The sequence below is a fragment of the Pipistrellus kuhlii genome, unplaced genomic scaffold, assembly GCF_014108245.1.
Source record: "Pipistrellus kuhlii isolate mPipKuh1 unplaced genomic scaffold, mPipKuh1.p scaffold_m20_p_2, whole genome shotgun sequence".
In the NCBI taxonomy this organism is placed as follows: Eukaryota; Metazoa; Chordata; class Mammalia; order Chiroptera; family Vespertilionidae; genus Pipistrellus; species Pipistrellus kuhlii.
The window spans coordinates 48,683,607-48,827,316 of record NW_023425515.1 but is presented as its reverse complement, the minus strand read 5'-3'; the positions used below and the strand labels follow the sequence as shown (position 1 = coordinate 48,827,316).

General features: G+C 49.5%; 1 protein-coding gene, 1 long non-coding RNA gene and 1 pseudogene across 2 annotated transcripts; 1 reads left to right on the top strand and 2 right to left on the bottom strand.

Annotated features, from left to right (window-relative positions):
* Nucleotides 1–21,851: 21,851 nt before the first annotated feature.
* On the bottom strand, nt 21,852–25,455 carry LOC118722491 (annotated as a pseudogene).
* A 12,333-nt stretch (nt 25,456–37,788) lies between these two features.
* LOC118724143 lies at nt 37,789–38,117 on the top strand. The gene is made up of 2 exons (XR_004989493.2): nt 37,789–37,934; nt 38,057–38,117. It is a non-coding gene; the product is annotated as an uncharacterized LOC118724143 (long non-coding RNA).
* Nucleotides 38,118–38,259: 142 nt separating this feature from the next.
* HEG1 (heart development protein with EGF like domains 1) lies at nt 38,260–103,092 on the bottom strand. The gene is made up of 17 exons (XM_036447031.2): nt 102,723–103,092; nt 101,098–101,394; nt 91,899–92,252; nt 90,250–90,597; nt 85,553–85,783; nt 83,354–84,703; nt 80,340–80,456; nt 79,290–79,409; nt 73,606–73,709; nt 70,490–70,548; nt 69,295–69,455; nt 64,297–64,431; nt 62,042–62,084; nt 61,442–61,479; nt 50,522–50,609; nt 42,900–43,074; nt 38,260–40,938 (listed from the first exon to the last, which is right to left on the bottom strand). The coding sequence occupies exons 1-17, from the start codon at nt 103,054–103,056 to the stop codon at nt 40,789–40,791; spliced, it is 4,104 nt and encodes a 1,367-aa protein (XP_036302924.1). The 5' UTR covers nt 103,057–103,092; the 3' UTR covers nt 38,260–40,788.
* Nucleotides 103,093–143,710: the final 40,618 nt, after the last annotated feature.

Sequence of the window (143,710 nt, the reverse complement as noted above, 5' to 3'; positions counted from 1 at the left end):
TCTCTCTCCCTCTCCCTTTCTCTCTCTCTAAAATCAATAAAAATATATGGGCGGGGGGAATACACAAAAACACACAAATATGTATGTTTATATTTATATAGATTATCTATGGAGGGAGACACAAGAAATTGGCCATACAAGTGGCCTCTGGGGAAGGAAACTAGAAACCTGGATCCTAAGGATTTAGGATGGGAGGCAGATTTAGTTTTTACTGACAATCCTTTTACCCTGTGTAAGCTTTTCCCATAACTAGTGGCCCCTCCAAACACAAAAGACTGGGAGCCAGGTCTTACATAAGGGTTCCATTTGCTTAAGCACCTTTTTTTTTTTTTTTTTTTTTTTTTTTTTTTTTTAGATCTATCAGAGAGCATTGGGAAAGCTGAAAGATGTAAGTGTAGGGAGACTCAATGTGTTCTGTGACCTCAGGCAAGTGGCTGCCCTCTTGAGGCCTCTGTTCCCCTGTCTGAGAGCAACAGGGCTTTATCCAGTCCCTTCAAGCTTAGGTTTGAGGATTCTTTTAGACCAGAGGTTAACAAACGATGACTCATGAGCCAAATCTGGTCAATCTTCTGTTCTTATATAGTTTTATTGGTGCAGCACTGCCAGCCTCAATCATTTATAGACTGACTATAACTGCTTCTATGTCAAAATGGCAGAGTGGAGCAGTTGCAAGAAAGTCCCTGTTATGACCCACAAAATCTAAAATATTTACTAGTCTGCCTTTATCGATAAAGTCTGCTGACCTGTATGCTGGACCAAGCTTTGGGAAATGAGTCAAGTGGTTTGTTTCAACTCTTAGACAGTCCTCCCCGCACATCTGGCCTTTGGACAATGGACCGGTCATGTCTAGGACTGTCTGAGCCCTGCTGCTGCTTGGCTTTTTATCCCTCAGGCTCAAATCCCACCATCATAACTTGTCCTCTTTTTCAATAACACCTGAGAAGGAATAAGGGTAGAGCTGACTCATTCCTTAGGTAAAGGAGCTAGACCAGGTAGGGGGAGGGAGGCGGGGCTGAAGTGTTGGTGATATTTGGACCTGGCCTTCACAGAGAAGCCGAGACCATTTTTGAAAACCCTTAGGAATGGGGCAGTTAGAGAAATGGCTTTCATAATGTCCAAGTTCATAAAAATATTCCACATCTGCCAAATAGCTTGAGGGAGCAAGGGTAGTAAGAAAAAGAGAACAGAATGAAATGGTGGATAACTTTTTTAGGGCCTCGGCCATCACTACTAGCCATTGTGACTCAGAATTTTGAATTCCAAGGGTTCATATCCAAGGAAACTCTGAGTCTCTATAACCACTTCCCTATCCCAGCAGAACATGCTTGCCTGCCACCCTCCACAATGCTGACTGCTCAGTGAGGTGTCTTTGAGGGAGTTGCGCTTACCTGGTGAAATAACACTGCTGGTAGGTGGTATGGTGGTGGTGGGGGTGGTGGTGTTTCCGGTAGGCGTGGTGGTGGTGGTGGTGGTGTTTCCGGTAGGCGTGGTGGTGGTGGTGGTGGTGGTTGTGGTGAGACGGGGTGGTGGGTGGGGTGGTGGTTGTGGGAGACGGGTAGGTGGTGGTGGTGGTGGTGGTGGTGGTTCCGGGAGCTGCGGTGGTGGTGGTTCCGGGAGCCAAGGTGGTGGTGGTGGTGGTTGTGGGAGACGGGGTGGTGGTGGTGGTGGTTATGGGAGACGGGGTGGTGGTGATGTTGGTTTGGGGAGACGGGGGGGTGGTGATGTTGGTTGTGGGAGACGGGGTGGTGGTGGTGGTGGTGGTTGTGGGAGACGGGGTGGTGGTGGTGGTGGTTGTGGGAGACGGGGTGGTGGTGGTGGTGGTTGTGGGAGACGGGGTGGTGGGTGGGTGGGTGGTTTGTGGGAGACGGGGTGGGGTGGTCTTGGTGGTGGTGGTTGTTGTGGGAGACGGGGGGGGTGGGTGGTGGTGGTGGGGGGTGGTGGGGGTGGTGGTGGTGGTGGTTGTAGGAGACGGGGTGGGGGTGGTGGTGGTTGTGGGAGACGGGGTGGTGGGCGTGGTGGTTGTGGGAGACGGGGTGGTGGTGGTGGTGGTGGTTGTGGGAGATGGGGTGGTGGTGGTGGTGGTGGTGGTTGTGGGAGACGGGGTGGTGGTGGTGGTGGTTGTGGGAGACGGGGTGGTTGTGGTGGTGGTTGTGGGAGACGGGGTGGTGGTGGTGATGTTGGTTGGGGGAGACGGGGTGGTGGTGGTGATGTTGGTTGTGGGAGACGGGGTGGTGGTGGTGATGTTGGTTGGGGGAGACGGGGTGGTGGTGATGTTGGTTGGGGGAGACGGGGTGGTGGTGTGGTGTTTGGGAACAGGTGGTGAGGCGTGGTGGTTGTGGGAGACGGGGTGGTGGTGGTGGTGGTGGTTGTGGGAGGGGGGGTGGTGGTGGTGGTGGTTGTGGGAGACGGGGTGGTGGTGGTGGTGGTGGTTGTGGGAGACGGGGTGGTGGTGGTGGTGGTTGTGGGAGACGGGGTGGTGGTGGTGGTGGTGTTTCCCATAGGCGTGGTGGTGGTGGTGGTGGTGGTGGTTCCGGGAGCTGCGGTGGTGGTGGTTCCGGGAGCCAAGGTGGTGGTGGTGGTGGTTGTGGGAGACGGGGTGGTGGTGGTGGTGGTGGTTATGGGAGACGGGGTGGTGGTGGTGGGTGGTGGTTTTTGGAGATGGGTGGTGGTGGTGTTGGTGGTGTGGGAGATGGGGTGGTGGTGGTGGTGGTTGGTTGGGAGACGGGTGGTTTGGTGGTGGTTGTGTAGAACGGGTGGGGTGGTGGTGGTTGTGGGAGACGGGGTGGTGGTGGTGGTGGTTGTGGGAGGTGGGGGTGGTGGTGGTGGTGGTGGTTGTGGGAGACGGGGTGGTGGTGGTGGTGGTGGTGGTGGGAGACGGGGTGGTGGTGGTGGTGGTGGTGGTTGTAGGAGACGGGGTGGTGGTGGTGGTGGTTGTGGGAGACAGGGTGGTGGGCGTGGTGGTTGTGGGAGACGGGGTGGTGGTGGTGGTGGTGGTGTTGGTGGGACGCCGGGGTGAGTGGTGGTGGTGGTTGGGGGCGCTGGGGTGGGGGTTGGGGTGGTGGTTGTGGGAGACGGGGTGGTGGTGGTGGTGGTGGTTGTGGGAGACGGGGTGGTGGTTGTGGTGGTGGTTGTGGGAGGGAGACGGGGTGGTGGGTGTGGTTGTGGGAGACGGGGTCGGTGGTGGTGGTGGTTTGTGGGGGGACGGGGTGGTGGGGGTGGTTGTGGGAGACGGGGTGGTGGTGTGGTGTTTGGGAACAGGTGGTGGGGCGTGGTGGGTTGGGAGACGGGGTGGTGGTGGTGGTGGTGGTTGTGGGAGACGGGGTGGTGGTGGTGGTGGTGGTTGTGGGAGACGGGGTGGTGGTGGTGGTGGTGGTTGTGGGAGACGGGGTGGTGGTGGTGGTGGTGGTGGTTGTGGGGGGGGTGGTGGTGGTGGTGGTGGTTGTGGGCGAGGGGGTGGTGGTGGTGGTGGTTCTGGGAGGTGGGGTGGTGGTGGTGGGTGTTGGTTGGTGTGGTTGGTGGTTGTGGGAGACGGGGTGGTGGTGGTGGTGGTGGTTGTGGGAGACGGGGGGGTGGTGGTGGTGGTTGTGGGAGACGGGGTGGTGGTGGTGGTGGTGGTTGTGGGAGACGGGGTGGTGGTGGTGGTGGTTGTGGGAGACGGGGTGGTGGTGGTGGTGGTGGTTGTGGGAGACGGGGTGGTGGTGGTGGTGGTGGTGGTGGTGGGGGTGGTGGTGTTTCCGGTAGGCGTGGTGGTGGTGGTGGTGGTGGTGGTTCCGGGAGATGGGGTGGTGGTGGTTGTGGGGGGGGTGGTGGTGGTGGTGGTGGTTGTGGGAGACGGGGTGGTGGTGGTGGTGGTTGTGGGAGACGGGTGGTTGGTGGGATGGTGGTTTGTGGGGAGATGCCGGTGGTGGTGGTGATGTTGGTTGTGGGAGACGGGTGGTGGTGGTGTTGGTGGGGGGGGGGGGGGTGGTGGTGGTGGTGTTGGTTGTGGGAGACGGGGTGGTGGTGGTGATGTTGGTTGGGGGAGACGGGGTAGTGGTGGTTGTGGGAGATGGGGTGGTGGTGGTGGTGGTGGTTGTGGGAGACGGGGTGGTGGTGGTGATGTTGGTTTGGGGAGACGGGGTGGTGGTGGTGATGTTGGTTGTGGGAGACGGGGTGGTGGTGGTGATGTTGGTTGGGGGAGACGGGGTGGTGGTGATGTTGGTTGGGGGAGACGGGGTGGTGGTGGTGATGTTGGTTGTGGGAGACGGGGTGGTGGTGGTGGTGGTGGTTGTGGGAGACGGGGTGGTGGTGGTGGTGGTGGTTGTGGGAGACGGGGTGGTGGTGGTGGTGGTGGTTGTGGGAGACGGGGTGGTGGTGGTGGTGGTTGTGGGAGATGGGGTGGTGGTGGTGGGGGGGGGGGTGGTGGTGGTGGGGGGGGGGGTGGTGGTGGTGGTTGTGGTTGTGGGAGACGGGGTGGTGGTGGTGGTGGTTGTGGGAGACGGGGTGGTGGTGGTGGTGGTGGTTGTGGGAGACGGGGTGGTGGTGGTGATGTTGGTTGTGGGAGACGGTTTGAGTTCAGAGTCCTCAGAAGTTGCAATGGCTGGAAGAACAAAGATGCCAAGTTTCAGAAGGCAGAACATTAATTATACAATGACCATTTCTATCTGTCTATCTATCTATCTATCTATCTATCTATCTATCTATAAAGAGGTCTGGTGGATGAAATTCATATACAGGGCGGTGTCCCTCAGCCCAGCCTGCCCCATCACAGTCTGGGAGGCCTTAGGGATGGGAGGCAACCCAGTAATCAGGGGAAGGTGATGATCCCATCACACCTCTGCTGCTACCACTACCAGCAGCTCAAGCCTTGGCTGGCCCTGGTTACCTGAGCTGCAGGTGGCCCCGGCGGCTGGGGGGCTGAGGAGACTGGGAAACTCTCTGGAGGCAGGTGCCCCGATGGGGCTGAGGGGACTGTGTGTCACCATCTTGTGACTGTGGGCACTGCCATCTTTGAGGGTGTGGCATTAAATTAGCATATTCCCTAGTTATTGGCTATGGTGTCACCATCTTTGAGGACATGACAGTCAATTAGCATATTCCATCCTTATTGGCTATGGATATCACCATATTTGAGGGTGTAGCAGTCAATTAGCATATTCCCTCTTTATTAGATAGGACTAGTAAAGCCTAAGTGACCTTTTGACTGTTTGACAGTAACTGTATGCACACTTATCACCAGGGGGCAGATGTTTAACACACAGGCATGGAAACATGGAACAGACTGATGGATTTCAGAGGGAAGAGGGAAGGGGGAGGTTGGGAAGAGATTAAACTGATTCATACACCAGTCTGGTCCCTCCACCAGGCCTGTGGGGATTAGGCCGAATCTGTGCACCAGGCCTCTAACATCCCCAAGGGGTTCTGGATTGCGAGAGGGCACAGGCCAGGCCAAGGAGCCCACTGGTACACAAATCCATGTACAGGGCCTCTAGTTAGTTAATACAACAGGTGACCCTTGAACAACACAGGTTTGAACTGCCTGAGTCGACTTTTACTCAGATTTTAAAAGTCAAACCTGTGTTGTTCAAGGGTCAGCTGTAATTAGTACCCAATTAATTCTTTTCTGAAAAATAAATGCAACAGTTTCTTTAATAACGTTTCATTCAACTTTTTTTTTTTTTTCAATAACGTTGATGAGATGTAGGAACTTAACTCCTGTTTGCATCAATTAGTTTATGTAAAACTGGTTTCAATATATATCATTTTGCTTTAAGTTGCAGAACTTATTGACAAGGTGAGGACTTACTATTTAGTTGACAACATTGAAAACGAAAATACATGACTCCTTTAAACACACACACACACACACACACACACACACACTCACATTAAATTAAGTTAAAAATTGAACAGAGAAAACTGGGAAAATGTTATTAAAATATGACATAGAGTTCACGAATACCAAGAATTAATATCATTTATGTTGTCGAATTGTCAATCTGTCACCAGGTGGCGCTGCTCCAACCTGGAAATAGACTTCTTTGTCTTTTTTCAGTTTAAGGCAATTGTTCCAATTTTTCATTACATGGCAAAGCTGTTGACAGGTATAAGGAAGAGAAGGGAAAGGGTGTGTTTAAAGAATGATGAAATTAGAAAGTCTCATTAAATGTCTATTAAAACTCCAAAAAACTGCAATCACATGAACTTTTTAAAGAGTAAGAAGAATAGAGATGATCTTTGCCCTAAGGCAGTGGTTCTCAATCTTTCTAATGCTGAGACCCTTTAATAAAGTTCCTCATGTTGTGGTGACCCCAACCATAAAATTATTTTTGTTGCTACTTCATAACTGTAAATTTGCTATTGTTATGAATCCTAATGTAAATATCTGATATGCAGGATGTCTTAGGCAACCCCTGTGAAAGGGTCATTGGAGCCCCAAAGGGGTCACGACCCACAGGCTGAGAACTGCAGCCCTAAGGGCTATGGTGATCATCAAAGTTTTTATATATATATATATATATATATATATTTTTTTTTTTTAACTCTTAGACACCTTTGGACATAGCGGGTAGTAAATGCTTAGTGATCCATTGATAAGTTTTCTAGACCCTTAATTGTCTTTGGAACTCTGACATTGACAATCGGTTTAACACGTGATTAAAAGAAAAAGCAATTTTTAAAGAGAAAGCAATTTCTAAACCCTCGAGTATGGGAAGCTGCTAAAAGTCTCCCTGATTCCCCCTGGGCCTGTGAATCTCTAGAGAGCAGAATCTGGCTCTGCACCCTGACGAGCCCAGCGTAGGCATTCCTAGGTGGTGAGGAGAAAAGCAATTGCTCTTCCAGGGGCCAGAGAATGGTCCACCAGCCAGTCACGTTGACTGCTGCTCCTCCTGTTCCTACTGTTCTCATTCATCAAGGGCTTACCCTATTCCTGACAGGACCTGGGACGGAGATACGAGAGACACATTTGATAGAAGGGTGCACCAATATTCAGAGGCAGTAAGAAATTTACCGGCTAAACCCTTAATTCCCACATGTGAGGGGGCAAAAACTCTTGATGCCAGGAGCAGGGATTAAACCTGCTTCCTGGGACCCAGTGTTTCCCAAAGTGTGGTATGCGTACCCCCAGGGATCCGGGAAGAGTTAGGTGGGGGTACACGTTGCACTGGAGTTTGGTGGGGATATGCACTGCACCGAGCTTAGCTGCGCCTAATTCCGCGTTCGCATGAGTACGAGGGGTACTCAGCGTTACGAAAACTATAGAAGGGGTACACATATGTCAAAAGTTTGGGAAACACTGCTGGGACCCAAATGACATCTGGGGGCCAAAGAAGGGCATTGGGCCCTTGGGACCTACTAAGTCACTCTTCTCCAGCCTCGGGAATAGATCTGGTTACTGAACCCCAAATCTTAGTCCGGAGGCCTCCTTACGACTGCTCTGTGTTTCTTCCTCACAGACTGAAATGCCTTGTGTCTGTGAGCCCCGTTGGAGGGAAAATTTCACCCCCAGAATAATCCATCTGTTGGGCACAGCTAAAGCCTGCTGGTTCAATCGCAAAGACAACAAACACAATTAAAATAATTTTAAAAATGTAAATGTTCCTTACCAAAAAGGAGGATGAGAAGAGGGAGGTGAGTGAAGGCTTTCATTTTAGATCTTCTTGCTAGGTAACACAACGAGGAAATGGTCTTCCCCCAGCTGCCTTCCCATTTAACTCTCTTTCAGGTACAAATTCCAGCCATTGACTGACGTCAGATCTGCCAAAAGCAATTACTTGTTAGAGTTTGGTCATATACCATAGGTCTCAGGTGAATTTCTGAGATGAACCTGGCCTTATGAACTATTTTTTTATTGCATGGTCCAAAAATAGCTCAGGACAGTCCAAGCATCCTTAGGAGTTGGGGTGGATGGGGCGGGGTTGGGGGTGGGGAGAGTGGTGGTTCCTCTCTTTATGTCCCAAAGTCCCCAAGCTACCACCTTTTAGGAGGTCACCATTTCTTAAAATACCCAGTGATACCCGGTGAGTAAATGGGGGCTTTTACTCACCCCATTTAAGTGGAGGAAATCCAAATTCTTCCCCTGGCATTTTGAGAATCCCTGAGGAGTATTTACATGTTTTCCCAGCCTGTTTTTTTTTTTTTTTTTAATATATTTTATTGATTTTGTACAGAGAGGAAGGGAGAGAGATAGAGAGTTAGAAACATCGATGAGAGAGAGAGTCATCGACCAGCTGCCTCTTGCACACCCCCTACTGGATATGCCCGCAACCAAGGTACATGCCCTTGACCGGAATCGAACCCGGGAACCGTCAGTCCCCAAGCCTACGCTCTATCCATTGAGCCAAACCGGTCCCGGCCCCAGCCTGCGTTTATTAGCCACTTCATCTCTTTTGTAAAATCTTTGTTCAAATCATTTGCCCATTTTTTTCTTTCTTTTTCTTTTTTTTAGAGAGGGGGGAGAGAGAGAGAGAGGGAGAGAGAGAGAGAAGCATTAATGTAAGAGTGACACATTGATTGGTAGCTTCCCACAAACCTCCCACCTGGGGCTGGGATCAACCTGGAACCAGGCATATGCCCTTGAATGGGAGTTGTTTGTCACCTTAGTTTTGTATTGTAAGAGTTCTTTATATGTGTGCTGTATAGATGGTCTCCCTTTGCCATTTTTACATGCATTTCAATCATTGTAAGCTTATACACGCACTTTATAAAAGGCTAACCAGGAACCTAGAAAAATCTAGAAAGTGGCCTGAGGTCACAAGATGAGCTGCAGGGTCTCCAAGGCAGGGTCCCCATTCCTGCCTCCTAAACCAGGAACAGCCCACGGCTCCTTCTTGTCTTGGGTCCCGGCAGACAGGGACAGTGCCCACAGCGCGGGACTGCCAGTGACACCATATCACAGCCGGTCAACACGGACCCTGGTTTTCCATACCACTTCTCCGCTGGGCAGACAACGCAGATGACCGGGCCCGGAGGGAGGCCTGCTAAACACGGGCCCTCCTGACTCACCCTGGGCCTCACCCGGGAAGCTCAGCCTCGAAGCAAGTCAGGCAATATCAATAGTGCGAACCAGCTGTCATCCCTTTCTGTGTCCCCTCCTAACAGACCACACCCGATGGCAACACCAGAGCATTGCAGACAGGGGCGCACGGAGCTTCTCGTTCAGGAAAGGCTTCTTTGCTGCTCATGGGTCCTTCCACGTGGAGGGGACTCAGTGAGGCCACGCTCCTGGCTCAGGGCGTTGCTTTATTCACGGCCCTGAGAGAGGCCACGTGAGTTATTTCAGAAGAACACTTTGGGACTACTCACCTCTGACCCTGCCTTTTCCCTTCGGGAGAGAACCTGGGTGCTCACAACTGCTGTGCCTGGGAGGGAACGGGGTCAGCATTTGGAAGCCGGAGCCACGTTCTCCCAGGGGAGAGATATTTTGTCTCCATCTGTCACGTTCTTTGTTTTGTTTCTGACATGATTCAGACCCTGGGCGAGGAAAAGGGGTGACATTCATTAGCACAGCCCCTGCTGCATGCCAGAGCTGAGGCTGTAAGTCCAGAGCACAGACTCCATGTTTCCATAGAAACCAGGTAGCCCACTAGAGGGCAATGGGGAGAAATGAAAGTGGCTGGATCTGTTGGGAGGCAGTGGTGTGGCTGAGCTCTCTTCCCGGGTTTCTCTCTTCTCATACACAAAGGGTGTGAGAGGCTCAGGAGAGGTTCAAATGCCGCCCTGTGGGCTTCTAGTTAGTGGAGATGTGTTCCTTTTAAAAAGCACAGGAATTGCCCTAACTGGTTTGGCTCAGTAGATAGAGCGTCAGCCTGCAGATTCAAGAGTCCCAGGTTCGATTCCAGCCAAGGGCGTGTACATTGGTTGTGGGCACACCCCCAGTAGGAGGTGTGCAGGAGGTGGCTGATTGATGTTTCTCTCTATCCCTCTCCCTTTCTCTCTGAAAAAAAAAAATCAATAAAATATATTTAAAAAAATTAAAAAGCGCTGGAATAGGATTTTGGAGTTTCGGCTTATAAAACTCTCCCATCGCTTATCTAATCACTGCACTGACTTTAGTCAGCTCAAAACAAACAAACAAACAAACAAACAAACGAAATAAAAAAAAAATCTCATCATCTATCTTCTGGAATTCACATGCTCTTGGAGAAGTTATAAGGATGGGGCTTTCCCCCGAAAGTAGTTTGACCTCTCACCTACTTCCTCCTCCACTCACCGGAAGGGAGGGTCCTGGGGAGGGTTGACTAAGGTCAGAAAGCTGTCCTCAGGCAGCTACAAATTATCATTCAGGTTCCCTCCCTGAGGAAGTGAGAGGTTCCCGGGGGTATAACTGCTCTCAGCGATGCTAGTGCTGGGCCTGGGTTTGTTGCTCTTTCGGAGGAAAATTGCCAACCACAGATGGGAGCGGTTTGCCCCTGTTTGGGGTTTGCAATTGTTTCTGGTTTGCGCCTGTCAGTTATTCCCAAAGAGAGAGAGGATGTGACGCGGGAACTGTGTTCCCCAGACCAGCAGTGCCAGCATGACTTGGAAACTCTTGGTAGATGCACATTTCAAATGTGCCCACTGAAGGGGCCGTCAGAGTTTTAACAAGACCCCGGGTGACTGTGATCCGCCAAGGATTTCAAGCGGTCCATGGACACAGCATAGGGGACACGGATTCACTCTGTGGGGGTTGAGGGGTGGGAACCAATTGCCTTTCAAACTTATTGTAGCCGTTCTGATTACACCAGGAGGAAGTCTCATTCACTGCGGGTATATCTTTCCCTGGCGCCCACATATCTTTTCCACATGCGCCCACATTTTCCTTTTTGAGGAAGTGAAAGCAGGCTGGTGCAGGGAGCCTCTGGTAATCAAAGATCCAAACCCAGAACCCAATACCACTTTACTTTTATTGTATTTGTTTTATGGGGACTTCCTACTTATGGCAAAGAAAGCTAGTGTTTTATATGAGGTGATGTTGTAATGTTTATTTTAAAGTAAAATCTTAAAGGAAAAGGATTATGGAAATAGAAGTAAAGACAATAGCGCAGTTCCCCCTCACCCACAGGGCACGTGGTCCAGGATCCCCAGGGGACCTCTGAAACCTCCAGGAGTACCAAACCCTGCCCACCTGCAGCTCTGCCAGACCACAGCGGCAGGTCCTCAGGGGCAGACGCAGGCTCTCTTGCGATTTCCACATTGTTCAGGCCAAACCTGTTCCTGCATCTGTGTAACCATCCGTTCCCTGCACCAAATGGTTCACTGTCACTGCTTTAGGGATCCCGTGCTGACGTCCTCATCACAGTGCCATGCTTTCTGGTGCAACATGCTGGCACCAGTCACACCATGTTTTCTGTCCATGTCTTTCCCTCCTGAGGCGGCCGTAACCCTCACAGGTGGAGGTGAGGCAGCCAAACTAGCCTGAATTCCCCTCCCCCCTTTTCACAACCTCATGGATAGAAGATTCTTTCTCACCGTACATCCTAGCAATCTCACATGCCATTTTTCTCCTCCTCAAGTCGAGAACTTTGACCTTTTCACTGAAAGGAAGCACTTGGTGGGCATAGGCGATGGCCAAGCATCCCTCCTCTGGCCCTTGGGGTCATTATTAAGCAAACGGAGGGTGACTGGAACACAAGCGCTCGGATACCGTGACAATCGCCCGCTCACATGGCCAGCTACTAGGTGAGGAACAGGTGGGCTGCTGGTCCAGAGCAGATAAAAGGGGCTATTCGTGTCCTGGGAGGGAGGGAGGGAAGGAGGGAGGGAGCAGGAGGCGGGAGATGTCCTCACTGCTCAGAACAGGGCGGGCCCCACCCGGGTTCCTCAGGTGGACTGCGACTGGCCTCAGGTGCATAAAACAGAGGAAAAGGAAACCGTGAGCTAGGCAGTAAAACAGAGGAAAAGGAAACCGTGAGCTAGGCGGGGAATCTGAGGGCGGCACAAAATGGGCTGAGGTCTGGAGAACACTGAGCTGGGACACACGGTTGAATGGCTGTTGAGGGAGAGGGCCTTTAAAAGTGTGGAGGCAGGGGAAGCAAACAGGTGAATGAAGTAAAAAAGAAATACTCAATATCAACAACACGAAAAAATGCCACATCATACCCGTAAAAGAGAAAATGGGGTGGGCTGAGCTCTGAGTTATTTCCCGATTGACTTTAATCAGATAAACACCTGTTCCTGGGAAAAAAACCCCACCCCTGCCCCAAGCTGACTCAGTCTGGGGAGGGCGCAGTGGCGTTTAACTCAGTATTCAAGGCTTGGACAACCATCCCCAAAAGCTTTACCAAATGTTCTGTTTGCTTGGTTGCTGCTCCTAGTCACCTATAAAATGTCCCGTTCAAGAAGAAATCTTTGATTTGGCTTTCTCAGATACTGTTTTCTTGATGGCAAATTTAAAAAAAAGAAACACCAAAACTTTGACATGTACTCAAAGCAATTCCCTGAGAGGTTGCTTAGCACTAGGAATCAATTAGGTACCATGATTGTAAGAACTTCTTCTGGCAAAGATGAAAAGAACGATGATGCCTGCTGTTGGCAATGGCGTGTGGGAAACAGGCCGCCTGTACAGCCTTTGAGAAGGATCACGTACCGGTATGTATTACAGAACTTTAAAAATGGATTCAACCCTTGACCCAGGAATTCTGTTATAGCAACTTATTTATCCTAAGGAGATAGCCAGACATCTGCTCAAAGACACGTTTTCCAAGAATGGATCACTATTATTTGCCATAGAAAAAAAGTAAAAACTCTGCAAATGTCCAGCATGTGGGGCTTGGTCAGGACAAATTTGGTGAGTTCATGGGAGGAATATTACATAGTCATCATGACAAAGAAAATTTTCAACAATACCGTATTTTTTTTTTTTTTTTTTGACATGAAAGCAATCCAATTTAATTTTATGATTTCTTGGTTGTTCTATTATTGACTTTAGCCTCAGCATGTTGAATACAGGAAGTCTACAGCCCTTCTGATTTGGGGGATAAACCAACAAGACAGCATGCTATCCAAAGTCAGTTCCATATGCTAGGGGTGATGATGAAAGGTAGGTTTTGTTACTCAACCAACTGAAAAAGGGGCGGGGCGGGGGGGGGGGGGACAATTACAGGTAGTCCAGGGAAGGTCCTTGCTTCACCCCATAATTCTGAAACAGGAAATGCTGAGTGTTGTGGTACAGTCAATAACTTCTGACCTCCCTTGGGGGGGGGGGGGGGGACACAGGAGGAGGAAGTGGTGGCTGATGTTCCTTTCCTCCTGACCCAGATCCAGGCAGTGTAGCTGCGCACCTAGTCAACAGGTGCCATTTATGCAAAGTCGGCTGCAGGAGTCGGTAGGGAGGGCAAGAAAGTCCACGGGAGGGCTGAGCGGGCTTCTCACAGGCAGAGCTTGACTTCAGGGTAGCTTCTCACCCACCCCCCAGATGTGCAGGCCAGCCAGGAGCATTTTCTAGCTCCTCTCTAGTGTCGGACACAGAACTCCTACTCACAGCAAACTTGTTGCACAAGTCCATCTACTGAAGCACAATCTTCACAAAACATTATACAGAATCAATAGGCCCAGAATCATGCTCAGTTAACATTTAAAACAGTATCTAGCATTCATTCTTTCAGAAGGCATCTGTAGATCTCCTACTAGATGCCTACATCAAAGTACATAGGGGAGAGCAAACCCACTCCCTGTCCTCAAGGACACGAAGGTCTTGTAGACATAAAGGCCCATTAAGGGGGCAGCAATATTTTTCATTCTGAATAATAGTTTCCTGCTGGGGTTCTTTTCCCAGCCTTACAAAGGGTTCAGCATTCTAGAGAAATGGGCTGCGCATAGATGATTAAAGAGTCCGGAGAAGAAAGATAATTTTGAAGGCATTGGGGGTCAGAGGATCTTCAGCTGAAAGAGCTAGAAGACTCCTTCCTTGTCTAGGACCCCATGCTTTTATTTAACACAATTTGTCCTAAGGTAAGGTGGAGACAATACACTTCAAAGGGTAGAGTATCAAAGGATATACAGAAGCATTGTCAGTTTGGTGTTCAACTGTTCAGGTGTTTGGCCAACAGGAGGCAATAAAATGCCTGAGCTGTTTGGCAACAGACAATCCTATTCAGGTTTGGGGGAAGTGCCCTTTAGCCATTTCCAACAGGTAAACTACATATGTGGCTCACCCTTGTTGAGCCTCCCAAGACCCATCAACCTTTTTTTTTTTTTTTTTAATCAATCTTTATTGTTCATATTATTACACAGGTTCCTCGTTTCTTCCCCCCTCCACCAGGTTCCCACCCCACCCTCTGCCCCCTCATCCTCATCCATTGGTGCACAGTTTATGTTCAGTCTCTTCCTCCCTCCCTTTCCCCGATAGTAAATCCCTTTTCAGATAGCAAATCTGTTACTTAGCATTTTCTCATATCAATAATACCTCCACATGCCCAATGATACACTTCACACAAAAGACATTTCCTAATAGGACAACCAGCCTCATCCAGGCCCCACCCAAGGCACTCACAGATCAACACCCCAGGACTATACTAACTCAACACATCCAGATATAAGCCTTCATCACTTGATTCAGCAGACCCTCAAGTTCCCGCAAAAGTTTCCAGCCATGTCTGAGAGGCAGCCGTGGGGCAGGGGCAGGTGAGGAGCGAGCTGTTTTGGGCCAGGCTGCTCCGGGCCTGGCCTCTGTTGCTCTGGTTTGTTCCACAACCAGCTGCTCCGTGTCTGGTTACTGCTGCTCCTGACCCAGTTGCTCTGGACTTGGCTGTTGCTGCTACAGGCCTGGCCACACCCGACTCGGCTGCTCTGGGCCCAATTGCTCCGGGCCCGGCCGCTCCGGGCCTGGCTGCTCCCAGCCTGACAGCCGCTTCTCCGGGCCTGGCCACACCAGACCCGGCTGCTTCGGGCCTGGCCGCTCCCAGCCTGGCAGCTGCTGCTTCGGGCCTGGCCGCACCCAGCCTGGCAGCTGCTGCTCCGGGCCTGGCCGCACCAAACCCGGCTGCTCCAGGCCTGGCCGCTCCCAGCCTGGCAGCCGCTGCTCCAAGCCTGGCCGCACCCAGCCTGGCAGCCGCTGCTCCGGGCCTGGCCGCACCGGACCCGGCTGCTCCGGGCCTGGCCGCTCCCAGTCTGGCAGCCGCTGCTCCAAGCCTGGCCACTCCCAGCCTGGCAGCCGCTGCTCCAGGCCTGGCCACACCAGACCCGGCTGTTCCGGGCCTGGCCGCTCCCAGCCTGGCAGTTGCTGCTCCGGGTCTGGTCACTGCCACTCCCGACCTAGTTGATCTGGACTTGGCTGTTGCTGCTACAGACCTGGCCACACCCGACCCGGCTGCTCCAGGCCCGGTTGCTCCGGGCCCGGCCACTCCGGGCCTGGCTGCTCCCAGCCTGTCAGCCGCTGCTCCTGGCCTGGCTGCACCAGACCCGGCTGCTCTGGGCCTGGCCGCTCCCAGCCTGGCAGCCTCTGCTCCGGGCCTGGCCACACCAGACCCGGCTGTTCCCGGCCTGGCCGCTCCCAGCCTGGCAGTTGCTGCTCCGGGTCTGGTCACTGCCACTCCTGACCTAGTTGCTCTGGACCTGACTGTTGTTGCTACAGGCCTGGCCACACCTGACCCAGCTGCTCTGGGCCCGGTTGCTCCGGGCCCGGCTGCTCCGAGCCTGGCCACTCCCAGCCTGGCAGCCACTGCTCCGGGCCTAGCCACACCAGACCCGGCTGCTCCGGGCCTGGCTGCTCCCAGCCTGGCAGTTGCTGCTCCGGGTCTGGTCACTGCCACTCCCGACCTAGTTGCTCTGGACTTGGCTGTTGCTGCTACAGACCTGGCCACACCCAACCCGGCTGCTCTGGGCCCGGTTGCTCCAGGCCCGGCCGCACCGGGCCTGGCTGCTCCCAGCCTGTCAGCTGCTGCTCCTGGCCTGGCTGCACCAGACCCGGCTGCTCTGGGCCTAACAATACCGTATTTTTACTAACCGTGAATAAACTATTAAACAAAATATACATTGAGGTCCTTGGGTTCCAGCAGCCAGTGTTGAGTTTACATTCTTTCCTTCATTCATCAAATACACTAGAGTATTGACAAGCACTAGACACCGGTCCAGACTCTGGGGATATAGCAATGAACTGAAATTAGCATTTCTGCAATAACTCTGTGCAAAAGGCTAGGAAGGACAGGTTTGGGGTGAGAGCAGGTATAATGGGAAGATCTCACCTTGAAACTCTCCTGGCGAAGTACACTCAGTAAGCATAACACCCAGCAGAGGCCAGCACACAGTAGGGACACAATGAATAACCCTTGATTGGTTGACTTTCTCTAGTGGCAAATATACCAATCTCTGCTCCACCCTAGGCAGCAGTTGCCACCCAGGTCAGAACCAGAAATAATCCACCCCGTGGCCCTCCTGACCTCATGTGGGCCCGACTCCCCAGGGAGAGCTCTCTCCCATTGGCCCTAGTTATTCTCCCAGAAGTCTCCTTAGTGTCTCTGCAAGTCACAGCATGGAGGGTGGAAGGTGGGCTGGGCAGTGGTGTCTGCGGAACTGTCTAGCAGCAATCTTGTCCTAGCTCTTGCTGAGTCAAGATGCCTTGTGATAATCTGCCCTGGAGTATTTGTAGTTCCTGGAAAAACATTTTCCAGTGCCTTCTTAGAGGGTGGTGTAAATGCATGGGTTTGTGAACCGAAAAGCTAATTACCAACAGGGCACAATCTCTGGAGTTAAATTTAGTGGCAATACCCGGATGGTCTTTCAGGGGTGGGTGCCCAGCACAGAGGGGGAGGAGGGCAGTTTTGCCCAGTACTCCATCCCACAGAATTAAGAGTGATTTGGTTGACACTTTATCATCCCTAGGATAGATATAAAAAATATAGATAATTGTAAATGTGGGTGAGGATGTGGAGAATTTGGAACCCTTATACATTCCTGGTGGAAATGTACTAAGGTAAAATGGTACAGCTGCTTTGGAAAACAGTCTGGCAGTTCCTCACAAAGCTAGATGTAGACTTACTATTTGACCCAGAAAGTCCACTTCTATTAATAGATACTCCTAAGAGAAACAAAAGATGCCCCCACAAAAACTTGTACATGAACATTCATTATTTATATTGTAATATTTAATATCCATAAACCAACGAATGGGTAAGCAAAATGGGCTATATCCATACAATGAAATATTATTCCGCCATAAAAAGGAATGAAGTACTGATACATGGTACAACATGGATGAATCTTGAAAACATTATGTTAAGTGAAACAAGCCAGTTACAAAAGACTACCAACTGTATGATTCCATTTATATTAAACTAGAGGCCTGGTGCACAAAATTCATGCACTCAGGGTGGGGGTGGTCCCTTAGCCTGGCCTGTGTCCTCTTGTAATCTGGGAGCCCTTGGGGAACGTCTGACTGACAACTTGGGCCTGCTACCATGGGGAGTGGGCCTAAGCCATCAGTTGGACATCTTTAACACTGCTGCTGAAGCAGGAGAGGCTTCCACCATCGCCGTTGCGCTTGCAAGCCATGACCAGGCTTCTAGCTGAGCAGCACTCTTCCCGTGGGAGCGCACTGACTACCAAGGGGAAGCTCCTGCATTGAGTGGGATCTGGCTGAAACCAGCTCTTTGACATCCCCTTGAGGGTCCCAGATTGCAAGAGGGCACAAGCCAGGCCAATGGACCCCACTGGTCCATGATCGGGGCCAGGGAGGGATGTGGGAGGTTGGCCAAACTGGAAGGGATTGTGGGAGGGAGGGCTCCAGGGTATGTCCAGCCCATCTTGCTCAGTCCAGATCAGCCGGACCAGAGCAGCAAGTTAACCTACAGTCAAAGCATCTGCCTCTTAGTGGTCAGTGCATGTCATAGCGAGTGGTTGAGTGGCCTTAGCATATCATTAGCATATTACTCTTTGACTGGTTGAACAAATAATCAGACAACTGGACACTTAGCATATTAGGCTTTTATTATATAGAATGTCCAAAATAGGCAAATCTATAGATGCAGAAAGTGAATTGGTTGTTGCCTACGGCTAATGGGAGGTGAGAGGATTGGGGGTTGATAACTAAGAAGTACGGATTTCTTTCTGGGGTGATGGAAATTTTCTAAAATTGGTTGTGATTAAATTAAATTTAAATGAGTGGATTGTATGTTATGTGAATTACATCCCACTAAAGCTACTACCCCCAAAAATAAAATGAAAGAACATTAAAAAAGTGAGCTGGGCCCAGCCAGTGTGGCTCAGTGGTTGAGTGTTGACCCATGAACCAGGAGGTCATGATTCTGATTCCTGATCAGGGCACATGCTGGGTTGTGGGCTCGATCCCCAGTGGGGGTGTGCAAGAGGCAGCCGATTGATGTTTTCCTCATTATTGATGGTTTTTTTTTTCTCTCTCTCCCCCTCTCTGTAAATCAATAAAAAACATTTTTTTTCAAAGTGAGCTGGATGGATTAGGTAGCTACAACACCAGTGCAATTTCAGAGAGGACCATCTAAAAGGAAATTTGTATCACCAGAGATCTCCCTCTGTCTACACAGAACTTTTGCAATGACCATAACTCTGTAGAGTTGAGAAGAAATGTAGTTATTAACAATAACTTACACCTAAAATATCACCTACTATGTGTCACCATTCCCCATGCTTTAAATTTATTAACTCAAAGGCATGAAGTAGATTTACTATTATTATACCCATATTATACCCATATTGGAGCTTGAAGCACAGGTAGGACAGTGACTTAGAAAAGTCAGCAAACTTTTCCTTTGAAGAGTCTGATAATAAATATATTAGGCTCTATGGGCTAAGAGGTGAAATTAAGGATATTAAGCAGACATTTATAAAACAAGAGAAAAAACGCATTTCCGAAAAATATTAAAATATAATAGTAATTGAGTACAAATTTTGGAAATACTGTTCTACTAATAGAAGAATAGACTTATTCCTGGTTGGGGTAAATATATTGCTTAATTGAGGTTCAGAGTTAAGTTTCCTATTATCAAAATTGATCACAAATATTCCACTGTTAATGCTGATTTATAATAAAATTTTATGTATTTCATCTTTGAAAATGCCTTTCACACAGATATGTATTGCCAAATGGTGATACAAATCCATGAGGATATAATTTTAAGTATATTTATTGCTTGGAAGGCAGTTATAGAATTCTATGGGATTCTTTTATTGGTAGTGCCCTTTAGCATGCTATTATAGTGCAAATTAATCACTTCCAATTGAAAGTTAGGTAGATGCTTCTCAATTGCTTCATAAAATGGACTTTGAAATATAAAATTTGGTTTTGCACTTGCATTAAAGTCCAAAAAGTACTGCTGAAACCATAGTTTAAGTTCAGATTATATATCTGCTGCATATTTATGTGGGAAAGATCTTTTCATTTTAACCTTTTGACCACACAGGAAGTATAGAAAGCAGCTGGTATTACTTATGACTTACACAACATCAATTGATAAAATGACTTCACCACAGTATAAAATTTGCATGTAAACCATTTTTGCTTGATAAGAGTGATTCTTCTCACTAATATTTTAACTCAGCCCTGTACTTATAAATTTGCAATAAAACTTTACTACTGCTAAGCCATCAAACTGCTTTATGGTAGGGTAAATCAGGATATTAGCTTCTATTGAATACATGTGACAAAAACCACAGAACAGTGTTGGTCAAGTTCACTGACAGTGAATAAAGTTCACCATTGGCACTACTGGTTACATAACACATGATAAATTCAAAACTTTTCAGCAAAATACTTACTCATAAGTAACACAAGGAATAGCCATCCATAAGCTTTAAACGCCTAGCATTTTCAGAAGCTTTGTAAATGAATTACACTATAGTTTTCTCTGCTCCACACGTATTTCTACCACCTCCAGTTGTAACACATCTTAGCAGATTCTACTTCAGTTTATACTGAAATAATGTTTTCTCAACACCTTTGAAAATCACTTTTTTAAAAAACAACTTTATTGAGGTTTAATTCACCTATCACACAACACACTCATTTAAAGTGTGTGATTTCGAAGAGCAACGAAGATGGCGGCGTAGGTAAAGACTCCTAAACAGCTGCCGTGCACAACAAGTTAACCTGTTAACCGGGGAGTTCCCTTTTTAATTATGCAACGTACAACGGGCGCGTACTCTTTCACTAGGACATGTCAGTACGTCAAGCCCGGTGGATGTAATTTCATATTATTATTTTTTTTATTTATACTTAATTAAAATAAATGAAATATATATTTTTTCGTTTATTTATATATAAAGCACAAAGGAAAATACAAAATTACAAACAAATAGAAAAGGATACCAACAAAAAAATGGAAACATCGAATTAAAAAATTATAAATTTTACAAACAATTATAAAGATTACAAAAAATATATATTTTTATTTCTATATACAATAAAAATATAAAAAAGTTAACAATTACAGAACAATAAACAAAAGCACACAAAAAATAGAAATATTTAGTTTAAAAATTGAAATATAGATGTAAAAATTCAAAACTCAACTTCGGTGTGATGTATTTTAAAACAATTGTTGATACATAGAGCTACCTTACAATCAGGACACCAGTATGTAGATTCTTTCCTAACACCTTTTTTGTAGCAAACTCAGCATTTCCTGGATTTAGTTTTTCCTATATCGCTTTTCATTTGTTCTGGAAAATGCCTTTTAACTAAGCGTGATGGTTTAGATGTAGAGCTGCTTATTTATGTCTTTGGGTGGGTTTTCACTACATACTCTATCAAAAAGTGTAATTGATCCAAATGACCTTTATCTTTTTTGTATATAATATATGCATTAAAGCAGCACATATCAATTAATCGTAGAAAAAAAATTTTATAAAATTTTTTCACCCTATTACGGGCAGCCGTGTAGGCCACCATAACTCCATCTCCCAAATCTACGCCGCCCACATTCTTGTTATAATCCAGGACAACATTCGGTTTTTCTTGTCTTTTTCCTCTCTTTTCAATCATTGTCTTTTCGTCATTATGAATAGAGCTGAGCATCAATACATCTTTTTTATCCTTCCATTTTAAAACCATAAGTTTGTCTTTGATTCTTACTATATATTCATTTTTCTGTAATTTTTTTTGTTTTTATTTCCCTGGGGATTCCGACTCTGTTTATCCTCATTGTTCCAACAATATCTGTATTGTTTTGACACAAGAGTTCAGCCAAATAAATTGACGTATAGAAATTATCTAAGTAAATCCTATACCCTTTATTCAGTAAGTCATGTGTTAACTCCAAAACAATTCTTGTTGATTGTTTTTCTTGTGGGTAGTTCGAACCATAATTTGTGTCCTTGCCTGTGTATAAAATTATATTTTGTACGTATCCAGATTGGCTTTCACTCAAAATAAACAATTTCATTCCAAATCTAGCTCTTTTTTGTAGATATATATTGTTTCCAAGACAAATTCCCTTTCCATAATAAAAGAGATTCATCTATGCATATTTCTCGTTCACATACATAAAAACTTTAAACTTTTCTGACAAATTGATGATTGGATCAATTTTATATGTTTTTCTATTATATAAAGGTTGGAGATATAAAAAAAATAAGTAAATAATATATAATATGAAAATATTATAGGTAGGTAAGTGTAAGTACGTACCCATCACTGCTCACCCAGAACACGTCCACCACTCTCACTAGCGAAATTATACTGATTCCCTCCGTGTCTTAAATTCATGTCGAGACATGTATGGATGATTAATACCTTTGTTGTTCGGAAATATATGTCCTGCCTGTTTCAGGGCGCAACATATATTTCAAGGACGTCCTACCCGTACCCGATATTGTTTACGTTTGACGTATTTATACGTTCTGCTCGGTTAACAGGTTAAGAAAAAACTACAAAACAAATGTCTATCTCCCAAACAAAAGCTGGCTGAGAGGAAGCCCTGCATCTAGACTGAAAAAGAGGAGAATCCAGGGCACAAGCGCTGAAAAACTGAGGTAGGGGAGCGAGGACACAATAAGGGCTTGCGGTGGATCCAGGCTGGTGAAGGGCGGTGCTTTCTTCAACCCAAAGAGAGACAAGTGCCCGATCTCTCTGAAATCCAGTTTCTGAGGAGAGGCTAGACTGTCTGTCATTAGGTCAGAAAGTGAGGCTGGCTTGCTTGCAGAGCTGAGATTGTTTGCTGCGCTGTGGTGCCAGACGCGGGAGACGAGGGGATGCCATCCAAGAGGCAGCGGAGGGCAGCCATTGCTGTTGGCCACACCCCAGACTAGTAACACCCTGAGACTCCGCCCCTCACAACACATCCAAGTTCCAAGCAGCGGACTTTGCATATGAACTGCCCTCTCTGTTGCAATTTAGCAAAATTGCAACCTGGGGCAAACAGATCCAAGGAGGACAGGACTGTGGTTCACGCTGTAGCTTCTGTGACAGTACTGGCCTCAGACAGTAGCTGATCTGCACCTCATTGAGACCCAGAAACTAGAGTTCTAGTGCTCAGTTTCAATCCCTCACACCCATAAGTGACACATTCAGGAGACGGTTTCAGTGAGCACCAAAGCCCCACTGAAACAAGGCATATCTCCAGCGCAGCAGTTCTTCCTTTATAGACACAGCAGGTCCTCACAGACAATTGGCATGGAGATGAATTCCTCCCAGTGTACCAACAGCAATCAAGGCTTAATTATACCAAGACTTTGCACTAAGCCCACAATGGGATATAGCAAAAGCGACCAAGTCAGGTGATTGGGGAAGCTGAGCTACTGACCCCTATAGGTCACCTACCACTCGAAGCCACTCCATCAACACAGGGAGGCAGCCAAAATGAGGAGACATAGAAGCATGACACGAATGGGAGAGATGGAGGAGAGTAAACTACTGAACAACATACAGTTCAGAATCACATTTATAAGATTACTCAAGAATCTTCTAAAAACCTTTGAGAAACTTAATGAGACCTCCATGAAGCTTTGTGAGACCTTCAAGGACCTTAATGAGAATACCAAAAAATGGAAAAAGACCAGCCAGAAATTAAGCATACAAAGTCTGAAATAAAGAATAAACAGAAACTCAACTATAGATCAACATGCCCCCAGAATCAAACCAAAGATCTGGAATATAAGAAAGCAAAAATCACCCAACCAGAGAGGCAAAAAGAAAGAAGAATCCAAAAGTGTGAGGATAGTGTAAGGAGCCTCCGGGACAACTTAAAGTGTACCAACATCTGGATTTTTGGGGTGCCAGAAGAAGAGAGCGAGCAGAATATTGAAAGCTTAATGGAAGAAATAATGACAGAAAACTTGCCCTACCTGGTAAAAGAAATAGACTTACTAGTTCAGGAAGCATACAGAACCCCAAACAAGAGAAATCCAAAGAGGAACACACCAAGACACATCATAATTAAAATCCCAAAAGCAATAGACAAAGAGAAAATCTTACAAGCAGCAAGAGAAAAACAACTACCCTGTTTCCCCGAAAATAAGACAAGAGAAAAAAATTAATTTTTGCTCCCAAAGATGTGGTAGGTCTTATTTTCAGGGGATGTCTTATTTTCCCATGAAGAAGAATACGATACACATTTATTGTTAAATGAAAATAAAGGAAATTTATTACCTGTATATGGTACGTTAGTATGGTAGTTGTCAACACAAATCAGACAAACTGTGAATCCTACAGTATCAAGAATACACTCATTTATTCAATGACAATCATGTCATCATCTTCTGGAACATCATCATAACAATCCAATTCCTGAATTTCCTGGTGAATTTCTTGTGACTCCATTTCTTTCAGAATCAGTGGACCAAATCTCTCATGTTTTAGCCTGGGGGGGGGGGGGGGAAAGGGCTTATTTTTGGGGGGATCCCTTATATTTCACTCAGAAGGAAACCTGTAAGTAGGTCTTATTTTTGGAGGATGTCTTATTTTCGGGGAAACAAGGTAGTTATCTACAAGAGAGTACCCATACGACTGTCAGCTGATTTCTCAACAGAAACTATGCAGGCCAGAAGGGAGTGGCAAGAAATATTCAAAATGATGAACAACAAGAACCTACAACCAAGATTACTCTAATCAGCAAAGCTATCATTCAGAATTGAAGGTCAGATAAAAAGCTTCACAGACAAGAAAAAGTTAAAGGAGTTCATCAACACCAAACTAGGATTACATGAAATGTTGAAGGGTATTCTTTAAGAAGAGGAAGAAGAAGAAAAAGGCAAAGGTAAAAAATTATGAACAACAAAAAGGCATCAAATACATACCTACCAACAAGCGAATCTAAAAATCAAGAGAATTTAAAAAATAATCTGAAGAACAAAATGGATTGGTGAATATAATAGAATCAGGCATTTAGAAAGGGATTGGACCAACAATTCACAAGGGAAAACAGTCTGAGGGGTTCGGGAAGAGATTGGACAAAAATATTACACCTATGGATGAAGACAGTGGCGGGGTAAGGGCGTGGGGTGGGGTTGGGAATCAGGTAGAGGGGAGCAAGGGGGGGGGGGAGAAACACCTGTAATAATCTGAACAATAAAGATTTATTTAAAAATAATAATAAAAAATAAAAATAAAGTGTGTGATTTCATTTAAAAACATTTTTATAATTGTTTCACAGAGGCTATTCATAGAGGCCAATTCTTCAGTCGCTTCAAATTTGTCACTGACTAGTTGAATGAACAGCTGAATAGTATTGGTAACATCTGTCAACTCATCAAGAACCAAGGAAAACCACTCAAAGTTATTTGCCCTGTTTATTAATTAATCATTAGATACTATCCTCAATATTCTCAACTCTCTGATAGTATAAGGAGGATAGTGTAAGGAGGTGCCAGAAGAAATTGCAACTGTTCTTGCTACAGCAGTCTTTTTCTTTCCTGTTGAAGAACATCTTTATTTATACAAACTATTCCTACATAGAAACTATAAAGCACTAAGAAACTTAAACCTCTAAAGTCATAGCAAACAGGTGGCAGTTCAATATCCAAGGAAGACTGGAATGGATCGGACTCCCATGGTAGAGAAGGCGCCTTCAGGGGTGAAGGGGGCCCAGGTGTAACAGCTTTTCAAGTTTTCTCTCCTCATCAACAATCATGAGAGGCACTCCACTCAAGGGGAGCTGTGCGATCGAGTTCTTCAGGCAGGTTGAAGCTCTCAAAATCAAGAGGAGTGAAGGGAAATAATTTTTCTATTTCTGGATAGGTGTCCTCTGAGGCAGGAACAGAGCCTTTTGCTGTAAGGGTCTTCCTGGTCATCATTTTAGCAGAGAAGGTTGTCTGTTTCTCTTTGACAGGTGCATCACTCTTTACTGACTTTTCTGTAGCTCTCTGGACAGTTCCCAAAGCCTTTCAGGGAGCCTTAGGCAAGGCTGGAGGAGCATCAACATGTGTTAAAACCTGAGATCTCCCATCTAACGCTTTGAAGGCCAAGGCCAGGAGGGACCCCAGCTTCAGCTGCTCTTAGGAGTTGCTTGCGACTAGTTCTTCATTTTCCTTATCCACAAAGATCAGTAGCCATTCTGAATTAAGTTGGGATCCACAGCCCACATTTCCCATGATTCAGCCTCGCTGCCACAGTCTTAAACGAGTTTCTTTCCTCTGGACACATTGTGTGAGCTGCTTTGCTCAAACACAACTTAATTAACTCATTCCTAATGGCTTTCTTTGCTCGCCTAACAAACGAGCCACTTGGAAGCTTGCTCTGATTGCAGCCTAATTTTTGTTATTTAATTTTAGGAATAAATTCTGCTGTGATGAGACATTCCATTTAAAATTTTATTTTTTTTTCTTCTAATGGCTGCTTTCCTTTGAGTTGGAAATATTGTGATATGTCTTTAGTCTGGAAATATTAACAGAATCTATTATTTCAGCCCACCTATAGTGTCATGGTCTAATGAGTAATGCTTTGCCATCTAATTGGATAACAAAATAATCCATATTTCAAAATAATCCATACTGTGACTTAAAAATGACACGGGAAGTCCACTTTGCTTTGCTTTTCCTGTTTTGACATGTTTAAAAAAGTAAACAAAATGTCACAGCATGACTATTACATGGCATTTGATACACTGTTAAGTTATAACTGCATCTCCGTGACACATAATGTGTGGAGCAGCCCTCATGTATAATATCCAATTGCTCTACTCTGCTATTATAGCACAACTAGAGTCTTGTTGCATGAACTCATGCATGGGTGGGGTTCCTGTCTCTCCCAGTCCCAATTGGGGCCCATTAGGGCCGGCTGGCTGGGAAGAGGGACTGCAGGAGGTTGGCCATCCATGGGAGGTTGGCTGGCCATGGAAGATTGGCTGTGGGAATGCACTGACCACCAGTGGGCAGCTTCTATGTTGAGCATCTGCTTCCTGGTGGTCAGTGCACATCATAGCAACCAGTAGACTGTTAGTTCAGTTGACTGGTCATAACAGTCGCTTGGGCTTTTATATATACTGAGTAGCCAGATTATTATGATCTCTGAATGCATAATAATCTGGCCACTCAGTCTCTCTCTCTCTCTCTCTCTCTCTCTCTCTCTCTCTCTCTATATATATATATATATATATATATATATATATATATATATATATATATATGTATATGCATCTCTCTCTCTCTCCTGGTCGAGGGGACAATTTGCATATTAGCCTTTTATTATATAGGATATACACTGAGTGGCCAGATTATTATGCATTCAAAGATCATAATAATCTGGCCACTCAGTGTATATACCACGTTTCCCCGAAAACAAGACATCCTCCGAAAATAAGACCTACTTACAGGTTTCCTTCTGAAATATAAGGCATCCCCCTGAAAATAAGGCCCCCCCTAGGCTAAACTTGAGAGATTTGGTCCACTGATTCTGAAAGAAATGGAGTCACAAGAAATTCACCAGGAAATTCAGGAATTGGATTGTTATGATGATGTTCCAGAAGATGATGACATGATTGTCATTGAATAAATGAGTATATTCTTGATACTGTAGGATTCACAGTTTGTCTGGTTTGTGTTGACAACTACCATACTAGTGTACCGTATACAGGTAATAAATTTCCTTTATTTTCATTTAACAATAAATGTGTATCGTATTCTTCTTCATGGAAAAATAAGACATCCCCTGAAAATAAGACCTACCGCATCTTTGGGAGCAAAAATTAAATTTTTTCTCCTGTCTTATTTTCGGGGAAACAGGGTAGATATGCAGGCAAATGCATGTAGCTGCATTCCAATAAGACTTCATTTGAGGACACTGAAATCTGAGTTCCACATAATTTTCACATCAAGCAAAATATGATTCTTATTTTGATATTTTTCAGTGATTTAAAAATGTGAAAATGACTCTCAGCTTGTGGGTTCTACAAAAACAGACAGCTGACTGACTTTGGTCCATGGGATGGTATGTGCCAACACCAGCTCTAGTGTGCAGTCAGCCCAGTGGGGACGGGTCCTCATTAAGGTCAAAGCTCATCCCTGTCCATAGCATCCTGAAGACTGACAGTCTTAAAAGTTTCTTTCCTTCAATCCAACACAATTTAATGAACTCATCTCTAAATGGCTTTCCTTGTTTGGCAAACAATGAGCCACTTGGAAACTTGCTCTGATTGCAGCCTCATTTTCGTTATTTAATTTTAGGAAGAAATTCTGCTGTTGGGTGTTCACTTTTAACCTCCTAGATTGAAGGACCACAAGATTTGACTCCCATGAAGATGTCACAAACCACATCTTCCAGAGCTCTTTCCCAGGGCTGTGTTGAATATCACTACCCATTCATTGTCTCCTTTAACTCCATTCGGAGCAGTCAGTTCTATGGGTAAATTTTTGTAGACTAAATCTGGGTCTTAGAGGTATTCAGTAACGAGGGGCTGTGTGGCAGCTCTGGGACTGAATTCCAGGTTTCAAAGGCCATGCTCTACTCACCATCGCACACTGCTTCTACAATATATCATAGACACTCGTCTATGCCTGCCCCACATCCTGCCCATGTCCTCCAACAGGCCTGCTTCCAGAATCACCATGACTTCTGTCTCCATTGTGGAGCCCGTCAGTAAACACAGCTGGGTGTGCTGGCCTTGCCCTCTCCCATACATAACTGGAAATAGTAATAAACTGGATGCCTAGACTTTGGACTTTTATCCCAACCCTTCCATGAACCAGAATTCAACTTTGGGAAAATTCCTTTTCTCTGATAGTCAGTTTCCTTATCTGTATAATGAGTGGAGGTTGCATAATGCCATCATTTCCTGAGCTTCTTTCTAGTTTTAACTTTCTATGAGTCAATTGACTCCTTACCATGTTTTATTACCCACATATCACCATGTTCTTTTATTAGTAAGAGTTATATTGATAGGCTCAGAGAGGCATGGACTCTGAACCTTGCGTTAAGGTACATGACAAGAATCCATTAATAGACTTAACATCTAAATGGTTCATACACAAGAACATTTAAGAATAATTAACTGCCCCAGCTCAGTGGTTGAGCATCAACCTATGAACCAGGAGTCTCAGTTGGATTCCTGGTCAGGGCATATTCCCGGGTTGTGGACTCCATCTCCAGTAGGGGATATGCAGAAGGCAATTGATTGATGATTCGCTCTCATTTATGTGTCATCCACCTTTCTCTCCCTTTCACTTCTTCTCTCTGAAATCAATAAAAACATTTAAAAAAAAAAAAAAGAAGAAGAAGAAGAAGAAAAGAAAAAGAAAAGAAAAAATAATTAACTGAATAAATAGACCAACTTGATCTTCAGCCAATGCACAAACTAAAGCAGTTTGAGAATGGGGCATTATGGAGTGAGGAACAGCCAATTCTACAAATATTTATTAGGCATCTACCATGTGAGTGCTAGCCAAAGGGAGTGGAGGTGAATACAAAACAAATAGATTTTAAAAAACATGTAAAACTGAGGTCCCTGCCCCTGAAAGTTCACAGTCTAGTGGGTGATAACCAAGGAGCTAATAGAAACTTCAGAATTATAGAAATGTAGGAATCAATAGGGGCGGGGGTTGACTTACCTGCCTTTGTAGAGAGGAAGATTGAGAGAGCTTGCTTTATTGTAATGCCCATCCATCAGTGGATAGAGAGCCTCAGGGGACAAAAGATCAGGCCTCAAATTTCCATCATTCCTGAAGGTTAACTGACTTAGCTCTTTGGATACAAGCATAGTTCTTGCTGAGAGGCAAGGGAGTGGGAAGGGTGTGCCCCTCTCGTTTTTTTTTGTTTGTTTGTTTTTTGTTTTGCATTATTTATTTAGCATAAATTCTAGGGAGTAAAATTACTAATTCAAGGGTTAAAGATTTTTAAAGCTTCTAGAAATTGTTGCCTAAGTACCTTCTCAAAGATTTATATTAATTTACACCCCTACAGTTGTCCTCTCATCCATCAGCATGAAGTATGTGCATTTATAAAGTAGGTAGGTAAAAAACGTATACCTTAGTGTTTAAATTATCATTAATTTGACCACTAATGAGATTAAACATTCCCCATATATTTGTTAGGTTATTTGTAATTCCTATTACTCATTTTTATCTATTATTTTAAGGGGAGAGTTATTCATAATGTTCTAGTTAATGTGCATGAGTTGCTTAGGTAAATGTTTGGATTAAAGATATTAACCTTTGTTGGCTCTTCATTTTCACCTAACCTTCCCCTCTTCTAAGTCCAGACCCACAGGCTTGAGGTAAAGTCCTCCAGACCCACAGGCTCATGGTCAAGTCCTCCAGGCCCAGAGGCTCGTGGTCAAGTCCATTAGAACCCTCCCATTTTGGTGTCACCTTCCAAACAAAACCTCAATTTTGGGTCAATCCATTGACCCCTTCTCTGCTGTAATACCCACTGCTGAGCCCTGCTAGAGTAAAATGATTTAATGTGAGGACTGCTGCTACCACACCCCAAAAAAGAAGAAGAAAAGAAAAGAAAAAGAAAAGAAAAAATAATTAACTGAATAAATAGACCAACTTGATCTTCAGCCAATGCACAAACTAAAGCAGTTTGAGAATGGGGCATTATGGAGTGAGGAACAGCCAATTCTACAAATATTTATTAGGCATCTACCATGTGAGTGCTAGCCAAAGGGAGTGGAGGTGAATACAAAACAAATAGATTTTAAAAAACATGTAAAACTGTTTTACACTGTTTTCGGCCTGTGTCCAATATACTTCGTGTCCTGACCATCTTCTTCCTATATTCCTAACCAGCCATTTCAGATGTTCTCTCCTCCCCTTCTTACAAGCTTACCACCTGCTTTCTTCACCTTTCAGGAGACCTTTCCCCCACACCCCAATGATATATAATCCTATATAATAAAAGAGTAATATGCAAATTGACCATACCTCTGCCCACTAACCAATCAGGAGCAAAGCTGCAAATTAATCCAACCAAGATGGCTGCAGCCATGGAATGAGCAAGAGGCTTGGTTCTTTCTGGCAATGGAGGAAGCCAAACTTTCTGCACACCTTGGCCCACTTTGGACTCCACTCAAGGCTACAAAGTTTCAATTATAGAAGATAAATAAATCCCAGATACCAGGACCTCCTCTTGGGTCGCCGGGGTGCGTGGCCAGCCTGCCAACCACCACAGGCCCCTTATCCAGGCCACCCCATGCTCTAAGAAAACCCCTACCCTCATCCAGAACACCCTTCAGGGCAAACCAGCTGCCCCACCCACCCCCACCACCTGTGCACCAAGCCTCTATCCTATCTAATAAAAGAGTAATATGCAGATTGACCACCAATCCAACACACAAGATGGCTGCCCCCATATGGTCAAAAATCCTGCCCCTATGTAGACACAAGATGGCCACCACAAGATTGCTAGCAGAGGAAGGCAGTTGGGAGGGACCAGGCCTGCAAGGGAGGGCAGTTGTGGGCGATCAGGCCAACAGGGGAGGGCAGTTAGGGGTGACCAGGCCTGTAGGGGAGGGCAGTTAGGGGCAAAAAGGTTGGCAGGAGAGCAGTTTGCCATCAATCAGGCTGGCAGGAAAGTGGTTAGGGAGTGATCAGGCTGGCAGGCAGAAGTGGTTAGGGGCAATCAGGAAGGCAGGAAGGTGAGCAGTTGGGAGCCAGCAGTCTTGGATTGTGAGAGGGATGTCCGACTGCCCGTTTAGGCCCAATCGTACCAGGATCGAGCCTAAACGGGCAGTTGGACACCCCTGGAAGGGTCCCAGATTGGAGAGGGTGCAGGCTGGGCTGAGGGACAACCCCTTCTGTGCATGAATTTCATGCACTGGGCCTCTAGTCTATATATATAAAAGGCTAAGCGGCTGTTCTACTGTCTGACCGGCCAGTAGGTATGATGTGCACTGACCACCAAGGGTAGACACTCAATTCAGAAGCTGCTGAGCTGCAGTGACTTGTCAGCGGTGATTCTCAGCTAATGCACCCCAGAACTAGAGAGCAGGGTTCCTGATTTCGGGGTGCATCACCTGAGAACCGACTTCTCATAATCTGGGACTCCTTGGGGGATGTCATAGAGCCGGCTGCAGAGGGACCTCCGAAGGGTGGCCCCGGAGCATGTCTGGCCCATCTCGCTCAATCCCATCCCGCTGGCCACCTTCTAATTAATTTCCTTTCAATGTGCAGGAATCCATGCTCCAGGGCACCAGTTGCATATAACATCATATTAGTTTTAGGTATATAACATAATAGTTTGATGGGTGTTTATATAGTGAAACTAGTGGCCTGGTGCACAAAAATTCATGCATGGGAGGTGTGTGTGTCTATCAGCCCAGCCTGCACCTTCTCCAGTCTGTGACTCCTCGGGGATCAGGCTTAAACCAGCAATCGGACATCCCTCTCACAATCTGGGACCACTGCTCCTAACCACTCAACTGTATGCCTGATCGATCACCCCTAACCACTCTGCCTGGCAGCCTGCTCGCCCCAAACTCCCCCCCTCTCCCACTGACTTGATCACCCTTAATTGCCTCTGCCTCGGCCCCACCACCATGGCTTTGTCCGGAAGGATGTCTAATTAGCATATTACCCTTTTATTAGTATAGATGATTACTACAATAAGTTTAGTTAACATCCATCACTTCACATAACATTTGTTTTTTATGGTGAGAACTTTCAAGATTTACCCTTTTAGTAACTTTCATTATAATGTGCTTCTCTCAACTTGTTTCATGATTTAAGAGGTTGTCAGGAATATAATTAAAAAAGAAACATGACAGTATGTGAAATCATCTACAGAAATGTGAATCCCAAGTCTTTGTTCCTTTAGTTTGAACTCCAAAATGTTTTCCATTTAACAGACACACAGCACTTATTACATGTAAAGTACTGTTGTAAGTGTTGTAGAGACACTGATTTATTTAATTCTCATGACAACTCCAAGAGGTACATTCTTTATTATTACACCTGAGAAATTCAAAAGAGATAAAAAATTGCCCAGGGGCACAGAGCTAATAAGTGATATTATAAATGGGGATGTGAATCCAGAAAGCCTATGTGAGCAGCCAGTGTCATCTGTCCCATTCTACTCCACCTTGTCATGCCCATGGGATGGCTGGGGGAAGGTTGAAGAGGTGGGCAAGGACTTCTTTCCCCTCACACCTTTTTCAAGTGTCCCTGAGAAGCTGTTTGTGGCTCACCCAGAGCAGAAGAACCTGTGTCCTTTATCACAGTGTCTCTCTGCACCTGGGCCCACTGCTCTCATACAGACCCTCCATCCCAGCCTCACCTCTCTTCTCTCCTGTTGGCTTCACTCAAATCTGTCCCCATATAGCCCTAACCTAAACTAGTACTTCCATCCTCTTCAAGCGCTTTGATCCACCCCCACAAGAGGACTTTTATCCAGAAGGGGGAAATAACTGGGTTGAAAGTAGAAATGAACTTTCTAGTAGCTGGAGTTATTAAGATAAGCATGGAGCTTCCTCAAAGCAAATGAGCTCCTTGTTGCTGGGACAGCTACTCAGATGAGAGGGAATTTAAGTGCTTTTTAAGGATGGTTGGAATAAATGATGGCGAAGATCTCTTCCCAGGATTCCATATTTTATAATGTTGTTTTAATCGTATTTAATTCTAGAGGCCCTGTGCATGAAAATAGTGCAAAGGGTGGGGTGGGGAAGTGTCCCTAGCCTGGCCTGCACCCTCTCCAATCTGGGACCCCTTGGGGGATGTCTGACTGCCAGTTTAGGCCTGGTTCCTGTGGGATTGGACCTAAACCAACAATCGGACATCCCTCTTACAATCCAGGACTGCTGGCTACTAACTGCTTGCCTGTCTACCTGCCTGATTGCCCCTAACTGCTTCTGTCTGTCTGCCTGATTGCCCCCTAATTGCTCCCCTGCTGGCCTGATTGATGCCTAACTGCTCTCCTGCCAGCCCAATTGCCCCCAAATGCCCTCCCCTGTAGGCCTGGTCGCCCCTAACTGCCCTCTCCAGTTGGCCTGATCTTGCTTCCAACTGCCTTCCCCTGCCAGCCATCTTGTGATGGCCATCTTGTGACGACATCATGCGACACCATCTAGGCTTTTATTATGTAGGATTATTTAAAGCAAAAGGTCTCCTCTCTAATGTCCTGAAACACATCTCATATCCACTTGTGTTAGTTCTACCTTTAGTACCGATGCTTACATCAGAGAAGGATGGTGCTGGGACACATCACTTCATTTGCACAGGTTTCCCTGTATCTTCCTGAGCAAGCATGTCAAACTGGTGGCCCACAACGAATATTTTGGGGGCCCAGCCAATATATCATAATTGTATGTGGGAAAGATTTTAATAAAAATTTCATAACTTTACAGTATCCTGTTATACATAATTAGTAGTAATGACCTACAACGTTTGCTAAGGACTGATTACTATAATTGTGTTGCATTCATTTCCCTTATGCTCCTTATGCGCAGGCGCACCATTTCTCTCCACTGATACTAGCAGTGAATATCTTAGCATCTGATTGCCATGTCATTAGTATTGGACTGACTTGTTTGGTGTGGGCAACAGGAAATATTTCATTTTGGAGAAGAAGAAAAAAATAGGTTAATGTGTTACGATTATTAATTTGTGCAGTTATTCAGTGTCTGGCAAGTTAATGTTCAAGAAAAAAATATTAATTTTTATTTAAATGTTCTATTATTATATGTTAATGATTACTCATTTATTTCAGCCCTTTGTATTCAGCATCTCTATAGAAATAAACCCCCATTTCTATGAAAATTGAAGCTTCTGTTTTTTTGTGTGTGTGGTCCACATTAACTTAAACCTTGTTTATTTGGCCCATGTTAGCCTTTGAGTTTGACATGCTTGCTCTAGAGTCATACTCTTCAAAATCCTGAATATCCTACTTCCTCTCAGTCTAAGGGTTACTTTTTAAAAAGTATATTTCTATCAATTTCAGAGAGGAAGGGAAAGGGAGAGAAACATCAATGATGAGAGAGAATCACTGATGGACTACCTCTGCATACCCCCTATTGGATACAGAGCCCACAAATCGGGCATGTGCCCATAGGTCAACATTCAACCACTGAGCCACACTGGCCGGGCTAAGGGTCACTTTTGACATATCATTTTTATCATGCCCAGGTCAGTACCCACTGCTGGCCATTCTGCCTTCCACCACCAAATGCCAATGATTTCTAAGTTGAATCACATCCTAGGTCTTCAGGACCAGTTACTGGTGAATCAGCATTGACATGACATCTTCATCCTCCTTTTGCCTATCTTTCTTGTGTGACAGGAGGACCCCAGGGAAGAGAACCAGTATGTGTGATGGTTCTTAGTTTAGTGTTTTCAGATGAATTCTCCCCTCTAATCCTCACAACTTTGGGAGGCAGTATTATCCCCACCTCACTGACTAGGACACTGAGGCTCAGAGAGCTGAGCGGACTCTTAGGCCTGATGTCACAACCTGGGAAAACAGCCAGGCAGTTAGAAATTGTTAGGAAAGGGTCTTGTACCAGCTGTCAGAGGCCAGGCCTTCTGATTGTGCAATTTTTATGAGGTCCATAAAAAGCAACATGAACATCTTATCCCTGGCATCTGTGATGTTTATATTGTCTGGCGGAGCTGGGCAGGACAATAAAGGAGTCAGTACAGGGTTCCTGTTAAGATCTCCTTTGGGGATTACCATGTGGGCAGGAAAGCTCAGTGGGAGGGGCTGGTAGGGAGAGGAGAGTGCAGGTAATCCCCATTCGAGGATGTCTGATGGGCCGCAGAGCGCATCAAATCTGCCCCAAGGGCGCCGCTATGCCCAGGTGGCCCTAACGGCCTCTCCGAGGGCCCGGTTTCTGTCACGGAGCTGGTGGAATCAGAGGGGCTCATCCGTCCCCTGACACAAAAGGCACCCAAGGAAGCAAATGATCGGCATACATCTAGCCAGGCCGCCGCATTCTTAGGCCACCATGGTGTCGGGGCCACAGCCCCTCATCTTAAAGTTCCCCAGCGTCTCCACCGCAGAGCACCGATGTACTTACTTCCCCTTCTCCTCCAGCACATACAGAATTGGCCTGGAGTGGCAGTGGGAGAAGCTCAGGTGGAAGGGCTCAGCGTCTGAGTTAGTTACTTACACTTTCAACCCATAGAAAGAAAAGTGAACAAAAGCAGGTGTTATACCCGAACCAGGCGTTTTAGCATTAGGCCAAACTGTCTGTCCATCCATCATCAGAAGTGTGTCTCCTCATGGGGTGGGCCCCGAGGGAGAGAAATCCTGAGTCCCTGCACCTATCCTGTGCGAGCTCAATGCGGAGGGTCCCCGTGTAGGAGCTCACCATTGAGAGCGCCATGGTTTATGTCAGTGTTTCCCAAACTCTGTCTTAGAGCACTAAATATACAATTTTACCTACGTGTTCCCAAAAATTCTAGTTTCGCACTTCTTAGTTGGGATTCAGGAATCTGTAGTTTAACAACTCCACCAGGTGGTTCTCATCATGAGAGAAGCTTGGGAAACACTGGTTTATGTGATGCCCTCGGGAAAACCTGTTTGCTGCACTCGGCCTGGTTTGCTTGCTTTTACGAGAAAACACACACAATGAAAACGATACTTACTTTATTGCATCATTGTACTGACTAGAACGCCAGACTTATAGTGGGTATAAGTATAAAAATAACCGAATTCTTACAAATAATACTTTGCTGCTACAGTACAGAATAATTAGTGGAGGTTGGAGTTATAATACAACTTTAAATAACAGCCTCAGAATGGATTTAACACAGTCCATCCGGGACTAAGGTTTGCAAAGAGATCCAGGATGTGACTCAAACAGTTCAGATACACGCTTCATTTCACCATAAATCCAGCAACACAAACATTGAAAAACCTCACAACAACCCACGTTGAAAAACCTTTTTTTTGTGACCAGGGTAATACAGGAAGATAAGCGAGTTGGGTTAGTTTCTCAGGTAGACTGCTTCCATTCCTTCCTGGTGCGTCCCATCCTTCCTCCCCATTAACTCTGCATCTAATGCATTAGACGTGCCCAAAAAACAACGATAAAACCGGAACTAATGTGTCCCCTTCAAAAATACCCAGGAGTCAGAGCCACTGGAAGATCTGTCTCTTTTCAGACCCAAACTGTCCCTTTGGCTTCACAGGTTTGTCTGCGAGCAGTTTACACCAAAGAAGATGGATTTTTAACACTACTGGGGAGATATTTAGCACAACGAGTTAACTGCCATTTAACACTTTTATGCTCCAAGTATTTTAACCAGTTTCCTTCTCTGGGCATTGGAGAAAAGAAGACACACACTGTAAAAGCCAACTCTACAAAACCGAGAATCTATTTTCAAACACAAACACAGGAACCCCAGAGTGAAATAAAATGTCCCTTCTAACCCCCACAGAAGTTTTCACATACAAAAACAACAACAACAAACAAAACTCTCTGACAGCAGGGTAGTGTTCAATAAGATGCAAAAGACTACAATTCTTCCTCTTTCCAAAGACTTGCTTTAGTTTTAACATCAGTGTAAGAATCTCAGAACTATGGGTCAAACCCGAGTTGTGGGCGTGTTAGGCTAAAGGAAGCCAGAAGCAAAGTTCATAGAGCCTCAGGGGACCTGGGCCCCCTACCGGTGGGCAAGATGGCTTAATGCAGGCCCCAAAAGGCACGTGCAACACCCTCCCGTGTCTGCCCTGGGCACGTTCACACCTGAATAAATACCCTTCAAAGACGTTTTCTTGGTGGCCTTCCAGCCTTGTAATGAAAAGATGCTGCCCTCCCTCCCTCCGGGCCAACGTTCACAATCACCTCCTCCAGAACTTAACAATCACATCTTCACTTCTGACCCCAACGCTATCAGCCAGCTCTGATGAAGCTACCCACTCAGCAATTTTGCTCTAAAGGACTTTGCTGCTTCTGAAAATAAACTTGCCCAAGCCGGAAGATTTGCCAGCATTTAAGACATTCTACTGAATATGTTCCCGACTCTGATACTATTCACAAACATGTGCCTCCGATACTTGGGAGCCACATCCTGAGCGAGGGAACAAGACAGAGCGGCCCTCAGATGGCCGGCTAAGTCCGGCTGTGTGTGTCCGAAACCCAGCTCATCACCTCACGCCTCCTACACCCAAAGCCACGTACCTACATGCTTCGTGCTAAGCATGAACCAGCTCTATTTTCTTAACGATGACTACAAGTGTCCAAGAAATCCATGTAATAACAAACCGGAAAGGACTTTTTCAAAAGGGGAGTCAACATTGTTTTTTTGCACTTCATGTCATTAGTTTAGTTATTGCTTAATAACGTTAAGGTTCTTTTTAAAAAAAAGACAACACACTTTAAACTCACTCTCTCGTGCCCTTTTGCATTTAAAGTACACTGGGTGGTGAGGCAGGGAGGTACAGCGAGAAGAGCAAGCCAGGCAAAGGGTCTGAAGCCCGGCGCTCCAAGGCAGCTGTCCTCTCTGAAGTTCCCCAGACCCGAGAAACGGGCGCTCTCCAGCCCACCTCGCAAGGGAGCCTGCCTCGGCAGGGACACCAGAGATGCTGTGTGACCCTTTAGACTTTCTCTACTGTCTCCAGAGCCCAGGGCTGGCTCGTGGGGCAAAGAGGAAAAGACACAAGAAGACCCTTTGTTGAAGAGCTTACACAAAACCTATAGGTTAAGGTGACCAGACGTCCCGCTTTTGGCAAAATCCGGACTCTTTAAAAATGATGCAGGACAAATTGTTCAAAATCGGGACTGTCCCACCAAAAGCGGGACGTCTGGTCACCTTGCCATAGGTACTACCTGCTCAGGTGTGCTACGGCGCAGGTGGGTTCCATTCGGGCCCCTCTCTTCCCTCTGTGGAGGTTTAAGAGTCTCGTGGGCAGTTAAGTGTCCCTTTCCCCTTCCTCCCACGCCCCCAGCTGGGAGCCCCACCCAGGAATACAGGCCTGGGGCATGTTGATGAATTCCAGGCGTGTGGCCGACACTGAGCATCTGGGCCATGGCTGTGTCCAGTCCTGTCCCTTGAGTTGAGGCGGCTGCTGCCTAGCAGGTGTTGCTCTTGGCAGACAGGACCCTTCTGGAAGGACCAGCCACACACAGGAGGGAAGCCAGCCTCACACTATCAGCACCGGCTAATGGTCATGCTGTCTTCATGCCTCTTAGCGCCTCAGGCCCTGGAGAGGCATTCCCCACCCCCACACACTTCCTAGCAATCGCAGCGCCTGGGTGAACGCCATCTCGCGGTGGGGGGCAGGAGGGGGGGGCTGCCTTTTTCACAGTAAAAGAAAAACAACATTCTTAATCCACTCACTTCATTACGCACAAAACCCATCCACAGGACCGTGTTCCTGGAGCGCCCAGGACATTCTTTTCCGGATTCTTCTCAAGAATGCGTTTGGGGCGGAACACTTCGTTTTGTGGAGCTCACAGCTCCGGCCCAGGTACAGGAGGTGACCTGTCGGCTGAGGTGGCAGCTAACAGTGGCAGCCCACAGTGCACGCCGAGACCTGCCCCCGGAGAACCAGCCCCGCGTGGCTCTGGGTCCTGGGGGGAGCAAGATCTGCCTGAGCGCCGGGCACCGGGCCACTCAGTCTGTTGGCTCAGGCGAGCAGGGGGCAGGAGCTCAGAGCTCTCCAGTTAGATGGGAGGCCAGGAGGCCCAGCGCTATCTGGTTCCACGGACAGAATTAAAAAAGCCAACCTTTAGTTGGCATCCGCTGGCTACAACAGCGTCCTCTTTGTATCGCGCTCCTGAGATGAGTGCACTTCAACGACCCCGAGGCCCCACACCTGGCTGGCACTCCCGGCTCCTGCTGTGGACGGGGGCGAGGACTCGTGGAGACCACGGGGCACAGGAGTTCCCACTTAAACCAGTTAGGCTGAGGACTACAGAAGGGTGCGGGTTAGAAACATGCCGAAGAGGGTAGAGGACCTTAAAGCAACGGCCCCCAGGACAGAGGTGTCCCCACTGTGGGTTCCACGGAGCTCGGAGCCCCAGGGCGGGGCCAGTTCTTTACCACTGTCTTCTCCACTTCATCCGGAACTAGGACCTGTCAAAGCGGAACCACCACAGCCCCACAAGCAGCAGCTGCAAACGGCGCTGCACACGCCCCTCGCAGGCCCCCCGCCACAGGCACGATAAGTAAGACACTTGGCGCTCCCTTCCCGCCGGTCCCAAAGTCTCTGGTTCTCCCATGCTGACCTGCATGGGGACCATGTTTCCGGAGGAAGCTGTATAGTGGTACAAAGAGGTGCAAATCACTGGATGAGAGAAAATAAGTTACTTCCCCGGTGAATAAATAGTTCTGAGCAGTGGGCTGAGAGTTCATGCCGAGTTTGAGGGTGAGATCAGGGAAGCAGGGAGAGGTGCAGCATCGGAAGTGGGCAGACTGCCACATGGCTCCAGCCCAGCTCGCTATCCTTCCGTGGGAATCTGCCCGGCTCCCCACGGCACCGGCGTTTCCGGCAATGAACTTGCCAGTTCAGCTCATCCCTCTAACCACGGTCCGCTGTGGAGACTATGCGCGCTGCTTTTCCTTCGGTGGTGAAACGGCAGCTCACACCCGACCTGCGTTCCGCTTAGCGTTTCCACTCCACCGGAGCGGCCTCGGCCTCGGAGATGAAGGTCAGACACCCGGGCAGCACGCTGTGTCCGCAGGGACGAGAAGCATCCTGCCGCCTGTCTCCAGCGCTTCCTTGGGCCTCGATCCGCCCAGGGCACGGGTGTGGCTTGCTGGGCCTCCCTGCAGGTCAGCTGGGTGCCTCCAACTACAACCAAATGGAAGTCATTTTGCCCTGGTCCCGCTTATTTGAAAAAAGTGGGCTTTGGCTGCAAAGGGAAGAAGCAACCTTAACTCCAGGTGTCACCTTGACTAAAAAAAAACAAACTGGAGTCGCACACCTTTCTATTTCTCATTCTGGGGGTTGGCTTGGAGACTGTAGCACGGGAACACCTGGAAACATGAAAATACTGTACACGAACCTACAGCATCTCCAGACCTTAGTGGTATGATCATCACCATCACCCGTTGTTTCGCACACGGTGCTGGGCAGGGAAACAACTAACCAGCCAGTATTTCTGCTATAAATTAGTCACCCAATTGAGGCCCTTGGAAGCATCTGGGGGAACGAGGCCTTCTTTCTGGGAGTCTTGGGGGGGGGGGGGGGAGCCCAAAGGAGACCTGCCTACTCAACTGACTAAAGTGCAAACTAAGGAGACCCTGGTGCTTGCAGTGGTGCCCAATGGGCTGCCCCAGCCGGCGTCCTTCCTGCAGCCAGTGGAGCCGCGGCCGCGCCGAGACCTCCTGGTACTGGCCGTGTGCACATTCACAGTAACAACAAGCGAGCGGCCTGCGGCTCCTCGGTGCCCTTCACTGTGGCCACGCCCTCACACTGTCCCACGCCCTGCCTGCCCCTCCAGCGCGGCCCCACGGCCCCGGGAGCAGCTCAGGCGGGCCCCGTGCAGTCCCTCTGAGCAGCAGCAGTTCCAGCCACAAGCTCAGAGCAATGGGCTCCTCTCTTCTCCCTTAAAAGTAGTCTCTTCTCCTGCTCTCATCACTGATGAAAGACGGGTTGTACTGTCCCGGGAAAATGCAAGAATGCCGAGATCCCGGCAATCCAGTGTAGGCCGGGTAGAGTCCGTTCCGTTCAAGTTCAGGATTCCTTACGCTGGTGGGCTGGAGGCCAGAGAGAAAAGGGAAAAAAAGGTCCATCATTCATGGGTTAAATTTAATACACACTCACACACACACATATATATATATGTATGTATGCCGCATTATAATAAACCTCAGATGGAGGCAGCTAGTACTCAGCAGAGCAAAATCTATCCCGGAAGTCAGGTCCCTCCTCCAGGTCGGCTCTTTATGGAAAAAAAACCTGGATCAAGGACAGTCTAGTGATTTTAGACCAACATAGAAAAAGACCTGGGTTAACGGTTATCTTTACTATGATCCAGATGAGTTATTATGTGATTATTAACTTGACCTTTTAAAAGAGTGTCTTTCTCTGTGGAGCACAACAGCTTTAATCCTCTTTGGGGTTTAGCTGAACTCACTGGGTGAAGGGTCGCCTGACCCTCCCGTCGGAGATGGTGTTAGGCCCCCAGGCAGGAGGCCAACAGCGATTCTTAGGTGTCTCCGACCAGGTCCCAGCTTAGCAGGTTGTGACTACCTGTCTGACGTGCAAAAAGTGCTCCTGGGAATGACAGGTCTGCTCTGAGGAGGCCCTCATGTGGGACCCCTGGGGAGAAGGCTCGCCTGGCAGAAATGAGACATCGCTACGGCACACAGCAAGTCCTGGGATGGCGGTGCGTGGCAGTGCTCACACGGGTGACAGCTTCCTGCCGTGGCCGGGCTCTGCTGTCAGAGTGCTCAGTCTCTTTGAAATGCTGATAGTGTTCATTTAAGTTCTCGACTGTCTCTATGGAAGGCAATTCTTTAGCTAACGCCATGGAAGCACAGCTTGGGTCCTATGACTCCGCAGGCCTGTTTGTTGCCAGGCTGTCACATCACGCTGAGGCTGAGGAGACCCTAGCAAAGGTGGTCTTGGGTGTGAGTGTGTGGTCACCGGTCACTCCTGGGAAGACACTTGCTTAGCTATGGCTTCAGTTATTAGCGCAAAAGAACTTTCCTGACGAACAGAAAACAAAACCAACCCTTTATGCAGAAAGAGCAACAAAACCGTTTGGACCAGGGGGACGTCTGTGCCTGCCTTTATCTTTCCTCCGGGGTCTCCTTGTTCTTCCTCCAGGAGTGGATTTTTTAAGAGCCACGGAAGCAATCTCTTTCGTACCATAAACAAACCTGCCCTTCCCATCCAGAGCCTGAGCCCCCTGGTCAGTCCCCATAGCAACCAGGGGGGTTGTGTTTCTGTCACAGGCCTGCCCGGTGCCGTTAGGTTCCTGCGGAGCCAGGGCACGTGTTTATTGCTACCGCTCCGAATGGGCGTGAGAAGTCACCTGACATCTATTTACTTGTCGGCTTTATGTGTTTGCTTTATGGCTGACGCGGTATAGTGCGAAATGAACTGAGCAGTGCCTGGAAATATGGCATGGACTCCTCGCCACGGGGCAGAAGAAGCAAGGGTTGCAGGGAGTGTCCCGTCATCTGTCCAAGGTACACAGTCCAGGGCGGGGCACAGCAGATTATTAAACACCTACTAAATATAGCTTCGAAACCTCTGGGAAGTGCTGGTGGTGGATGAGGTTATGGTGTCCTCTATTTACCTTTCTCCAACCCCTCGGTTTCGATTACCCAAAGACAGGAAGATAAGTGGGGCAGGCAAGAGATAAAAAGGAAAGGGCCAAAGGTCAAGTGTCATTAAATTCTCTCTCTATCTCTCAGCATCCATGCCTATACCTTAAAAGCAAGGTCCATAACTAGGTGGCTACTGCTACCGTCCCATAAAGGCACTGTGCTCTGTGGAAGCAGCCTTCATATCTCACCGTCAGTTCCAGTCACTAACATGCAAATCGATCATAATCGAACTGAATATTAAATTCTGTCCACAAAGGGCTTAGGCAATCATTCCCTTTCACCTGTAACTAGCTGTACTGCTGTCACTACTGCCAAACAGAACCCCTTTAATTCTCGGACGAGGCGGGAGCCTGAGGTCCCCCTGGACACGGGATACACACCGAGTAATACACGTCCGTCATCTGGAGGAGGTTTTTGGTGCTTCCGTTCTCATGCATCTCAATAGCTTCTCGGCCCCATTCTTGTGACCGAGGGTTCTTGGGGTACTCGGCGTAGGGGGACATTTGGAAATCTCCACTTTTGAAGATGAGTTTGCTTATGTCATTTTTATTCTTTCTGTGGAGTAAAAAAAATATTTGAAAATTTAAATGAGTAAATTTTGAGGAAAAACACACACCCCACAAACAAATATTTGGGAAAGCACCATCCAGCATTTTACAAGGTAAATTAGACCTCAAGCTACCACTATACTGGTATTTCTTTGTAACTGCCCACTCAGGAATGTCATTATCGTTACTGTCTTTAGTATTTGCCCCAAACAAGTAAAAATGCGATTACGTGTAAGAAGGGATGCAAAAACCCTTCCACCTAAGAGGCCCAGGGGGCCATGGGCAGACCTGTCAAGGGAGCTGCCATAGAGCTGACTCAGACCCTCCTGAGGACAGACCGGCACTTCGTTGGGATAGTTGGGAGCCCAGAGTCAGAGGAAAGGCCTTCAGCCCACTGGTTCCCGGCCAGCTGGGGCATCACAATGCACATGGAGCTTCCAGATCTCATGAAGATTCGCCCCCAAAACTTTGCAGGGGCCTGAAACCTCACCCCTGCTGAGGGAGTCTCCTGCCCCCATGCTGCTTAACTTCCCATGCCCAGCTCAAATCGGGACCGGGTAAAAGACAGAGACTTGGCTGACAGCAGCTGCCCTCGCACTACAAGACTTGTTTGAGTTGTCTTGTACCCATGGTGTGGGGAAGTGGGTTTTTGATATCTAAATCCAGCCTACCCCCAGGAATGCTCAGGGCCTACTCAAGAAGGCAAATAAGCCTTTCCCCTAATATTTACACAGTAAAATAAGATTGTTTTAGAGAAATAAATTTGACAGTAAAACAGTAGACAAGTTTTCAGGCTAATTTAAATTGGCTAATTGAAATAAGCAAATATTCTAGAAAAACTAATTGCACTGGACAAAAAACTGTTCCTAAAGTGTTAACTAAAAATTTTATTGGTAGTTCATCTCAGGATAAAATCTCACAACAGGAAATGAACCTAAAGCAGTCATATTATAGTGCAAAAAATTAAAATTTAAAAACTATCAAGACTACATTATAAAATTTTCAAAAGCCTCCTAATATTTAAATCAAAAAAGGTGGAAAGTAGAAGAATATCATGTAAGGAAAAATATCCTGAAAGTAAATTACATCTAGAAAATTTGCACTTTAGAAAATTAATTGTTATGCTATCAGCAAGACACCCACAAAACACACACATGGTGTCAAAACAAGCCAGAGGAAAATCATTTGGGCAAAAAATGAAAAAGGATCCCAAGTCAAATTTATAGAAAATATTCCTTTATTAACTTTTGGTCAAGAATATGTATATTTTCAGAAAACAACTCCGAGACCATGTGGATGCTGGCAATAGAGAGGAATTGACAGGACTACTCCAACCATGAAGACAGAAGAGAAGCAGTCCAGAGATGGAAGACGCTGATGACACCTTGCCATAATGGCAGTCAGTAGCTGTGTATCACTGCAGGTTGCCCAGGACCAAACCAGAGAGGATGGAACCTGCATTACCACCATTTGTCCACCATCCAGAACTGAAATATCATTGCTGATATGTACACATAAGGAACTGTTTGACATTGAAATTGGGTCTCAAAAAAACTGGTGGCCCAGAAAGAAACTCACTACAGACTAATTCATATGCCCTTCAGCATAACAATTATTGCTTATCTCATTTTCGATTCTTATAAATATATTTCCAGTAGGACATGATCTCACTCATCTAGGGGAAATGGTGAACAACATAGACTGATAAACAAGAACAGACCCAGAGATAAGGAGCCATGGGTCAGACTGCTGGACCTCAGAGGGAGGGTGGAGATAAAAGGGAGAGAGCAACCAAAGGACTTAGGTGCACACATCTGAGCCTAACCAGTGGTCAAGGACAATAGGGGGGTGGGGGCATGAGTGGTGGGGGTGGGGGATTAGAATGGGGGGTTGAGGACACATATGTGATACCTTCACCTGTTAACCGGGGAGTTCCCTTTTTAATTACGCAACGTACAACAGGCACATACTCTTTCACTAGGACATGTCAGTACGTCAGACCCGGTGGACGTAATTTCATATTATTTTATTTATTTATTTATACTTAATTAAAATAAATGAAATATATATATTTTTGTTTATTTATATATAAAGCACAAAGGAAAAATACAAAATTACAAACAAATAGAAAAGGATACCAACAAAAAAATGGAAACATCGAATTAAAAAATTATAAATTTTACAAACAATTATAAAGATTACAAAAAATATATACTGTCCGTTTCAGGGCGCAACATATATTTCAAGGACGTATTCATATGTCCTCCTTGTTCCAGATATTGTTTACGTTTGACGTATTTATAAGTCCCACTCGGTTAACAGGTTAATCAATAAAGAAATTAAAAAAATAATACAAAATAAAGTTGACACAAAATCTGAAAACACACACACACACACACAAAAAAAACCCCACAAAACAAACAAACAAACAAACAAACAAACAACCAGGAGCTCTGGGATGGGGTGCCTCTGGCTGGGCGGGGAGATGCGACTTGCTACCCGGGCCACACCTCGCTCCAACAAAGCTGGGACTGGAACAAAGGCCGTCCGAAGCCCTGGCTAGTGTTCTTCTACCACATGAAGCTACTTCGCAAACCATAAAACCAGGATGTCTTGTTTGCAAAACAAAAGCCACCTATTTATACACCTACACATCTCAGGTCAGTGGGTCGGGAAACCCTGGGGCAAGACCTCTGCTTTAGAGAGGTCACTGGGAATTGCTGGAACATGTTCATCACCTGTGTACCAAACATTGTTACCCATATGTACCCTGGACGTTTCTTCCTCCTGTCTCCTTTTCCTATAAGTAAATATTCTTCGGAAAGCACAAAGCAACCTATGACCATAAAAGCAAATGTCCGGTGTGTGGCTTACGTGCGGTGTGGTTCCTCCTGCAAATTCAGAATAAGCCAGCCACTGTGCGGCCCTGGGAGGGTGGGGCCCCTGGTCTCACACAACGGCTTACTTATTCATAACCGGCCTTCCTTTCCAGTCACAAGCAGTCACGGGGCCTTCCCACATGGTTACACTCCCCACACAGGGCACTGAGCACGCAGGAGGCTTATGTCCCCTTGAGCGCCCAGGGTTTCTCTCTCCAGTTCCTAATCTCAGCCCAGAATTTTATTTCACTCATCCTTGTAGACAAAAGGGGCCACATGCTAACTTGACAGGCTCAGGGAAGGCCTGCATGGCAGTTTTGCAAACTCAGGGATCTAAAGTAATCTCAAAGGATGATCTTTGAAATTAAACTTGAACTAAAAGCTGTTATGGTGGGCAGTTACATCCTACGCCGGTATCTTCACTGACATGGTCAACCTTTACCTTAACTGAGCCTATCTGTCTTTTTGCATCTATGATAACATACCCTTGAAATGTCTGGGTGACTTGTAATTTCCCTATTTCTGGACCCCTTGGGGCACAACCTTAATGTGCCTGGGCTCAGGACAGACACCACAAGTTCCCTCATTGTTATGTTAATTATCCCTGCACCCACCTAAGTATGTGTCTATCATTTTACTTTTTATCCAATCCCAGGGGTTTCCCTGCTTTGCTTTCTCCAGCCTCTCTAGGCTATCACCAATGGATTTCATGTAACCCACCTATGTCCCTTTCCTTTGATTGCAATGTATAAATACAGAAGTAACCTGCCATTCTCCAGAGCATTATCTCAATTCATTGAGATTCTGCTTCCCGGCATATGTTGATAGTTTGGCTCAAATAAACTCACAAAAAAATCTTTACAGGCTTCAATGGTTTTTTAACAAACTTTATCTTCGATCATTTGGTGGCAACTTTGTAAGTGACCGGCAAAGGTTGTACCATGAAGCCTGCATCCTGAATGGGTGGTTGTTATGGCAACCTGGCCCCTCAGCCTTACTGAGACAAAGGGGATCTTAAAACGTCCTGCATGTCAGTGGTTAAAAAGAGAACTTGCTCTTTTGGTAGGTTTCCTCCACCAGTTATGTCAGGAGAATTTATTATCATCTAAATCAAAGGTCATGTTTCCTTATCTGAATAGATAATCACAGAGAAGGGGAACCAACTCTGTGCTTTCTCTTCCCTTCCCAGTAGAGGCTCCCAGGAAGCCCAGCGCCTAGCACACGACTGCATCTGCTCATCCCGGGCCTGCTACAACTTCTCTGTGCTCAGGTATCTCAGGTAACCCCTTTCATCTTTGTCTGATTTTCAACTTGTCCATTCAGAGTGTACAATCAGTGGTTGGTAGTATATTCAGCGTTGTATAATCAACATCACAATTTTAGAACAGTTTCATCACCCCAAAGAGAAACCTCATACTCCTTAGCCTTCATTTCTCAATTCTACCCTCTGCCCACCCAGCCCTAGGCAATAACTCATATACTTTCTGTCTCTATTAGATATGCCAATTTGGAACATTTCATATAAATGCAAGAGATGGGTCTTTGAACGCTGTCTTATTTCACTTAGCATAATTTTTTCAAGGCTCATGCTCATTACAGCATCTATCAGTATTTCATTCCTTTTTATGGTTGAACTAGAGGCCTGGTGCATGAATTCGTACACATTGAAAGGAAATTAATTAGAAGAAATATTTTAATATTGCTATTCACCCTTTTTTCTAATAGAAGTGTCAACCAAATTCATGATTGACAATGACAGATAGAAATACACACACACATATATATATATATATATATATATATATATATATATATATATATATATATATATATATATATTAGACCTGCTTTTTGATTTAGCTAAACTTTTTCCAGCCCAGCAAAGCACTCCAACTTTTCTTTCAGGTAACTGTCAGCAACACAGCAGTAAATATCAACATGAAGCAGATTATTGTAGGTCACACAGGGAGAACAAAGGGTGAAATGTTTAACTGCAGCAGTGCTTGACTATGTTCTACACAGTGAGAAAACCTAAAGTCATTTTCAAGGTCCACCGTTTCTTACTTCTTTTCAGTCAGGTCCAGTTTCTAAACTTTCTAAGTCTCCATTTTCTGGCTAATGAAAAGAAAATAGGTCGAAACCGGTTTGGCTCAGCGGTAGAGCATCGGTCTGCGGACTGAAGGGTCCCAGGTTCGTTTCCGGTCAGGGGCATGTACGTTGGTTGCGGGCACATCCCCAGTAGGGAGTGTGCAGGAGGCAGCTGGTCGATGTTTCTCTCTCATCGACGTTTCTAGTTCTCTATCCCTCTCCCTTCCTCTCTGTAAGAAAAATTAATAAAATATATTAAAAAGAAAAAAAGAAAAAGAAAATAAGATTCTACTAATTCTCCTATCTACCTACTCCAGGACTTCTATGAGGATCAAATGAGATGAGGCATGTGAAAACATTTCACAGACATTTGGTTAAACTGTAAAATATTTGCACCTGGCTAGAAAGCAAGTTATGTTCCTGGGCTGAAGAAACTCCAAGGAGGCTAGTGGCTAGGGAGAGGAAGCCAGGCATTACTACGTGATGTCATTACCTAGCACCCACAGCCACCATTTCTGGGCTGGGCTAGGCTGTGGGCCGCATTTTGCGCCATGGGGTCTTGGCTGTGTTGGCTGTGATTTGGTGGAATGTTGCTCTGGGGTGGTGGCAGGGCCTGTGTCCCACTTGGGGGAAGCCAAGTGTTGCTTTGTGGGTGCCAGGTCTGCAGTGCTGTTTCTCTATAAATGGCCAGTGAGCGCCATGGCAGCTTCTGCATTGAGCATCTGCCCCCTACTGGTCAGTGGGCATTATAGCGATTGATTGGATAGTCAGACACTTAGCATATTAACCTTTTATATATAATATATATATTATTCAATTGTATGGATATGTCAAATTTTGCTTATCCATTCATCAGTTGGTGGATACTGGGGTTATTTTCACCTCTTGGCTATTATGAATAATGCTACTATGAACATTCATGTACAATTGTTTCTGTGTGGACATAACTTTTCATTTTTCTTGGTATATACGTAAGGGTAGAAGTACTAGGTCAAATGGCAACACTGTGTCTAATTTTCTGAGGAATGGCCAGACACTTTCAAAGAGGCTACATCGTTTTACTTTTCTACAGCAGAGCATTTGTGTTCTAATTTTTCCATATCCTCATACCAACACTTGTAATTTCCTGGGTTTTAAAAAATATTTTACTGGTTGGTTGATTTTAAAGAGAAGTGCTATCTGAAGACGACCTTGCATTGTTCTTTTTGTACCTTTATCCAACCCTTGAGTTTTGATTACCCAGTCACGTGAGGTAAAGCTGTGCCACTCAGTTATGCATTCACTGGCTCATTCTTGTATGTGTCCTGATTAGGGATCGAACTTGCAACCTTGGTGTATCAAAATAATACTCTAACCAACTGAGCTACCCAGCCAGGGCTCTTTTGTAAAATTAGCCATCAAGTGGGTATGAGATGGTTTTGATTGCATTTCCCTGATGGCTAACGATGCTGAACATCCTTTCATGTGCCTTCTGGACACTGTATATCTTCTCTGAAGAAATGTCTTTTCAGGTCCTTTTCCATTTTAAAATTGGACATTTTAAAATGGTCCATTATGATTTAATGTCTTTTTATTATTGAGTTGTAAGACATCTTTATATATTCTAGACGCAAGTCCCTTATTACACATATGATTTGTTTGTGTAATAAGGGACTCTCTCCCATTCTGTGGTTTGTCCTTTCACTTTCTTGATAGTATTATCTTTTATATCTTTATATATAAAGATAGTATTATCTTTATTATATTATCTTTTAAGCTGAAGGGCTTCAGAACAAGTCTCCCCAGAACATGCCACTTTGGCCTGCAGACAAATTTGAGCTGAAGACAATCAAGGCCCAAAAGACTCAGGAAGAGCTTTTACACCTCCCTTTAACTGCCTAAAAGGATTTTGATGGAGGGCTTGTCCCAGAGAGAGAGCTATCACACCGGAGATCACTACAAAGAGTGTGGGCTGGGTGTGGGAAGCTGAAGGGGAGCTCACAGGGCCTGTTTGCTCCAAGGCCCCTCTGTGCCCCACTGTCTCTGCATCCCGTTGTCTCTGCATGGCATGGCGAACGTTGGTTTCTCCATCTTCCTGTAAACCACCTTCCTCGCCTTTGGAAGTCCTAGGCCCTGCCCCTTCTCTTAGCTCAGGATGGAATATAAGCCTCAACTGTCTGACTGCCTGTGGGTCTCACCTTTTTATGTACCACCACCCACCTCCTATACACATAATTAAATGTTTTTATCCCATTAAACTGTCTTATGTTAATTTGATTAACAGACCACTGAACCTAAAAGGGTAGAAAAAAATTCTGTCCCATAAAGTCCTATTCGCTGTCTTTTCTTTCCTCCAATGGCACTATACCTATCATGAATTTCCCTTTCTGCTTTTTTTAGTGGTTCAGTCATATATTACCATTTGATGTTGCAAACCACCCCGAACATTCCCGAAGAGTAAAAAAACATACAAAGGAACAGAATTAGAGTGTGAATGCCATCACTCACCGGCAGCAGGTGACAATCAGTGCAATGCCCAGGATCAGCAGAAGCCCGCCTCCTGCTGCTGCAATCACCACGGTGATAAGCTGGTAGGCTAAACAGGTTTAAAAGAAAAAGACTGGTAAGAGGTCACGAATGAAGAAACGAATACACAAGTATGATTCTCCTCCTGACCCCACAGTGACCTCACCTTTCACTTCCTGGGCCCCCCAGCAAGGGCTCCTCAGGGTTAGCCGTACATTTTCTAGGTTAGAGGGCAGCAGAATTTGCCACCCCAAAAATATGCCTCTTTGGCATATGGGTTATTTCTGAGAAATTGCAGACATAGGAGAAGCTCTGAAAACAGAGCATCATTTGTAAGGGAGAGTGACATTAGAAAGCCCGCCTGCACCAGGAATAGAGCTATTTAGCAGGGAGAACTTTTTCAGCAGAGAGATTGTCCTACCTGGCAGGGAAGCCATTGTCTGCCAGACATTTCCTCTTCTCACCCTCCCATGACTTGCCTTCCCCACTCTGCAGCCCCAGGGCCCTGGTCCCTTAGCTCAGGAGAGTGTATTAGCCTCAATGATCGGCTGCCTTTGGAGTCTTATCTTGTGCCTTTGGAGTCTCATCCCATGGGCACATATGAAATTAAATCTTGGTCACTGGGTAACACACTTTATTATGGTGATGTTTGGGGGTGTCAGCCAAGAATGTAGAAGGGTAGAGGAAAAGTTATTTTTCTCCCCTACACTGTGTTCACTCAAGTCCCTCTTCCTCAGCCACTCCTGGAATGGCTCCCAAAGTGCCTGCAGACCAGCCCTGCGGACATTTTTACCAATCCATGGTACAAAGAGAAAAATGAAGGAGATAGATGAATTTTTCAAAAACTTAATCTACCTCGTTTTAACCATTGTTTGTAAAATTGGTTTCTAAACACTAATGGAGAAAATATAGAATCTTTTCTTGGCTACTTCCCATCCTTTGGTACTGTTCCTTAGATTTTTAAAAAAATGTATAGTGACAGTAAATATAAAAATTCCTAATTTGGTTTTAGGTTTTTAATTACTAAAATAAAAAGGAGGTGACCCTAGGTTAGACTCTCTACTTTTATAAGAAATATTACTGCCCTGGCCGGTTTGGCTCAGTGGATAGAGCGTCGGCCTGGGGACTGAAGGTCCCGGTTCGATTCTGGCCAAGGGCACATGCCCAGGTTGCGGCTCAGTCCCCAGTGGGGGGCATGTGGGAGGCAGCCAGTCAATGATTCTCTCTCATCACTGATGTTTCTAACTCTTTCTCCCCCTTCCTCTCTCAAATCAATAAAAATTTATTTAAAAAAAAAAAAAAGAAAATAAAAAGAAATATTACTGGCCAGTTAAGACCAGAGCTGGGAACCACTACATATACCGTGCTAGGCACTGAGTTGTTTCCTCAGTAGATACAAATGGAATTTAACTACCAAAAATTAGCAGTCACATACGCAGGTACATATCACACATAATAATATTAATTTTTAATCCATAAATTTTATACCTGTGCATTTTTTTTGAAAAATCATATTTTAGTAAAGCTTATTATTTATTTATTTATTTATTTTAAAGATCTGTGACTTTAAAAAAATATTTTTATTGATTTTTTACAGAGCAGAAGGGAGAGGGATAGAGAGTTAGAAATATTGATGAGAGAAAACATCCATCAGCTGCCTCCTGCACACCCCCCACTGGGGATGTGCCCACAACAAAGGTACATGCCCTTGACCGGAATGGAACCTGGGACCCTTCTGTCTGCAGGCCGATGCTCTATCCACTGAGCCAAACTAGTCAGGGCTAGTAAAGCTTATTAAGTAATGATTTTTAAAAAAATTAATCCTCACCCAAGGATATTTTTTTTTCATTTCTTTTTTTTAGAATGAGTGGAAGGAAGGGAGGTGAGAGGGGAAGGGAGAGAGAGAAACACCAATGTGAGAGAGACACATCGATTAGTTGCCTCCTATACATGCTCTGACTGGTTGGGAATCAAACCTGCAACCCAGGTATGTGTCCTAAACCAGAAATTGAATCCACACCCTTCAGTGCATGGCTGGCACTCTAACCACTGGAACACCACCAGCCAGTGCCAGATAGCTTTTTCCTTTGTTGTGGAAATAAAAATAAAATTTTGTTCTGAGGTTCTACGGTTCAGATGTAAAAGAGACTGATAGCCACGTTTCCAGTAGTAAAATAAGATGGAACCATGTCTCCCTGCCTTCAGGAAAATGCACGGAGCTGAGAGGGAGCTGACTGTGAGACAAAAGCAAACGTGTGCTAAGCAACCATTTGCCTACCCTTTATTTGAATAAACAGCACAGAAACGTGGTTATCTTGGAGACCATGAGTACTAAGATGTACAGAAAACAAAGCTAAACCTTGGAGTGAGGTCAATCCCTCCCTCACCTCCCCAAACATGTATTCAAACTTTCACTTCTAACAAACGTGAAGACAAAAGACAAATCTTGATTTTCAACTCTTTCTCATCACCAGTACCACACCCTGAGCTACAGTCAACTCCTGATTAGACAACGGAACCGCCTCCCAACATACCTTCCTGCACCATCTTGGCCCCTCATTTCAAAACACAAACCTGATTGCGCTCTGTCCCTGCTTTAGCAAACCTACAGTGAAACAAACGGACAAACCAACCTACAGTGGCCCTCTGTTTTCAAAGACCAAAGTCTGGCTCCGCTCACCCCTCGGCACCAGATTGAAAACCTCTCACTCCAGCAAAGCACGCAGGCGCTCAGTTTAGAGGCGGCCTCACAGGGGGCCGCAGCTGTGGCAGGTTCCCCTCGAAAACAAGCGGTTTGTCTCAGCAGAGACAGACTCAGAAGCACTGTGCCCAGTGTTTCTCAAACCACCTGTGGCCCAGGACCTGTCTTTCTTTGCTTGTGCATTTTTATATCATTTTTAAGTAAAGAAAATAAAGTCTTTACAGGCACCAGCTTTCATGCATTTCCCTTTCTCCTTTTTTTTTTTTTTTTTTTAATTAGTTGGCCTGCAAATTCTTATTTTGTATTGATTTTACAGAGAGGAAGGTGGAGAGAGAGAAACTTTAATGTGTGAGTGAGAAACATCCATCGGTCGCCCCCTGTATGCTCCCAGGTCAGGAATCCAACCTGGCCACCTTTTGGTTCATGGGACGATGCTCACCCAACTAAGCCCTGGCCAGGGCGCTTTCGCCTTTTTTTTTTTTTTTTAAGGAGTCTACTGTGGAGTGACTTTGTAAAATACAATAATACTATTTTCTAAAAGGATCCCATGCCGAAACCGGTTTGGCTCAGTGAATAGAGCATCGGCCTGTGGACTGAAAGGTCCCAGGTTCGATACCGATCAAGGGCATGTACCCTGGTTGCAGGCACATCCCCAGTAGGGGGTGTGCAAGAGGCAGCTGATAGATGTTTCTCTCTCATGGATGTTTCTAACTTTCTATCCCTCTCTCTTCCTCTCTGTAAAATATCAATAAAATATATTTTAAACAAACAAATAAATAAATAAATAAATAAAACAAAAGGACCCCATGGCTGGGTGTCACAGCGTGTCAAATTAACATCCATGTTTCTAAGTTTAACGTAAATGTTTCTACGTGTTTCCTCTCAATTTTTGTGTTATCTTGTGTATCTTGTTGCAGCCCCATAACAGCTCGCAGACCACATTTTGAGGGGCACTGGTATGCCTTCATGCTCCTGAGACTTTCCTGAGGGTGTGAACCGCCCAGAGGCTGTGCAAACTCAGGCGGTCCCCACCTGAAGAGGCTTGGTCCCGCAGGTCTGGGCCTGGGCCGAGAAGAGAAGTTGTACTTCCAGCAAGCTCCGGGGGCACAGTGATGCTGCCGGCCTGCAGACCAGACCTTGAGTAGCATTGGCTTAGATTACACAGGAGAGGAATCTTAGACTGCACCTGAGCAGTGAGAAAGAGCTGGGAGGGAATTTACCAAGACACTCATGGAAGGTAGGGCTGCCTCGAGTACTTTACTTTCTTCTTTGGGGTTTTCTGTATATCCCAGATTTAAAAAAAAATAAAAAATTTTTTTTATTGATTTCAGAGAGGAAGGGGGAGGGAGGGAGAGATAGAAACAATGATAAGAGAGAATCATTGATGGGCTACTTCCTGCACACTCCCTACCGGGAATTGAGCCTACCACCTAGGTACATGCCCTTGATTGAAATCAAACCTGGGACCCTTCAGTCTGCAAGCCAATGCTCTATCCACTGAGCCAAACCAGGTAGGGCTGTCCCAGATTTCATTCATATGTGTACACACACACACACACACACACACACACTCATAACCTTCTCTAAATGTAGAAATTGTGTGTAACTACATATACGTAATTTATTTCATACACATATATACTTTTTTAAAGAGTACGTTTGATGTTCTTTGGCAGCCATATCAACGGAAACTTGTAATAAGTTTATGGACAATACAACCCACAGTTCTTTTTTCTCATTCCAGCTGTGAAGTCAGTTCATGAACTATGTGATTCTTTGGACTCCAGTACTGACTTTGGATTTATTATGAGGCCACGTGATGATGTACAAGTGCATGGGGTTTGAATCAACATCACCTGTAATGTTCCTCAGTTCCATGCGGTGACTAATTAAGGTGAGAGAAGGCAGCGGGTGTCGGCTTACGTCTGTTTGTCTTATCCTTTCCACTTTGAGATCTCCAGAAAGGACTTGGAATTCTCAGTCTTTCTTTCTTTTTTAATTGATATGTTTTAGTGAGAGGAAGGGACAGGGATAGAGAGAAAAACATCAGTGAGAGAGATGAGAGAAAAACATCGATTGGCTGCCTCCTACATGGCCCCTTCTGGGGATTGAGCCCAAAACCTAGGCTTGTGCCCTGACCAAGAAATGGTGACCTCTTGGTTCTTGGGTTGATGCTCAACCACTGAGCCATGCTGGCCAGGCTTACTTTCTGACATTTGCTGACATTTCAGTCTTTCTCCAGCAGTGGCTCTGTCTTTTCATATCGTTTGATCCTAGGTTGATGTCGTTGTCATCACTGTCAACAGTTTTCATTAAGCCAACCACTCTGAGCCTTGGCCTTTTCTACAAACTATTTTATCCTTGCTTGTATGCTTATTTGGGTGCAACTGATTAGCCAGTCCTCTTTCGGGAACTGTTCATCCCCAGTGCAGGTTACAATGGGATGGTCAGGCTGGCCACAGCAGATTGGTCTGAGAGGAAACACATGGGCCAATTAGTTCCTCCACAGGAATTTTAATTTGGGGGAAATAAGAGAACCTCCTCCTTCAAAATGGCTGAACGAGTAACACACTCTTGGTGACGTCTGGCAGGCCTATTTCCATCACATGGTCTGGGAAGGAGAGCCGCGGGTGCACAGCGGAGAGCAGAGACGAAGGTGGGGGCCTGGGGAAGAAGGCCCCTGGCCGCCAGCTGCTGTGGTCCCCGCATCACCCTGAGGCTGGCATCCCGTGACACTCCCCCGGATCCTGCCAATAAACTGTCTTTGCTGCTAAGCTAGGTAGGCTTCTTTACCCCAGAAGAGAACCTTAGCCAACGGTGACACTGATTTGTAATAAGAAACACATATTCAGTCTTCATCCCAGCTCCAGGCAGCGCTCCTAAAACCCGTAAGCTTCCTAAGTGATGAGAGCCCATAGAGGTGTTTTCTGTGATGTTCGTGAGGCGACTTCTGGAAAACACCTAAGGATGGGGACGGGTTGCCAGGGGGAACCAACCTTGTGATTAGAGAGTTGGAACATTCAGTCCTACCTCCTGAGCTCCCTTCTCCTGAGCTCCGGGTAGGAGAGAGGGCCTGGAGGTTGAATTGATTGCAATGATTTAATCAATCATACCTCTGTAATGATACCTCCAGAAAATACCCCAAAAGGACAGGGTTCGGAAAGTTTGGGGGGGGGGGGTCACATACTCGGAGGGCATGGAAGCTGTGCACCCCTTCCCCCTACCTTGCCCTGTGCACCTCTCACTCCCCGCTGGCGCTGGCCTCGCGGGGCGGCTGGGTAGGAATCTGCGGGAGGGAGGGACCCTCCGCACAGAAAGGAAGATGGCTCAGAGGATGGACCTGTAAGACAGACTTAAAGAGGGTAACCAGCGAAGGGTAAGTTTATGATGGTAATCCACAGAGCAGCATGCCGCAGAGTACGGAAAGGGACAGTATAAAGGTAGGTGAATGAAAATGCTGCACAGTTTACTCATTTAATAGCTGGTTACAAATAGCACCTTCGGTGAGATCCAATTCCATACATAACGCTGGGCAGATACAGAACACCAGTGCTTCTCAAACTTGGAAATGCATATGAATCTGCATATTAACCGAATTCACTTAAAGTCCAGGTTCTGCTGCAGCAGGATTGGGGTGGGGGGGGGGCGGGGGAGGAGGTGGAAACTCTGAGTTTCTAACAGCTCCTGGAGCTGCTGCGGCTGCGGGTCCACCCACACTTAGCAGCAAGGACGCAGACCCGTGATGTTTCACGGATGATGACACCGTTTCGTTCAGCTTTCTTCTTCCCTGAATTTATATGTATTTTCTAATTAACATGGGATAAATATTAAAACCAATGGGCATGTGTTGTTTCGTGTTATGAAAAAATATGTATTTTAAAAAGAGAAACCGGGATGTCATGGGAGACAGAATAAAACTGCGAGGAGGAGCCAGTATGAAACTCAAGCACAGGAGGGAGCATGCGCACCGAGGAAAAGGTGGAGCAGCCGGGGAAGGACGAGGGGGCATCCTCACAGCAAGCCTGTAAGAGGAATGGGGCCGGTGGACACGTGGCCCAAGGACTGCTGGAATCTGGGGTAGAAATAGAGACGGTTGACGTGGGAACATAATCCAAAGGAGGGCAGTGATGAGAAAGGTGCCTCCCTGAGCTGCCAGGTGTGGGCGGCCCTGCCAGGAGCACACGGGAGTCCTGCTGGGCCCTCGCCACCTCAGGACTAAGGGACGTGAAAGAAGGGCTCCAACTGCCCTCGCAGTCTGAAGGACATTCCCTGTGAGGAACGAGGCGTGCGATCTGGACACACCTAGAGAGCTAATTGGACAGACAGGTCATAGGATATGCAGAACCCCAGAATACAGTGGACGACTCCCAGGAATGTAGGCGTGAGGGAGGCTCAAGGCCATGGCTTGGCTGGACAAACCTGGGCGCCTGACTCACTGAGCTTCGGCAAGATGTGTACCCCAAGGATGCAGAGAGAGCAAGCACTTGTCGTCTACAAAAGCCCAGCCCAAGCACAGCCCCCAGAGGCACTCGCCGCCTCTGGATGACAGAAGTGGCAGTGCAGAGTGGTCAGAGCCCTGGTGTTTGGCACAGAACACTGAGTGGCAAGCCAGATTTCCGAGGCGCCATGGCCTCAGGCGGGGATGAAGTTCAGGTGTTCCTGATTCCTTCACCCACGCCCAGGGCTGGTCTCGGACTCCGGGAACGGAGCAGGTGGCAGATACTATTTGTTATCAGCCCCTGCTAGTTGCCTGGCAACACTAACATCAATACAGCTGTCAACATCATAAAGTGGTATTTACAGGCCATCACTGAGTTCACACACATGCGTCACCGACAAAAGGTGGCCGGGAGCTAGGCTCCATCCAGAAAGCAGTGTGCCCCCTGCTGGACATGAGAGCAACTTGGATAAACAGAAAAAAGTCCCAGGCCAGAAAGAAATCCTGGCTACTTCCAAGACCCCACACACAAAATGGGGAGACACAGAAACTTACAGAACAGCCCATGGATGTAGGGGTTTGTCATCTCCAGGCACCTATCGTATTTAATAATCCCAGGGGGAGACGGGGAGAGGATAGGGGGACCACTAGCTGCCACTTAGGACAATGCCGTGCACTCACTCCCCTTTCCTCCACCGCTAGAGGGCTTTCCTTACGTCCACTTCCCCTTCTAAGGCTCACTCTTCCCTTCTCTGAGAAGTAGGAAGCATTCTCGGGTAAAAATGTTTTGAGAAGCTGTTTGACCAAAGCGGGTCCAAGTCACTGGCTCATTCTGTGAGAGCCTGTCAGGAGGACGGGGCAGGTGGCCTCTCTCCCCTCCTAATCCCTGGCTCCCCCCACGGCTGCTGCAGCTCCACACGCCTCGCCCACACTCCTCTCCTCTTGCTCACAGACTCTTTGCCAACTGACAGGACTATATTCCATACGAATGTGATGCAACTCTGTTGTGATCTCCTCCCTTGCTTAAATGATTCTTCATGTTATCTACGGCTCTCTGTTTTTAATCCGTCTAATGTCTTAGGACAGTGTTCGGCAAACTGCGGCTTGCGAGCCACATGCGGCTCTTTGGCCCCTTGAGTTTTTAGCAAAGGCCAGCTTAGGCGTAACCTAAATAAGTTAATAACAATGTACCTACCTATATAGTTTAAGTTTTAAAAAAATTGGCTCTCAAAAGAAATTTCAATCGTTGTACTGTTGATACTTGGCTCTGCCGACTAATGAGTTTGCCGACCACTGTCTTAGGACAAGGCCCGCAGGCTAGTGCTGGAATCACTCCTGTGGGCCCCACCACCATCTCTTCTAAAGACCATGCCCTTCGGTGCTGGCATCGCAGCATTTGGCGAAACGAGTCTCAGGAATCTTACATGTTTTACCTGACTGCTCAGCCTCCGTTTCCCACATTGAAAAAGTCCTAGGTCTTGTCTGGTTTATTCTTGGGTGCAAACCACTCCTCTCTCCCTGACCAGTTTAAGGATTCTCTATGTTCTAGCAAAGTACTGAATCTGATGAGGGGGGGCCAGGGAACCCGATTTACGGCTGATTGGTCTTGAGTCCCAGAGGCCTGGACACGGGATTGGTGTCTGAGTGGGGGGTGTCCTGTGGGACTCAGCCCTTCACCTGTGAGGTCTGAGGGGTGTCAGAACTCCGAGGGGAGGAAAACCCACATATCTGACGTTAGAAGTGTTGGGAGTAAAAATCAGGTCACAGTGACACGGAGCACCTTTGGTGTGTGATGACTCGGTCCATCGTAACAAACGTCTGCACTTCAAGCTGCTTCATGCCGCCCCTAGGAACTGCTAACGACCTTCGGGCCACTTACTCCACCACTCAGTGGCCGCAGGTGGCTACTGTTTAAAAGAAGTTAATCATTCATTCTGTGGGTTCCTCCCTCTCTGTTCAGAATGACTAAATATAGTTGCTTTGGAAGCACTTCCAGTCTTTCTCTGAGACGGTCTACTGTAACCTCTGCTAGTCTGGAGTTGGGATAAATCGGATGACTGAAGTTACCAGCGGTCCTAGATGGATATTTAACCCCAAATCTCTAGGGTCCGGTCTTCAAGTGACTCCACGATGACTACACCCAGAGAGTGTGTACTCAGGACTGAATTTGTTTTATTTTACTTAATGTATTATTCACGTTCAAAAAAGGCACTTAATGAAACTTACTAAAAGAAAGTTTACGAGCAAAGGAAGTTTATGAGAACATAAAATGCAAGGTGTGCCACTGGGGAACAGATGTGAGGACTATTACACGTTAGATCACATGTGTCAAACACAAGGCCTGCGGGCCAAATCCGTCCCGCCAGGCCTTGCAATGTGGCCCGCACCGCGCTGTCATCACTGCACTCCGCTGCGTTTCCATCACAATGACAGTTTATGACTGTTCAGTAAACCATTCGGCCCGCGATTTAGGCTGGATTTTAGATTTTGGCCCCTTCTCTGATTGAGTTCGACACCCCTACGTTAGATAAAATTGTGTCTAGCCGAAACCGGTTTGGCTCAGTGGTAGAGCGTCGGTCTGCGGACTGAAAGGTTCCAGGTTCGATTCCGGTCAAGGGCATGTACATTGGTTGAGGGCACATCCCCGGTGGAGGGTGTGCAAGAGGCAGCTGGTCGAATTTTCTCTCTCATCGACATTTCTAGCTCTCTATCCCTCTCCCTTCCTCTCTGTAAAAAATCAATAAAATACATATTTTTTTTAAAAATCGTGTTTACTTTTGGTCTAAGTAAACACTGTTGGAATGTTTACCTATAGAATCAAGGACAAAGTAATCTTAAAATGAAGCACCGAGTGTTATTATTCCCTTTCCATCCTACACCCCAGAATAGCTTTCATAACTTTGAGGGTGATTCAATTTGTCAGGTTTCCATATAAGAAAATGTCAGTGAAAGTGATTCCAAATTCATCACAACTGCTTTCTTTCAAAGAACTAAATCAAGTGTGACGCGCACCACGCATGCACACAGCTAGCTACCGCCATCCTACCCGCTGTGCTTCCAGTGCGTGACCAGCAACAAGCAGATTCTAGCCTGAGCCCCAGCTCTGACTGCGCTGGAGTCTCCGCCCTGTCATGTTCCCCTCCCTGCCCAGTCTGTGCTCCTCACCGCAGCCCAGCTTCATTTTCTTGTCCGAACTGCCTTCCTGCTCTAAGACCTGCTAGTTCCACAACAGACAGGGATCAGTCTATACTCTCAGGCTGGCCATCCAAACCCCCATCAGCTTGGTCCCCTGTCCTCTGCCAACCTGGTCCTCCACTCTCCGCCTTCCTCTTCCTCTATCCTCAGCCATGTCCACATACATGCTGTCCAGCGAATACCACGGCACAGGCTGCCCCAACACCTTTAAGTTGTTCTTCCTCCTGCCTCCTTCAGAACTGCCAAAGCCTTCCACAACCTGCAAACCATCCCCTCCCAGGAGCAGGGATTCGATTCTCCTTGGGCACGGCCCCTCCCGGCCTGCCTCACGCCTCACACTTAGTTCACTGTAGCGACACTCCCAGCCGGGGCTGCTGAGGGAAGTGTTTATCTCCCCCACCAGCCCTCAGTCCCTGCAGAGCAAGTGCTCTGCTTTCCACACACCTCTCAGCACAGTGGCTGCGAGAACAGCGGATCTGAACTGAGGAGCGGAGGGGACAGACACCCTGCTCGCTGACAGCCCTACCAGGCCCTGCCCATGCGGAACTGGCTCCTTCTGCATACTCACGGTTTCCACAGTTGAGACCACCAAGGCCAAACGGGCAACTGCAAGTCAACAAGGAAAAAGAACAAGAATCAGTCTCAAACCTCAAAAGAAATCATTGGGGCAATTTACTAAGTAATCCTATAAAGAGGTAATATGCAAATTGACCCTCATGCCCTCGCACAAGATATCCACCAAAAGATGGCTGGCAGGGGAGGGTAGTTCTGGGTGATCAGGCTGGTAGGGGAGGGCAATTGGAGGTGACCAGGCCAGCAGGGGAGGGCAGTTGGGGGTGACCAAGCCTGCAGGGGAGGGAATTAGGGGCAATTGGGACAGCAGGGGAGGGCAGTTGGGGGTGGTTGGGCTGGCAGGGGAATGGTTTGGGGGTGATCAGGCTGGCAAGTGGTTGGGAACCAGCAGTCCCGGATTGTGAGAGGGATGTCCAACTGCCGGTTTAGGCGGGACTGGGCCTAAACCGGCAGTCGGACATCCCCCAAAGGGTCCCAGACTGGAGAGGGTGCAGGCTGAGCTGGGGTACACCTCCCCGCCTCCAGTGCACAAATTTCGTGCACCAGGCTTCTAGTTTCTAACCAATGCATCATAATAAGTGAACCTGGAGCCTACCTCATACAGGTTTCATTTTCAAGCCTATATCCGTCTTCACATGCTGAAAGAGAAAAGAACAGTCTGTGAAATTCCAGCCTCTGTCCTTTTAAGACAAATAAGCCGTGGAGTCCTAAACACTCTTGTTCTCTTGCAAGAAACTAACTCAAGCCCTGCCAGTCTTGTCCTGTCATTTGCTGGCCTATGATCCGCTGTTCATTCGACAGACATTTCATTCGGCAGACATCGCTAAACCCCACAACATGCTGAGCATGTCCTAGACATAGGTGCCGCCCTCAAGGGACTCGCTGAGAGAAAGAGACCTGCCAACAGGCAGCTGGAATTCATCCTGAAGCCTGTATGATGCCAGGAGGCCATGATACCTGTGGGAAGGTCACCTACTTTAATCTTACAAATGGTTAGCAAGTCTGGTCAAGGCACTGTAAAGACACGGGAGACACTAAGTATGTGTGTGTGCATGCATGTATGCACGAGTGTGTGCACACCAGGTAACAACGCAGCTATGCTAGTGTGCAAATATGAACTGCAGAGATTTATAAAACACACCCACACCTCTATCTTCCATTTCCACATGGGGCTGACCCCGGATATGCAGTGTCCAAGGGGGACTCACTTTAAATACCTCTGTGCTCCAGTGGCCAGAAGATGTCACTGCTGACCCATCCGAACCCGGCGGACAGGGCTATGACCACGGAGCTCCCAACTGCACTCATCAGAGGCCTGACGGCTACCAAGGAAAACCTAACTGCAGAAACGAGGCTGCAGAGGCCCTCGGCAGCAAGCCCCCGAGATAACCACGGTTTCTTTATGCTGCTTCCTGGGTCACCCCTGGATACACACAGAGTGCCGGGGCCTGTGTCACTGCATTTGAAAAACCTCTGACGGCTATGCCATCTCTAATGCTCGTCTGCAGGCGACACAAATAGGGAAACTCCTGACTTGGAAGCAGAGGGGAAGCGGCCAGGCCCAGCCAGGAGCAGAAGTGGCCACAGAAGCTCCGGAGGCGCGGGGTACCCGCCTGGCACTCTGTATGCCTGCACCTCTGCCCCCTTCCCTCTCCCTCCTGACAGCCACGCTGCCCCCAGCGGATGGGTTTTAGCAGAGGTCACCTTCCCACAAGGTGAGGAACACCTGGCACGAACCCAGATAAGATGGAATCAGGAAGCGTCTGTCTCTCTGTTTGAGGGCGGCAGCCTGACATGCTGAGGAACGCCGCGAAGCCGCCCAGCATGGAGCACGGGCCCCTCCTCAGAGCCCCCCGCGGGGCCTGCGTGCAGAGCGGAGGGCGTATGTGAACCCAAGCCCCGGGGTCTGACGCTCAGGACAACAGCGCTGCCCTCAAATGTATTTTTATCCCCTCCTGACAGAATGAGTCCTCCGGCGGGCAGTCCTGACAGCTGTAAGTGGCACGCCGCTTTTCGCAAGTATGCGATCTGACTCCGACTCCAGGACACGGATCGCCAGCCGGGGCTGGCGTCTGCGTTCCTTCACCGTCAGGGTACTCCGCACTCTGGAGCTGGGCTCTACCCTACACCACTGAGCAGCCTCTCATCTCAAACTAAATGAACGTAAGCCCCACCTACAGGGTTTGCGGGATTAGCTTTCCGTCCTTCAATACTTTATGAAACCTTTAAAAACCAAGGCTCGTGGTTCAGCAACAACCACAACGTGGGTAAGACACAAGAGCAGTGTGGATGGCTTCCACAGCACCGCCGTATGTGTACATCGCCCTCTTTAGCTCTTACAATGTCAATGAAGCGTCACTACGCCCGTTTCACGGAAGAGGAAACTGAGGCTCAGCGAAGATGACAGGTGACCAGGGAGGCCAAAGTGGGGGGGTCTGACCCACTTGGGCCACAGCTGCTGCTAAAAGGTACAGCCTGATTTCATACTTGTGTGACCCTTTAAAAAGGTTAGCAGGCTATAGAATAAGGCTTTGGGAATTAAAACAATTTGTCTAGCTTCCTTAAGGTGGAAAAAAAGAAAAGAAAAAGAGAAGGAAAGGGAAGGGAAGGAAAGACATTGCCAGCCACAGGCATTCCATTCTCTTTTCTTTCCCTTTGAATCCAGGGGCCTGGCCAGCGCAGGGTCAGAGATAAGGCTGTTATTCCACGGAGGTCATGTGTTCTACCCTGCCGTGAGCCGAACCACAAGGGCCGGCTACCCCCTTAGAGCTTAGAGCGGGCGCCCGGAGCAGGAGGAGCCCCCGCAGAGGAAAGCAAGGCGGCCACAGCGCCCCGAGAAGCGGCAGGCACCTCGGCAGGAGTGGTCCATCTTGTTGAACTGGAAGTAGCCCGCCTTGCACTGGCACAGCGCCACCCCGTCCAGGTCCGTGCAGACGGAGGTCTCCTTGTCGCACTCCGGGGTCTTCCGCTTGCACAGGCTGCCGGCTGGAATGGAAAACAAGACGGTGAAACCAAACACAGCCTCCTCCACCTCAGGCCGTAGGACACGGGAACTCTCCACGGCAGAGGCTCCGGGGACAGGTCTCCAAAAGCCTGCCGGTGCCCGCTCCCCGCCCAGGTCCGGCCTGCCTTCTGCCCTCCTCCCCCGCGTCGGCCCCCAGGCCGCTCTGCTGAGCGTTCACACAGCACGCCGAGACCAAGATGCCCGGGAGAAACAGGCAGCTGCCCCAGCTACAGTCCAAGGCAAGGACGGCCTTCGAGGTGTGGGATCTTCTCGTGCAAGCTCTGCGGGGAGAGATCGCACACACCCAGAAGCCGAGACCATGCTCCAGGGAGAAAGCTGCGGGGTCAGACCTGCCTCGAACTGAAGGCGCCTCAGCCTGTGTCTGTGCAGCCGAAGAGATGGAGGAGCAGTGGGAGATGGGGGGACAGTGGGAGATGGGGGGACAGTGGGAGATGGGGGACAGTGGGAGATGGGGGGCAGTGGGAGATGGGGGGCAGTGGGAGATGGGGGGACAGTGGGAGATGGGGGGCAGTGGGAGATGGGGGACAGTGGGAGATGGGGGGCAGTGGGAGATGGGGGACAGTGGGAGATGGGGGACAGTGGGAGATGGGGGGGCAGTTGGAGATGGGGGGCAGTGGGAGATGGGGGGCAGTGGGAGATGGGGGGGCAGTGGGAGATAGGGGAATAGTGGGAGATGGGGGCAGTGGGAGATGGGGGGGCAGTTAGAGATGGGGGGACAGTGGGAGATGGAGGGCAGTGGGAGATGGGGGACAGTGGGAGATGGCCTGCTCTCTGTGGGCTATAGTTTTATGGTGTCCCCTGCCTGCTTCCTCACTACACTGACCGTGTCTCCCAGCTTATTCATCTCTGGGTCTCCAGCACCTCAGAGACTGGTCCACATGCGGAAGGTACCGCTGGACCTCGTCATCACATCACCATGAGAGACAGGCCGGCCACAAAGGTGCGCATCTTCCAGGCTTCTACATGCTTGACTTTAAGGCCCCATTTCATCCATGTGTACCCATCTGGCTGTGTGTGTGGGCCTGGGTGTGTCATTTCAATGACAAAGCACCATTTTCATTATTATTAAAAAGCTCTCATGTTGGGCATGTGGCCTCTGTGGGATTGTACACGTTGGACCTCTCTGGGATTGTACACGTTGGACCTCTCTAGATTGTACACGTTGGACCTCTCTGGGATTGTACACGTTGGACCCTCTCTGGGATTGTACACGTTGGACCTCTCTGGGATTGTACACGTTGGACCTCTCTGGGATTGTACATGTTGGACCCTCTCTGGGATTGTACACGTTGGACCTCTCTGGGATTGTACACGTTGGACCTCTCTAGATTGTACACGTTGGACCTCTCTGGGATTGTACACGTTGGACCTCTCTGGGATTGTACACGTTGGACCTCTCTAGATTGTACACGTTGGACCTCTCAGGAGTTGTACACATTGGACTTCTCTGGGATTGTACACATTGGACCTCTCAGGAGTTGTACACGTTGGACCTCTCTGGGATTGTACACGTTGGACCCTCTCTGGGATTGTACACGTTGGACCTCTCTGGGATTGTACACGTTGGACCCTCTCTGGGATTGTACACGTTGGACCCTCTCTGGGATTGTACACGTTGGACGCTCTGGGATTGTACACAGCAGACACAATGAGGGTGCATTCTACCATCTAAGGTAAGTCCCTCCCCAAAATGACACATGCAATTGGGGTACACAGACAATAGAACAAAACTATGAAACCAACGGGAGGGTAAGCAGTAGCTCAGACCGGGTGCAGGGCACAGCAAGCCTGGCATGTGCTGCTGCTGCTGGCAGACAGAGCCAGGTCAGCCGGGGAGAGAGCCATGCCGTGAGGACGGTCTCCCCTCTCCCACCTTAGGGAAGACACCAGCCTATTCAGAAACCAGTTCTCAACACGGCAGAACTGTCCCTGCCTACGCCAGTTGTGGTGGTAGGAGCGGATGCCCACACAGTGTGTGTGTGTGTGTGTGTGTGTGTGTGTGTGTGTGTTGGTGGTGGCGAGGGGGAGTGGGGTGGGGGTCCCAGCATCAGCCTCCTTTTCTGAGTCCTGAGAGCTCGGGGCCGGGTGGATGGCCTGGTCACAGGGAGGTAAGTTTAGGACACAACTTTGGTTCCCAACACCAAATTTCCTGTCTTTATCAGCGGAGGCTGACGTGCTCCATCAGAGCCCTGTTTGCGTGTGCGACAGAATTTCCTTTGTTTATTGTGAAAAGTCTGTATTTAAGGGGGAAAAACAAAAAAAATGAAACATCTCACCAGGCCGACACTGCAGAGCTGGCAGCAGAGAGGTCCTAACGCCCCGCCATCCCTCCTCGCTGCTCTCTGAAGGCGCTGCCAGTCCTCAGCCTTCCTCTGGAGAAATACCTCTGGGGCCAAGGCGGCCGGGCCAGCTCCGGCCTTGCCCGGCGGCCAGCCCGAGGGGCCTGGCCGATTAGATAGTCTCTGGACGCGCATGTCATGTTTTCCTTCCATCCCGCCCCTGAATCCAGCGTGCTGGCTGGCGGCTCGCCTGGCACGGAGGCAGGTTCCTGGGAACGCAGGGGCAGCTGGCCTGCCCGTGCGGTGGAGGCGCTGCTCTCCTGAAAATTCCCCAAGAACAGAGTTCTCCTACCATCAATCCACCCCACGGAACCAGGCAGAACCCCCTGTGCGTCGGAAGCCTGGCGGTGGGATTGTTCTGCCTCCCCAGTTCCCAGGGTCTTTCCTGGGCATGACATCCGCCGGAGAGACAATGAGAACTTTCGTAAATCGAAGGCCGAGAGCCCGCCAGGGGGATTTCCAAGGATTCTAACCCTCCGGGGATGTGAGGGCTGGCGGGTTCCGAAGGGAGAGGAAGTACGTGTTTTGTGAACCGAAGGGTCAAAGCCCGCCTTTCCCAGAGTCATCGGTGCTGCCCCCAGAGGTTGGGAACGCCCAGATGTCAGAGCCTGAGAGCTCCTGCTCATATGCCCGCCTCCCTAGCCCTCACTGGTGAGCGAGAGACCAAGCTGCGTGTGTTGGCAAAAGCTGGAGAAGACGTGGGATCAAGCACAGAGATGTGTCTCTGTCTTCACAAGCTCTGGAAGGAGAGACCACGGGTGGGGACCAGCTCATGTGGGGACGTGGGGGCATGTGGGATATCTCTGCGTAGAGAGCCCCTTGGGAATGCACATGGATGACCTTTAATTATCAGCAGCTGAACTCAAGGCATAGGCAGAGCCACACCCTGGGAACATGTTTCCCCAAAATGTTGAGACTGTTAACAGTACCGATTTGACTTACCCAGGTCTTGATATGCTAAATCCCAGGAATGAGGGAATGAATAGGACCTGGGCACACCCAAAACTTCTTTGACCTTAAACCCCCCTTTGGAAATCAATAAATGCGCTGTGTTGTCTGTGGTGGGTGGTTGACTGTCTCTCCATCAGAATGGCAGCCCCCCACCTGGGTCCCAGCTTGAATCTATTTCTGTGTCTTGGTCTCTTTTTTTCTTTAATCTCTTAATCCCCAGCTCCTCCACTCAGGAACCTGTCCTTTCCTGTGCGGGTGATGGGAAACAGAGAAACAGCCCCCCACACTCTCTCTTATTCTCGACTTTGCAGTGAATCTGACACTGCTCTAAAAATATTAAAGTCCTTAAAAAGAAAGGAAGGAAGGAAGGAAGGAAGGAAGGAAGGAAGGAAGGAAGGAAGGAAGAAAAAATGGGACCCCAATAAGGAAAACGGGCTTTCCCAGGATCCACACACATCCATGCTGGAAGAATGGGAGTCAGAGAGGGGGCAGGGTTGCTCTGAACAGGACTTCAGGAATCCAAGTATCTGGCCACTTGATCTGCAAGGCATGCAATGCATTTACCGGGACAGAACATAACCTCACACCACCAGGCTGACCACCCAGGGTGCCCTCGGTGAGTGTTTACGGAATTGAAAGGTCCCCTTCCTGCTCGCTGAGGAGGACAACTGGGGACCCTTGAATCACAAAAACAAACAAAGTAAAACCAAAGAGCTCTGGACTTTGGGTTTAGAGCAGTCAGTCCACAGGGATATGAACTTTAGGCTGACTCCCCAGTGATGCTGAATGAGAGCAACTGCCACCTACTGGGCCCAGGTGGAGGCCCACACAGATGCCACACCCGAACCCCGCAGGGAAGGAGCTTAGCGGAGCCGCTCCCATCGCTTATGAGATGGCAGCAGGGACAAGCCCCTTTGCCAGGAAGCCCTTTGATGCCAGCAGTTTTCTGCTCCCAGAGGCACCACCCCCCTCTAAGACCCACTTTTGAACTTGTTTCTAATCCCTTCCTTCATCTGCTTTTTCAGGAGATGCACCGCAGAAGCTTTGGACAAAACAGATAAAGCAAGAACAAGAACAGGGAGATTATCCTGACGGACACCGGGCAGCTGGCGGTGACAGCCTGGCCTGTGTGTGTGCACCGGTAATCTGCAAACCGGCACACATGGCCGGTCACATCCCCCAGGCTGCTCTTACTGAATGGCGTATCACCAGGAAGGCGTGGGGTGCTGTCGAGCAGGTAATTCTGTGTGGACGTCTGCCTCCCCAGAGAGCGTAGGAGCTTTTCAAGGGAAAGAAGAGCGGTTTTTGCTCCATCGCATCCGCTCCCGTGTAGGAGTAGAAGAGGCAGCAGGCTGACTTCAAGACTGTGCCTGTGCACGCCTGCGTGTGCACAGTCCACAGACACCAAGGTCTTTCACGTAACGCGTTTCAAAGACAGCCTGGCTCTGTGACGCGCTTTCTTGAACTTACTTTCCTCTCCCGGGGGTGTGCTAACCGCACGGGCAGGGCCGCCCCACACGGCCGTTCTCTCACCTCTAAAGATGCGCCTCTGCGATCCCAGGAGCTGGCAGACCTCGGCGGAGGACCTGCAGGAGTTGGCACACCTCTGCGTCCCGTCGGCCAGGTCGAACAGCGTCACATTGGAGGCCAGGGAGAAGGTGGTCTGCAGCGACAGGGCCACGGCGCCGGACTCCCTACGGGCAAAGCGTGCAGGTTTGTAATCGCTCCAAAGTGACAGGCGGGCCCCAAGGCTTTTGGAAAATGAGCCGTTATCCCCATTGTGAAATATGGCAGCAACCACATCCTTGGGTAAAAACTGCTGTTTGAATTTTAACCCTGCTATTCTGGCTTCGGCACTCGCTTACTTGCTTAAACAACAGGGTAGTTGCTTCAGCTTCCAGATGGAGACCTGGAGGCTAAGGCAGTTTTCCTGTGCCTGTGGACCAGGACCACAGGAGATGGATTCCCACGGACTCAGTAGCTTCAGGAGTAGAAACTGTAGATAACCTTTAAAGATAAACCGCTCAGGTCTGCTTCTGTACTATCTGCTATCGAAAGATAGGGCCACATTCCAGTGTCCAGCAGGATGTGACTGGGAGCGACCCTGCGGGCTGTTCCCAGCCTTTAGAATTTAGAACAAAGGAAAATTCTTGTGGTTTGGACCTTTATTTTATTTTCTAATATATTTTATTGATTTTTCACAGAGAGGAAGAGAGAGGGACAGAGTTAGAAACATCGATGAGAGAGAATCATCGATCAGCTGCCTCTCGCACACCCCCTTCTGGGGATGTGTCCACAACCAAGGCACACGCCCTTGCCCGGAATCGGACCCAGGACCTTTCAGTCCGCAGGCCGACGCTCTATCCACTGAGCCAAACCGGTCCCGGCTGGTTTGGACCTTTAAAAGGACTGCCTAAACCTGGAACAGTGCAATCGTGAGTGTGGCCACCTGCATGTGGTGCTCCTGCGGCTGTCCTGGCCAGTTCAATAAATCCTTGCCTGCTTTTTTTAATCAATCATCAGCCTCTGGTGGTCTTATTTTGAACCCAGGGTTCGACCCCACAACAACCGCCCAGCGAGGGAATGAATGGAACGGCATGAAGGTCGAGTGACCTTGGCCCTGGGTCACCCTGTGGCTTGGTCAAAAGAGGGCCCGTGTTTACTGCTGCCGCCCATGAGCGAACATCCTCCCCCTTCTGCAGACCGGTTCACAGGCCAGTGCACTTACCCTGAAGCACGAACTGTGGACCGGGTATAACCAGGGAACACCGAAAAACACATATTCAGCTGAAAGGAAGAACAGGTTTGCCTGTTAATGGTGAGCTAGACAAAGAGCCTTCGAGCTGGGACCGATTTCCTATTCTCTGTGTTCAACAGGCATTTTCCAGCCATCAAGCTCTCAGCAGGGGGTCTGACAGAGAAGTGGTGTGCCTTTTGTGTTCCCCTCTTAAACGCCTTCCTGCGCCTGTTCTGCGCCCCATGAGTCCGAAGGGAGAGAGGCCCAGAGTGAATCAGTGGGACAAGTCCTGGCAGGGGGGCGGGCGGAGGTTCTGAACAGCACCCTGGGATGCAAACCATCTTCAAAGCAGCAGATCTCTGTGAAGATCTCGGGTTTCAAGAAATGCCTCCGAGGCAACTGTTTATATTTGGACTGCACGTGGTGAGCGAGCCTCCTGAAAAGGCTGGTTCCTTCCCGCTGCCCCAGGTCCGGCAGGTCCTGTGCAGGCCCCTCCGGATGTACAGCGAGTTGACCCGATTCGAAGCCAGGTTCTCGGCAAATATGGGGCATTACGTGGGTCAAGAACCCTTTTGTTGAGCGCCAACTAGAATGACTCTGCCCGTTTGCCCTGTGCCCTCAGAGAGAGCAGGAAACCGCTCAGGGTGTAATGAAAGCGCCATGTCTGCTTCCCTGTCTCCCCTGACATCCCCCCTCCCCACCCCGCTCCCCTCCACAGACACACTTTGGGGCCAGGGATTCCTTCCCGGCAGCAGAGGGTCTCAGCACCGTGGACAGTGCAGACGCACCTGCCCTGGCCCCTGTGTCAGGTACATCTCGCTCTTCAGAAGAAGGATTCAAACATGGGATGCTATCAGGCTTTATGGCTTCGTATGACACTGCTTTATATGTATATTTTTAAATATATATTTTTTTCTTAAATTTAATTTAATTTCTTTATTGATTAAGGTATCACATATTTGTCCTCAATCCCCCACCCCCCTACTCATGCCCCCACCCCCCTATTGTCCTTGACCACTGGTTAGGCTCATATGTGTGTACACAAGTCCTTTGGTTGCTCTCTCCCTTTTATCCCCACCCTCCCTCTGAGGTCCAGCAGTCTGACCCATGGCTCCTTGTCTCTGGGTCTGTTCTTGTTCATCAGTCTACGTTGTTCACCATTTCCCCTAGTGCTTTATATATGATAGGCAATGATCTATTACTGGCATTGGTCCTTAAGCTCTCCCCCTCCCAGGTGAAGACAGAGGCGGCGCAGTTCAGAACAGGATGGCATCTTGGGAAGGGCCACGGGAGTGGCTTCTCCAGTCACTGCCTAAATCTCCACTATTCCCTGGGGTGGGAGTGTCACTTCGCTCACAAGGGAGGGGCTGATCCTGGGTCCAACTTACCAAGTCAGAGCAGCCACGGAGCACTGTGGAACGGAAGGACTGCGCCCGGGCACGGGGCTCTCGGCCCTGAGCTACCTCACAAGGAAAGCCTGACCCAGAGGCAGGTGTGGTGGAGTGACAAGAACGCCGGGTACAGGGTTAAAGACACACAAAACCTGCTGTATAGTGAACAATTAAACCCTGCCCAAAGGGAGGTCTGGCTGAGGCTCCTGGGAGGTAGCTCTAAGCCTTGGAATGGCCTGCCTTTGTTACCCTGGGGGCCTGGGCCACTGAGAGTCTAGCAGCATGACTGGTGGTGAGGGCTTTGAGTTACATGGGAACCCCTGGCCTCCAGAGGGCCTGGAGCCCGAGGTCAGGCCTATGGGCAGTTGGCCATGTCTAGGTCTTGGCTGTAATGTTAGTGCATGTGCTGCTGAGGCGAGCACAGCGTACTGGCTCTGGCCACCAAGGCTCCGGCGAGCTTCCCTGGCTGGCACACTCCATGAATACTGTGCACATCACTGTCCAGAGGCATCAACCCTGTGCACAGCCCCGTGGGATCCCTTCCCCCCTCCCTCCCTCTCCCTCTCTTCTCCGGGCCCTCTCCCACGCCTGACTTCCTTTGGTTGGCTGTTCCCTGGACCCGTTCACTGCAACAAGCCATGACCATGGTGTAACAGCCTCAGGCGCTATCTGTGAGGCCTACTGCATCGTCAAATCTGAGGGTGGTGTGGGGGTCCCCGAATTTGCAACTGATGTCAGGCCTGCAGGTGGTCTGGCAGCCTGCTCCCTAACCTGGCACCTGCTCAGTGTGAGCTCAGGCAGCAGCAGCAGCTTCCAGGGCCTGCGTTTCCCATGTGTCCTGGTGTCGGAATACCTCTTAGCGAGGCACCTGTCACACCCTGCCAGAGCAGGTGCACGCGGGAGATACGGAAACAGAACTGCAATCTGAAGTCTGCAAATGAAATCCACAGTGCTGTAACATCCTCGAGGTTTTGGCTACTACACTCTCACCCATAAAGAACAAGTAAAACTGAAATCAGAAATAGACTGGTCTCTAAGTCTTATTTTAATGGCAAACTTTGGTTTTCTAGACACCAAATCTTAGACTCAGATGGCAGCTGAGAGGCAAAATACAGTTTTATTTGATCTCTTCTTTCTTCCTCTCCATTTTACCCTCCCTCTCTTCCTTCCTACCCTTCTACCTTCCCCCCCCCACCCCCTCCGAGAAAAAGTAAGCCGAGAGGAAAGGAGAATCCAAGGCCCCTCGATAATCTATGCAGTGAATTCTCCCCCAGGATAACCAGGGCGAACTGCTCCCCTCTTGGCATTCCCTTGGAGAAAAGAGAGCTCGCCTCCCCATGGCCCCAAACCCTGAGAACGTCACACGGCAGATCCAAAGCAGGATGTTCTGGGCCTTTCCTCGCCACCAACAGCTGTGACAGGTTCACGTCACCTACCTGTCGGTGCCTGTCAGTGTGCACGTGGAAAAGAAGCTGCCACCCACCGGCAAAGGCTGCCGGCGAGGACACATTCAAAGGAACACCCCTCCTGGGGACGCTGCTGCCCAACACCTCCCTCCGCTTCCAAGGCCTCTTATTCTACCCCGAAGCTTACCTTCCACACGTCACAGAAATGACAGCCCGAGACAAAGCTGGCCCCCAGGAGGCTCCCAATGCCGAACGAAATCTGTTCTAGAAAACAAAGGCCTAGAAGCAAGGTGCCTTTCAGAAAACTCACCGTGCTGGTGACCTCGTTTTCAACTTCACGCAGGTCCGAATGTCTTTCCACGGTGGAATTGGGAAACGTTTTCTTTAATTTGAACTCTGTCACGAAGGTTCTAACTGCAAACGGAAACATAACCCGTTAGGCTGCAGGAGAGGTCGATCTACACAGGCTGTGTGTCTGTAAGTGTCCGGGGCATCCGGCCTCATCCCACCTCAGAGACCACCTCTGTGATTTCTCTCCCTCTGCGCTCCTCTCCGCGCAGGTGAGCACCGACCGAGCTGAGCTGATGGCTCAGACTGAGTGACCCTTTGGGTGAGAGACTCCAAGGAGCCCTTTGTGTGGGAGGGAGGGCTGCTGTGAGGAGCCTTCCTGACGCTTCTCTAACAGCCTTCCCATAACAGATGCCCAGTAAAGCTGTGGCAAAGAAGGAAGGTGAGCTGGCCCCAAACTGTATAATCCCAGGAGGGAGATGTGGGGCCAGAGACAAAAAGTGCTCCTCGGGCCCCATAACGCTTTATTTATTTACTAGAGGCCCAGTGCACAAAATTCATGCACAGGCAGGGTCCCTAGCAGAGGCCGGCTGGGGCCTTCCTTCACTCCACGCTGCCTCCTAGTGGTCAGAGCATGTCATAGCTGGTGATCGAACTACTGGTTGGTCAAACTCCAAGGGGACACCTTGCATATTAGGCTAATACACACACACACACACACACACACACACACACACATATATATATATGTATATATTTCTCCCCCCCCCCCCCCCCCAGAGAGGCAGAGAGAGGAAGAGAGTGATAGAAACATCAATGATGAGAGAGAATAATTGATCAGCTGCCTCCTGGATGCCCCACACTGAGGATTGAGACTGAAACCAGGGCGTGCCCCGACTGGGAACCTAACTGTGACCTCCTTGTTCATAGGTCAATGCTCAGCCACTGATCCACACTGGCGAGGCATAGCACTTTAGAGCAAGCATGTCACACTCATGGCCGTGGGCTGCATTCAGCCCACAACAAATATTTTTGTGGCCCAGTCAATATAACGGTATGTAAGAAACCTTTTAATAAAAATTTTGTAACTTAATTTTTACAATATCCTGGTATACATAATTATCAGTAATGAACTACAACGTTCACTAAGGACTGATTACTATAATCGTGTTGCATTCATTTCCTTTACACACTTTACTCACAGGCGCACCATTTCTCCCCACTAATACTAGCAGTAAACATTTTAGCAGCCGATTGCTATGTCATTAGTCTTGGACTGACTTGTTTGGTGTGGGTTTGAAAGGAAATATTCCACTTTTGGAGAACAAGAAAAAGAGCTTTATTTGCATTGTGCTTATTAATTTGTGCAGTTAATTATTCAGGGCCTGGCAAGTTAATGTTCAAGAAAAAGTACTAATTTTTATTAAAATGTTCTATTATTTTATGTTAACGATTACTCATTTATTTCAGCCATTGGTATTCAACATGTCTCCACCAAAATAAACCTACAGTACATTTCTGTGAAACTTGAAGCTTTTGTGGTTTTTTTTTTTTTTTGTGTGGCCCACATAAATTTACACCTTGTTTATTTGGCTCGTGTTAGCCTTTGAGTCTGACATGCTTGGTGTAGAGAGAGAGAGAGAGAGCTCTTGCACTCCAGGTCTTTCACCAAGTTGACAAGTCCCGACCTTCAAGGGCATGCTTAGGTTTCCTCTTCTCCCAGAGCAGGGGTCTTCAAACTACTGCCCGTGGGCCACATGCGGCCCGCAGAGGAGTCTGATCCGGCCCGCCAGGTTTTTTGGGCAATGAGCGCAGCCGAGGTGTTACAGTAGGAATTAGTAGTTCATATAGTCCGGCCCTCCAGCTCTCTGAGGGACCGTGATCTGGCCCCCGCTTTAAAAAGTTTGAGGACGCCTGTCCCAGAGGAAATGCCCCCTTCATCACTGTAACTTCCCAAGGGTACGCAGCTGCCAAGGTCCAAAATGAACAGTTAACTTCCTGTGTGCCCATCTCCCATGTTCCTCTACACCTCAACCCCCCGAGGAACCCGGTATTCTGAGGACAATCACAGGGCAACAAAGAGAGGCTCCAGCCTCTGTAACGGACCCCACTCCCAGGGTCGCTGCCAGACTCCACGATCAGAGGCCATGCAATGAAACGACCCATATTCAAGATAATGTTGGGTTCAGACATGAAAGAGAGCATTTTCAAGGCCCGTGTCACTCATAAAATAAACTTCTAGTTAACATCAATTTGTGCTGGTTGGGCCTGAGGGGAAGGGAATGTACAAACGGGCAGGCAATCCAACATTAGTATAGACTGCTTTATATCTGGCTCTTATCTTCCTTTATATTAAATTCTTACCTTCCCCTCTGGACAGGAAAACAATAATAACCCAAAACACAGAAACCCCTGAAGCTGCTTTTTCACAGAAAGCTTTGCTTGCTGAATTAAGAGAAAGGCCCACCAATGCGCCAGGGAAAACATTTAACATCTTACACTTCCTGTCTGAAGCCCTTAATCCTTATTTAACATCCTTTTGCTGGTTCTACAGTTCAGTGGAGCCAGCTGCTGAAGACTCCTTCTGAGCAGCAGGGAGCTCTTTGAAAACAGGCCCGGCCAAATGAAAGCCTTTTAGCATGCTCTAATTTGCATGTTCCTCTGATGTTTATGAACAATGAAGTTAAATGACTTGAAAAGGGAGAGATGATTGTGAACACAGTTGACCGGCTCTCCTCCCGATGCTGGTGCCCCTGGGACCCTCCACACACAGGCTTCCAGAACCCTCATCTGCTCCTTCATCTTCACATCTCCCAGGTCCAGGCTCATACCCAGACGCTCTGCATAGGAATACACAGATGCAGATGCTAAGAACACAGATCTCTCCTGAATCGCGGCAGTAAATGCGACCTCCACTTTCAGAGCGAATGTGCATGTGAAGATGGCATCCCATAGCATCGTCCCGGCCCTGCACTCTCCCTGGCACACAGGCATCCTCATGCCTGCAGTGACATCCCCTGGCTTTCAGGCAACTTAAAGAAAATTTTTTTTATTGTTATCAGAGAGGAAGAGAGAGGGAGAGAGAGAGAGATAGAAACATCAATGATGACAAAGAATCATTAATTGGCTGCCTCCTGCACATATTGAGGATCAAGCCCACAACCTGGGCATGTCCCCTGACCGTGAATTGAACCGTTACCTTCTGGTTCATAGGTCAACATTCAACCACTGAGCCACGCCAGCCAGGTTAAGGCAGTTCTTTACTTCAAACTTAACTACTGATTTATGCAGGTTATGGAAATGATTTTTTTAAGACCATACTTATTCCTTTGTATTCAGAGTAGTTTATTATTTTCATTGATTTCAATTCTGGTCCAAGAGGCTAAAGACTAATGTAAAATGATTACATTACTCTACCATTTCCTTTTATTTTCTTGGAGTGCTCCTGAACACTACCATTTCCAAAACTTGAAAATCATTTTATTTGATGCTCACAATAAGCCTGAGTGGGAAGCAGACTAGGGGGTAACCTGGTGTTACAGATGAGTAAACTGAGGCTCAGGGGTCATGGGCTGCAGGTGGCGGCTCTGGGGCTGGCGTCTGCATTCCCGGGCAGGTGACTTTGCACACGGCTTCCGAATAAAATTATGTCCACCTTCTCCCTTCTTAGTCCGAAACTCCTGGCTTATAGGGTGCAGCTAAGTGGAATGCGTTCCCCAAAAGCAAATAAACTATTAGAATAAGAGGACTTCTGATTTTGACTGGTATCTAGGTTCCTCGATTTTTATTTCTTTAAATAATGCTTTGATTTAATCCTTGTATTTTAACCAATTTTCAAAACTCTACCTTTATTTCAGTAGAGTAGCAACTGTTGACATAAATTTCTAGGCCCGAGAGAGAGCTGCTCCTGCCTGGGACAGAACTGTGGTGTGGGCTCTGCTGGGCCAGAAACACAGCATTTCCAGCCGGCCACTCCCCGCCACCACGCCAGCCCTGGGCCCTACACTTATTTCCTAGTTCCTTGATTTTTTTAAGTGAGGTCAGATATGCATCCCCCGTCAATCACACCCCGTTTCCACCTCAGTCCCACTTCTTTTTTTCTTTTTTCTTTTTTCAATATACATATTTTATTGATTTTTTTACAGAGAGGAAGAGAGAGAGAGAGAGAGAGAGAGAGTTAGAAACATCGATCAGCTGCCTCCTGCACACCCCCTATTGGGGATGTGCTTGAACTGCCCTTGACCGGAATCGAACCTGGGACCTTTCAGTCCGCAGGCTGACGATCTATCCACTGAGCCAAACCAGTTTCAGCTCAGTCCCACTTCTAACCCTCAGTAGCACTTGCTCTTGCTCACGGTCCCTCAGGAGTGGGTGGCTTCCCTTGAATAAAGGACCTCACACTCCTTACTAAGTTGTTTTAGTCTTGTTGGTTGACACAACCTTCTAATAAGTCTGATGATTCCCCTCAAGCCTATAGGCAATAGGAGTTCGTGCAAATGACATTTCCCAAAGACAAAGACACCTGTTCTCACAATAAAATTGACTGAGTACTTTCTGTGTGTTCAGTATCCCACGGGGTGGTTTAAGATGATTCAAAGGTGAGTCCCTTTACCTGCCTGTTTCCTTATCGAGCTTAGATAACAACTCGATGTCCTTCGCTTCTAATTTCTTCCAGTTGTGCACTGCACTCAGGCATTCCAATTCAGGGCCATGCACTGTGTGCAAGAGAGCCCTCACCGCTAACACAGTATTGTGTGACAGGAGGAACGGGGCTGGAAGCCTGGCTTCCAATCAAGCAGCTGTATACACCTGGCCACGTAGCACCTGGTCAGGGCCTCAGTCTCCATGTGGGTTATTTCTTAATCTTAAAGCAGTGACTATAGCTAAGATCACCAGCTTCGTGAATCTTATCAAATTAGGAAACAAAATGTGATAAACTGCATGGTACAATTATGGCAACAGCTTTGTAAAAATATATTTGCCTATGGATGATAACAGGAAGGTTGTTTTTAAAACCAAAAAAGAATGTGTGAATTTGGTAGGACAATCAGGGTGTGGGTTTTTCCCCCCACTTTTTCTCGCCCTAAAATATATTTTTTAAACAATGTAGTTAGAACATTCTTTGATATGTTGAGGTGACCAGATGTCCCGCTTTTGGCGGGACAGTCCGATTTTTAACAATTTGTCCCGTGTCCTGCGGCATTTTAAAAAAGTCCAAAAGATTTAAAAGAATCTTTTTAAAAAATCGGGACTTTTTAAAAATGCTGCAGGACACGGGACAAATTGTTAAAAATTGGGACTTCCCGCCAAAAGCGGGATGTCTGATCACCTTAATATATACATTTTTTTTTTTTTTCTAACTGCAGGGTGAAATGGTGAAACAATTTATGCACGAACAATGGCATACGTATGCAGTCATTAAGAAGTTTGTGTAATATTTTAATAACCCGGGAAAACGTTTAAGATGTAACATTTGTACAAATACCACATGATTTCAACTATGTAAAACTATCATGCACACTAAAAAAGTTTCCTATCAGGGGCTATCTTTCTAACAGGTGGAACAAGGGGCAGCCTGCCCTTCCTTCTCTCTTCCTTAAACTATATCTCAAATCCTGGTTTTCATCAGGGAGAAAAGCAATGTTACTTTTTATGTCGCTTTGCAAAATACAGTGTGGTATAGAAATAACAGACCAACTCTCTTACCCAAATTGCATATTCCTTTCTCCAACTGGTACCCAATGGGGCATCGGCAGGTGAAGGATCCCTGAGTGTTGTTGCACGCAGCCAGCGGTGGGCAGGGGTTGGAGAGGCACTCATTCACATCTGCAGGGGACAGAACACAGGCCACGGTGAGTCTGTGTCCGACAGCAACGCCATAACTGAGCCCAGGACCCACGGACTAAGAGCCCAGTGGCACGAGGTGAAGGGGGGCCCCAGAGGCCAGTAGGACACTCCCCTCATTCCCAAGGGGCTACCAACCTATTAAGGGTGGGGGCAGCCATGCAGAGAGCTAACGGTAAACACAAGGCAGGACTAGGAGGAACAGAAAAAGAAGCAGATTGGAATGAAAGGGGGGGGGGGGGGGTTAAGAATGTTTCTATCTGTAATAGCATCAACAATTAAAAAAAAAAAAAAAAGAGCCAAAACAGGTTTGGCTCAATGGATAGAGCATCAGCCTGCGGACTGAAAGGTCCCAGGTTCAATTCCGGTCAAGGCCATGTACATTGGTTGCGGGCACATCCCCAGTAGGGGGTGTGCAAGAGGCAGCTGGTCGATGATTCTCTCTCATCGATGTTTCTAGCTCTCTATCCCTCTCTCTTCCTCTCTGTTAAAAAAAAAATCAATAAAATATATATTTTTTTAAAAAAAAGAAAAAGAAAAAATAGACTGTTTCAAATGATATCTGGACTAAGACTAGGAGAACTTCAATAAGCAGACCTGGGGTATGGGCGAGGGGTTCTAGGCTAAGGCACCAGCACAGTGGAGGCCAGGGGAGCAAAGAAGAGGGGTCTTGGGGGGGCTGTGCAAGGCCCAGGGTGGCAGCCGCGTAGGGAGCCCACCAATGTGGCCAGATCCGGAGACCTGTCAGCCTCACTGTGTGACATTACCCTGCCGATGACAATGAGCGGGTTAACCTCAAGCAAGCAGCGCACCCACTTAGACATCTTACTGGCCTGCATTTTGGAGAACAAGCGAGTTTGCTGCTCTCGCGATGCTACTGGGCTGCAGACCCGGGATGGCTCTTCCTCTTACCCACACTGCAGTCCTCGCCTTGCCAGGAGGCCGAGCACACGCATCGATGCCCGCGGAGGGCGGGGTCCACGACGCATTTCCCACCGTGGCGGCAGGGGTTGGGGGCGCAGCCGTTCGCTGAAACACATTCCAGGAACAAAGCAGTTAACCGCACAGGAAATGTACAGGCAGCGCTCGGTAAATATTTAATTCTCCCGGCTCATATTTGATCCTCACTTATCTCTGTTTACTTGCCCTGAAAGGCCACGGCTACGAAAACAGAAGGGGTGCCCGAGAGGGGCGGCCGGCACGCAGGGGGGGCCTGGATCCCGGCGCTCGCTGGTGGGCAGACTCAGTGCCGGACAGCTGGACCCTGAGCACAAGGACTGGCTCAGGGGCTGCTCACGGGTCCCTCCCCTCAGCAAGGACAATGATGACTCTGCCTCTGTGAGCCTTAGAAAATTCTACCGGAACGAATGCCCATGTAAAACACACATCAAGCCGAAACCGGTTTGGCTCAGTGGATAGAGCGTCAGCCTGCGGACTGAAAGATCCCAGGTTTGATTCAGGTCAAGGGGATGTACTTTGGTTGCAGATACATCCTCATTAGGGGGTGTGCAGGAGGCAGCGGATGTTGCTCTCTCATCGATGTTTCTAACTCTCTATCCTCTCCCTTCCTCTCTGTAAAAAAATCAATCAAATAAATTAAAAATAAATAAATAAATACATAAATAATATAGATAAAACACATATCAAGAGGAAAAGGATCCCTGATCAACCCTCCTCCTGCAGCAAGCTTTCCCTTCATCGGAAAACCTCACTACGTAATAGCAGGTGGGCCTCCGCAGGCTGTGCCATCGTTAGGAAAGCCTGGAGGGGAGCATGGCCACACCAGCTCGTTACGTTACGTAACGTAACGACGAGCCAGCCCTTAGGCTTCCTCTGGACCCAGCGACGCGCCGGCTTCCATGTCATCTCGGACTCCCAGCTCCCGAGGGCAGCGACCACCGCTCTCCGCTTCGGTCTGTGCAACCTGCACCGTCACCCTCGGTCTCTCTCAGCAACCTGCACCATCACCCTCCCGAGTAAAGGTGTCTGACACCGACATGGAAAAGCCGAATCCCACAAAATAACTGCACCATCTCCCAGGAGAAAATGGGCGGGAGAGTGAGAGAAAGAAGGCCGAAAGAATAACCCTGAAAACCGATGGGCTAACCCCGGGGTCAGCAAACTGCTGCTGGAGAGCCACATGCGGCTCTTTGGCCCCTTGAGTGTGGCCCTTCCACAAAATACCACGGCACGGGCGAGTCTATTTTGAAGAAGTGGTGTTAGGAGAAGTTTAAGTTAAAAAAAATTTGGCTCTCCAAGGAAATGTCAATCGTTGTCCTGTTGATATTTGGCTCTGTTAACTGATGAGTTTGCTGGCCATGGGGCTAACCCTGAAGACAGTGCTCCTAGCCTCGCCGCTGCCTTAACGGAGCTGAAATCACGCGTCTAAGCTCAGCAGCGATCAGCCAACACTGAGCCCATGGCCACAACACTGAGCCCAAAACACACATCCCCGGCCAGCGATGGGGCTCACCCCCACCCACAGGTGCCACTGCAGTGGCCACCACCAGCGAAGGGAGATGGTGTATATTAAGGTGACCAGACGTCCCGCTTTTGGCAGGACAGTCCCGATTTTTAACAATTTGTCCCGCGTCCCTCGGTGTTTCTAAAACACATGTGTCAAACACAAGGCCCGCGGGCCAAATCCGTCCCGCCAGGCCTTGCAATGTGGCCCGCACCGCGCTGTCATCACTGCACTCCGCTGCGTTTCCATCACAATGACAGTTTATGACTGTTCAGTAAACCATTCGGCCCGCGATTTAGGCTGGATTTTAGATTTTGGCCCCTTCTCTGATTGAGTTCAACACCCCTTTTCTAAAAAGTCCCGATTTAAAAAAAAATCGGGACTTTTTTTAAAATGCCATGGGACAAATTGTTTAAAATCGGGACTGTCCCGCCAAAAGCGGGACGTCTAGTCACCTTAGTGTATATCTGGCTGCTGGCAGCGAAGCCCTGTGAACTCTGAAGCGGGGGCCCATGCTTCCCAGGGGAAGGATCCAGCTTTCACTCCCCAGGGTGCAGAGGGGGCACTGAGCCTCGTGGGGCTGGCAGGCAGGTGGCACATGACCCTCCAGCCACCAGACTGCTGAGGGCTGAGTGGGGGAATCCTGCCACGAGCAGTCCCTGCTGCCGTCACACAGAGCACTTCCTGTCCTCTCTCTCCGAGGACCCCGTCTCCGCTGCACCCCGTCAGCCCGGCAGCTGTGCTTCCCGGGTCTGCACGAGCCACGGGTACACTTCTAAATAGGACATCACACGATAGACCGTCTTACTTCTCCCTTCCCTCACACGACCGAGTCACGTGTGTCCGGGAGCTTCAAGAGAGCCTCAGGCACAATGCCGGCACGATGGGACGGGCTAGTCTGTCGTCATCTTATGGAACATGCCCACCTACCCCCGCCCCCTCACACACACACACCATCTACCAACCCGAGGGACACCAAGGGGCCAGGGCTTCCCCTGGTCCGAGGGAAGCCTCCCTGGTGACTGTGGAGCCACCTGCTGGCTCAGAAGCGAGGGTTCTGATCGGGGAGCAGTCACCCACTCACCAGGGGCCTCAGCCAGGCCGCTTCAAGCTTCCTGACTGCCTTTCCTCTACCCTCCAGCATGCGCCGCGGCCCGCTCTGGGAGAGTTGAGAGTATGCTTGTAAAGGCTTTCCAGGCTCGGGACATTACAAGCTACTGGCTACACCGTCTACCGATGCCGCCCAGCCAATGGCCTCCTCTCCTCCTTGTTCGGGAGGGAGGGATTGTGTAACTCAGGGGTGAGGAGATTAGATGACAATGTTTTATGCTCTAAGTGCTTCTGCAGGAAGCATTGGAGATCACCCAAGGCTGTACTACTGCCAGCAGCAGCCACAGCCACCCCATCCCGCCCCCCGCCCCAACCCCCGCCAGCACTCTGTGCTCCTGCGGCTGGGCCCTACCTGAGGCTGGAGACGACGGTGCTGTGGGGGCCGGCGTGCCGCTCTGAGCACGGGAGGTGGCGCCCCGGGGAGAGGACATATCAGCCGGAGCGGCGTGGGTGCTCCGGGGAGCGGGGGACGTCCTGAGGACGGGGGAGGCCGGGCCGCCCGCGGTCAGCACCGTCGCTGATGCGGGCGCGCTGGTCAGGGCGCTCCCTGGGGTGGTGCCAACGACAGGCACTCGGCTCCTCTGAGTGGTGACGACGGCTTCCGTGGGGACCCGCGGCGCTGGGGTGTCCGGGCTGGTCGGCAGGGGCGGCTCCCCAGCCGCGGTCCGCCCTGCGGTGGGGCCGGCCACCGGGGTGGCCGTGCTTGACGAGGGGTCCGGGGTGGGCACGAGGGGAGGGGGCGCCGTGGGCGCGGTGGCTGTCCACGCCGGAGGCGTCCGGGCCACGCTGGTGCTCGCGGCCGGAAGGGTGGGCTCCGTGGAGGACGCCGGTAAAGCGGGGACCCCCGGGGCCCCCGAGGCGGAGCTCGCCGTGTCCGCTCCGGCGGCCTCTGTGGGCGGAGACTCCCAGCGCGGGGGCGCGGACGCCGCGGCCGCGTGCGCGTGGTGGGGGTTGCTCTGATTCTCAGGATCTGCCGTTTGGCTGTGGGAGAGCACGGCCACGGACGATGCCACGGTCGCCGGCCGAACTGCGGTCACGGGCGTGTCCCTGGCCCTGGGCAGGGCCAGCGTGAGAGAGGACGGCGAGAGGGTTGCCTGGGACACGGACACTGAGACGGGGGCCGGGACCGTCAGGGATGCGGGCGAAGGGGGCGGCGAGGAGGGCAGAGGTGTGGGCGCATCGGGGGTGGCCTCTGGCGGGTGGGCGGAGGCCCTGGAGGAGGATGAGGTGGAGGAGGAGAAGGAGGAGGAGGACCGGTGGGGCTGTGACACTGAGGGCGGGGGCAGAGGCGGCCCCGATGAAGGCGGCGAGTCGCTGTCCCGTCCGGTGCGCGTGCCCGGAAGGTCCCAGGCACCCGATGTGTTCGTGGCGGGCGTGTAGGGCGGGGGGTGGGCTGTGTGCAGACCCAGGGACTCGGTGGCAGGGGGAGCACCCGCCCCGCCCCCTCGGAAGGATAAGGATGAGGCGTTCCTTCTTTCCGTCTGCCCCTGAGGAGGGGAAGGGGCTTCTGAAGAGTTTGAGATCTTGGCAGAAGCGGTGGACCTCTCCCCGGCGTCCGGGGAGGAGCTGTTGTCGGTGATGGACAGCAGAGCGCGCTCCCCTTTGGTGAAGGTGGAGGAGACGTAGGTGTGGTCGGGGTGGTGGCTGGAGGGCCCCTGCTCGGGGTCCGTGCCAATCGCCGGATGGTAGATAATCCCAGTGACTGCCAAGGGGAAAACCAGGGTTAGGCCAACTAAGCAAACAGGCAAACCTCACCCTCCCCCCCGAACGCCCACAGAGGACAGACTGAGGAGCATCCTCTCCATGAACTTCCTTTGGAGACGGGTTTGCAGCGGTGAGCTCTCCAGAGACCGACCGCGCGGGAGGCAGGCAGGGCCCGTGTCCCAGGCCAGGTTCACCTCCGCTGAGGAACGCGGTGGCGGCAAAGGAAATGGTAATAAAGGAGAAGTGGGGCCGGGGCCCAAAGCATAGGGACCGGGCCCAAATTCCTTCCACAGGCCTTTCTCGATAAAAAAGCAAACTGGTATCTTAATCGCTCTTACGACCCCAAATAGAACAATAGTTATGCCTACATGGAAAAAGGAAGACCCTCCCAGCTTTCCATGCTAAAGAACGAGAGGTTTCTTTCCCAGGAGATCGGCCCTAGCCGTAAGGTGACCAGATGTCCCGCTTTTTAACAATTTGTTCCTGCAGCGTTTTAAAGAAGTCCTGATTTTTAAAAAACAAAAACAAAAACGGGACTTCTTTAAAATGCCGCGGGACGCGGGACAAATTGTTGGAAAGCGGGACTGTCCCGCCAAAAGCAGGACGCCTGGTCACCTTACCCTAGCCAAAAAGGGCCGTTCTCTTTTATTGAAGCATCCTGGCAGACGGCACTGGCAAAGGCCTTAGGTACTTGGGGGCCGGGCCGAGGGGGGAGGCAGGAGAACCCAGAAAGAGCTTGTAGGGTGCTGGGGTGGATGCGAACTTAGTCACCCTGGGACCGTGAGCGAGCTGAGTGAGGAGCTCCAGGAGCGGAAAGAGACCCAGCCCCTCCCCCCCAGAGCCTTACCAGCCGCGGTCACGTTCCCGTGCGGAGTGGCGCTCTCTGCCTCCCGGGGTGCCGTCTGGGAGCGCCCCGCGTCCCCGGAGGAGGTCCGGTTGGTGACGGATCGCAGCGTGCGCTCCCCGTTGCCAGTGAAAGTGGCTGACGTGTGGGGGCTGTGGGCGCGGGCTCCGGGGGTTCCCTCGGACCCCTCCTGTGTGTCGGCACCGACTCCCAGCTCGGGACTATCTTCCGTGGCTACAAGGAGAGGGAAGAGGGGAAGACAAATAGCACAGGATTTCACTCCTACGTGGAATCGAATAAACGAAATGAACTGACTGCAAAATAGAGACAGATATAGACAGAGAGCAGGCTGACAGCCGTGGGGGAAATGGAAGGGTGTTGAGTTAAAAAGAACTCATGGTCACGGACAGCACTGCGGGGATTGCCGATTGCCCGGAGGAAGGGGAGTGGGGGGAGGTGAAGAAGGGCATAGGGAAGATAAATGGTGGCAAGCGCACGGATGGATGGACGCATGGACGGAGATGTTGGCTTGGGGTGGGGAACACACAGTACAGTGTACAGATGATGTGTTGTGGAATTGTGCGCCTGGAACCTGTATACTTTTGTTAATCAGTGCCACCCCAGTAAATTCAATAAAGAGGAAAATGAAAAAAGAAGATTGAGAAGGGGGTGACGGGTCAGTGCAGGGGTCAGGGGTTAATGCAGGGGAGACAAGAACGGCTTGGACTCGGGTCTCAGGAGTAAGCCTGGCTTCCCAGATTGCGTGAGCCCGCACACTCCCCCGGGTTTCCTCAGGGCGTTTATCTGGATGGCCAGGCGTGCGGGGTTCCTGCAGGCACCTGTCGGTGACGGACACACAGGGGGCACTGCGGGTCAGCATGGGCAGGGGACCAGACTCATGGGAAGGTTTAGTACTTAGGTAAACAGGAGCAATATGGTGTTTGTTGGGCGACACATAATAAACAGCTTCAGTCAGGGAAATAGGTGGTGGTTGCAGGGGAGGTGAAGAGTGGGCAAAAGGCTAACAACCCTCCTGGGGTTTCAGACCTCCTGACGAGACCGAGCAGGGAGCCCATGTAACCCCGAAGGCTCTCACCTCCTGCAGGACCCGCGAGGCATGACCTGACACACGGCCTGTCCTAATGTAGAGTTCGTTCTTGTGATCAGAGGTTAAAGGCGGGCTTGGGGCGTGTGTGAGTGAGTGAGTGAGTGTGTGAGTGTGTGTGTGTGTGTGTGTGTGTGTGTGTGTGTGTGTGTTGGATGCATATGTTTTATTTTCTTGGTGGGGATGGAACAGGGACAGGTGGCCCGTGAATACATATCCCCTTCTTCCTTTTTTGGGTGTGGAAGTAAGGCTCCGTTTCCCTTCGCCTAAACACTCCATCATCTGGTTCTATGGGAGAAAGCAGGCTCTTCTCATGGTTTTTATTCCTATTCCCGGACCAGACTAGCTCTTGCTACCCCATGGGCACACCTTGATGGAAAACGAAGGTGAAGCTGAGGGTTAGGTGAGCTCACCTCCTGAGAGAGGGGAGTGAGGGGGACAGGGATGTACGGGGGCCGGAGCAGCACCCAGGAGCCAGGAACCAGGGAAGGACGTTACCTGACTCGGGCTGAAGGGCTTAGGTTAAGGTGACCAAACGTCCCGCTTTTGGCGGGACAGTCCCGATTTTTAACAATTTGTCCTGTGTCCCGCGGCGTTTTAAAAAAGTCCAAAAGATTTAAAAGAATCTTTCCACAAATCAAGACTTTTTTAAAACGGGACCCGGGACAAATTGCTAAAAATCAGGATTGTCCTGCCAAAAGTGGGATGTCTGGTCACCTTAGCTTAGGGGACCTGTGGAAAACATGCCAGGGGAGGCTGGAGTGCTGAGTGGATCAGAGCACAAGTTCCCTAGGTAAGGAAGACAGGGCCTGGGGTGGGGACACCGAGACCTGCTGGACAAACTTCAGGCAAACAGCCTCGTCAGGCTGACGGACACCCCCTGGAGTCATGACCTGGAACAGGGGCGCCATCTGAATCCAGAAAGGAAGCTAGGGAACTCTGAAAGGCTGGCTGGCAGAGTCAGCTCTGGGCGATGGGAGGAAATGAGATAAAGCACTGTGTCAGCCGCAGCAGAGCAGTTTTGGGAACGAGGATATTCCGTGTCCAGCACAACGTTACAATCCAACCCCGAGACCTGCTCCACCGTCTATGAGAAGCGACAGAGCATGCTCGGCAGAGCCAAGGGTCCTGAAGGGAAGGGGGAGGAAAGGCTGCAGAACCTCGGCTCCTGGTTTGGAGGGTGACAAGTCTGAGCCCCACATGGTTGGTGAGGGTGGGAAATGATCCCTGGGTTTAGAGAATGCATTTTCCATGCACAGGCACAAAAGGGCACACGGGTATCCTCTACCCAGATGTGTTTTTCTCACATCACATCACATGAATAGTGATCACAGGCTAATTTTCCTCGTCAATTAGGATGGGGCAAATGGAGACTTTTTTATATTATTATTATTGGTGCTGAGGAGGTACAAATCTAAACCTATTATAAATTTAAATAAGTTAATGTATTTTTGCTTTAGTCAGCATAACAATTCACATGGATAAGGCTGCTAATAATAGTTGGTTTTTTTTGTTTTTTTTAAATTGCCCGAAAACATTATTAGGAAGGAAAATGAAAAGTTTTGTCAAATTGATAAATTGGACTTCACCAAAATTCAGAACTGCAGTGCTGCAAATAAATAATGCCATCGGAAGTGAGATGATGGCCCGGGAACTGGAGGAAATGCCTGCAAATCACGCATCTGAGAAGGGACAGGACACACAAAGGACTCCTCTACCCCAAAAAAGGGCAAAGAAGCCCATTTAAAAATAGCCAAGCGATCCAAGTGCACATTTCCAAAGAAGACAGGCAAATGGCCAATGAGCACATGAAAAGACCCTCAGCTGGAAAATGCAGGTCAAACCCACGAGATACCACAGCACGCCCATCAGGATGGCGATAGTTAAAAAAAAAAAAAAATAATAATAATAAAAAAAAAGGTCGACTCTAATAAGTGTTGGTAAAGATGCTAAGCAATGGGAAGGAACCCTTGCAAATTGCTGGTGGTAAGATGTAGAAAAGAGATGGACAGTTCTCCTAAAGGTTAAAAATAGTTACTATTTAACCCACAACCCATGAGAATTGAAAACACAAGTCCACACAAAAACTAGCACTACCATGTTTCCCCGAAAATAAAACATCCTCCGAAAATAAGACCTACTTACAGGTTTCCTTCTGAGTGAAATATAAGGCATTCCCCCGAAAATAAGGACCCCCTAGGAGTCACAAGAAATTCACCAGGAAATTCAGGAATTGGATTGTTATGATGATGTTCCAGAAGATGATGACATGAATGTCATTGAATAAATGAGTCAATTCTTGATACTGTAAGATTCACAGTTTGTCTGGTTTGTGTTGACAACTAGCGTACTACCATACCGTATACAGGTAATGAATTTCCTTTATTTTCATTTAACAATAAATGTGTACCATATTCTTCATGGAAAAATAAGACATCCCCTGAAAATAAGACCTAGCGCATCTTTGGGAGCAAAAATTAATATAAGACACTGTCTTATTTTCGGGGAAACAGGGTAGGATGTTCACAACAGTTATAATTCATAACAGCCAAAAGATTTTTTTTTTAAACCTACACATCTATCAACTGATAAAAAGGTAAACAAAAGGTGACACATCCATCCAGAGGACTATTATTTAGCCATAAAAAGGAATGGAGTGCTGACACAGATGGACCTTGAAAAACATTATGCTGAGTGAAAAACACAAAAGCTACAGATCCTAGGATTCCATGATTCCATTTGTAGAAAATGTCTAGACTAGAAAAACCCATGGAGACAAAAAAACAAAACAAAAAAACAACTTCGTGGTTGCCAGAGGCTGAAAGGAAGAGAGGATGGGAGGTGACCTCTGACACCGGGCTCCTTTGTGAGGTGACGGAAAACCTTCTGGAAGTAGATAGTAGTGGTGGTTCCGTAACTTTGTACGTACACTAACAGCTACTGAACTGAACGCTTTAATAAAAAAAATATATGTATTTTTTTTATTGATTTTGTACAGAGAGGAAGGGAGAGAGATAGAGAGTTAGAAACATCGATGAGAGAGAGTCATCGATCAGTTGCCCCTTGCACACCCCCTACTGGGGATATGCCTGCAACCAAGGTACACGCCCTTGACTGGAATCGAACCCGGGTCCCTTCAGTCCCCAAGCCGACACTCTATCCATTGAGCTAAACCGGTTTCGGCTGAACTGAACACTTTAAATGGAGAATTGTATAGGATGTGAAGGACATCTCACTAAATCGACTACAAAAGAGTCTCCCTGGATGGGTGCCTGGACCGGGGGATGAACGGTGGGCCTGAGGCAGGCAGGAGGGAGTGAGGTGGGCTACAGGCAGTGGAGGGATGTGGACAGGGAGGTCCCTGGGCTCTCTGTGGGAGGGGCAGGGGGCAACAGCAACTCTGCAGAGAGGCACCAGAGGAAGTTGGGGGGCATGCAGGTCTGTCTATATTCACCAGCTGGGAGAGTGGCCTGGGACCACGGACACTGGAGCAGCCTGTGGAGCTTTTCACTAACGCGCGGCCTTGCTGTGCTGCAGACCACAGGCCGGCCAGCCCTGTCCCCTCCACGGGGCCTGTGTGTGCAGGGGCACTCACTCGAGCGTTCGCCGCGTGGAGCCGAGGACTCCAGGCTCTCTGAGGAGGAGGAAGACGAAGACTCGGTGGCCAGCTCGGCGTCGCTCCCTGCCCCCAGCGCGCCGTCACTTCCTCCAGGCTGTGGGGCAGAGGCTGAGAACTGGGTCAAAACGGAAGAGTTCACCACTCCAGGGTAGGAAGTGGAGCTTCCTGTCACATCTTCAAATGCCTTGCCGTTGGTCAACATCCAGTGCGCAGTGCTCTCTTCGGCTCCGCCCAACGGGACTGGCCCAGACACAGACTCCGTGTGAGACAAGGGGCTCCCGCTCCTCTCATCAGAGCCGCTGGCCTGCGGGGGTCCTTCTGAGACTGCAGGGGGTCGGGGGGAAACGCCGTTACATGGACGTGACAAAGACCCCTCCACCACTGACGTGCCCCCTGGAGGAAGGTTCCCTTGAGGATGACCTTGCATAGAATTTATTACATGTGTAACCTGACATGCGTTTTCATATTCTAAATAAACAATTCAAAACTCTTCAGTGTCAGTAAGATGGCAATACTCAAAATAAACGTTGGTGAAGAGGGGAGCTTTTAACCTGCAAGTGCCAAGCAGCAGAAGAGCTGGTGGGCTTGAGTACTATATTCTCTTTCCCCAAAGCGGGTCAAGGGAGAGAGGAAGTTATGCCCAATAAATACAACACACCTCAATACAGGGCTTGGGCAGAACCACCATTTTCCTAAGCCAGTCCTATTATTCATACAGGTTTTTCTAATTTTGCTGTAGGAATTTGGGGAATATATTTACACTGAGTGGCCAGATTATTATGCCCACGCATAATAATCTGGCTACTCGGTGTATATCCTATATAATAAAAGGCTAATATGCAAATTGTTCCCTTGACCAGGAGTTCGACCAGCAGGCAGACCAGCCAACCGCCCCTGTCCCCTCCCCCTGGCCAGGCTGGCCGGACCCCACCTATGCACGAATTATATACACACATACACTGAGTGGCCAGATGATTATGCATTCAGAGATCATAATAACCTGGCCACTCCGTGTGTATCTGCACAGTGTAGTCCTGACAATGATCTATAAAGTAACTCAAACTAGTTTTAAAGAGGCAGCTCTCCCTTTGGAGACAATGCTGCAGTGACAAGACCCACTCAGCAGCGAAGGGTCCGAGGCTGAGGTCGCAGCTCTGCCTAAACCCCTGACCCTTGGTTTCGCCACCTACAGAAAAGCAGGAGGAACGCCTGCTGGGTGCACTTTACACTGTTTCATAAGGATGCCAATCCAAGTGTGATAATGTGATATACCGGAGAAGAGATGGTGCCATAGAGGGACATGATTTTTCTTAGAGACTGTAAATGGTCTGGAAGCCATCCCTTAAGAAAATCCAACAATGCATTTTTCTTTAATCCTCACCCAAGGTTATCTTTCCATCGATTTCACAGAGAGGAGGAGGACGGGGGCTGGGGGAGGGGAGAGGCGGGGGGGGGGGGCGAAAGGGAGGGAAGAGAGAGAGAAGAGGAACATGGATTGGTTGCCTACCATACACTTCCCTAGATATCTGCCCTGACCAGAAGTTGAACTCAAACCTTTCGGTGATGGGTAATGTGCCAACAATTTCTAAATGTTTATAATAGATCAAGCAAAATTGAATACTTACCTGGGGAATCATTTTGCCACAATCCCGCTGAGACCTCAGAAGATGTGAGACCAAATCCATTTTCCGTGGAGGCCTCACTGAATGTGCCGTCCCCCAGCCTCCCGGTCATTCCGGCGTTTCTCCTCAGTTCTGCCACGGCCGGTGAGGAATGAGCTGATGCTGACGTTGGGGTGGCTTCCGCGTCCTCAGAGAGACTTTCTGTGTCGCTCAGCTGTCCCGCGCTGACAGCTAAAGACGGGGTCCCCCTGGGGACACCACTGGGGAAGGTGGTGGCAACCTGCACACTCTTTGCCCAGCTGACCCAGGGGCTTTGAGGCGCAGTGGAGTGGTTTAGCTCATCCATACTTCCAGAAGCTAAAATGGAGAAAGAAAAAAAAGCTTCAAGACTCCTGGGGGGTGGGGAGGGTGTGTGTGTGTGTGTGTGAGAGAGAGAGAGAGAGAGAGAGAGAGAGAGAGAGAAGGAGAGAGAGAGGGAAATCAGGGCTATATCTAGATACAAATAATGTCTACTACATTTTGGTAGATAAATCTAGATCATGTGGACCTGATAGAGATAAACACTTTTTTTTTTTTTTTTTTTACAGAGAGGAAGGGAGAGGGATAGAGAGTTAGAAACATCGATGAGAGAGCAAGGTCAATCAGCTGCCTCCTGCACACCCCCTACTGGGGATGTGCCGGCAACCAAGGTGCATGCTCTTGACCAGAATCGAACCTGGGACCCTTGAGTCTGCAGGCCGATGCTCCATCCATTGAGCCAAACCGGTTTTGGCAGATAAACACATTTTTTGTTGTTGTTAATCCTCACTGGAGGATATTCCACCCCTCCCTCTATTGATTGTAGAGAGAGTAGAAGGCAGGGAGAGCAGGAGAGTTGAGAGAGAGAGAGAGAGAGAGAGAGAGAGAGAGAGAGAGAGAGAGAGAGAGAGAAACATTGATGTGAGAGAACCACATCAATTCGTTGCCTCCCCAATGAACCCCAACCGGGACGAGGAACCTGCAACCCAGGTATGAGCCCTTGATGGAAATTGAACGTGGGAACCTTGGCGCTCCAACCACTGAGCCCCCGGCCAGGGCCGCCTTGGCTTCTGCACAGGAAGAAATGAGTACTCTTGAATTCACCTTACAACTTACACAGGCAGGCCAGTGTGGTAAAGTACAGGTTTTTGCTTGCTTTATGTTAGCAGCTGTAACCTTACGGTTAAATGCCATTATCGAAGAAACCCCATACATAAAAATGCATGCAGTGGGCCGTTCGGGCACCCAGGTCCCTCACCGCTGAGGCGGCCTCGGGCTCTGCCCAGCGGGAACCCCACCCAGAACAACAATTCGCGGCCCATCACCACCGAGGGTTCGCTATTACTTCCCCCCTCAGGGCAACCGTGAATCTTCTGGTTTGAAAGACGATGGGATGAAATGCATTTATTAAGTAGGAGCGTTTCTAACCAGCAGGAGACCGTTCTTGTCACCCCACGGATGTGACTTAATTCCAGCCCAGAGCAAACAGGCTCCGTTCTCCCACGTCACCTCTTCAGGCTCCAGAGGCAGCCCTTATGTTTACCTTCTACAAGGTTCCCTAGGAGACTACGGACTGCAGGCCGGGGGGGGGGGGGGGGGGGGGGGGGGGGGGGGAGATGGTTTTTCTGATGAGCCCCTGGCAGAGCCGGGGTTAATCATCAGGAGCCTCTGAGAACTGAGTTATGCACCACCGTCCACATCGCACCGTCTGCCCAGGTCGCTTGCTCACAAAGAACTTTCCGCAGGGCACCCGGGCACAGACCTCAGGGGGCACGCGAAAGCCTCATCCCACACAGGAGCAGCCTGTAGGAAAGGCTGGCGAGTGGGAAGAAGCACCCAGGCGAGATCCAAAGGCAAGAAAAAAAAAGAGGGTCGTTGTTCTTTTTCAACCAAAAATCATGAAAAGGACTTTCTACCTAATAATGAAAGGTTTCAAGCTGTGAATTAGGACCCAGGAAAGGAAAAAGAAAGTTCTCATGTTTAATGTTTCCTTGAAGGCCAGTCCTATGTGCAGTTCTGACCAAAAGCGCAAATAAATATTAAGTATAACCAGAAAGAGGCTAGAAATGCAAAGCTTCCTCATACTCGCACACAAACCATAGCCCAGCTGTGCCTACCACCCAGCCCACACCCGGCAGCTCCGGCCACCGGCCCTGTATGGAGACAAAGTGAAGATGCAGGCAATCCGTACAACTACCCTGTTTCCCCGAAAATAAGACAGTGTCTTATATTAATTTTTGCTCCTAAAGATGCGGTAGGTCTTATTTTCAGGGGATGTCTTATTTTTCCATGAAGAAGAATACGATACACATTTATTGTTAAATGAAAATAAAGGAAATTTATTACCTGTATACGGTACGGTAGTACGGTAGTTGTCAACACAAACCAGACAAACTGTGAATCCTACAGTATCAAGAATTGACTAATTTATTCAATGACAATCATGTCATCATCTTCTGGAACATCATCATAACAATCCAATTCCTGAATTTCCTGGTGAATTTCTTGTGACTCCATTTCTTTCAGAATCAGTGGACCAAATCTCTCATGTTTAGCCTGGGGGAGGGGGGGGCCTTATTTTCGGGAGGGATGATTTATATTTCACTCAGAAGGAAACCTGTAAGTGGGTCTTATTTTCGGAGGATGTCTTATTTTCGGGGAAACACGGTAGTAATGAAAACAAGGGAAAAGGAGCCAGGCACAAACACAGAGTCCCAGCTTGCCTACGCCCACCTCTGCTTAGAACAAAAACTCCTCAGTCTGACACAAGGAAAGCACACTGAGGATCGATACTTCCCAAATCCTCCCCCAGCCCAAGCCCCTCAGGCCTCCCTTCATGACACAGGCATCTTCAAACTACGGCCCGCGGGCCACATGCGGCCCGCAGAGGAGTCTGATCCGGCCCGCCAGGTTTTTTGGGCAGTGAGCGCAGCCGAGGTGTTACAGTAGGAATTAGTAGTTCATATAGTCCGGCCCTCCAGCTCTCTGAGGGACCGTGATCTGGCCCCCACTTTAAAAAGTTTGAGGACGCCTGGTACACCCACCGAGTTAGCCCACACTGGGGCACGTGCTTTTGACTGGAATCAAGCCCTGGACCTTTATTTATTTATTTATTTATTTAAATATATTTTATTGATTTTTTACAGAGAGGAAGGGAGAGATAGAGAGCCAGAAATGTTGACGAGAGAGTCATCGATCAGCTGCCTCTTGCACACCCCCTACTGGGAATATGCCCGCAACCAAGGTACATGCCCTTGACCAGAATCGAACCCGGGACCCTTCCGTCCCCAAGCCGACGCTCTATCCATTGAGCCAAACCGGTTTCGGCAAGCCCTGGACCTTTAAATCCAAAGGAGGACGTGCTAACCACAGAGACAAACCAGCGAGGGCGCCTGGGCCTCTTACGGGTAGGTGTGGGGCACCCTGACGCCAGCGGCTGCTTGTGTTAGGAGACTTTAGGTTAAGTCTGAAGTCTGAGCCAGGACAGGCCATTCATGTGGGAAAGGAGCTGCGAACAGCTTGGGTGTGGGTGCAGACTGGATGGCCTCGGGGAATCGTCCTAGTGTAGTGAACACGGAGCCGCCCTTACGGGAACTCAGACAGGGCTGCCAGTCCGCTCTGCCGAGGGAGCAGGGCCCAGCCCAGAAACAAAGACTCGTAGCAGCACCTCTGTCTGAGGGAAAGCCACGCCCGAGTTCCTGCCCGCCCACCAGACAGCCCAGTTCTTTCTCCTCTGAGCCAATGCACAGGAGCTCAAGGTGCCAGCCCTGTAAGACGGACTGCCTGGGTCTCCAGCAGCCTCCGTGTCCCTCAGCCATAACCCCTGCTGGTTTTTACTGCCCGAAATCACAGGGGCTTCTATTCCCAGCTCTAGGCGACTGGTGTGGGCCTGGGACCCCCTGCTTCTCACAGGAGGCCTCTGCAGTGGAGATATGCCCCCTCCACCCCCCGCTCCGATGCCACACATGGGTGTCAGACCAGCCTGGTCTACCCCTCTGCCCCTCAAAAAAAAAAATAAAAAATAATAATAATAATAATAAATAAGTAAATAAGTAAATCCACCCCTCTGCCCCTCAAAAAAATAATAAATAAATAAATAAATAAGTAAATCCATCAAGTTGCAGCCTCCTTGGGTTGCCAGTTGCTCTTCCGAGGCACTTCCATTCCCAGGAAACTTTATTATTTCGTCAATTCAATGTGCAGCAGTGGTTACACTGGACTGGGCGTGACTGCCTGTCCAGCGAAGCCACGGGCAGAAACACAATGACAACAGGCACCGATGCCGACGGCCACAGCAGGGAGGTGGCCGTGTCCTCCCTGACCCCGAGGGCTCCGTGGAGCACCTGCTTCGCCCCCTCGTTATCGTCGTCGTGAAAAGCTGCCACGGACTGGCCTTGGCGGTGGGCCAGGACTGTGTGCGCGCCTGTATGTACTGTGCCAAGGAAGCGCTTCATGCGCTGTGCCTCGTAACCTCACGGGGCCCTCTCGGTTCCGGCTCTGCAGCAGTGTGAAGGCTTCCCCGGCGTGCTGCCTCTTACTGAAAGGACAACATGTTCGGTCACACTAATCGGCGGTCGCCGCTCACACTGCTAACTGAGCGCCTGCATACGGGGGGGGGGGGGGCGCGTTTCCCACGTTTCTAACCGAACGGGCCAGCTCTAACGATGATGAGCTAGTAGCCGCCTCTCCTTGTTCACGCCTGTCCACACAGCAGCCGTTCAAACACGGGGAGACCAGCCAGGGGGGAGCAGAAGCAAGCCCCGCTCCCCGACTCCGTACAGGAGATGAAGAGCACACCTCCCCGGCTGGCCACGGGTGAGGGTCAGACTCCCCTCCCAGCACAAACGCGGGGGCCTCAGGCCCGCACCAGAATGCTCACCCTGGGCCTGGCTGCTTCCCAGAACCTGCCGACAATCCAGCCGAAGCGGCTCAGCTCAGAGACATAGGCTACCTCCCTGTGACCTATGCTCTCTTCTTACAAAGTGGAACCGCCACAAAGCCATCTACCTGGACCGCATTAGCTCAGCGCCCACAGAAATACTTCCATGAGTCGAGATCCGTCATTACACCGGCAGCTCCGATGGAGAATCTAAAACACCGCCTTCTAAAGAACATTAGCACTATTTCTACAAACCGGCAATGGATGGCATGTTCTACTATGATTCTCAGCACTGCTTATATAAATACCCCTCTTAGAATGCACTGCCCCCAAAACACGTATGCCCGCGGATGGAATTGTATGCTTACCTTATCAGGCAACAATCTCATGCCCCGCCCGGTTTCCCTTTGTGCCCTGGTTTCCAGGAAGCTCGGCACTAAATTTAGTTGCTCCATTGTCGCTGCTCTCCCACAATTCAACACACACATATCTCTTTCCACCTTCCAAAGAGGAACTGTTTTTCCCTGTCAGTTGCTTCACTTAGTTTTTCCCTTTCCCTTTTTCCCTTAGCCCAGCCTGCACCCTCTTCCAGTCCAGGAGCACTTTGGGGGATGGCCGACTGCCGGGGAGGCAATGAATGTTCCACCAGCCGAGTGGCACCCTCTGTGGGAGCGCACTGACCACCAGGAGCAGCTCTTGCGTTGAGCATCTGCCCCCTGGTGGTCAGTGCACATCATAGTGACCAGTAGTTCCGCTCTTGGATCGAAATTGGCTCTTGGACATCTCCCCAAGGGGTCCCTGATTGCAAGAGGGCGCAGCCAGGCCGAGGGACCCTACCCGTGCACGATCGGGGCCCAGACAGATGCGAGAGGTTGGTCAGCCAGGATGGGACTGCAGGAGGGCTCCAGGGTGTGTCTGGCCTGTCTCGCTCAGTCCCGATGGGCCTGACCCCAGCGACAAGCTAACCTACCAGTCGAAGCATCTGCCTCCTGGTGGTCAGTGCACATCATAGCAAGCAAGTGGTTGAACAGCCTTAGCATATCATTAGCATATTAAGCTTTGAAGGGCCAACCAGATGACCGGACACACAATATATTATGCTTTTATTACATAGGATAATATATGGTCATTATGGAAAGTATAGGAAGATATAAAGCAGCAAAAAAAAAAAAAATGTAAAGCAGCAAGAAAAAATAATTTAAAATGGCTTCCCATCTCCTTTTCTAAATCTGACTTAGCTCTCTGGGCCTGCACCTGCTTGCATGCATCCGTTCGTTGCCAGACGACTTCTTGTGGGAAGCAAATGACTCCTGGCTCCCGAGCCTCAGAAGAGGATGTGCCCATGCCTGCTTCTGCGCAGCAGGAGTGCTGGGGGGGCGGGGGGGGAGGGGCACCGGGTGAAAAGGCTGGTGTGTTTGGAGTGACAGATGCTGAAACTAGAAAGACTCTTCAGGATCATCTGCTCGCATCCCTTCATGTTTCAAATAAGGAGCCCCATTCTCCCAGGGCGGGGCTCCTGGCTGCCCCCTACTGCCCCCCCCACCCCCTGCTGTGAGGAGCGCCACTCATCTGACCAGTGGAAGTGCCAGGGCCTCACTGAGCCACGTTTGTTAGTGTCTGGAGTGGCCAAGTGTCAAAAGACACACCTCTCCACCTCCCCTCCTCTTCACTTCCTCTTCACTTGTGTTCTACAGATGGGCTCCTGACAAGTCCCGCCAGCCCTCTCGGCACTCTTGCCCATCCGCCTGGAGCCTCTGGGTCCTGTGGCCAGAAAGGGAGCGCAGAATCTCAAGCCGCAGATGCAACGGGAGGGGGAGGCACCCCGGAGCTCTGGTTAGCCGGTGAGTGGGTGCCAGCCTCAGGTGACCAGACGTCCCGCTTTTGGCGGGACAGTCCTGATTTTAAACCATTTGTCCCGTGTCCCTCAGTGTTTTAAAAAAGTCCCGATTTTTGGGAAGAATCTTTTAAATCTTTTGGACTTTTTTAAAACGCTGCAGGACGCGGGACAAATTGTTAAAAATCAGGACTGTCTGGTCACCTTATTAACTAGCCTCGCCTGAAAAGTGAAGCAGAACTTTGTTCCCCAGCTGGCTTTAGGTCCCTGGGCCTGTCCCCCCCGCACCCCCACAGGGAGGAGACGAGGCTGGCGGCTGGATCCAGACTTCCCGGGGCCTGGCGACACCCTCATTTAATAGCAGCAGCTCCCCCTTCAGCATCTGAGAAGGGGGTGGGACTCCACCCTGCACAGAACATCAGTTATCGGAGAAGGAAGAGAAAGGCCCCGTGAAGGACCTGAGCACTGGAGAGACAGGGCGCTACTCTTTGAAGTGAGGTGCACAAGGTTCCAGAAGGAATCGGAAGACCAAGCGTTATTTTTTTAATGTGGAAGAATTACAGGGGACCACAGAGTCAAGGGCAGTCAAGTTAGAAACACCAGCCGATTTTCAGCTACACCACAGTCACGGGCTGAATTTCACTTATAAATAGTAAATGACCCTGATCAGAGCCCAAGTGTGGCTTCTCCAAAAATGCTTCCTTCCCGCCGTTTAGTGGCTCCGGCTGTGAATCACCGAACCACAGGGCTCTGACGCTGGGAAGGGCCGCAGCTTTCATCCGATCTCACCGGCGTTTGAGGACGATCTTAAAAAGCAATCTCCAAGAGACACGGATCGTCAATCACACACATCCCGGCGGGCAGGAAGCGGGCTCCGGAGCCCACGGGGCAGGAAGCGGTGGCTTTAAATAGCATCACAGAGAGGACCTCGGGACTCGGCTTTCACTGGGATGACATCAACCCAAACCCCTCGTCTTCCAAAGCACTTCTCACAACCTCTGACCCCCACACGTTCTGAAGTGGCGAGTTCTAAAGCAGCCTGACTTCTCTTTCCCAGGAACACCTGCAGCCCTCTCCGCCCGGCTCCCCAGGCGCGGGGGTGAAAGGCCTGAGGCTGCAGCGTGCCCCACGTCGGCGCAAAACCTCCGGGACAAGCAGAGGTGGGCCGTTCCCAACGTCCTCGTTGGCCCCGGTCTGGGTGGTACTTGGGCGTATGCTGCTCCCATGACATTGCCCATACCTGCTCCAGGCAGCAGGGCACCTAAGAGAAGCACAGGCACCGCCAATGTGCTCAAGAGGATTGTGAGCCATCGGGGCAGACAGGCGTTCGATACCTAGCGTGACAAGGTACATGACACAGGGTCGGGGGCTGAAGAAAGGCTTCGTGGAACGGGAACATCTGAGCGAGACTGAACTGATGAGGAGGAATTGAAACGGCAGGAAGGTGAGTACTCCACCCCTGCAGCCTTGCAAACACCTGTGTTGTATGATTTTTAAAAAAAGATGCCTAGCCTGGCCAGTGTGGCTCAATGAATGAGTATTGACATATGAACCAGGAGGTCACGGTTTGATTCCTGGTCAGGACACATGCCCAGGTTTCAGGCTCGATCCCCAGTAAGAGATGTGTAGGAGGCAGCCCATCAGTGATTCCCTCTCATCGTTGATGTTTGTCTCTCTTTTTCTCTTCCTCTCTCTGAAATCAATGAAAACATATTTTTTTAAAATGATGCCTAGAAAAATGCATATCTGTGATCCTTGCCACTGAAAGAAACTTTTGCAACAGTGAAAAACAACAAATCTAACTCCCAATCAAATGATACAATGCTCACCGCTTCATTCACTCTGGCATGTGGCCTCCTGTGTGAGAATTCACACCAGCAACACTTAGACTTTGCTATGGATGTATGTATGTATGCGTATGTATGTATGTGTATGTGTATGTATGTGGGGGGGGAAGCAAGGGGTGGTGGACAGAAAGGCCTAGAACAGCCACCAGACCAGCTATTTTCCTCCTTATAGAAAATATATTTTAAAGATGAACTTCAATACTGAGATCAATTGTGTGGGTTGTACTTTTACCCCAAATACTTTGCATTTTGTGCTTAATGTCTGTTCCCCTTGGCCCCTGTGACAAGCAAGTCTGGCTGTGCACATCTATTTACTTCTATTCTGAATGATTTCCAAGTCATTCAGAGAGGTTGGCCAGCCGGGGAGGGGCAACAGGAGGGCTCCAGGGTGTGTCTAGCCCATCTTACTCAGCCTCAATCGACCTGACCCCAGCAGCAAGCTAACCTACCAGTCAGAGCATCTGCCTCCTGGTGGTCAGTACACATCAAAGAGAGCGGTTGAACGGCCTTAGCATATCATTAGCATATTACGCTTTGATTGGTTGAAGAGCCAACCGGACACTTAATATATTAGGCTTTTATTCTATAGGATAATGTAATAGGCGGGATGGGGACGGTGCTCACCTGCAGAGAGACCCGAGGGCGGGGAGGAAGCCCAGGTCCTGGAGGAAAGCAGCCAGGAGAGCTCTGGCTCCGAGGAATTCCCCTTCCTGGGGAGTGAGGCCTCTTCTCCCGTCTCCACGGCAGGACGAGAGGCCTGGCTCAGAACTGAAGTGGCCACTTGGGTCTGCACGGTCACTTCTTTGGGGAGCCCCTTCTCCCTCGCCAGGGAACCCCAAGAGGTTCTGCTCTCTGGGTGAGAAGGGGCACTTCCTCCTTTAGACCCTGGACTGCTGGCTGGCAGGGAAAGCCTTCCCAGGGCTGAAAGCAAACAGCAACAATGATGTCCCGCCAGCAGACCTCCCGGTCAGAGCCAGGTCCCCCAGACTCCAGGTTCCCTTCAGCCCATCTCCCTCCCCAGACCTCTTATACCGCCTGCCAGGTGACTCCTCCCCAGTGCACTTCAATCATGTCACTGTCTGGATCAGAAACCTTCAGGAACTCTGGCCACTACAGCAAATCTTTTTTTTGTTTGTTTAATATATTTTATTGATTTTTTACAGAGAGGAAGGAAGAGAGATAGAGAGTTAGAAACATCGATGAGAGAGAGTCATCCATCAGCTGCCTCCTGCACGACGCCCCCTACTGGGGACGTGCCCACAACCAAGGTACATGCCCTTGACCGGAATCAAACCCGGGACCCTTCAGTCCACAGGCCGACGCTCTATCCACTGAGCCAAACTGGTTTCGGCAACTATAGCAAATCTTAACTGCAGCCTTTTAAAGTCCTCCACAATCGTCCCCAACCCCATCCCCAACCACCCACCCGCGGCTCCTCTCCTCTGGGACTCACGCCTCCCCCAAGGGAGGCTGCTGGCTTCGCAGCCCCACGAAGAGCCCACACTTCTCTCCCTGTCGTGTCCCTCACGTGGTCCAGGCGCCCACCCCTCTGCTGCCCTGGCATCTCCCTCAGACACACAGACTGAGGCTCAGGTCCCGGCTCTGAAACCTGTTAGCTGTTGACCTACCTACGCCCATTCGATGGGCTGACTTCTCTGAGCTTCCGTTTCCAAATTCCTACGTGGAGGATCACGTGAGGACTGAGACCCGACACGCTGTGTGTGTGTCGCAGGGACTTAATCAGCGCTCATTTTCTGGCTTTCCTTCCTCAATCAAAACTTGTTCATCTAGCCCCGGCCTCTTCTGAAAGCCTTTGCTAAAAACAGCAAACCGCCAGCTGTGCAGACTGGAGCAGGAACATCTATTTGAGCCACATCGACACACACACACACACACACACGTGCACGCACGCATGCACACAAACACGCACACACAGCCACACATCCCACCGCACGTGGTGCCTATGATACTTGCAGCGTGTGGGCGGCAGGGTCCCTGGATGCTGTTTGCATTCAGACTGGCCCTGGGACATAGACTCTCTGGGACTGGACAGGCCTCTCAGCAAATCGGCACCCTGGTCTGGTTGATACTTCTAACTCGGTTCACCTCAGGGTGCCCCACGTACAGCCCAAGTCAGAGGGCGGATCCCCACCCAGGACCCCGTGATGGTACCGAGGCCCAGGGAGGGAGCGAGGAGACTGGCAGAAACTGTTATCTATGTGAAGTGGGCGTCGTCGGCACACACTCACCTGAGGTGCTGCTCGGGGAAGGCAGAGCTGTTGCTCGCTGGGGCCCAGCAGGGGAAGTGGCGGCCTTCGTTCTCCTCGGGGCGCGGTTTGTTCCTCCGGCCCCCGCTGTTTCGGCGTGCGGAGTGGAGTTTTCTGGAGCATCTGAAGGAGCGTGGCTCTGGTCGGGGGTCTGAACCTTCACGCCCTCCTTGGAGGCCAATGTGGAAAAGCCCACTTGGTTCTGATCAAAGGTGATGGTTCCTGTGTGGTTCCTTACAGCAGCTGAAACAAACAGAAAATGGACCGCTGAGAACCTGCTGGCTTCTGGAAAGAGAAAGGGACCTTCAGAAACCATGAGCAGCTTTGTCCGTAAGAAGTGGATTCAAGGATAACATTTTCACCCTCTTTCCCTCAGCCCCTATCTACCCTCTACAGTAGGGGTGTCGAACTCAATCAGAGAAGGGGCCAAAATCTAAAATCCAGCCTAAATCGCGGGCCGAATGGTTTACTGAACAGTCATAAACTGTCATTGTGATGGAAACGCAGCGGAGTGCAGTGATGACAGCGCGGTGCGGGCCACATTGCAAGGCCTGGCGGGACGGATTTGGCCCGCGGGCCTTGTGTTTGACACATGTGCTCTACAGTCATTATTCTTACAGTCAATCCAATGGAAGAGATTAGGAAGCAATGATAGTATGGGGTTAGATTTTACAGCACGTGGAACGAATGATGAAAACTGAGAGACTCGGGGAAGAGGACTGGGACCTCCGGCGGCTGGGCAGGCTCAGGGCGGGCATGGGACGCGGGTCAGGGGTGAGCGGAGGGAAGGCAGGTCTTCATGAGCACGGGGCTGTGAGTGTGCCTTCTCGATGGAAGTGGGTAACAGCTGGCGGCTCTTAATCCTACACCTACTCTTGTAGACAGGGGCCGGGACATGCATCGTTCTGGGAAAGCATGTGAGGATTTGGCCATTTTACCAAAGCCTTAGTAATGTACATGGGTTTGATGCAGTAACTTCATGGGAATGGAGGAAGAAAAGAGAGACGAGGGAGAGGGGGAGGGGGAGGGGGAGGGGGAGGGGGAGGAGGAGGGGGAGGGGGAGGGGGAGGGGGAGGGGGAGGGGGAGGGGGAGAGGGGAGAGGGGGAGAGGGAGAGGGAGAGGGAGAGGGAGAGTAGGGAGGGAAGAAAGAACCTAAAATTCCTGTAGCAGATTAATTAAACCAGTTGCAGCATATCCATATGAAAGGATACATGAAGTCACTAAAAACTATGTTATCAAATAAAGATATTCTACAGGTACCATTGAGTTAAAACAACAGGCTTCAAAATAGAATCTAGAGTAAGATCTTGTTTTGTTAAAATTAATAGTAAAGGGAATTGTGGTGTGTGTGTGTGTGTGTGTGTGTCAATCACTAATGTACATGCTTCACGAGCGCCCATTCATGTAGTCCTTGCACTTAGGGAGATAGGCGCTCCCCCGTCTCCCCCCACTTTGCCGAAGTCACCAGGAAGCCAGCTCGAAGCCCACGCCCTCAGCGCTCAGCTGTGCTCAGCTGGAAGGTAAAGTGCTGAAGAGGAGGCGTGTCAGAGCCAATCCCCCGTTCTCGCTTACTCCCAGGTCAGAGGTGCTGAGGGAACGGTGCCTCTGAGGATGCACTATTGCGTGAAGTCTATAAACTAGGAATGCATATCAGAAAGCATTTTAAGTGATCGTTTACTCCCAAGAGGATCACAAAGAGGTCGTTGGTTAACAATGCTGTGAGGACGAAGTTAACGTTGAGGGTAAAACTGGGCACAGAGGAAATCGCCTTGTAGTGTCAAGGTCATTTGTCAAGGAGAGAGGGCAGAGTCAGAGCAGGTGAGTGGACACCCAAGTCCAACCCGAGAAGGCGCGTCACAGATGGAACGTTAAATTTTCTAGTCGCCACGTTTTAAAAAGTGAAAAGGGACAGGTGGAATTCATTTGGTTAAATATGTTATTTAACCTGACATCCAAAATAGTACCACTGCAATATCTAATTGGTGTAAAAATTGTTGCGATATCTGCCTTTTTTTAAAATTAAACTTTTAAAATCCAGCGAGTATGTTTATGAGCCGTGCTTTAAGAGCTCAACAGCCACAACAGCTACCACATTGAACAGTGCAATTCTAGACCCATCGTCCTCAGCATCCCCCACTCTGGACCACGCCCCCGGGAGCAGTGGGGTTGGAAGGGTGGTGGAGAGAAAAACTTCCATAAGAGATCCTGACAAACTTTCCTAAGGGAGTCATTTCCTCCCCCGATCCCTTGAGATTGCTGTTTTCATGCTTCCTATTCTGTTTCCTGTAAGCGGTCATCAGCTGAAGCTTCCTGAAGAGGCGGGGACGCTGTCCGGGCATCTGTGCCCCTCTGGGGCCCAGCCCCCGACAGGCAGGGCACCAACTCACCCAGAAATGGGACGTGGGGGGGGGGGGGGTTTCCAGGGGCAGCTGCAAAGTCCCTAAATTGAACTTGACACTCAGGTTGTGAAGAGCTGTGACCCATCTGACCTGTTCCCTTCGTTCTTCCTGTCTGAGCTGCGGAGGCAAGCTGGCCTCCCAAGAGGAGGGGAAAAGGTTTGAGGATGCTTTCTCCGTCCTCTTGGTACGTCTCAAAGACCAGGAAACACGTGATTACGGGAAGATAGAAGGGACTCAAAACCCATGCCCCAAAGCGGGCAAGCCACGAGCAAAGACAAGGAAATGAATTTAGCTCGATTATACCCTGAGAGGAACGTGAGAGACTTATGCAGCTGGGCCTCCGAGGAGGCAGCACTGCCCCTTCTTTAGGGGTAAGGAGTGGACATCCCAGACCCCAGTCAAGTGAAGGAACGCCACTGCAGCCTCCAAAAGGAAAAGAGTGGCCACAGGAAACAGGACATGGCTGGCATGGAAACACTCTCCCTGGAAGAAGAAAAAAATGCACACTATAAACAAAACTAAAAGGTAGACAGACGATAGTTCTGAGGTTCCCAAATAACCCTGCCACTAAATACAAAGTGCTGAATAAAATAGTTTTAAAAATATATCTGAATGTATTGTTGCATTGACAAGAATTTAATCTTCTGAGGCCAAATATGAAGCAAGAACTGAATTCATGGGGACCGCAGAGGGGGAGGTAAGCTAATTCTGAAGCTGGCAGCTTCCCTGAGGCACCTGCTCAACATTTGCGACCTTGAAATTCTGCTCTGAGAGCTACGAGGATGCAAGAGACAGAAGACAAAACTCTCAGGGAGGGAGTCTGAGAGGAAACTGCTGTATCAAGCGGGAACCAGAGCTATACCCTGGGTGTCAGGCAGACAGAAACCAACCTGTCCTGCAGAAGGAAAACAGCAAGGTCCCTCAATCCTGTTCTTAGGTAAAAGAAAAAGAAACCTCAGCCCAGAATTTGTAGCCATAAAGCTGGCCCCAATGCAGCACAAACTCAAAATATCTATGTTGGGTACAACACAAGCCAAATGTGCTTAAATTAAAAGTGGTCTTGAACACACACACACACACACACACACACACACACACACGGGAAATAGTGGTCCTGATATATAGTGCCTTCAGGTACCTGGCAGAAACAACTGTGAATGCTCTCTAAATGAATATGACCACAATCCAATTTCATAATTTACTGATAAATTCTAAAGAATTAAGAGATCACAGTAGACAAAAAAAAGTCACAAAATATATAGGGGAAAAGGTATCCATGGACATAAGTCAGCAAACTGGACAAGCAAAGACTTCAAATATTGGAATTATCAGACTAAAAATATTAGTACATAAAATTACATTAAAATAACTAAGAAATTGAAAATGAGAGAAAATTATAAATAATGTCTTTTTAAAAAGCCTAAATGGAAATTCTAGAAATGAAATAATATAATAATTAAAATTAGGAAATGCAGCAGCAGATTAAATATGGTTAAAAAGAGAATTAAGGATTACAAGAGAATGCCCAGATGACATAAAAAGACAGACAATATGAAAACCAGGTGAAGATACAAAAGGAAGATACAGTGAGAAAGTCCAACATATCGATATATCTAACTGTGGTTCTAGCAGAAGAGAAATCAAGAAGAAATGGCAACATTCCACAGGGTAATGGCTGAGAACTTTACAGAACGAATAAAAAAAAGTATGAATCCTTGGAGACCTAAATAAAAAAAGAAATATAAACCCCTGTCATAGTGAAACTGCAGAAAATCACAGGGAAAAAATAGGTCTTAAAAAACTCCCACATGAAAAAAATGACAAGCCATCTATAGAAGATGACAGTCTAACTGCTGACTTTTCAACAGCAGTCATGGAAGCCAAAAGACATTGGATAGTTTCAACGTGCTGAGAGAGGAAAAATAGAATTGAATGCTCGGCAAAACTATCTTTGAAAAACATCTTGAAGACTATGTTTCAAAATAGAAACATTTCAGTCAAATGAGTTTATCAACCACATCCACTAAAGAAAATTATGGAGAATTTATTTCAAGCAGAAGAAAAATAATCCTGGATGAAACCTATGAGATGCAAGAAGAAATAATGAGCAAAAAGATGGTAAACATGTGCATAAATATAAAGAAATGGATTTATAAAAATTTCTCACTTGTGGGATTAACAAAATAAGAGCAAATCCTGGCTAACAACAGCACATAAATTGGGAGGGTACAATCAGAATCACATTATAGGAGAAAGGTAACTTTAAATCATGTCAACAATGCATTTTGAAGTTCTTCAAATTGAACCATACGGAATAGAAATACAGTATGTCACTTCTGAGTGGTAGAGCTTGAAATGATATAAAATTTCCATTGAGAGAAATCTATGACTATTGCCTAAAACCAAAACCAAAATATCAATAAATAGCAACAGAAGCATGTTATTTACATAGCTGGATGTAATCACAAAGAGAATCAGTTAAAAGGGTTGAAAATGGTTCATTCTAGGAAGCAGAAAATGATGATAGTAGGAGTGCGCAGGGTTCTATAATAGCTTTATAGAATACATATCTGGTTTTTATACTATGTATAAGTTGGATAAAAATAAAAGTAAAAATTTATAAAAGTTGAATAACAAACCGGAGTAAATGTCTGCAGTACATGCTAAGTTTAGCATTAAAAAAAAAACAACCACAAAACAAACTATAGTTTATTGATTTTTCACAGAGAGGAAGAAAAAAGGATAGAGAGTTAGAAACATCCATGAGAGAGAATCATCGATCAGCTGCCTCTTGCACACCCCCTACTAGGGATGTGCTCGCAACTAAGGTACACGCTCTTGACCGGAATCGAACCTGACACTTTTCAGTCCGCAGGCCGATGCTCTATCCACTGAGCCAAACCGGTTTCGGCAAGTTTAGCATTCTTAATTCATGAAGGACTCTTTCACATTCCCAAGGTGTACATCTCATGGTCAAAGAACATGAATGCATGATTCACAAAAGAAGTTAAGTGGAGAAGAAAAATATATGAAAGTATTGTTGAAAAGAAATAAAATAATGCAAACTAGAAAAGACATTTTTGAATGTTTATATCTTTTCTTTTCCTATGAAATTGGCAGATTTAAAAAAAAATTGTACCTTGTGTCATAGTAGGTACAGAAAAAATGGATATTTGCTACCGTGGGTACTTGAAATATTGGGGGGGAGGAGGGGAGAGGAGAAACCACTTAGAAAGTACATGATTATCTAACCACCATGCTGTACACCTAAAAACGAACTCTTGGGTATGATGTTGGTAAAAACGTCATGGGAGCACATTCTTTCTCGGAAGAAATTGTGTAATCCATCACAAAAGCTTTAAAAATGGGCCTATATTTTGACCCAGGGATTCCATTTCTGGAAATTAATTCCAAGGAAATCATTAAAGAGGCACACAAAGTTTCAGGCATGAGAAAATTTATGACAGCATTGTTTACAAAAACGAAAATTGGAAATGACTTATATGTCTGCAATGGGGAGTTGGTTAACTTAATTATGAGAAAATAAAAAATGTGAAGAACGGGCCAAAACATATTAGTAATAGTTTTACATATGTATTATGTTCACCCTCTATTATTAAGTAAAAACATAAATCACAAAATGGAGTGCGCCATATGATCCCGTGTTATTAAAAGCACATCTCTTAACGCCCGGCAGGAGTGGCCCGTGGTGTGGGGTGCCGTCCTGGGCACCTAAAGGCTGCCGGTTCTGTTCTCGGCCAGGGTGTGGGTTTGATCCTGGGAGGTAACCGATCACGGTTTCTCTCTTGCATTGATGCTCTCTCTCTCTTCCTCCATCCCTCCCTCTATTTAGGCAAGTCCTTGGGTGAGAATTAAAAACAAACACACACCACATCTTTTTTAAAAATGCATCTCCTAAGAGAAAGAACAAACAAAGAGTTGATATCTTGGTATCTCCAGGTCCGGAAGCCACCTTGAGATAGGCTTATCTTTGGTCCCCAGACCTGCCCCCTAAGGGAGGTGAGGCCTGTAGACTTAAAATATAAAGCTGGTTCACACAAGTTGCTAATTAATATGTGGGTTTGGGCTCCCGTGCCATTTATGAAGCATGTGAGTGGCCTGTGACTGCTCACCTGAAGGACTGATGACCTGACTTGTGTCTGGACCACTTAGCCTCTAGATTAGGGGTGTCGAACTCAATCAGAGAAGGGGCCAAAATCTAAAATCCAGCCTAAATCGCGGGCCGAATGGTTTACTGAACAATCATAAACTGTCATTGTGATGGAAACGCAGCGGAGTGCAGTGGTGACAGCGAGGTGCGGGCCACATTGCAAGGCCTGGCGGGACGGATTTGGCCCGCAGGCCTTGTGTTTGACACATGTGCTCTAGATGCTTCACTTCTCTGGGCACCAGTGCGGCCTGGGCTGGAGGCCTGATCCCAGAGAGGCGCCAGGGACCGCCCCTCCCGAGCACAGACAACACACAACCCTGGTGAGTGCCGCACCTTCCAGGTCCTGCTGAACCGAGACCTGCCTTTGTGACGCCACCTCCACCCTCTTCCCCGGGTCAGGGTGCCCCCGCTGCCTAAACTGGTCAGAAACTCTTAATCTTTTGTCCTTTATCTAAGGATCTTTCTCTTCCTTCCCCCGGGGGCCCTGGAGGCAACATGAAAAAGTCGCTTATGTTACCCTTACATGTGAATGTGTGTTCCCCGTGCGAACACCCTCTCGTCCAGAAGGAAAAGAGCCTGCCTCCGGCGCCATGCCTGGGCCGAGAGCTCCGTTTCTTAGTAAGACAGGCAGTGGTAACACAGACGGTGGTGCAAGTCAGGCCGTCAGGATGGGACTTCTGGCTCTCCCTGTGACAGGCCCTGCGACCTTAGACAAGACCTTGGCTTCTTCCTCTGTAAAATGGGGACAGTGAGAGGACTGCCTCCCTGGGCAGTAACAGTACCCACGAGAGCTCCGAACAGTATCCAGTACAGAGTGAGTGATACCCATCACAGCTGCTCAACAGATGGAGGACTATGGGCGCTGGACAAACAGCTGTGCGGACAGCTGTGGCGGGCACTGCTAACCAGCCGTGGCTCAGTCTCCCGGTCTATCTTCAGGCAGCAGATCAGAGCTGGTCCCAGAGGGGAAGGTCCCACCCAAGCCCTCCTGAAAGGGAGGTGTACATGCTGATGAAAGGACTGAGGCCAGCTAAGCAGCTGCTGGGTGCTGCCTGGCTCCCGCTCTGCTCCCTGGACCCCTCCTGGCAGGTGCAGGGAGACCTTGGGGCACAGGGTGAGCGCCGCTGGCATGACTGGCCCCTGGATGTCACTGCCTGGAGTTCCTGCTGCCCTGGGAACTCTGATGTCCCTCCCCCTCGGCTATTGCCCTTGAACTATGCCTCCGATGAGGGATTAACAAAGCGGGGGAGGAGGGCAGGCGGCACCCAGCCCACCGTCTGCCTCGCAAGGTCTCAGTTGATTGTGAACACCCAAGTGCTTTACACCATCCCTTGTTGTATGTCAGGGAGAACAACGTGTCAAATGCTACAATATGTGTTCAAGTCCAAGGGCGGAACCTTTCAGAAGCCCTGAGTTGCTTAGGGCTAGAGTCGTTGAATCTGGTTTGTGGTTCCGAGTGGGAGAGCAATTCAGAGGAAAGTGGACAGGACGGGACAGGGACCCTCACAGCAGGGAGAGGTCTCGGGGGAAGAGAAATGCCCGGGAGAAGTGGGAAGGAGAAGGGATGCTCAGGCAGCAGAGCCTGGGCCAGACGGGGAGTGAAAAAAAGAGGCTGTGCCCGCCAGACTCTCAGGGGACAGGCTGGGACGGAGGGGCACCCCGAGGCTCGGCAGAAGCTGGTATTCCTCACCTCGGACACTCCTCCCCTTGATGGTCCCAGAACACGCCATAAATCCCCCTCACATCCTGTGGTAACCCGACCACACCCACCAGCCTCACAGTGGAGGTTAGCTGTCCCGATCTCCCAGGTGGCTTTTGAGCTGGAAATACCCTCCTTCACTCTCCACTCAGGCCCCCCTCCCCCTCCCTCCCCCCCCAATCAGGCTATCCCTCTCCCGTGGACCATGATTGGAGATGAAACTAACAAGGCAGTTTTATTGCTTTGCCTGCTCTGCCCCTCCTTCCCCCCCTCCACCCACACCCGTCCACCCCTAGTTGACAATTTCCACTTCTGTGGAGTCTTAATGTCCCGAAACATCTGTTTGTGAACCAGCATCATCGGGGACACAGCCGGGGAGTAGGATTTCCTAATTAGCAGCTGCTACAGAGTCAACTCCTCGTCAGCCACCCGCCCCGGGAGCTGGGGATTTCAGCCCGCATTGTTTCTGCGAGGCGGGGTGGGCGTGGACGGGCGGGTGCCCTGTCATCCAAAGAGGCCATTTCCTCCCGGAGGGCCGGGCGCCCCCATGCCGCCCATGTGTCAAGTGCTGCCAGCCACGGCCCCGGGCGTCTGGGGCACTGAGTGGGCGCACCAGCCCTATCTGCTCACTTCCCTCGTGAGGTTCAGACTTCACTGAGTGCTAAGTGTTTCCACATGTGTCATCTCATTGAATGCCCACGTCGGCCGGTCAGGTGGGTATCCCGGGGAAACTGAGGAGCAGACTGATGAGGTGAGTATTTGAGGTCACACGCTCAGCTGCAGAGAGAGACTCACCCTGAGCCCAGGTGCCACTCTATCCCACCCCGGGGATCGGGGCCAAAAACCTCCCAGTGGCCTTCAACTTCGGCCTTACACCCAACGGCGTGTCTCCCCGGGAGGAGGGAGCCGGTGAGCATCCCGGGGGCTTTGGAGTCAGACAGACTTGCTAGACAGCAGCTGCACGGCATTAGCCGGAAGACTGCACAAGAGGACTTTTAAACCAGCTTCAATGTCAGGGAGGAATCTCGCGGGCCGTGAAAAGCAGGATCACAAGACAGAGCAGAGGCAGGATGGAGGACAAGGCTGAGGGACAAGAAAAGCCTCTTTCTGAAGTGGGACGTTTGGGGTGAGGGTGGAACTTCCCGGGGGAAAGGTCCGGCCGGCAGTTAATATTGGGGACAATGGACCAGAAGGGAGGACAAGGAGATGGCAAAGGAAGGGTCAAGGACTGGACTGAAAGGAAACTTGAGTCTGGAGGGAGGAGAAGAGCCCGCGAAAGAGACACCGGTGATGAGGGAAGGACAGGACAACATTAAAAGCAGCGGCCAGGAAGGTGGTAGGTGCTGGGAGGCAGCAGAGAGAGGCCGTGGACACCAGGACTGCCAAAGGAGGGTCCACAGAAACTTTATGGAGAATAAAACGATGCTCTTATTCCCAGAGGTTAAGTAAAGAAACCCCACATATTTACATCCTGCAAAGCGCTTTTCATGGGGTAATTTTGGGGCCTTAAAATGAGCCTGTTAGGCCGAAACCGTTTTTTGGCTCAGTGGATAGAGCATCGGTCTGCGGACTGAAAGGTCCCAGGTTCGATTCCGGTCAAGGGCATGTACAGTGGTTGCGGGCACATCCCTGGTAGGGGGTGTGCAAGAGGCAGCTGGTAGATGTTTCTCTCTCGACATTTCTATCTCTCTATCTCTCTCCCTTCCTCCTCTCTGTAAAATATCAATAAAATATATATATTTTTTAAATGAGCCTGCTAGATCCTGGCATTCTAAGTGGCAAGCAGGACAGGAATTCTTACCCCACGTCACAGAAGAGAAGGCTGAGGCTCAGTACGAAGGTCACCTTCCCAGGATAACAAGGAAAATAAGGGGCAGGGTAGCAACTAGAGCCAGCTCTTTTTTATTTATTTATTTAAAAAACATGTACACCCATGTTTATTGAAGCAGTATTCTCAACAGCCAAACGGTAGAAGCAGCCCAAGTGCCCATCAATGGATAGATGGATAAACAAAGTGTATTTATATACAATGGGATATTATTTAGCCTTAAAAAGGGAAGAAAATCTGACACAGGCTACCACAGGGGGGAAACTTGGGAACATTATGACAAGTGAAATGAGCCAGACACAGCAGGACAATGGATGTATGGCTCTTCTTGTATGAAGTACCTAGAACAGGCGAAGTCATCGAGACAGTAGACTAGAGATGAGCAAGAGCTGGGGGAGAGGAAGCATGGGGAGTCTTACTACGTTTCTATTAGGAGTGATGAAAAGTTCTAGAAATGGATGGTGGTGACATTTGCACAGGACTACTGATAGGTCCTCCCTTCCTGTAGTTGATGGACAGATGTAAACCCCACCTGCAGCCAGACATTCCTGAGCTCTGAACCACCAACCAGCACCTGCCAAATACCCTAAGCCCCCCCCACCATTCCTAAGTCCCTAGGTCCCTAATCACCAATCAGCGTGCGCTGAGTACCCTAAGCCCCGCCCCCTATCCTTAAAGGTGCTTGTACCCGGGCCCTCGCTCTCTTCCGCCCCTCTCTGTGGAAGCAGCCGGCAGGGGTACCCTTCTCTCCAATAAAGCCTGTGTCCTGCCATCCCGGTCTCCGGCTACCTTCTCTATTTAATCTATCAACTACGAATGTGCTCAGTGCCAATGACTTGTGCACTTAAAAGTGGCTAACCTAGCCGAAACCGGTTTGGCTCAGTGGATAGAGCGTCGGCCTGGGGACTGAAAGGTCCCAGGTTCGATTCCGGTCAAAAGCATGTACCTTGGTTGTGGGCACATCCCCAGTAGGGGGTGTGCAGGAGGCAGCTGATCGATGATTCTCTCTCATCGATGTTTCTAACTCTCTCTCTCCTCCTCTGTAAAAAAATCAATAAAAATAAAAATAAATAAAAAAAGAATTAAAGTGGCTAACCTGGTAAATGTGATGTTACCTTGAGAGGGCAGGGCGGAGTGAGGGCAGGGCGGGGTGGGGCGGGGCCAGCTCCCGGTAACTGGACCCTAGCCCTAACCCAACCAATCAGGTCAGCCAAGGTAGTGGCACCAGCCCCCCCCCCTATAAAACCCATTGATATGTTAAATTCTTTCTCCCGCCATGCTATTGTCGAAGGTGTAAGTGGGGCGGAGCTCGGACTAGTCCAAAATAAATACAGGCTTTCTGCAATTGCATCAGATTCAGCTCCCTGGTCGTCTTTGGGGTTTATGACACCTGGGCACAACAACGTATGTTTTGTCATATATACATTTACTGAGTACCAACCACACACAAACACGGCCCCGTCTGCCTCGAGGAGATCACGCTTCCAGGAGAGCGGACCCAGGTCAACAATGCCCGCCCTCTCGGCTCAGGGGTAAGGATGGGGGGCAGCCCTGAGCGTTTGGAGGTTCAGGGCTGAGCCCAGAATCCCACCCTCCCTTCCGGGCTCCCGCCCACTCCTCCATCCAGATCACAGTGTTCACCCCCGGAAAACTCTCCGCGAGGGGGATTTCGGGGCCGGATGGCTGGCAGTGGGACATTCCGGGGCACACAGGAACCCGGGGGCGCGGGGGGCAGGTGGCTGCGCCCTCACCAGAAAGGCAGCCTCCTGCTGGGCTGGCCTGTGCGCCGGGCTGTGTTTTGAAAGGCTGCTGCTGCTGCTGCGGATGTCATGAATCTGGGTGGAGGGCGTTTGGGAGCCAAATGAGTTTGTGTGAACAAAAGACTCGGCCCTTGATCTGAACTGTCCGGGGCTCGTGGGGAGTTTCGCTTCCTTCCTTGTTCTTGCCCTGAAAGGAGAGGCCCTAAGAACAACCAAGCACGTTGGGAAGTGTTTGGACTTGAGGGCCGGTGATCTGAGTTTTTAAAAAAGACTCCTCTCGTCATGGGAAGCATAAAGTTTCCCTGGCGGGCAAGCCTCCCCTTCCCTCCCCGTGAGAGGGCAGCTCCGGTTCAGGGACCGTCCTCCGGGGAGGAAGACAGGCCTGCGGGAGTGACCGGAGACCAGGGATCTGCTGACCCACACTGGGGTCAGGCTTCCAGAAAAGGAATGGCCCCTGAGGTGGCCGGGGGGCTGGGGGGGGGGACGATCAGAAAGGCTGGCTGCCCAGGCTGAGTGAAAGATAAAGACCTTGACGTGACCTCAAGCTCTTCACTTTAGAAATGAATTCCATGGATTTAAACACAGAAAAACACACACACACACACACACACACAAAAAAAAACTTGAGATAAAGCCCTAGGGTCCAAGGTCGGGAGATTCTCATTCAATTAACTAAGTCAACAAAAAGGCTTTCTGCCCGGGGTGCCTGCCTTGTTCCTGGGGTGTCTCTGCCCCTTTCAGCCTCAGAACACCGAACACCCAGCCGAGGGGCTGAGAGGAGACCCTGGCCGCCAGGACGGGGACCAGACCGCCCGGTCCCCCCGCACATTTGATCACACCCGAGAGGAAGCCTGGTGGCAGGGCCCCACCTAAGGAGGCCTGCCAGGTTAGCGAAACAATAAAAAGCAAGGAAAAAACATCCTGGTTCCGAGGAGGAAGGGGCGCGGGGGCAGGAAGAGGGGCCTGCTACCGGGGCGGCGGGGGTTTACTGAGATGTGGCCGGGGTGTGCCACCCGCCTGGGCGAGGGCAGACCCGAGCGGAGCAGCCCAGGACACTGAGGACATCGTAGAAACGTCATTCGTCTGAGACGTTTACAGCGTCCGAAAATGCACACGGTGCAACGGGGCAGCCACAGAAAGGGCCTGAACTAGGCGGGTAATGGCGGGTAATGGAGGGGGATGGGGAGATGGGAGAGGCATGGCCACTGTTGTCACTGAAAGGTGAATGCTCACCTCGGCCCCCCAGGACCCTCCAGGCTGTGATACCTAAGAGCTATTTAAAGGGATAGATGAAAAACTTACTAATGGACTTTTAAAAGGAAGATTGAGAAACCTGACACTGACATTCTAATATAACCAATACATGAAAAATCAGCTGTAGGCCGATGCCAGTTAAGAAAACCGGATAAAATAGAGAGAGGAAAAAGGAAGGGGGTGAAAAGAGAAATAGAACAAAAGGGAGAAACTTACAGAGGGAGAGAGGAATAAAGCTAGGGAAGATGAAAAAGCAGACAACACCCTCCTCTCCCTCCCAGGAGGGGAACTGGTGTGATTGTGTGTGGCCTCTGCTCCCTGCAGGCGCCATGCTGAGCACCTCAGGGCCCTGGTCCCAGCTCTGAGAGCTGGGTGCCGCCATCAGCCCGCCTTCCTGAGCTGCAGCGAGGGGAAGTGAACTGCCAAAGTCACACAGGAGAAGAGGACCCCACCCAGTCTGTCTGGCTCCAAAGAAGCCAATTTTTAAAAAGAGAAAGAGTGGAGAAAGAGTGACGGATAAGAAAGGCAGGAGCAAAGCAAAGACGGAGGGCTTCCCAAAAGCCACGACTTCGACCAAGGAAAGCCAGAACGGGCGGCAAGGTGGGCCTCCCTCGCCTCCCTCAGGCTGCAGGCTCCGGTAGAGAGCAGTCTGGGAAGGCACAGGGACATTCCTTTAATTCTTATCAGCTGAGCCCCAGGGCACTGGCAGAGTCCTGTTATCAGTACTGATTTCTTATCGTTATCCATGTGCTTAGAATGAGGAACAAACAGGACCTTGACTTACCCAGGTCTTGATATGCTAAATCTTGTACCAAAAAATGAGGAGCTTACCCAGATCTTGATGAATAGGACCTGGGCACACCCGAAACTCCTTTTGACCTTAAACTCCCCTTTGGAAACCAATAAGTGTGCTGTGTTGCCTGTGGTGGGGGTGACTGCCTCTCCATCAGAGAGGTGGCGCCCACCTAGCGCCCAGCTTGATGAATCTATTTCTACCTCTTGTCTCTTTCTTTCTCTAATCTCTTAATCCCCAGCTCCTCCACCCAGGAACCTGTCGTTTTCTGTGTGGGACGCAGAAAAACAAAATGCCCACCGCAGGCTCCCATGCACTGGGAGCATTCCCACCTCCGCAGCTCATGGTCCAAACAGAATGAAGAGCTGACCGGAACCGGGAGAGGGAAGGCAGAGAGGAGGGGCGAGTCGACAGTGACTACACAAGTGAGAAAAGGCGAGGCAAAGACCCAAGGGAGGGTGGGTGATGGCGGAGAAGAGGGTGACATGTCTGCATATGAACCGCCACCTGCTGTGTGGGTGGATGTCTGGCAGGCAGCTGAAGGCCGGGACCTGGACTTCTGCAGAGGAGGCAGACGCTCTGAGAGGCACCCGCTCCAGGAAGATGGGGGAAGCCATGCTAAGTTTTCCCTCCACACCTCGTTCCTCTATTCCTGCCGTCCTATCCGCCCGGACTCCCCTGCTCACCTTCCCCTCGGCCTTCAGGCAAAACCTGGCCCATTTCTCACAACCAGCTCAGACGCCACCGCTTCCAGGAAGTCTTCCCAGAGAGAACCCTCCCTCGCTACTCCTTTATCTTGTTAAACAATTATAACGTATTCGATCGCATTTCCACGTCCCTTATGCAAGACTGTGGCTCAGGGGAGGGCCACAGGCAGAACTGTGAGCATCCCAGCAGGTGGGAGGGAGGAGAGGGCCAGAGTTCGCCATGGCAACCAGAGGAGCTGAGAGGACAGAGGTGAAGAGCTGAAAAAGGCCACTGAGGTTGCCTCGCATGTTCTCCCTCTCCCCATCGCCTCCCCAACCTCCGGCTCACCCTCCTGCATCTGCTTTCTCCATGAAGCCCCACCACACGTAGCATGGTCCTGACACTGTGTGTTCTGGGAAACATTAACAACCCAACACACACACACACACACACAAACAACCCAACACACACACACACACACACACACACACACACACAGCACATGTTTACGAAGCTTGTCCATGTGGATTAATTCGTTTTACCCCACAAAACCCTGTGAAGTGGACAGAACTGGGATGAGCATCTCCATCTTACAGACATGGATGCAGGCGCAGAGATGAAACGCCCAGCCCAATGTCACAGTCGGTTCCTTGTTTTGTGACTCAACTTGCTCGCAATGTCCACACCTCAAATTGCATCTGCAGTCGTAATTATATTTGTTCTGCCTCAAAGGCCTTGTCACGGAGCAAAATAGGTACTTTTATGACCCCCGTTGTTAACAGGCGGCAATTGAGACCCAGAGGCGAAAGGTAGCTGCCAGCGCCGCTGAGCTAGAAAGGGAAGGGTGAAGACCACAAGTCCTCTGCCCCCGCCGCTGGCACCTCCCTCCCCAGCTCTCCCTGCGGCTAATGATTCCTAACAAACCCCAAGAAGTCACCTCTCCTATGGACAGGAGCCTCTTCAAAGGGGTCCCAGTAAGACCGACCTATTCCAACAATGCTGATTGCCCAAGGTGGATTCTCACAGTCTCCAATATTCAACAGAGCCTGCACGATACTCTCCAGTTTCCTGAATTTTCATCGCTGGTCAGTGGATTTGGATTGTTTTGGAAACAGACAAAAATTCAAAGCCCAATCTAAAAAACATAAGTAGTTTTCAATATTGGCCTAACACACGATAACCATTCGTCATGACCTTGTGCAAAGACTATCCTCCCGCCCTAGCCGGTTTGGCTCGGTGGATAGAGCGTCAGTCTGCAGACTGAAGGGTCCCGGGTTCGATTCCAGCCAAGGGTACATGCCTGGGTTGCGGGCTCGATCCAGTGTGCAAGAGGCAGCTGATCAACGATTCTGATGCAGGAGGTTGTGACTGGTGCAGGAGGTGAAGGCGGGGACCCCATGTGGAACCCAGAAGGAGATTTCATTGCAAAGAAACACTAGTGAGTCCCTGCAGGCTCTCCCAACTCCTTCAAACGCTTTGAGGCGTGTGTCAACACCTCCAAAGGCTCTGAGCAGAAGGGGAGCATTCCCCGGCCACACAGGTCCCAGTACGATTGATTCTTAAAGTATTATTATTTTGCAGCAAACCCTCACATCCTGTTTTTATGGAGTCCTAATTGCTTCATGTGTGTTAATCTGGTCTCCTCAGATGATTACAGGTGAGGACTGTGGCATTTACTTTCTCTCACTTCAAATCTTGCTCTTTCCGCTCTGCACCTGAGGCTAAGGATGAAGAGAAAGTTCTAGGAACACCAAGGGGTGAGGCTGGCAGGGGTCCAGGGTGAGGAAAGACCACCAGGGTGAGGTAACAGAGGTCCTAGGAAGGTAGACTTGAGCCCTTTGCATTCAGAGCTTGCCCCCTGTCCAAGAAGCCTGGAGATGTGTGGGTGCTGTCATCAACGCGATGGTATGTATAAGGAGGCCCGTGCAGGGCACCAGGGAACAAAGGTGAATGGAACCTGCTGCTTCCTCTCAAGGAGCTGGAGGACTAGCAGAACACTCCTGCCCAGGCCCTGAGCAATCCGCTGGGCAGGGGTCACGTGACACTTACATTCCCTGAGGGAGGCCTACTAGTAACCCATTTGGCGGATGAGAAACGGATGGCACAGAGAGGCTGAATAACCTCCCAAGGCCCCACAGCCGGCAAGTGGCACTGCTGGGATTTGAACTGAGCAATCTGGCCCCCAAGCCAGGACCTCCCAGGTCGGTGACGGCAAAGCCAGCAAGGCTCTTACCCACACCTGGAAAAAGGAGATCCCAGAAAAAGTCTCACCACGTAGTCTCACCCCAGAGCCTACAGGAGTGACAACGCCCCCAAGTTGAAGCTGTTTCTGTCTCCTCCGGCCACTCAGGGAAGGAAAAAGGAGTGGTTTTCAGTACTGGCCTAACACACGATAATCACTCGTCATAACCTATGCAAAGACTATCCTCCCGCCCTAGCCGGTTCGGCTCAGTGGATAGAGCATCAGCTTTGAACTGAAGGGTCCCAGGTTCAATTCCAGCCAAGGCACATGCCTGGGTAGCGGGCTCAATCCAGTGTGCAGGAGGCAGCTGATCAATGATTCTCTCTCATCATTGATGTTTCTATCTCTCTATCCTTCTCCCTTCCTCTTTAAAATCAATTAAAAAAAAAAAACTATCCTCCCACCAGCATCTCTCTCTGCTCCTTCCTCCAACTCTTGCTACTCCTTCCCCCAATGTGACTGCTTCAGTTCGATGGCCCAGGTTGGTGCAGGGCCAACCGGCGAGCTTGACCTTGGCCTCTGGTCTCTTCCTCCTTGGTCTTCATTTCCCAACTTAGCACAGATCCTGAGCAGAAACTTGTCCAACTTACAAGATCCATCTCCTTGCCTCCAGCCACCCAACTCCACTCCAGCGCAGGGAGGGGGCGTCGCTGCTCTTCAGGGTCTCCCTCACGCCCCCAGCGGCCCCACCTGACTGCGAGCTTTCCCTCAAACATTCTTACATGGCAGGAAAGCCAGAATAGTTCCACGGAGCACAAGTACCCCAGAAACAAAGTGTCCATGTTTAACAGCCTCTGTAGACGTCGCAGGAGTCTTGCCAGCTCCTACGACAGAATCCCAGACCGCATGGTGCGGGAGTGACTGCGGACCACGAGGCAGCTGAGGCTGCAGGTGGACAGTGCTCCTCGGGCTTGGGTAGAGGGCCGCCTGGGAAGGCACCTGGGCATTTCTTTAAACTGTTGTCAGTGGAGTACGAGACGACTGGCAGAGCCATGTCTTGGATACACATTTCCCCAAGATGGCAGAGAATATAATCAGCTTGGCCTTCATATCAGCCCAGGTGTCGGTGGGGGTGGGTCTAGATATGTAAAGCACCAGGAATGCTCTGGCCTACACAAGAATGCAAATAAGTTCCTTTGATCCTAAGTTTTTGGTGATACTTCCTGGTATTGGGGGTATAAAATAAATGTGCTGCGTGGACTCAGGGTCATCGTCACTGCCTCTCCATCAGAGAGAATGGCGTCCCCCCTGGCTCCCAGCTTGCTTCTATTTTTGCATCTCTTTCTTTTCTTTCCTTACTCTCTCTCTCTCTCTCTCTTTCATTCATTCATTCATTCATTCATTATTTCTCAATCCCTGGCTGCCTCCACTTAGAACCGGTCGTTCATCTCTCTTTCCGTGCTGGACTGGGAAAAGGGAGATCCCCGCCACATCTACCCCCCTCCTCCCCCACACTGAGGCCCGTGCTAGGCACCAGGGAACTAAGATGGACAGAACCTCTGCTTCCTCTCAAGCTGGAGGTCTAGCAGGCTCACCTGCAGGGGTACACGCAGATCCTCTGTGAGGCGCCTTTCCTCGACCCTCCGCAGGCTCCCAGCTCCCGGACCCTGAGCACAGAAGCCAGGTGCTGGTCTCCTCACACTTCACGCCAGCATTGTGGAAGTCGGGAGGTTCATAGGGCAAAGGTGGGCCCTCACAGGAACAGAGCTGTAGCTTGGGATGGACCAACCCCTCATTTCATAATAAAGAAACAGAGGCCCGGAAGTGAGTGTGATCTGCTCAAAGTCATGCTGACGAAGAGGATGAGCCAGAACTTGAACGTCTGGACCAGCTTTCACCTCTGGCCACTCCGGGCTGCTGGAGTACCATTTCCACCCCAGCTGCAGCTCTGGCCGTCCCGATGGGGGTTGTGAAACAGCTTCCCTGGTTTCCAGCACCTTCCAGGACTCCCTGTGTCTGTGAGTTGGCTGGAAGCATCTGGATTTATCAAATTATCTCCCAATCGAAGGAGACCTCACACTTTGCATCAAGCCCTGAACAAAGACAACAAACGTTTCTGAGCACCAAGCGAGACTCACTGACTCCGGATGGAAATTAACGAGGGAAGGGAAGAGGCCAAAGAGTGGAGCTCTGGAATGACATGGAAGCCTTCTCTTTCCTCCCCATTTTGGGAAGAGGCTTTTCCATCATTTAATGAACAAAGATGGGCCCTTTAAGGTCCCTTCTAACGCTGAGTCTAAAATTCTCAAGATGTTCTCATAGACATAAAACCTAAAATCTAATTTTGCCCAGTGCTCCACAATTTAAAGCATCCATCACTGCCAACGAAATGGCTCTAATTCAGAAAGATGCAGGTCCCTGTGGCACTCTCTTGTCCCATCCCAAATTTCGCACTCCGGTTCCTTCTAAAACACTGCTTGCCTCCTGTCTCGGCACTTTGCCAAAACACTTTGCTAGGCTGCCTCCCTGCCCAGATGCAGTCACCTCGGCACACCCACGGCAAAGCTTGCCAGATCCTCCAGAGGAACCCACTTCCACCAGCAGTGCCCACCAGGCTTCCTGCTCACCACACATCCTGCCAAGTCACCCACTGAAACATCCTCTCTCCAACTTGCCTCGGACCAGCCCAAGGAGTTTCAGGAAATGGGGTTAGGGGAGCAATGCTGGGATTGCCCCCCATACAGCACTATCAGAAGATGTCTGGGTGAAAAGGAAGGATAGGAGAAAGTGTTCTGTTGTAATCAAAGTGTCCAGTGAAAAATATTATTCGGTACAATTCTAAGGGACCATTTGGTAGTGCTATCAGCATCTTAAATTTGCCACATAAGGAATTGACACTAAGCCAATAATCAGGTACAAATACAAAAATTGATGTACAAAGATGTTTATCACAGCATTATTTATACTAGTGAAAAACTGAAAATAGTCTGTATATCCAATAAAAAAAAATAGCTAAAAAACATAAAAACAAAAAAAAATGTTATGGTATAATGCAATAATAGTTATACTAGATATTCATATGAATATACATATGGATATATAAAATTTTATATTCCATATAAATGAGAAAGAATAAGAACTGCTAATGTTTTAATACACTTCTAATAGTTGAAATATAGGAGATATTTTATTTGTTTTTCTCTTTAACTTCCAAATTGTATGACAAACACATAAAATGTTTATAATGAAGAAAAAAATTAGTGTTATAATTTTTAAAAAGCAAAGATGACCACACAGTCCTGCTGGTGGGGCTCAGTGGTTGAGCATCAACCTATGAACCAGGAGGTCAGGGTTCCATTCCCAGGCAGGGCACATGCTTGGGCTGTGGACTCGATCCCCAGTAGGGGGCCTGCAGGAGGCAGCTGATCAGTGATTCTCTCTCATCGTTGATGTTTCTCTCTCTCTCTCTCTCCCCACTCTCCCTTCCTCTCTGAAATCAATAAAAATATTTTTTGGTTTTTTTAAAAAAAGATGACCACACAGCTCGGAAATACCAAAATGTGAGCACTTGAACCTGGGCCTAAGTAAAAAAAATGTTATCTCAAGGCCTCACTGTTGACTGATGGTAAGCCAGGCCACCCTGGGCTAAGGGTCCCTGGTCTGGCAGGGGAACAAATGTCAGGGAGCAGGGCCCCTGCCTGAAGCGAGAAGCCTCCTCACCCTCTGACAGCTCCTGAGCCATGAAGGGAGACATAAGAAAAAGGCAAACAATTCAGATACTTACATCCAAATCCTGGACTCCCCCAGAGACCCTCCACCACCACAGCACCCCAGCTGGGTACCATGGATGCCATCCCACCCCACAGCAAGAATACAGGCCTCTCTGCTCTGCCCCAGTGGCAGCCCTGCCTTCTCCCTCACCCAGAGAAGACTGTCCAGCCCACTCTCCCACTGCTGTTGGAGGGGTAAAGCATCAGGAAGGTAATTGACTAGCCTACTCCGTGTTTTGATGATCCAGGAACTTGAGGATAGCTCAGTCAGGAAGATTACTGCAAGCATGCATTCCTCTCTCCACCTCCAACTCCGACATCTGGACCCATTTTCTCTTAGAGCAATCATTTATTCAACCACCACCATGAGTGCTTAGCATGGCTCTGGCACATAATTAGCCCTGACTTCCCACCGTCACTTCCTCTGGTCTTCCCACGGTCCACTGTCCACATCACTCCTCTGCGGAAACCCTCCATGGAGCCCAGAAGACAGTCGGACCTCCTTCCTGGGGTTCTCATGGCAACTACATGACCCGGCCACTGCGGCCTTCCTTCTCTCCCGTCCCAGACACCCAAGCTTGTTCCAGCCTTAGGGCATCTGCACTGGCCAGGAGGCTGGTTCCGCTACAGGCAGGGGACACCACGTGCCCAGTCCTCAGGACAGGAAAACGTCTGACGTATAAAGAGCTGTCTGGTGTGGTTAGAAGACGGGTGTGGAGCAAGATGAGGCCAGAGGGTTGGCAGGGTCAGATCCTGCAGACCTTGCATTCCAGCAGGGAGGCTGGATTTTATTCGCAGTACAATGCAGAGTCCTTGGAGGGTTTTCAGCCCGAGAGCGAGGTGACCTGAATTACATTTTAAGAAGATCACTTGGGCTTCCGTGAGCATGGATTAGAGGGAGAGCAGCAGTGCACACAGGGAAAAGAGAAAAGAGCAGTGCAGACAAAGGATAATCTAGAAACGGAATCTACTGGAGAGGAAGGAAGGAAGGGAGGGAGGGAGGGAGGGAGAAAAGGGAAAGGAAAGGAAGGAGGGAAGAAAGGAAGGAGTGGAGGGAAGGAGGGAGGAAAGGAGAGATGGAAGGAAGGAAGGAAGGAAGGGAGGGAGGGAGGGAGGGAGGGAGGGAGGGAGGGAGGGAGGGAGGGAGGGAGGGAAGGAAAGGAAGGGAAAGGAAGGGAAAGGAAGGGAAAGGAAAGAAAGGAGGGAAGGAAGGAGGGAAGGAGTGGAGGGTGAGGAAAGGAGAAGACTGGAGGGTCTTGTATAAGTAACAAAGTAGATGATGTTGCCAATTTCTGAGGTGGGAAGAGTGGGGAGTTGACAACAGGTTTCAAGGGTCGGCATCAAGGGTGCTGGTTGCTCCTGACTTGCCTCTTTCATGTCACTGCTAAACTGTGTCCAAAGAGGGCAACATCTGCCGAGGTTTCCCACACGGTGAGCAGGCTTCTTCCTGAACTCTTAAAGGCTCCCCTCAACCTCTGGGAATCAAACCCAGTGGCCTTTCCTCAGGCCTCATGCTCCCCCATCTCCCTTTTCCCGATAACCTCGATAGTGCCCGGATGAGACAAGTCCACACGGATACACCTTAAACTGCATGTACCTTCACAGACTGTCACATTCTGGGCACAAACTGGGCCCTCTATTCAAACCAGCTGCCCAGCCGGCCCTCATGCGCCTCAGGCGGGGCCGGCCCCGGGCTGGCGCCACTTCCTCCCCCAGCAGCCACACTGGCGTTCTCCACCCAGGCGGAGGCTTCCTCTTGTCCTGTGGCTTCCACCCTCCGGGCTGGCTCTGGCCCGACTTCTCCCCAGTCCGGCTCCACATTCTCCACTGCCCGCAGAGGCTTCCCCTGAGACCAGCTACAGCCTTGGAGGGGGGGGGGGGAGCCCCAGCTCAGGCAGACTCCCCGGATGGCACACCAGGGCCTCTCCACTGTCCCGGCATCCCCCCCGCCAGGCGGTCACCAGGGCCTCCTGCCTCACCCATTCATTCATTCATTCATTCATTCTGACAGTTGTCTTTTTTTTTTTTTTAATACATTTTATTGATTTTTTTTTACAGAGAGGAAGAGAGAGGGATAGAGAGTTAGAAACATTGATGAAAGAGAATCATCGATCAGCTGCCTCTTGCACACCCCCCACTGGGGATGTGCCCTCAACCAAGGCACATGCCCTTGACCGGAATCGAACCCGGGACCCCTCAGTCCGCAGGCCGACGCTCTATCTACTGAGCCAAACCGGTTTCGGCCTGCCTCACCCTTTCAAACGGCCCTCCCACCGCTCCCCTTCAAGGTCCGCTACCCCCATTCTAGCCCATGCTCTGTTTTCAGACTTTCTCTCCCCACGTATGAACGCAATGCCTGCCAACATTCGACATTCCTGCAGAACTCCTGGCTGTAGTGAGGGCAGATCTGCACGTGGTTCATCCATGGGGCCCCAGCACCGAGCACAAAAGAACAAGCGATACCACCCCTTCCCCAAAGCCATCGCAATGCAATGTGACAAACACAGACGCCTCAGTCAGGCTCCAACGCCCTCCACCACCCGCCGGAGTTTTCCCGTCTTGTCTTCAATGAGTCCAGTCATTCTGGAGCCCAAGTCTCCCCAAGCCCTCTCCCCGCCCCAGCCCCACCTCCCTGGCTGTGGCCCACCTCCATGTTAAACGTCCTGAGCTTTTTCCTGTTTGCTGTTTTGCTGGTGCCAATGCCCGCCTCACCTCTGTCTACCCATACCCCAGTCAACACCGTCTTCGCTCGGAAGGCTCCCCGGAGTACACCCCCAGCAGCCTCTCACCTCTGCTCCCTGCAGCCCATCTGACACCCCGTAGGTCAGTGTGATCCTCCTGTGACTTCCACTTATGAATCACTAATGCATCACTGCACTTTTTAAGAAATACATTTTTATTGAATGTTTACAGAGAGGAAGGGAGAGGAATAGAGAGTCAGAAACATCGATGAGAAACACTGATCAGCTGCCTCCTGCACTCCCCCTACTGGGGATGTGCCCATAACCAAGGTACATGCCCTTGACCGGAATCGAACCGGGGACCCCTCCGTCCGCAGGCCGACGCTCTATCCACTGAGCCAAACCGGTTAGGGCCATCATCGCACTTTTCACAAGTTTGATGTTTGTGCCCCCAAAACACTGCCTGTACCATGGGGAGTGTGGTAGACTTGCACTGAAACCTCCCTACCACCTGGCCCAGCCTCCTCGTCCATAGAAATGTCAATATTTTCTGATTTACAAATCAGTCAGACATGACACAGACATCTGCCACACTCCAGCAAAAGACTAGGAAAAAAGGCTAGAAATACCTTTGTTTCTTTCTACGTAAGATGAACGGTGAGGGGAGAAGAGGGCACAGACGTCCAGCAGTTTTACAGGATCCGAGTCGGGGCACCATTGAGCCTCTCCTCCACCTGAACAGTAGGCACAGCAACAGCCCCAGAACCTTCGCCTGTTCCCAGGAGGGAGCCCATTGGGAATGGCACCCATTCATTGTAGCTCGGTTGACATAGCTTCCTCTGGCATCAATAACCTACAGATACCACTGCCATCTCCTCATCCCCCCACCTCACCCAACCTTAGTCCCTACTCTCCAACAAGGGGCACAAGCAAGGGGCTGGAAAAGAGAGGAAGAAGAATGCTGCACTGAGCGATCAGAACAACCCCTCCCATTTTACCGACGGGAAAACTGACGCTGCATGGCATCGTGAAAAACGCAAATCCGCTTGGTCAAACCGGTTCAAACGCTGCCTCCTCCGCTTACCGGGTAACCTAACCTCGCCAGCGCTCAGTCTGACTGGGACAAGGAACGGGCAGGCTCCCACCGCAGGTACGTGCTCAAGGCGTGAAGTCCAAAGAGGGAGCAACAACAGTCTCCTTCCCTGGCGCTTCCCGAGACTTCCTCAAAGGGGGAGGCCTGTACTACAGCCCGAACCAACGTGTATACCCAAGGGGCCTGGGAGCAGAGGGGAGCCCCTGAAGAAGACAATAGGGACTCGTGAAAACTTGACTGCCATCTGTCCTCTGCTTGCTTGCTTGCTTTCGGAGCGACTCTGGAACTAGTCAACTCCAAGCGCCGTGCCTTCCGCCAGCTGGGCAGAGCTGCTGGAAGGCGCGGGGGATCACCGGGAGGGCAGGCTGTGTCACCGCCGGCTGGGCATCCAACACCTGCACTCTCCCGCTGCCCACACCATCCGCTCGTGGGCAGAAAACAGCAGTCCAGCCACGGCACCCACACCGCTGCCGAGGGAAGCAATAAAAGGGGCTTTGCCAGGTTACAAGGATGTGGCTTTTTAAACACACACACAGGCATGGAGAGTCCCTTTCCCCACACCCGTCCTTCTATTTGGGACAACCCTCCATCACAGCAAGGCTCCTCAGGAATCCCCACCACCACCCCCCACTCCGCCGGCCTTGGCCAGGACGGAGGTGGCCGGACTCCTAGAGGAACGCCTGGCTGCCTTCTGCTCCCTGCTCTGCGGGGCTGGCTCTTGCCCGGCTCCGGTGTTCACTGCCCTGTGTCCTGGCTTCCCCAGCAGCTACAGCTTAATGACCACGCTGGCCCCACAAAGTTACAGCAGTTCAGGCGACAGCTACGGAACAGCCCAGGAGGGACTGGGCTCACAGCGCTTCCTTTACCCCAGGGAACTGCATTTTTCTACGATTATTATTCCTTGCGCTGGCTGCTCAGATCCTCGGCGTCATTTCCCTTTTGGGCGGGAAAGTTCTTTCCTCCTGCACTGATTTTCATTATGACTTAATCTTCCCCTCCCCCCCATCTGCAGACTTCCCAATTAAAGCCAATTAGAGTATGGCCTGTAAACTGCAAACACCTATAAAAACCAGCTTAAATCTGTGGCTTAGAAGCTCTGGGTTGTTTAACACACACACACACACGGCTAAAAGCAAATCCCCAGGGCTTGTCATCCTCTCTATCTCCAACTGGCTGGATTACCAGCAACAACTTCAGCTAAACAGCCAGCAGGCGATAGGTGAGCCCAGAAAGTTTCAGGATGGCTGTGGGGTGGGGTGGGGCGCTGCTCTCCTGGGCCTCGCAGCCAACAACCCACAGACAGAATGCAAGTGCAGTCACCGGAACAGTGAGAACCTCGACTTTATCAAGAGGAGGCAAAGGGCTAGAAATGGCCCTGGGGAAGAGAAGGACACCTCCCTCCACCCAAGCCAGAGGGCCGGCCTCTGGCCAGGAGCATTCCTGCAGCAGAAGGGGCTGCACGCAGCTTCCCCAACCATCGAGAGCAACACTTTCTTTGTGAGGCTCGGGCTCATTACCAGCAGGAGGGAGCACCTCCCCAACACAGACACAAAAACGCGGGTGCACAGCCTGGACGGCCATCTGCCGGCTGCTGAGACGGCAGCTACGCCCATGGGACCATGGGATGCAGTGCAGATGCCTCCTCAGGCCCCTCAGCGTGGAGACCGCTGCTCTGGGCGCTAACTGAATGCGCCTAGTGATCCATGGCGGCCAATCAAAGCGGGCCAGAAGGAAATCCCTGGGGGTTATTAGGAAACTCAGACCCACTGAAATCAGGCAACGCAGTTCTCTTGTGCTCTCTTTCCCGGTGAAGTGGCATCGTTTGAGCCAGCACCAGGAAACAAGCACAGGTCATGCCTGAATCCTCAGTCACACTAGTAGCTTCTAAACAGGTTTTCAATAGGTAACTAGTGTCCTCTCTTCTAACCCAGGTTTCTAACATCCCCCTGGAGACCTAGCCTTAGATCGCCCATGGGCGGCCTTCAGGGGGCACCAGGGCAGACCCTCCTAAGTAAGAGACGTGTCGGACTACCCCGCCTCCTGCCGGCCTGCTCTCTGGGACTCCCCGTGCATTCCGCCAGATCTCAGGCACCTGAAGTCTCCATCTCACTCATCTGCCAAAAGGAACCAAACTGGGAAGGTTGTGAAGCCAAGAGCAGCAGAGTCCTCTGCCGAGCCTGTGAGGGCAGGGGGGTCACGTAAAGCAGAGAGGGAGTCCTTGGCCAGAAGAAAAAGCTCAGCCCCGATTCTCACCTGCTGAGTCCCCCTAAGCCAGTTTCCCCCCACTGCCCCGCTCCCTGTAACACCCAGCTCTCTGTGACTAATCCCTAGCTTTCTGAGACCTGTAGGGATTCCCAGCCATAAGAAAAGGAAAAATGGCCTAACCGGTTTGGCTCAGTGGATAGAGCGTCGGCCTGCGGACCCAAAGTTCAATTCCGGTCAAGGACATGTACCTTGGTTGCGGGCACATCCCCAGGAGGGGGTGTGCAGGAGGCAGCTGATGGATGTTTCTCTCTCATCCATGTTTCTAAGTCTGTCTCCCTCTCCCTTCCTCTCTGTAAAAAAATTAATAAAATATCTTTTTTAAAAGAAAAAGAGGAAGGAAGGGAGGGAGGGAGGAAGGGAAGAGGAAAGGGAAGAGGAAAGGGAAGAGGGAAGGGAAGGGAAGGGAAGGGAAGGGGAAAGGGAAGGAAAGGGGAAAGGGAAAGAAAAGGGGAAACTCATGGCCAGCTCCATCCAGCCAAAGTCCCCACCACCATCTTCCTGCAAGCCATCATCCCTCCCCACCGTCCGCTAAGACAGTGTTTCCCAAACTTTTGACATATGTGTACCCCTTCTATAATTTTCATAACGCTGAGTACCCCTCCTACTCACGAGCACGTAGAATTAGGCGCAGCTAAGCACGGTGCAGTGCATATCCCCACCAAACTCTTCCCGTACCCCTGGGGGTACGCGGACCACACTTTGGGAAACACTGCTAAGAAGATGAGGGCCGAAGCTAAGGAAGCCTGACGGACCAGCCAGAGGAACCAGCCTCCCGTGCCCTGCGCTCCGCTCACTCACAGAACACCACTGCGCTCCTAAGCTCCTTCCCTAGAGCCAGAAAGCCAGGAAACGAGCTCCTTTATGTTCTCAATTCCTTCCCGTGGGCCTTAACACAATGCGCCTTGTAGGTCATTCACAATCGGAGGCCCTGTGGGTGTGTCTCCAGCTGGGCTTTCTTTATCCTCTCCCGGCCCGGACTGTGCCTCAGTTTCTCCCCCCTGTGCCAGCGACTTAGAAATTCAAAGGCAAGGCCTTTGGCAGTGACGGGAGTACTACGGAACATGGAGTTGAGTTTTTTTCTGGAGGATCAGATTTCTTTTTTCTTTTTTTTTTTTTAAATACTTCCCTCCCCCCCTTACTTAATTAGAGGAAGCTAATTCCTCTACCACAAAGTTTGTGTAAGTGAAGTGCCAACTAGGGAGATAAAATCTTCTCAGCCTTCACCTAAACTCCACATGGGCATCTGGTGTGAGAAGCAGCCTTGCTTGGCCGGGGGAACCCTGGGAGAGCTCGAGCCTGTGTCACTCACAGGAAGGCACTGGCTCCCACCGCCAACCACAGTGCTGACTTGGTTCAAAGCACTTTCCATTATTTTTACTTTCATTTTGTCACATCATCACTAGGAGGCCGGGAGGAGCAGGGAGCACTGCCTCCCTATCACAGATGGAGACACAGATCCAAAGAGGTGGCATCCCCAAGGTCACCATGGTATTGTGGCTGGAGTTTCCCTGCGTCTTTAGCATTTCTCCCAGACCTGAGGAAGGAACTGGGTGAAAAGGACCGGAGGGGGGGGGGGGGGGGGCAGGTCCTCGGGGGCAGATCGGACAGGGGCTGTGCATGTAGAGAAAGCTGAGGAAAAGGCCCAGGGACAGTCCCCTTGTCAGCATTTGCCTTGCAGGGGTTCGACCTTGCAAATCCCCCCCTGCCCCCTCCCCCCCCCCTCTCCCCCCCCCCCCCCCCCCCCCCCCCCCCTCCCCCCCCCCGCTCCCCCAGCCCTTCAGCTTTTAGAGTGAACCAGTGGAGTGTTTTGTTTCCAGTTACATCCTTTGTCCTTTACACTATCCCAAGGACCGGAGTTCTTTAAAAATTAGTTATTTATATCCGAAAGTCAGGCTCTGTGCCTGAAAGAGGCCACTTCTTTATCTTAGAGGAAAATAATTGAATTGGGGACTGGACAGGCCGGAGGTCACCCCTCAGAGAGGTGGTAGCGGCGCTTGGGAAGGTTTGGGGGGTTTCCCCTTTTCTTTCTTTTTAATGGGGGTGGGGGTGGGTTGTGTCTGTGGGGTTGGGGCCCCGGGGTCCATCCTGGGACATAAGTTTCCTTCCAAGGGGTGGAGGGAAAACAGGATGGTCACACCCCCCAGCCCAGCCACCAGCGAGATGGTCTAGGAAATCCACTCCACCCGCCGGTGCCTCCCCCCCGCCCAGCCTGCCCTCGGGCTCCCGCGTCCGCACCGTCCGCACCGGTCCGCGGGGGCCCCCACCCGGGCGCGCGGGGCCCGGGGCTGGGGGTGCGGAGCGGGGCGCGCCCACGCCCCCTGCCCGGGCTCCGGGGCGCGGGCTCCGGCTCTCACTCACCCGCGCTCCCGCCTCGGGGGGCGGCGGCGTCCGGCGCGGGGGCCGCCCGGCGGGGTCCGGGGGGCGCGGTGGGCGGCGGCGCCGGCGGCAGCGGCTCGCGCCCGGGGCCGGGCTCCGGCGGCCGGCGGGCCGGGGGGGACGGCTGGCCCCGCGCCCCGGGGGCGGCGGGCAGCAGCAGCAGCAGCAGCAGCAGCGGCGGGAGCGGCGGCGGCCCCCGCGGGGCGCGCGGCGGGGCCATGGAGGCGGCGGCCGCGCTCACATGCCCGGCGCGCGGGGCGGGCGCGGGGCGCGGGCAGCAGCGGCGGCGGGTGCCGGGCGGGCCGCCGGGGAAGTCGGCGAAGTGAGGCTGCGAGCGCGCAGTCTCCGCCTCAAAAGTTGTGGGAGCCGCGGGGGGGCCGGGGCCGGGGGCCGGGCGGGCGGAGGGAGGCGGCCCCGGCGCCGTCCATGCTAATGAGCCGGGCGGGCGGCTCCTCCGCCGCTGACATCACCCGCCGCGCGGCGGGCCGGGCGGGGAGCGGGCAGGAAGGGGGCGGGGGCGGCCGGCGGGACACGCGGGGACAGCCACGGAGCCCGTCAACTCTGGCCTCTGACACTCACACACACACACACACACACACACACACACACACACACACACACGAGCGTTGCTTTGCATTTGAAAACACACACACACACACACACACACACACACACAAACACACTCACTAGAGTTGCTTTGCAATTGAAAAAAAAAAACACACTCACTAGCGTTGCTTTGTATTTGAAAAAAAAAAACAAACAAAAAAAGAAAAACGACACCCAGTCTTCAGAACCAGGAACCAGAATTTCCCAACCCCTTATGGCACACAGTGAAAAGCAGGTCTTTCCTGAGTGATGAAATCCGCAGGAACTAGACTTTACTACTAAGTGCTTGGATAAGGTAGAGAAGTGGGATCCTGCCCCTGATCCCCCATGGGGAGTCGCAGCCCCATGCTCATTTGAAGTGTGTGTCCCCTCCTCTCCCAGCCCCAGGGCTGGTGCTGGGTCCGCTGCTGCCAAGCCTAACGCCCAACCCTGAGGCCAATGCGGGGAGTCATCCTCACCGCGCCCTCCAGAGCCTGGACTCCGTCCCTGTCGGGCCACTGCCTTTGGCTCGCACCAGAGTTCTGCAGAAATGTCCCCACCAGGACACCCAAGCAGGCGGCAGGGAAAAGAAAACTGTGAATTCAGGCCCTGCTAGGACAAACTCCGTCAGGAAAAGGGCTACAGATTGCAAACTCAACAAAAAAAAAAAGACGCACGGAAATCAGTGAATTGTCAGATGGCAACCTTCAGGGGAGAGATTCCAAGATTTGGTGTAAACAGATGTTCCGATAAATCAAATCCTTTGTGTGTCCATGCCCCCTCCCTCTCCAGTAAATAAACGATGAAATGTCTAAAGGTGGGGCTGCAAGCCCTCTTCATTTCTAGGTAAAGAAAGAGGGGCCGAAACGGAAAAAAAAAAACTTGCTCAAGGTTCTGAAGCTAGACCCGAAGGTGCATGGTCACGTGGCACCGTTAATTCTGGTCCCTTCCTGTTATTCAGAGTTTGCAATAATTCAGACAATGTCTCCACGGAAACGAAAACTGGAGCTCCTTGGGGAACTCATCAGTTCCATTGGGGGCCCCTGTTTGAGCACCTGATGCTCAGGAAACACTGAGTTTGGACTTCCCTTCCAGGCCTGTCTTGCCACCATCCCTCTGCCTTCTCTGTTGACATCCAGAGCTCTGTAACCCACCTCCCAGGGAACGGGCAGATCAGGGTGTCCTGGGCAGCTGCCGAAGGACCTGGGCCCACTTTCTGGTGATTCAGTCCAAGTGAGTCCCCGGGCAGAACACAGGAGGATGCTCTATATCACATGTGTCAAACACAAGGCCCGCGGGCCAAATCCGTCCCGCCAGGCCTTGCAATGTGGCCCGCACCGCGCTGTCATCACTGCACTCCGCTGCGTTTCCATCACAATGACAGTTTATGACTGTTCAGTAAACCATTCGGCCCGTGATTTAGGCTGGATTTTAGATTTTGGCCCCTTCTCTGATTGAGTTCGACACCCCTACTCTATATAAACAGGCTCACCTTAAAAAGGGGAGCGAGGAGGAACAATAAAGTTTGATTTTGTTTTGTTCTTGAAGAACCACAGAAACCCAACTTTTCCAGGGCCCTCACGTGGAATTCCCAGGTCTTTCCAAGGAAGTGCCATACCACGATCCCTCTGCAAGTCACTTGGTTTGCTCTCATGGCCCCAGCTCAGCTTCTCAGGATCCCCCTCTCATACTCACAGCGGGACTGCCCAGCTGCTCAGACACAGACAGACAAGCCCCAACAGGCCAAGACACTGTGCTTAGAGGTTTGGCCCTTCCTTCCTCAGAGCACATTTCACATAGCAAGAGTTATCACCCCAGGCAACTAGTAATGGTCAAGGGTTAGTGATCCTCATGGGCTTCTCATGTGGATTCAGAGATCCCGTTAGAGATTCTGCCTTCATTACCAAGGCCCGAGGCGCAATTGTGCACCTGCCACATGTGCCTTCCCGGTAGGCACCTCGAATTCACCCCTCTCTGATCTTCTCTCTACCTTCTAAGAGCCATGATCAAGTTCAGGTCAGCTGAGTAGGGTTTTTTGTTTTATAAGATATATTTTTTATTGATTTCAGAGAGGAAGGAAGAGGGAGAGAGAGATAGAAACATCAATGATGAGAGAGAATCATTGGTTGGCTGCCTCCTGCACGCCCCACACTGGGGATCAAGACTGCAACCCAGGCATATGCCCTGACTGGGAATGGAACCTTGACCTCCCGGATCATAGGTCAACACTCAACCACTGAGCCATGCCGGCCGGGCCAGCTGAGTAGGGTTTGGAAAGATGGGTCACAGTGAAGATAAACCTCTGCATTTTTTAATCTCCTCCTAGGACTTAACAAGAGGAAACAGCAAGAGCAAGTTGGAAGTGGATAGAACTTTGGAAAGAGTAGTCAACTTGGTCTCAGAGCCCGTGCTTCTTGTCCTAATTTTGCCACTGTTTTAACTGTGATCTGGGCCTCAGTTTCCTCATCTGTAAAACAAAAAATCGACCTCTTAGTTCAGGGATGGGGTATGTCTGGCCCAAGGGCTGCATAAGGCCCGTGAAATCATTTAGTCTGGCCCTGCCAAGGCATTGAGGGTGAGTTAATTAAATGTTTGACCATAGAGAGCAGGCTAATTTTTAAGTTGGTAATTTTGTAAGGCCCATGAAATGATGTTATAAATATCCAAATAGCCCTTGGCAGAAAAAAGGTTCCCCACCCCTGTCCTAGATAATTGCAAGAGTGCTCCAGTTCCCTTGTTTTAGGGTTCAATAAAGACTTAACACAGCAGCAAGAATATACTAGCGTGAAACAGGAGCTTAAGGCTCAAGGACATTTGTAGTGTTTACTTCCCAGAGATACAAAAACCCAGACAAGAATTTTGATGGTCATTTCAGATGGTTTAGAAGAGGCCCTATCTGGAGCCAGGGGGGATAAATCAGATGCTATTTCAGATCCATTCCAGCTCTGGGAGTTCATTAATGTAGAATGAAACAGGAGGGATGCAACCTCAGACCCAATTTCTGGCCTGAGTTAGGAGTCAGGCATTCCTAACCTCTCCAGAGGGGGTGTGGGAATATTCCAAAGTGTTTGACAGTGAAACCAGCCACGAGTCCAGTGTCTCCACTACCCAGCGCTGTATGTAGTCAGAGCTTTTCCTTTTTCTACTCGCGTTAATTAGACGAGGTTTAGGCGAGGCTGCAGTGACAAATAGGCCCCCCAAAGGCAGCAGCTCTCCATGATCGATGTTATATTCTTCTTGCTCCCTTAACAGCCTTGGGCACTGAGGTTTAGTCCCGTGGGGTGACTTTTTACACAGTCTTTCAGGGATCCACACTATGGCAGCTCTGCCATTCTTTAATGTACGGAAGGCTTCCAAAGTTGCCCTTGGAATTGACATCTCTGTCAGCCAGAGGTGAAAAGAACACGGAGATGTGAGCATGGGAGGTTTTGGTGGGCTAGGCCTGAAAGTGGCATGCTTTGCTTCCTCTTACATCCCACTGGAGAGAACATGGTCACATGGCTTGCCCAACTGTAAAGGCATCTGAGAAATACAGGCTAGCCGTATAAGCAAAGAAGGGGAGATGGGGTTTAAGCAGACATCTAGCAATCTCTACCCTACCACTCAATAGCAGGGAAGGGAAAGGAAAGGAAAGAAAGGGGAAAGGAAATCCATCAGTTTCCTCCTTCATAGAACAAGGGTGTTGAGTCAGATGATCCCTGAGGGCCCCTTTGCTTTAACATTCTGCAGTTCCAAGGGGTGATGACATAAGCTTCTGCACCAGAGAAAACAAGCCCGAGGCTTTTGTTGCAGCACATCCTTGGCCCGAGCAGGCCTCTGCCAATTGGTCTGGCTGGTGGACCCTGTGGAGAGGGCCTTGGGTTCTCGCCAAGTGCTGTTCCTGAGCTGTTCTCAATCCTTGGCCAAGTCAAGTGCTCTCCATTGACCTCAGTCTCCCCGGCTGTACAGTGGGAAGACAAATCTTTACCGTTTGCTGCCTCCCGGGGTTGGTCTGAGGACATGATGAGATCACTGTCCGGAAGGCACCAGGAACTCTTCTGACCGAAACACTCTGCACAATGCTATTATTGTAACCAGAGCCTTTAATATCCCTGCATTCTGAACAGGTTCAAAGTGTACCCAGTTCCCAGGGACAGTGCCCCTGCAGAATCTGTGGCAGTGGAAGCATCGCCATGACTGGGATACAGTGCCGAGAGATCAGTCACAGACACTGGGACTGAGCTCCATCTGGGGGTGGTGCGCTGGATCCAGGCATCATCGTGTCCTCTGGCCTGCTCCTCTGCTATGTGCTCGTCGCCCTGGTACACCCCGGATCTGTCTCCGCATCCTCTCATCTGCTTGTCTCTTCCCACCCCCAATCTATGAGCTGCTTCCTGGGAAGTTCAATGCCATACTCATCTTTGTAAGTCCAGGACCCAGCATAGCAGCTTCTTTCTGTTATTCAGTCATTGAACAAATATGGATTAAGTGTCTACTCTGTGCCTGGCTCTGTGCTGTGTATTGGGTGAGTCTCAGGCCACGCAGATCTTAAAGGTCTGGGAGAAACAGTCAGTAATCAAAAGAACAAAAATGCAAACTTGTCACTGTGGAAAGTGCTCTAAGGCACAGCACTAGGGAGGAGGTATTAGGTTTTGCTGTAAACGTGAGATGGAGCCATGATCTGAAAGCTATGTAGGCTATTGATATGTTGGCTGTTAATCAGGCAAAGGAGGATGGGAAGAGTATGTGCAAAGGCCCTGAGGCAGGAGGCGTTGAGATAAATGTAAAAGACCAACAGAAAGCTAATGTGGCTGGAGTGAGAAAGAGCGTGGAGGAATCATCTAGGAAAGAGAGTGAGACCGGAGGCTTTGATAGCAACCAGATCAGGCAGACCTTACTGTTCCATTTTAAAGATTTTTGCTTTATCTTAAAAAAATTTAGGGCCCAGGATGATTTTGCTCAGTGGTTAGAGTGTCCATCTGCGGACTGTAAGGCCAGGTTTGATTGTAGGTTCAATCTCCAGTCCTGGTCAGGGCTTGTGTGGGAGGCAACAAATCCTTGTGTCCTTTCACATCGGTGTTTCTCTCTCTCTCCCCCCTCTCTTTCACTCTCTCTAAAAATCAATGGAAAAATATATATATCCTCAGGTGAAGATTCACAACAACAAAACATTTAGAGAAGTCAATTTAATGTGTTCATTTAGGGAAATGTGAGGTAAGATGGTAGTCAGAGGAGAGAAAGTGGTAAGGATTGACATGATTTGCAATTGGAAATCATCATTCTGGCTATGAAATGGAGAATGGTTTAGAAAGAAATAAGTGCTCTTGCCTGAACTCCAAGTGAGTCCAAGTGAGAAATAATCATTCTTGGACAAGGATGATAGAAATGAGTTCAAAGAAGCATATGGGTTTGAGATTGTAGGATGTAAAATTCAAAAGATATGGAGGAGGAGGAAGAGAGGTCAAAGAATCCTGAGATCTGGCTTTCGTGATTGGATGGATGGATGGATGGATGGTGGTACCATGCACAAGGAGAGGGAGTAATGGATGAGAATTATATGTTTGAGGTCAAGATCATTAACTTTGTTTTGGCCTTGGGTATGGTGTAATTCTGAGATGGGGTAATTTGGAGTTGAGAGGAGAGGTTCTAGTTTGAGGTCTAGATCTGCATAGAAGGGAGACAGATCACGTAGGGAAGAGAGTGAACCCTAAAGACACGCATATGAGATGGCTGGGAGAAGAGACTGAGTCGCAAAGGAGACTGGGAAGGAGCCACAGGGACATTGGAAGAAATCCAGGAGATAGTTATGAAACTGGGACAAAGGGAAGGAGGCCAAAAGATCATCTAAGGTAAAGATGGAAAATATCCATTGGTTTTAGCAACATGGAAGTCATCTTACCAAAACAGGAAAGGTTTCAATGGAATGATTGGAGCAGAGGCGACAATGGAGCAAGTTGGCAGTGTGGGAAGTGAAACCAAGCTGGTGGAGAGAGTCTGGCTTTGAGGGGGAGGGGTGAGTGAGGGCAGTAACTGCAGGGGAATGCAGGCGTAGGGGACTTTTTCTTGTTTTTCGTGGGAGAATTTGAACAAGAAAGGGTATACGTGAGAGAGAGAAAATCAAAATTCTAAGGAAGAGAAAAGATGGTTAAGCGATCAACTGACCCAACTGTTTTATGAAGGAGGAAACTGATAAGGTTAAGGTTTCTGAGAAGCAGAAGGAGATGCAATCCGTAGTATAAGCAGAGGGACTGGCATTGGGAGGAGGAACGAGGAGACGGTGGTACAGTGAAGGGGTTTGAATTTCTATCTGAGGGTTTCAAGAGCACCTCAACTTTCTCAGTCATGTAGGAGACAAGGATATTTGCTAAGAGCAGAAGGACTGAAGGGGTGGGGCCTGAGGAGTTTTACATTTTGAGGAACACGATATATTTGTTTTCCAGGGTTGCTGTAGCAGAGCACCGCAGACTTGGTGACTTCGAACAACAGACGTTTATCTTCTCACAGACCTCGAGGCTGGAAGACCAAACTCAAGGTGTCAGCAGGGCCACCCTCCCTCCCCCTGAAGGTCCTAGGAGAGAATTCCTCTTTGCCTCCTCATTTCAAGTGGTTGCTGGCCACCCTTGGTGTTCCTTGGCTTGCGGATGCATCCCTCCAGCCTTCTTGTCAGGACACCAGTCCCTGGATTTAGGGCGCAGCCTAATTCATCATGATCTCATTTAAATTTGACCACATCTGCAAAGATCTTTTCAAATAAAGTCGCATGCGTAGGTGCCAGGAGCTAGGACTTGAGCTTATCTTTTGAGGGACACAGTTTTGTCCACTACAAGGAAGATGCTAAGAAATAGCTGCAGAGAGTGGGAAGAATGTGCTAGAATGCCAGCCCTGTCCAGAGCTCACAGAGATGAGTGGATTGTGTCCAGCAGCACCAGCTGTTCCCAACTTGCTCCTCTCTGCGGACCAGCATCCGGCATCCTTGGTCTGAGCTGGAGCACCTCAGCCCTCATCGGCTTCAGGGTAGTTTCCCTCCCTCCAGGAACAAAGACTTCTGACCTCTCCTGTCCCATCCTCCCTTTCCATATCAGTCTCTGCAAACCACTCAGTCCTTTCCTCCTCCAGTGAAACATCAAGTACCTCTGAAGACAGAAACTGCTGAGCTAACCCTGACAGCGCCAGGGTAATCACAGAAAAGAGAGAATTCGGGGCATCCATGCAACACTTGCTCCACCTGCACTGTCTTGTTCATTGCTCCAGGAAGCAGAGTGCCTTGGGACTTTGACAAAAGAACTGAAGGAATAAACCCATCTCCTTCTTTGTGACCTCCGGGGATAAGCCTTACTGTCCTCTTTCTGGGATGTCAAGAATGGTTTCCCTTTTGTTGGGGCTGAGCTGGGCTGCTTGCGGGACCCCATGCCCAGGACCCCTTGGGGCTTCTCCCGCAGCTGGTGCAGGGCTCCGAGGCATTTGCACTGAGGGCCAAGGTGAGAATGTAAACACGGCAATCCGCTGCTAAAGGCCTGGCTGCCTTCAGGGAGGAAGGCTTGCTCATGGCTTGGCCAGGCTCCCAAGCATCACGTCCAGCAATCTCCAGTTCCAACTTAGACAGCCCGGGGTGGGTCCTCGCATGACCTTCCGTTTCTTGTCTGCCCATCTGAGAGGACCGTTTCATTCCAAACAACATTCCTCTGATAAAATCGGTTACGCACTGTAAACGTCAAGGAGCCAGGAACATTCTCCGGACGCAACAGGACTCTGATAAAGTGGTCTATTTTGCAAACCCCTCCCAGTGTGAGCAATCCTCCCTGGAGCCAGCAGGAAGGTTCTTGGCAGGCCAGGGCCCTGGACAAAGTGGTCAGGGCCTGAGGGCAGGAGAGAAAACCCAGAGGTGAAGGTCCCCCTGCGGGCAGAGGGGCTGGGTTTTCAGGTGGCATTTCCTTCAATCGGCCCAGTCAGCACGTATTGGATGAGCTCTTTTCAAGTGCCAGGCCCAGAGCCAGCGGCACCGGGAGGGCAGCATCTTAGTGTGACTGCAAAGCTCCCCTGCCCGTCAAAAAGCGTGATCACAAGCTCCCCTCGCACAGGGCAGGTGAGCAGGCAGGTAAATAGCCACACTCACCTCTCATCCGGTCCTCTTGCCACTCCTCTCTGCTCGCTGGAGGCTGGGGGTTTGATCTTCCTGGGCACCTCAGTGAGCCACACTCTCTTTGGTCTTTCTCAGTATCGCCTTCTGTTTTCTAGGGTCTCCTTGAGGGGCTGTCTCTGGTATCTCCGTCTCTGCTTTCTCTCATCTCCCTTTGCATCCTGAGCGCCCATCCTGAGGCACAACCCTCTCTCTCCGTCCCCACCAGGCTCTCCATTTATGCCTTTCTTCCAAGCAACTCATCCCCATTTTTCTCCCCTTCCCTTTTCTGCTTCCATTCTTTTTTTTTAAATTAATTTCTTTATTGATTAAGGTATCACATATTTGTCCTCAACCCCCCATTCCAATCCCCCACCCCTCCCCCCCCCCCCCCCCCCCATTGTCCTTGACCACTGGTTAGGCTCATATGTGTGCATATAGGTCCTTTGGTTGATCTCTTTCTGCTTCCATTCTTTTTGTCTCTTCTCCTCTCTTCTCCTCTCTTCTCTTCTCTTCTCTTCTCTTCTCTTCTCTTCTCTTCTCTTCTAATCTCTTCTCTTCCTCTCTTAAAAAACAACACATATTTTTATTGATTTGAGAGAGAGAGAGGAAGGGGGACAGAGAGAGATAGAAACACTAATGATGAGAGAATCATTGATCGGCTGCCTCCCGAAAACCCCACCCTGGGGATCGAGCCCACAACCCAGGCATATGGCCTGACCGGGAATCAAATCATGATCTCCTGGTTCATAGGTCAACACTCAGCCACTGAGCCACACCAACCGTGCTCTGCTTCTTCTCGTTAACAAACTGCCACACAGAACTAAATTCATGCTTTAAATATTTATGAAATAAACTTTTACATTCTCCGGGTTTTATTCTTTAAATTGTTTGAGGACTATGTGGAGTTCTCTGTGTTGTCTGGATTTCTTACAAGAGCATGAACAACTATTTAAAACATTTTTATTGAGCTGAAGCCGGTTTGGCTCAGTGGATGAAGCGTCGGCCTGAGAACTGAGGGTTCCCAGGTTCAGTTCCGGTCAAGGGCATGTACCTTGGTTGTGGGCGCATCCTCAGTGTGGGGGGTGGGGGGTGTGCAGGAGGCAGCTAATCAATGTTTCTAATTCTCTATCTCTCTCCCTTCCTCTCTGTAAGGAATCAATAAAATATATTTTTTTAAAATAAAAATAAAACGTTTTATGGAAATATGGCATCCACAGAGAAAAGTGCACCTGTAGAGGGCCACACCGAGCTCACTAACGCCAACTAACAGCACCAGTGTGGTCAGCACTCAGAGGGAAAGGTGCCCGTGCTCCCCTCCTTTCCTTCTCCCCACACAAGTCACCACTACCCTGATCTCTTCCAGGATAGATTAGTGGTGTGTGTTTGTTTTTCAAATTTAATCCTCACTCAAGGAGTGAGGATATTTTTTTCCATTGATTTTGAGAGAGAGAGAGAAACATGGATGTGAGAGAGATACGATTGGTTGCCTCCCACTGGTGTCCCAACTGGGGCCAGGAATTGAACTTATAATTAAGGTACATGCCCTGCACTGGGAATCAAACACAAGGCCCTGTAGTGTGAGGGCAGACACTCTAACCACTGAGAAAAACTGGCCAGGGCTAGATTAGTATTTTTGGATAAAATACAAAACACCTGGTTTTGTCTTTTATATCAATGGAATGCTGTAACATGTACTCTGGCTTACATGGCTCAGCATTGTAATAGTGAGATTCACCCAGATGGTTGCCTGTAGTAACAGACTTTTCATTCTCCAAATCACATGTGTCAAACACAAGGCCCGCGGGCCAAATCCATCCCGCCAGGCCTTGCAATGTGGCCCGCACCGCGCTGTCATCACTGCACTCCGCTGCGTTTCCATCACAATGACAGTTTATGACTGTTCAGTAAACCATTCGGCCCGCGATTTAGGCTGGATTTTAGATTTTGGCCCCTTCTCTGATTGAGTTCGACACCCCTACTCCAAATCAATGGTACCTATGGTGGGGCTAGCCCACAATTTATTCGCCCTTCTACTGTTAATGGCCATTGAACAGCGATTACAAATAGCACTGCCATTACCCTTCATGTGTGTTTCTTTTGAAGGCATGTATTACTTTTATAATCAGGAGACAAAAGTATTTCCATTGGGAAACATGGAGACATATGATGTTTCAGAAGTGGGATGTTTCAGAGAAGGGCTCTGGAATAGGAGGCAGAACACATGAGTCCTCATTTTGGCTTCTCTCTTCTCCAGTTCCATGACTTTGAGCCAATCAATGAACCTCAGTGAGGCTCCGTTTTTTGTTTGTTTGTTTTTTTATCTGCAAAATATATAATATCTACTATTGGTAAGTGGATAAGATGATGGATATGAGGGAAAAAGTGTCATGCAAAAATCAAGGACATCATTTTATTAAAGAAGAAATTAATAACAGTTACATTATGAGGCTCTTGATTTACCTGTTTGTAAATTTTGAAAATAATCATTGAATCTGATTTTCATTAGACAAAAGATCTCCCAAATCCTTGACCCATTGTAGGCAATAAAGGATAAATAAATAATAAATAAAAGGTAATACAGTGGAACCTTGGTTCTTGAACTTAATTCGTTCTGGAAGGCTGCTCAAAAAACAAAGTATTTTTCCCCATTTTTCTAATGAATATTAAATTAATCCATTCCAGACTCCCAAATGATTCCATTTTAACCTGGCTTATATACAGTACATGTCTAATGTACTGTTTAATCTATAACATTTTAAAGACAAAAAGAACATAAAATGTAAATGAAAGTTCAACAAAAAGGAAATGAAATGTATAGTAAAAAAAATGAAAATTTAATAATAATAAGCAGCAACAAAAGCAAAAAGAAAATATTCGCAGCATAATTTTCTGAGATGTTAACAGTGGTAAACTGACTCATACTCACACATTCTCTCCTTTGATTGTCGCCTAAGAGACACGTGACTGGTCATACAGGGATCAGCATAAAAGGGTCAGACTGAGAAGCGAATTGTTTGAGATGGGAGATGTTGGAGAACTAAGGTTTGACTGTAAATGTATCAAAATGTCCTGTTTACAGAGGTCTTAGTGCTGTTATTGTTTTAAAATATATTTTATTGATTTTTTACAGAGAGGAAAAGAGATAAATAGAGAATTAGAAACATTGATCAGTGGCCTCCTACACACTCCCCACTGGGGATGTGCCCGCAACCAAGGTACATGCCCTTGTCTGGAATGGAACCTGGGACCCTTCGCCCGCAGGCCGACGCTCTATCCACTGAGCCAAACCAGTTAGGGCCAAAGATCTTAGTTTTTCATGAACAAGTGG

Excerpts from the sequence above, each read along its gene's own strand:
- HEG1 (XM_036447031.2), bottom strand. The coding sequence starts at position 103,056 with ATGGTTTCTGAAGGTCCCTTTCTCTTTCCAGAAGCCAGCAGGTTCTCA. Across the intron at positions 92,253-101,097 it reads GCCCTCGGGTCTCTCTGCAG|CTTCTGGAAGTATGGATGAG; the intron begins GTGAGCACCGTC and ends TCTCCATTTTAG. Across the intron at positions 84,704-85,552 it reads CGGGAACGTGACCGCGGCTG|TCACTGGGATTATCTACCAT; the intron begins GTAAGGCTCTGG and ends TCCCCTTGGCAG.